The sequence below is a fragment of the Sarcophilus harrisii genome, chromosome 1, assembly GCF_902635505.1.
Source record: "Sarcophilus harrisii chromosome 1, mSarHar1.11, whole genome shotgun sequence".
Lineage (NCBI taxonomy): Eukaryota > Metazoa > Chordata > Mammalia > Dasyuromorphia > Dasyuridae > Sarcophilus > Sarcophilus harrisii.
Genome location: NC_045426.1, coordinates 291,419,659 through 291,563,837, shown reverse-complemented (window position 1 = coordinate 291,563,837; position 144,179 = coordinate 291,419,659). Strand labels below are relative to the sequence as shown.

Below are 144,179 nucleotides of genomic sequence, written 5' to 3'. Positions count from 1 at the left end.
AGTCTTGTTATTTTGAGAAAACTACAAATTTAAGATAATAGGTGATCCAGCCCAAACTAGTTGGAGTCAATGACCTGACTTGTCCAAAACACTATAGCACCTGCTTAATAGGTTAATTGAATATTAAACAACACACTCTTAGGAGGAGTTTTCCACCATTTTTGAACATAGGATGTATGAGGAGGGAGGAAGAACATATTTATACATATTTAGGGACAACATAATGGATGTAGCAGAAAGATTATAACTCAGAAGAAAACAGACCAATCTGTTCTCTAAAGAGAAGAGACTGTGGTAAGCTAACAAGTATAAAGCTTCTGTGCACAATGCTCCCTCTTCCTGAAGACGAGTGGAGCCCTAAGAAGTATTAAGAAGATTCTGGCCAGAAGTTTAAGAAGATTCCTTAAGATTCTTCTTTAATAAATTTTCCATGATATCTGATTTTCAGTGTCAAGAGTGTTTCTAACAACTCTAATAAACCTATGTCTTCAGTATTTCACTAACTTGATTAACATAAGAAATGTAGTTTGGTAATGTTTTGTAAAAAATAAAAATACAATGTAATACAAATATTAAGTTGTGGTTTTCCAGGTCAGTATGTTGCCTATTTCTATTTGAGTTTGAAACCACTAACCTAGACTACTACAATAATCTTCTAGTAATATGAAATGTATGCCCAGCACATTTAATTAACTTCATCAAATGATCAATTCAGCTAAACATATGGTTAACTTTTTTTTAATCAACTAGATTCATTATTTGACTGAATTGACTGATTATTTGTCTTTTAAGTGTGAGATTATGGTTTGAGCCAAAATAATAGATAATTTTAGTTATTAATTCTGAGATCCTTGATCTCAAGCAAACTCTCCAAGTTGGAATTAGAAAATTCCTTATGGCTCTTCCTTGCCCTCAGACTTCTTTCATGAAACGGCCTTGGAATTAGTGCTTGACTGAAAAAACCCCACGAATATTGGGAGTACAACACATTACCAACAGAAAATATCTTTGAAATTCGCCAGAAAAAGTCTATTTTTGCTTGTGGGCAGGGACCAGGTGCAGATCACAGGTAAGCAGTGAGAGCATGGAAGATAGCTAACTGGGAACAGACTGGAGGGAGACAGGGTGTTGTCTCAACTGGTGGAAAATTTTCTGGGAGAACTTTGCCACAGTGTGAGCTACTTTGCCCTAGCAGCAAGGCAATAGATCAGCAGAGAAGCTATAAACACGGAGGGTAAAGACTATAACGCCAAAACTCTGGAGTCTCTCGGGACCTGGCCACACCCACCCAGCACCCAGAGTGCAACCGCTGTGCAGACACAGTGCAGCCATTGCTGTGCCATTGCTGCTTCACTATTACTTCCTGTTGTCTGTAAGAGGAAGCTTGATAATACCACACTGCCCTAAAAGCAGACCACAGTTGTTCTTTTTGTTTTCTTTGTTTCTTTTTTGTCGAAATGAGTAAAAAGTTAAAGCAAGCTCTAACTATAGATAGCTTCTATACTGATAGAGATTAAAAACAGATTGTTTCTAGATGAAACCCCAAAGGGGGATATGATCTGGTTCCCACCACATAAGGCTCTCATAGAAGAAATTAAAAAGGCTCTTACAAGAGAGTTAAAAGAAAAATGGGGAAAGGAAAGGAAAGCTTGGCAAGAGGGTCTGGATAAGTCATCCTACTCATTAAAAAATAGAGTGGATAAAGAAATCAACTCCCTGAAAACAGAATTAGTGAATTGAAAAAGGTAAACAATTCCAAGGAAAATAGAATTAGTGAACTGAAAAAAGAAAATAGCTCTCTAAAAAATAAAATTGGCAAAATGGAAAAAAATTCCATAGAACAAAGCAAGTCACTTAAAAACTCAATTAGACAATTACAAAAAGAAATTAAAAAGTAAATGAAGAAAATAATTCATTAAAAATCAGACTTGAACAAATGGAAATGAATGACTTGAGGAGACACCAAGAATCAGTCAAGTAAAACCAAAAAAAAAAAAAATGAAACAATGGAAAAAATTGTTAAATTCCTCCTTGGGAAAACAACAGATCTGGAAAATAGATCTAGGTGAGATAATCTGAAGATTATTGGACTTCCTGAAAATCATGATGAAAAAAAGAAACTAGACACTATTTTTCAGGAAATCATCAAAGAGAACTGCCCAAATGTTATAGAAATAGAGAGTAAAATAGACATTGAAAGAATTCATTGATCACCTACTGAAAGAGACCCCAAAATCAAAACTCCAAGAAATATTGTGACTAAATTCCAGAATTATCAGACCAAGGAAAAAATACTACAAGCAGCTAGAAAAATAATTTCAAATATAGAGGAGCCACAATAAGGTTACTCAGAATCTAGCACCATCCACATTAAAGGATCAAAGGGCCTGTGATCTGATATTTCAAAAGGCTAGGGAACTTGGTATGCAGCCAAGAATAACTTACCCAGCCAAAAGGGGCATTTTTTTTTCAGGGAAGAAGATGGATGATCATTCAATGAAATAGGTGAATTCCATCTATTTCTGATGAAAAAACTGTAACTAAACAAAAAATTTGATCTCCAAATATAGGACTCAAGAGAAACATAAAAAGGTAAAAAAAAATCTTGGGAACTATATTTCTGTTATGAGTATACATAAAGAATACATGTATAATTTGGGTTTATTGTTACAATACAAAAAAGCTAGAGTTGGAAAAGAAAGTGTACCAGAAAAAGGGTAAAGTGGGGGTACTACATCTCAGTAAGAGGCAAAGGAAACCTATTATATCTGATGGAAAGAAGGGAGGGGGATGAACATAGTGTGTATCTTACTGTCATCAGAACTGGCTTGAAGAGAAAAATATTAGACATACTCGATTTACAGAGAAACTTCTCCCAACTCATTGAAAAGTGGGAAGGGAAAAGTGAAAAGAGAAGAAGTAAACTAAGTAGAAAGCAATACAGTAATTGTGAGTAAAGGGGGTAAGAAAAGGGGAGGAATTCTAAGGTGGAGGGAGGGACTTAAAGAGCTCCCTCCCTCCCGCTGTGTGAGGCAAGTGGTGCTCACAAGTTTAATACTGGAGAGGGAGTAAGGGGTAAGGAAAGGAGAAAAGCATAAGCTGGGATTAACAAGGTGGCAGGAAATACAGATTTAATAATTTTAACTATAAATGTGAATGGGGGAAAGTCCCCATAAAGCAGAAGTGGATAGCAGACTGGATTAAAAACCAGAATCCTACAATATGTTGTTAACAGGAAACACACTTGAAGCAGGGCAATACATATAGAGTAAAGGTAAAAGGCTGGAGCAGAATCTACTATGCTTCAGGTGAAATCAAATCTCAGACAAGCAAAAGCAAAAATTGATTTAATTAAAAGAGATAAGGAAAGAAACTATATCTTGCTAAAGGGTAAGATAGATAATGAAGCAATATCAATATTAAACATATATGCATCAAGTAGTGTAGTATCTAAATTCTTAAAGAAGTTAAGAGAGCTGCAAGAAGAAATAGACAGCAAAACTATAATAGTGGGAGATCTCAACCTTGCACTCTCAGAACTAGAAAAATCAAACCACAAAATAAATAAGAAAGAAGTCAAAGACATAAATAGAATACTAGAAAAGTTAGGTATGATAGATCTTTGGAGAAAACTAAATGGAGGCAGAAAGGAGTATACTTTCTTTTCAGCAGTTCATGAAAGCTATACAAAAATTGACTATATATTAGGACATAAAAACCTCAAATTCAAATGCAGAAAGGCAGAAATAGTAAATGTTTTCAAATCACAGTGCAATAAAAACTACATTCAAAAAAAAGTTAAGGGTAAATAGACTAAAAAGTAATTGGAAACTAAATAATCTCATCTTAAAGAATGATTGGCTGTCTTATTATAGACACAATTAATAATTTCACCCAAGATAATGACAATGATGAGACATCATACCAAAATTTGTGGGATGCAGCCAAAGCAGTAATAAGGGTAAATTTTATATCGTTAGAGGCTTACTTGAATAAAATAGAGAAAGAGAAGATGCAACTTAAAAAGCTAGAAAAAGACCAAATTAAACCCCCCAATTAAATACTAAACTTGAAATTCTAAAATTAAAAAGAGAAATTAAAAATATTGAAAGTAAAAAAAAACTATTGAATTAATAAATAAAACTAAGAATTGGTTTTATGAAAAAACCAATAAAATAGATAAACCTTTGGTAAATCTGATTAGAAAAAAGAAAGAAGAAAATCAAATTGTTAATTTTAAAAATGAAAAGGGAGAACTTTACACCTATGAAAAGGAAATTAGAGTAATAATGAGTTATTTTGCCCAACTTTATGCCAATAAATTTGATAACCTAAGTGAAATGGAAGACTACCACCAAAAATATAGGCTTCCCAGATTAACAGAGGAGGAAGTAAATTCATTGAACAGTCCCATTTTAGAAAAAGAAATAGAACAACCATTCTCCAATTGATGGGCATCCATTCAATTTCCAGTTTCTAGCCACTACAAAAAGGACTGCCACAAAAATTTTGGCAAAATACATAGAGAATTGACTCTAATTTATAAGAGATCAAGCTATTCTCCAATTGATAAATGGTCAAAGGATATGAACAGACAGTTTTCAGATGATGAAATTGAAACTATTTCTATTCATATGAAAAGGTGTTCCAAATCATTGTTCATCAGGGAAATGCAAATTAAGACAAGTCTGAGAGACCACTACACACCACTCAGATTGGCTAAGATGACAGGAAAAGATAATGACAAATGTTGGAGAGGATACAGGAAAACTGGGACACTGATGCATTGCTAGTGGAGTAGTGAAAGGATGCAGCTATTCTGGAGAGCAGTTTGGAATTATGCTCAAAAGGTCATCAAACTGTGCATACCCTTTGATCCAGCAGTGTTCCTACTGGATCTCAAAGAGATATTAAATAAGGGAAAGGGATATGTATTGCCCAAATTTTTGTGGTAGTCCTTTTTGTAGTGGCTAGAAACTGGAAATTGAATGGATACCCATCAATTGGAGAATGGTTGGATAAACTGTGGTATATGAATGCTATGGAATATTACAGAACAATAGTTGTGTAAGAAATGACCAGCAGAATGAATACAGAGAGGCTTGGAGAGACTTACATGAACTGATGCTAAGTGAAATGAGCAGGACCAGGATATAATTATACATTTCAACAACAATACTATATGAGGATATATTCTGATGGAAGTGAATATCTTTGACATTGAGAAGATCCAATTCAATTCCAATTGATCAATGATGGGCAGAACCAGCTACATCCAGAGAAAGAACATTAGGAAATGAATGTAGACTACTTACATTTTGTTTTTCTTCCTAGATTATTTTTACCTTTCTGAATCCAATTTTTCTTGTGCAACAATAGAACTGTACTGATGTGTACACATATATTGTATTTTAGATATACTTTAACATGTTTAACATATGAGACTGACTTCCATCTAGGGGAGGGGGTGGAGGAAGGGAAGGGCAAAGATGGAAGAGAAGTGATTGCAAGGGACAATGTTGCATATATTCTGTCAATAAAAAGCTATAATAAAAAAAAGAAAATTCCTTATGGCTCATATTAAAGCATTGATTGAAATGAGTTTCTCTTACCTACCCATTTCAGATTCTACAGGCATCCTAAACTTTTTTCATTCAACCTGGCCACATGAGTTCCTGGAACATATATTTTCATGTAAGTTTCTTGTCCCATATGTTTTCTTCCCTTCCTTTGATTGTTTTGTAAATTATGAAAAAGCATGCTCCATATATACTTGAGAAGATATTTTCTTTTTGCTTTATTTGTTATGCTGTTTGATGAAATATTTGAATTAAATCATCCTATAACTAGTGAAAGTTAGCACATTGGTGGGAGCTTGTGTTTTCAATGATTGTTGACCTGGAACAAATTTTTAGGAAAGGTTGAGACAGAGTGGGTTGTGAGGCATATATAACAAAGAGATAAACAAAATGCCTATCCAATTCAATCACAAAGTTTTGAACATATACATAAACAGTCCTAGAAAAATGAACAAATGTTGAATAGATACAAAAAAAGATACAGGAAGTTAGTGCCTCACTATAATAAATCTTGTAAAATATATCATAATACAATATTTTAGAGTGCTTCCTTGAAACTTTGTTTTTGGCTGTGAATATCAAAGGAAATGCCTCTGGTTATCCTAAAGTAATAGGACTTCATTACTAAATTTAAATTTTCTTTGATGGTGATGGTGATGGCTGTTTGTTTGTTGTCATTGTTTTTGGGGGAAGAAGAGAAGAATCAAACATATTATTGGGCCTTGTTTCTTCCCATTCACTCATTTCTCACAGGGGTCTTTATTATGCATACCCAAATGGTGAGGCAAGCTAAAGAAACATTCATCCTCAAGTCCAGGAGAAATGATCTCATTCTAGCTCATTTCTTCCTGGCACCAGTTAGAAAGAAAGTGCTTAAGAAGAAAATGAATTTAATTGTATATACTGTATTTGGCTGGCAGGGCTTTGGGAAGAGTGAAAAAGACTTTGGTTTGGGGTCACTCTCTGCTTTTATAGAACATTCATCATATCTCTTACTGCAGTTTCAGACTTTGCACGCTCTATAATTAGTCTCACTGTTTTCTGTTTTCACCTATAAAGATAATTGCTTTTAAAGGGACATTGAAATATGATTTGTTTGTTTTTCAATGGATAGAGGATTCCATTGGTCAGTCTACAAGTATTTTATAAGTGTCTTCTATTTGCAAACACCAAGTGCTAAGTGCTGGGGACACAAAGAAGGTCAAAAACAGTTGCTGCTTTAAGTAAGTTCCCATTCTAATGGGAGAGACAACAATGAAAAATTAAGCACCAACAAGATATATACAGCAAAGAAAAAGGAACAAGTATTTATTAAGCAGTTATTATTTGTCAGGTCCTCTGAAGATTATTATAGATATCATCTTATTTGAACTTCATAATATCCTGGCTATCAGAATTCTCATTTTAAAGATCAGGATGAAGCAGACAGAGATTAAATTACTTGATTAAGATCACAGTAAGTATCTGAGGTTGGATTTGAATTCAGGTTTTCCTGACTCCAAACCCAACATTCTATCTACTGTACCACTTGGACAGGAATTTTTAGATTAATTGGAAGCAAGGAGCTCAGGAACAAGAAAACAGAAGGAAATACAAATATGGGGAACATCTTTTAAAATAACATGGTGAATTTATCACATACTCAAAAAAGAATAGTACAAAATAGACTTGTAGCTTCATGCACAATCCTCCTTTTCTGTTTTATGTATATGAAATGTTTGTTTTATTTTTGTGTTTGTTAAGCTCAGAATTAAAAGAACCTCACACATACAACTGATTACTTTTTAGCATAGTTGTATTCTTTACTGATGAAGATTTCTAAGCCTCGACTAGGAAAACATCCTATATAACTTTCCCCTCTCATTTCCCTCCTTTCCCCTGCTGGTCCCATCTCTTACTTGAAACAGTGAATTTCATGAAAATGTCAAAATCAAATGGGTTTTTAACTCCCACCCCCCCTTTTTTTGTCATGAGAACTCCTTGAGGATTGAAAGAAGCCTTCTTTTTATTCAAATACTGGCCACTAGGGGATGCACTGGTTATATATTTGCTCTGTAAATTCTATTTGAAAACATTTTTATCAGAAAGAAATAGAATTAAAATGAAAAACAACCCAGGATAGTCTCCAATTTCTTGAGAACCTACATATAGAACTAGAATGTAATTAAAAGATCATCTTCATTTTACTGGTGAGAAAAATGAAGTCTAGGAAGATTTTAAGAGGCTTGCTCAGGATCCCTCAGGTAGGAGTATCAGGTAGGATAGGAACCCTGGTCCTTTGATTTCAAAGGCAGATGTCTATCTATTGGACCATCCTTGCTTAATTTATTTCAGAATGACAAAAGTGTACTTTTTTTTTTTTAATCCAACAGGCTTTCCTTTGGGTTTTTTGTACCAAGTGTAGAAAACCATAAGAGCTGTGATTCCAATGAAATCTCACTTGATAGTGTGTGTGTGTGTGTGTGTGTGTGTGTGTACATATACATATACATTGGTATGAAAATAACATCAAATAGCCTTCATTCACCCTTGACTTGGAAGCTTCCTTGGAGCACTCCAAGCAAAATGGGAGGATTGGACTAGAACATCTCCAGTCTCTTCCAGGTCTACCATTCTATGATCCTATATGTAACATACTTAGGGAAGGAAAAAAAAGGGGGGGGGCAGTATATGTTCCTTTAGATGTACGATTGATCACAGGATGTCAAAGAATCTAACTTATTGCTTTGAACTCTTTTTCTTAATGAAAAAACAGCTCCTTTATTCTCTTAGATGTTCCTGTCATGAATATGAAGTTTGAAGGAATTACTTGCGAGATAATATCTTCTGTTTCAGAGCAACATTGGGCTAAACAGCTATTATGAAATTTTATCAGATGTGAAACAGATTATAAAGTCACCTGGACTGTTATTATTGTTCTATATACAATCTCTGAATTGAACTTCACAGGCTCAGTTCAATCACACCTATTCATGCATGAGAATCTTTTTTTGACAAAAGGTCTTCCAGCTTCTGCCCAAACACTTCCTCACTGCCTTCTAGAGGCAGCTATTGGGCCAGAGGATAGAGAAATGAGCCTAGAGTCAGGAAAACTTGAGTTCAAATTAAGCCTCATCTACTTATAGCCGTGTGAAGGGGCAAGATAACTTTCAACTGTGAAGGAGAAAGGAATTTGTGACCAAAAAATCATTACTGATCACAAAATAGAAAATTTTGATTATATCAAGTTAAAAAGATTTTATACAAACAAAACTAAAGCAGACAGGATTAGAAGGGAAGCAATAAACTGAGAAACATTTTTACATTAAAGGTTCTGATAAAGGCCTCATTTCCAAAATATATAGAAAATTGACTTTAATTTATTAAGAAATCAAGCTATTCTCCAATTGATAAATGGTCAAAGCATATGAAGAGACAACTTTCAGATGAAGAAATGAAAACTAATTCTAGCCATATGAAAAGATGTTCCAAATCATTAGTGATCAGAGAAATGCAAATTAAAACAACTCTGAGATACCACTACACACCTGTCAGATTTGCTAGGATGACAAGAAAAGATAATGATGAATGTTGGCGGGAATGTGGGAAAACTGGGACACTGATACATTGTTAATGGAATTGTGAATGCATCCAACCATTCTGGAGAGCAATTTGGAACTATGCTCAAAAAGTTATCAAACTGTGTATACTTTGATCCAGCAGTGTTACTACTGGGCTTGTGTCCCAAAGAAATATTAAAGAAGGGGAAGGGACCCATATGTGCAAAAATGTTTGTGGCAGCCCTTTTTGTAGTGGTTAGAAACTGGAAATTGAATGGATGCCCATCAATTGCAGAATGGCTGAATAAATTGTGGTATATGAATGTTATGGAATATTATCTTTCTGTAAGAAAAGACCAGCAGGATTATTTCAGAAAGGCCTGGAGAGACCTACATGAATTGATGCTGAGTGAAATGAGCAGAACCAGGAGGTCATTATACACTTCAACAACAATACTATATGATGATCATTTCTGATGGACGTGGCTCTCTTCAACAATGAGATGAACCAAATCAGTTCCAATTGTTCAGTAATGAAGAGAACCAGTTACACCCAGTGAATGAACTATGGGAAATGAGTGTGGACCACAACATAGCATTTCTACTCCTGTTTTTGTTCACTTGCATTTTTGTTTTTCCTTCTCAGGTTATTTTTATCTTATTTCTAAATCTGATTTTTCTTGTGCAGCAAGATAATTGTATAAATATGTATACATATATTGCATTTAATATATACTTTAACATATTTAACATGTATTGGTCTATGTGCCATCTAGGGGAGGGGCTGGGGGTAAGGAGGAGAAAAGTTGGAACAGAAGGTTTTGCAAAGGTCAATGCTGAAAAATTACCCATGCACATGTCTTATAAATAAAAAGCTATAATAAAAAAAAATTCTGTTCCACCCTTCAGGAAGGATAGGGCCTTCATCTCTACCAATAAGAATAAAATCTCATATCAGTAGCCTCTGAGACCAAAGTTACATCACTTCCCTGAGCTAAAGCTCTTCGTATATAATGCTGAAAAAACTGAGGCAAAATAGAAATTAGAAAGTTTTTAATATTTTATTTGAGAGGAAGAGATTGTGCTGGGGGCAAAACAGGATTTATGTTGCTCCCAAGGCTGACTAAGTCTCAAAGTATCCAGCAGTGAATGTGAGTTTCCCATGAAATGTATATGGCTCTATGCTAAGGTAGATAGACAAAGGCAGGGGCAGAGACAGAACACTGAGAGCGGAAATTTCCAGGCAGGGCCCATCAGTCTGGTTCTGACAGGTTGGGAGGTTCGACCATAAATTCTGATAAACTTGGAGTAAAGGAGGTGTCCAACTAGAACCAGGAAGTCTGGAGAGATAGAAGTAGAGGTATCTGAGATAGGGCATCTGGAATTTTATGACTCTTTTGGAATGTCAGAGTGGCCAGGCTGTGGCTGGCCTAATTATCTCAGTCCTAATAATCAGGAAGGGGGTTTCCAACCAAGGGGAATTGAGGCAGAACAAACTGAAACAGTACAATTCAGGGAAACTGAGGCAAAACAATTCAGAGAAACTGAGGCAAAACAATTCAGGGAAACTGAGGCAGAACAATTTAGGTAAACTGAGGCAGGACAATTAAAGAAATGTGGTACAACATTCCACACTTTTCTGAATATTCAAATCATTGAATTACCTTCCTCTAGATACCTGGAAGGTCTTAGCACTATGATTGACCAACCCTATGTGAATCAAATAAAACTAGAAAACTGCAAGGACTTATATGGCAAGGATAAGTATCTCCCTGACAACATGTCAGATCCTCTGCAGTTCTGGAGCACCATCTCAGCCAGAGAATCCAGTTTGAGATGGACAGTTCACTGTGAGTTAGATGGTCAGCAGTCATTTGTGTACTTAACTCGACGTCTACTTATAGGAGGAGTAGCAGGGCTCAAGACAGTCATGCTATCCATACTAAGAGGGGCACCCCAAGGCTGTCAGATGCTCCAAGAGGGAAGGGTGAGACCTGGAGTAGCTCCACTTGTCTCCACTCCGAAGAAACAGGAGCTGCTACTAGGATACAGAAAGGATCTGCATTTCTGAGCAGAGTTATCAGAGTATGCATAGTAAGACTATCAAGGCAGACAAACCCAAAACTTTTAGATGCCTGATACAAAACTGCAACATCCTTTGAGAATGGTGAAATACTAATTAAGGAACTGGGGTTACAGAACTGGAGAAATGGATCAGAGAGACTGCCAGTCCCAAGATGCCTCCCCAGATTTCTGATTGTTCCTAAAAAACAGACAATCAGAAAATAGTCTCAAAACTGGGTCTGCCAGGGCAATTCCAACAGAATAAGGGGTTTCAAAGCTAAAGCATAACCAGCAATCACAGTCCAATAGGTTTAAATAATTTAACCAAGCAGAGAATAAAAACAAAAAAGGACTGCTTAAAGGACTTCCACTTCAATCTGAACTGGTGGGTGAACTGGGGGTGGGGCAAAAGTGCCTAAGGTAAAGTAAACAGAAAACTAGGGATTCCCATTCTTTTAGGTATTCTGTGAAAAATTCACCAGTTTTCCTAATTCCCCATCTCTTTCTTCCTTTATTTTTTAGGCAAAAGGTATCATCCAAAGAAAAGTAAATAAATTATCAAATAACCATCCCATATATAAATCACAAGAGTGAATTAAAATTGCTATACACAACAGACTAGTACAGTAGGGTTTCCTAAAAAATCCCTCAAACTATTACATTTTCTGAAGGGGACAGACATAGGGTCCTAATATATCTCTCCATTTAATAAACTATTAAATTGGTCTTTAATCTCTAATCTCTGTCTTGCTCAGTTTCTCCAGCATTACAAGTGCTGGTCACATAAGGCCTGTTCCACTCAGGAGTTGGGGCCGTGACCTCTAATGTTAATAGTAATTATCTCATATTCTGTTACTCTTGACCCAATTTCTGGAATATAAAATTAAAATCATAACCGTCTGAAGATGTCAAAAATTTGTGATCTACTGAATTCAAAAAATCATTTCTCTGTTGTTTATTAAGAAGAAAGATAGCTTTTAGCTTATACTTATCAGCTTAGGTCTTTCCCACCAAATTCTAGTTACACAAAAAACCCACCACACATAGTAAATAGTAGGAGGCAAAATGGCAGAGGGAAGCCAGAAAGTTTATCTGGAATAATAAAAGGTCAAGAATTTCAAGGGAATTAATAAAAAAAATGCAAATGAAGGTGGCCTAGCTTCATCAGACCTAAAAGTATATTATAAAGTAGCAGTCATCAAAACCATTTGGTACTGGCTAAGAAATAAAGTAGTAGATCAGTGGAATAGGTTAGGTTCACAAAACGCAACAGTCAATGACTTTAGTAATCTAGTGTTTGATAATCCCAAAAACTCCAGCTTCTGGGATAAGAATAGCTATTTGACAAAAATTGCTGGGGAAATTAGAAAATAGTGTGGCAGAAATTAGGCACTGACCAACATTTAACCAAAATAAGGTTGAAATCAGTTCGTGATTTAGACATTAAAAGGTCTGTCTTTCAGATCTGTAGAGGGAAAGAATTTATGGCCAATGAAGAACTAGAAAACATTAAGAAATGCAAAATTGATAATTTTGATTATAATAAATTAAAAAGTTTTTGTACAAACACAATCAATACAGACAAGATTAGAAAGGAAGCAATAAACTGGAGGGAAAAATTATATCCAGGGTTCTGATAGGGTTCTGATAAAGGCCTCATTTCTAAAGTACATAGAGAATTGACTGAAATTTATAAGAATACAAGCCATTCTCCAAATGATAAATTATTAAGAGATATGAACAGACAATTTTTAGACAAAGAAATTAAAACCATTTCTAGTCATATGAAAAAATGCTCTAAATCACTAATGATTAGAAAAATACAAATTAAGACAGTTCTGAGGTACCACTACACATTTCTCAGATTGGCGAAAATGACAGGAAAAGATGAGAAATGTTCAAGGAAATGTGGGAAAACTGGGACACTGATACATTGCTGATGAAATTATGAACTGATCCAACCATTATGGAGAGCAATTTGGAACTATGCCCAAAGGGCTGTTAAACTGTGCATACTCTTTGATCCAGCAGTGTTTCTACTGGATCTGTATCCCAAAAAGAGCATTAAAAAAGGGAAAAGGACCCACATGTGCAAAAGTAGCAGCCCTTTTTGTAGTGACAAAAGTTGGAGAATAGCTGAATAAGCTATAGTTTATGAATGTTATGAATTATTATTATTCTATAAGAAACAATCAGCCGAATGATTTCAGAAAGGCCTGGATAGGGTTAAATGAACTGATGCTAAATGAAGTGAGTAGAAACAAGATAACATTCTAAACAGCAAAAACAAATTATGTGATGATCAGCTTTGATGAACTTTAAAAAGAACAATGAGGTGATTTAGGCCAATTCCAATAGATTTGTTATGGAGAAAGCCATCTGCACCCAGAAAAAGAATTGTGGAGACTGAATGTGGATCACAACATAGTATTTTCAACTTTTTTGTTGTTTGTTTGCTTTTTTCCCATTCTCATTTTTTTCCCTTTTTGATCTGATCTTTCTTGTGCAGTATAATAAATATAGAAATACATATAGAAGAACTGTACATGTTTAACATATATTGGATTGCTTGCTGTCTCAAGGAGAGGAAAAAGGGAGGGAGAAAAATTTGGAACATATGTTTTTTTTACAAGGATAAATGTCGAAAACTATCTTTGCATGTAGTTTGAAAATAAAAAGCCATTATTTAAAAAAGCTAACAATTTATTTTATGAAAAAAAACAATAAAATAGTCAAATCTTTGGTTTATTTGATTTGAAGAAGAAAAGAATTATCTGTATCAAAAGGAAAATGGGTGAATTTACCACCAATGAAGAGGAAATTAAAGCAAAAATTAGGAGCTATTTTGCACAATTGTATGTCAATAAATCTAATAATCTAATTGAAATAGATGAGTATTTACAAAAATGTAAATTGTCCAGATTTAGAAGAACAGAAGAAGAAATCAGAAGAAATTAGAAGAACAGAAGAGGAAATCAAATACTTAAATAACCCCATGTTAGAAAAAGAAATTGAACAAACCATCAATAGACTCCCTAAAAAGAATCTACAGTCAGATGGATTTAGAAGTAAATTCTACCAAACATTTAAAGAATAATTAATTACAATGCTATATAAAATATTTGGAAAAATAAGAGAAGGAATTGTACCAAATTTCTTTTATGACATAATACCTAAACTATAAAGAGCCAAAACAGAAATTATATGTATGAGTGTGTCTTTTCTTTACTTTCTTGCAAATTGTTCTTTTGCTCTCTGCTATACACTTTATTTACTTTATTCTTTCCCTCCTCCTTTCATTCTTACTCCCACACCCAAGCAGGCTATTATAGGGTTTTTGGGGCTTCTTTTTTTTTTTTTTTTTTTTAGTTCCAGTTGCTTTATTGTTTAATTTTCACAGTTTCATTCTCTATTTTTTTTTAATTTTTAAAATTATTTTTATTAAAGTTTTTTATTTTCAAAACATATGCAAGGATAATTTTCAATATTTACCCTTGCAAAACCTTGTGTTTCAAGTTTTTTTCCCTCCCTTCCCCCAACCCCCACCTAGATTTCAAGTAATCCAGTGTTAAACATGTGCAATTCTTCTATACATATTTCCATAGTAATTGTGGCTGCACAAGAAAAATCAAATCAAAAAGGAAAAAATGAGAAAGAAAACAAAATACAAGCAAACAACAAAAAGAGTGAAGATACTATGTTGTGATCCATACTCAGTTTCCACAGTCCTCTCTCTGGGTACAATTAGCTATCTTCATCACAAGACCATTGGAACTGGTCCAAGCAAACTATAGTTAAGAAAGGATATAGTGAAATATACATATACCTATGTAAACACACACTTAGCTCCCTTTCATCTCCCCCTCCCCATCATTATCAATCAGGATACAGTTAAGAAAGGATATTTTTATGTATAGATAGTAGATATGAACATATATGTGTGTGTACATACATGTACACACAAAGACACATCTTCCTTTCATCACTTGCATGTAAGCAAGTTACAGTGAAGAAAAGATATATTTATATATACATATGTAGATGTAGATGTATATATGTAGATATACACATACATACACACGTCTTTCCTATCCCTGCTGACTCTTTCATTAAATTCTGCTCCATAACTTGGCTTACTATTTCTTAAGCTCCTCCCCTACCCAGAAATCCCTCCCTTGTCTTCTTTCCCCTCACCCTTTGCTTCCTCATCCACCTATTCCTCCTCCCTTATTTCTTTATAGATTTTGAAGGGTGCTATACTCTTCATAGTTTCCAGAATTAGCCCTTCTTCCCTCTCTAATAACTGTGTCTATTCTTTCTCTGCATCTCATTTGTATAACATAATTACTATTTTTACCTTACCTCTGCTCCAATCTTTCTTTTGAGCCAACCCATTGTTGATGTTAATCTTAAACATATAGTACACATTTCCTACGTAAAAAAAAATTGTCCATGTTGAGTTCCTTGAAATTTATCTTTGATATTGGCTCTTATATGTTAAATTTTCTATTATATTCGGGTTTGGTTGATAGGAAGTCCTGAAAATCTGCAAGTACATTAAATGTCCATTTTTTCTCATTCAATATTATATATAATTTTGTGGGATATGATGTGTTTGGACTTAGACCTAGTTCTTTTGAGTTTAGATTCTAGGATCTGTGGTCTTTTATTATAGCTACTGATAAATCTTGTACAATTCTAATTGTAGCTCCAACATATTTGAATTGTGTTTTCTTGTTTCTTGTAAAATTTTCTCTTTGATCTCAGGGTTTCAAAATTTGGCAATAATATTCCTGTGCATCTTCCACACAGGATCTCTTTGAGGTAGTGATTAGTGGATTTTTTCTATTTCTACTTTCCCCTCATGTACTATCACTCCAGGACAATTTTCTAGGATTATTTCTTGCATTATTGTGTCAAGGTTCTCTTTTTGGTCACAACGTTTTGGCAGTCCAATTATTCTTATATTTTCTCTTCTTGATCTGTTTTCTGTAACTGTTGTTTTTCTTATGAGATGTTTCAAGTTCTATTCTGTTTTCTCATTCTTTATAATCTTTTTTGTTATTTCTTGGTTTCTCATAGTTTCACTGACTTCCTCTTGCCTGATTTTAATTTTCAAAGAGTTGTTTTCATCTTTGAGACTCAGGATCTCCTTTTCTAATTGGTTAATTTTTTTTTCATAATCTTGTTTTTCCTGGATGGTTTTAATTTTTTTCTTTAATTTTTCCTCCGTGTCTTTCATTTGATTTTTAATTTTTTTTGAGTTCTTCTATAAATTCTCTCTGGGCAGGGAGCCATTCATGTTCCTCTTTAGGGTAGAAGCTTTTTTTCACTAAAGTGTCCTCCTCTGAAGATGAATCCTGGTCTTCCCTATTCCCGTAACATGTTCCAATGGTGGGGTTCTTTCTTCTTTGTGGGTTCATTTTCTTTCTTTTTTTTTAATAAAAGGTTTTAGTGTAAGCACCTCTTATGGTACCTCATGCTTTCCTTCAGCTCTCCACTTTGACCAAGGACCCTAAAGCAACAGCTCCATCCTCCTACAAATGCCCACAACCAGCAGTACTCCTATTCTGCTGCTTCTGCACTCACTAATTCTTCTCACCCAAGGCCACATCTCAGCTTCACATCTGGACTGATGGGCCCATCAGGCTTCGCTTAGTCTTTTTGGATTCAAACTCCCACACCACAGTCAGGAAGGTGAAAGTCTCTGTAGTTCCTGCTGAGGATCTAACTACCCCACAACCAGACAGCCAGAAGGATCCTCAATAGGTGTTTCTGCAGAGCTAGCCCGGAGGTGTTTGCACTTCAGAGAGGTTAATTCCCATTTAGGGTCTTTCTTCAGATCTTGTAAATTTGTGTCAGGAGGACTCCTGTTCTGCCGAAGTGTTGGTTTTTCACCACTCTATGTTGACCCTGAAGCACAAATTTGTGCCATCTAGTTGACCCTCAAATCTAATTTCATATGGGCTTATACCCCAAAGAGATACTAAAGAAGGGAAAGGGACCTATATGTGCCAAAATGTTTGTGGCAGCCCTGTTTGTGGTGGCTTGAAACTGGAAGATGAATGGATGCCCATCAATTGGAGAATGGTTGAGTAAGTTGTGGTATATGAATATTATGGAATATTATTGTTCTATAAGAAATGAGCAGCAGGATGAATCCAGAGAAGATTGGTGAGACTTATATGATCCTAAGTGAAATGAGCAGAACCAGGAGATCATTATATAAACCCTCAACAACGAAGTATCCTGTATGAGGATGTATTCTGATGGAAGTGGATTTCTTCGACAAAGAGAAGGTCTAACTCAGTTTCAATTGATCAAGGATGGACAGAAGCAGCTACACACAAAGAAAGAACACTAGGAATGAATGTAAACTGCTTGCATTTTTGTTTTTCTTCCCAGGTTATTTTTACCTTCTGAATCCAATTCTTCCTGTGCAACAAGAGAACTGTTTGATTCTGCACACATATATTGTATCTAGGATATACTGTAACATATTTAACATATATAGGACTGCTTGCCATCTGGGGGAGGGGATGAAGGAAGGGAGGGGAAAAGTTGGAACAGAAGTGAGTGCAAGGGGATAATGTGAAAAAATTACCCAGGCATGGACTCTGTCAATAAAAAGTTATAATAAAAAAAATAAAAATAAAGAGAAAAAAATCTAATTTCATAATATTTGAATTTTTAATATGGAAAATATCAAAAGACATAACTTATAAAAACAAAAGCTCTTTGGAGAAGTTCTCAACATTTTTGAGCGTAAAGAAGTCCTGAGATCAAAGAGTTTGAGAATGCTAATCTTAATAACTTCAGTTTTAAAAAAGGCAAAGTTGGGTAGTGGTTAGAAAGGTGGCCTTAAAGACAGGAAGACCTGGCATCAGAGCTTGGGCTCATGAGGTAAGCCTTCAGTGTTCTAGGTAACTTTCAAAATTGAAGCAATTTTCAAGGTGTGTGCGTGTGTGTGTGTGTGTGTGTGTGTGTGTTTTAAATAAGCATTTTTGAAATTTTTCTTTCAAATGATCGACTCTGTGAGAAGCAGTAATTTAAGTTTCTTCCAAGTGTGTCTCTTCACAGCTCTAGACCAGAATTAAGCTTAACAGGGTTTTCTTTCCATGTTGTTTTTACCGGGCCCTTTCTGTGACTTTGGTTTCACCAGGTTATAAGAGGGCCAATGGGAATCTCATTCATCCACTCCTATGCATCACCAATTAGAGGATGAGACATTTGGCTACTTTAAGAAAGGCTCAGAGGTCTATTTGCACTGGTAGAGGGGAACTTGCTGCTTAATATCTAACAGTTATATAGTATGTAAAAGTAGCTTGATTTTATGTAACACTTTAAGTTTTGCAAAACACTTTACAAACTTATCTCACTTGATCCTCACAACAACCCTGGGAGGCAGACACTATTATTATCCTCATTTTATAGAGGGGGGAATTGAGGGAAGTGGAATAAGTCTATTTCCTATTCTTATTTCTGTTTAAGAAGATGAAAACAAGGGGAGTAGGTAATGGAAAATGAATAAAAAAATATGACATAAAGTGATGAAATTAACTGTTTCATAAGAAATTGGGAAGACTTTTTTATGTATGGATACAGAGAGAGTAGTGAACAAAATTAAGAGAACATTTTATACTATTACAATAATATTATAAAAAAAACATCTTTGGGAAGATTAAAACACTGCTCAATGTAATGATAAAACAATTCAAAGAACTAAAGATTGAAACATGCTTCTTCTGCCAGAGAGGCAATGATGAACTTAAAAATGCAAACTAAGATTTTTCTTTTTTTAATTGGCCAGTGTGGGGATATATTTTTGTGAGATTATGTACCTTAACAGTTTTATTATTGTTCAATTGGGAAACGAGCAGTGAGAAGGAAAGATAATTGTTGCTGTTCAACTCATGTCTTACTCTTTGTGACAGCTGGATGGCACACTGGACAAAACACTGGGCCTGGAGTCAGAAAGACCAACTTTAAAAAGTGCCCTTGGATACTTATTAGTTTGGTGACCTTGGGCAAGTCATATAAGCCTGTTTGCCTCAGCTGGAGAAAGAAATTGCAGACTACTCCCAGTATCTTTGCCAAGAAAACCTCAAATGGGATTATGAAAAGTTAAACATGACTGAAAAAAATTTTTTTTCTTGTTCTTATTTATTCTGCCTTGTGGCAAAGGGATTATGTAGGTGAGAAAAATGAATATTTGGAAAAATAGTGTGGTAGGACAAAAGAGGAAAGAAAAAGCTTTTATAATGGAGGAGAAGGGGATGATGGTTAAGAATTGAGTGAATTTTACTCTTATCAGAATTGTCTCAAAAAGGAAATGACATGCACTTTCAATATGGGTTTAGAATCTATCTTACCCAGCAGAAAATTAGGAGGGAAGGGGAGGGGAATGGGAGAAAGGGCATATTAGGAGAAGGGGTAGTCAGTAGCAAAACACTTTTGAGGAGGGTCAGGGAAAAAGAGAGAGAATAAAATAAATGAGGTGGGGGGATGCAGTTAATAGTAATTGGGAAAAGAATTTTGAAGGAAGTTTCTTTGGTAAAGGCTTCATTTCTCAAATGTATAGGGAACTGAGTCAAATTTATATAATAAAATAAGAACCATCTCTAGAAGGCTGGAATGATTGTACAGGGCTGGAACTCTGAAAAGGTGTACTTGAATCTAAGACAACAGAGTACTTAAGGCTAAGGACCTACTCAATGTGAGATAATGGTTCTATAACCTATATTTAGATGATATGGTGATGTGATGGCTCTCCTCAAAATTGGTGCCTGCTGAATATCTTGTGTTAAGGTAATTGTAAGGAAGGATTAGAGGGCTGAGGGAGAAAGTCAGAGTCTCTCTGACCCAGCATGCTCAGCAGGGAAGACTTCAGGTTCCAGACTCGAGTTCAGAATCCATCTTCAACGAGCCATGTTGCCTGCCTCCTTCACTTCTCCTCCTAAAGAACAAGGACTTTGACTGATCTTGACTCTGATTGATCCTGAGGTCCTCCAGAAAGTTAACCCGGACATTACAACCATCTCCCAATTGATAAAATGATCAAAAGATATGAATTATTTCCAATGGGGTATAAAATCATATATATCCTATGACCTAACAATACCAGGCATGAATCCCAAAAGAGATTTAAAAAAAAAAAAAAAAAAAGGAAAAGAACCCACATGTAAAAAAAAATATTTATAGCAGTTTTTTCCCTCAGGGCAAAGAATTAGAAATTGAGGTATGGTTGAATAAATTGTAGTATGTGAGTATGATGAAATATTCTATGGGAAATGATGAGAAGGATGCTCTCAAAAAACAAACAAACAAACATAGAAAGGTCTCTATGAACTCAAGCAAAGTGAAAGGTAGAGCATACAAAGAAATAGCAATTTTGTGAGATGACTACCTATAAATGACTGTCATTCTCAGCAAAACAATGATTCACAACTACTCTGAATGACTTCTGATGAAAACTGCTGTCCATCCCCAGAGAAAAAACTGATTGTGTCTGAATACAGATTGATGTATATATTTTTTAAACTTTATTTTTCTTGAGATTTTTGATGGGGAGAAGGGAGATCTATATGTTTTGTTTTGTTTTGTTTCCCCACAACATGATTTCTATGGAAATGTTTTGCAAAACTTCACACATAGGGAGGAAGGGAGAGAATTTGGAATTCAAAGTTTTAAAAACAAAAGTATAACTAAAAATTTTTAATCTGGAAGAGGACATAAAGAGTGATGGAAAATTGTTTGACATATTTAAAGGTCTTTGATTGGGAAAAGGGATTATATTTATTCTGTTTGACCCAAAGGGCAGAATTAAGAACAATGGGTAGAAGATGCAGAGAAACAGATTTTGGCTTAATACAAGGGAAAGCATCCTTTTTTAAGGTTTATCCAAAAGCAGGAGCAAAAATTGAATGTCCACCTCTTGGAGTTGTTATAGATGGGGTTTATTCATGACTGAGTTGAAATAGAATTCTTAACCAGAAGCCCATGAATTTAAAAAAAGTTCTGATTACCATATGGTTGATTTCCTATATATTTTATGCATTTAAAATATCATCTAGGAGTCTATAGGTCTTACCATATTTCCATGGCACAAGAAAGGCTGAATTCCTACACTAAAGATTCTTCAATGTCCATTCCAACTCCAAAATTCTATGCAGTTGAGACTCAGTAGAGTTAAGTGATATTTAAAATTAAAGTTAGTTATTGGAAGATCAGGTACTAGAACTGGTCTTCTGCCTCACTGTACATACTTTTTCCAAAATGCTACTTGTTAGCCTTATTTCTTTCAAATCCTGGATCAGCAGGATTTTCTGTCATACAGCAAGGGGGATTATCCTAAATTTATCTCAGATTATTATCAAAATTATTCTATACAATTTTTTAATTGTCTCAAATATCTCATAGTGGAAAGAGTTCTGAACTAGACCACAGAGAACTTAGTATAAAGAGATTTCAGTAGCTCTGTCACAGTTAAGTGACACAGCTTGATCTTGGACAAATCATTTAACATCCCTCTTATTCTTTTCCTCTTCCTTTTTCTTTTCTTTTCTTCCCTCCTCCCTTTTCTTCTTTTTTGTCTTCCCTCCCTCCCTCCTTCCTTCCTTTCTCTCTCTCCTTTCCTCCCTTCCCTCCCCCCTAACCCATTTTCTCAGCTTTAAAATAGTCTGTACTCTATTACTTATAAGATTCCCTCCAAATATAGATGTATTCTGAACAAACTAGGTTTTTTTTTAATATAACTTATTTGGATAGAAAAATGTGAGAAATTTATATTTGAATTTTTTCCCCTTAGTTTTTGTATTCTTTCATTGGCATGTCAGGAAATACTTCTAACTTCTTTCTGAAAGTTCCACATAGGCAGAAGCTTACACTACAGTAGAGGAATTTTTACTATGGGGTCCACAGATCTCCAAGGAGTGCTTCAATAGATTTCAAGAGGTTCTATGAACTTGGACAGGAAACAATTTACTTCTCAATTTTCACTATACTCTAAGTGAAATTAAGTATTTCTTACAATTATGAAAGTAAGTGTACACACTGTTCTGTAAGGAGGTCCACAGATTTCATCAGTTTGGCAAAGAGGTCTTATGATCCAAAAAAGTAAGAATTCCTGTATCATGTGACAAAATAATGTAGAGGGCTGAAACTCCAAAAAACATATACTTGAATCAGACAACCGAGCACTTAAGGCTAATTACCTATTTGAGGTGAGATAATGACTCAATTAGCATATATTTGGATAATGGCTTTTCTCACCATTGGTGCTTGCTGAATGTTTGGTATTAAGATAATCATAGACAAAGATTGGAGGGCAGAGGGAGAGAGGCCAGAGTCATTTGGTGGCAGGACGAGGAGGAAAGAGATTGCTGACTCCAGACTCCAGAATCGAGGATTCTGCTTGCCAGCCTCCTTCACTTCTCCCCCTAAAGACCAAGGACTTTAATTCATCCTGACTCTGGCTGACCCCAAGGCCTCCAGAGAGCTAGCCCATATTTTAGATAGTAAACTTTTTTTTTTCAGGTTCCTCATTTTTTTTTATTATAGCTTTTTATTTACAAGACATATGCATGGGGAAATTTTCAGCATTGACTCTTCCAAAACCTTCTGTTCCATCTTTTCTCCTCCTTCCCCCCACCCCCTCCCCTAGATGGCACATAGACCAATACATGTAAAATATGTTAAATTATATATTAAATGCAATATATGTATACATATTTATACAGTTATCTTAATGCACAAGAAAAATCAGATTTAGAAATAAGTTAAAAATAACCTGAGAATGAAAGTAAAAATACAAGCAGACAAAAACAGAAGGAATAGAAATGCTATGTTGTGGTCCACACTAATTTCCCATAGTTCTTTCGCTGGATATACCTGGTTCTCTTCATTATTGAACAAATGGAACTGATTTGGTTCATCTCACTGTTGCAGAGAGCCACGTCCATCAGAAATGATATTATATTGTTGTTGAAGTGTATAATGGCCTCCTGGTTCTGCTCATTTCACTAAGCATCAATTCATGTAGGTCTCTCCAAGCCTTTCTGAAATAATCCTGCTGGTCATTTCTTACAGAAAAATAATATTCCATAACATCCACATATCACAATTTATTCAGCCATTCTGCAATTGATGGGCATCCATTCTATTTCCAGTTTCTAGCCATTACAAAAAGGGCTGCCACAAACTGCCACAAACATTTTTGTACATATGAGTCCCTTTTCCTTCTTTAATATCTCTTTGGGATACAAGCCCAGTAGTAACACTGCTGGATCAAAGGGCATGCACAGTTTGATGACTTTTTGAGCATAGTTCCAAATTGCTCTCCAGAATGGCTGGATGTATTCACAATTCCACCAACAATTCCACAATAATTATTTCCCCACATTCCCTCCAACATTCTGCATTATCTTTCCCGTCATTCTATCCAATCTGACAGGTGTGTAGTGGCATCTCAGAGTTGTCTTAATTTGCATTTCTCTGATTAATAATGACTTGGAGAATCTTTTGATATGGCTAGAAATAGTTTGAATTTCTTCAGCTGAGAATTGTCTGGTTCATATCCTTTGACCATTTATCAATTGGAGAATGGCTTGATTTCTTATAAATTAGAATCAATTCTCTATATATTTTGGAAATCAGGCCTTTATCAGAACCTTTGACTGTAAAAATGTTTTCCCAATTTAGTGCTTCCCTTCTAATCTTGTCTGCATTAGTTTTGTTTATACAAAAACTTTTTAATTTGATATAATCAAAATTTTCTATTTTGTGATCAGTAATGATCTCTAGTTCTTCTTTTGTCATAAATTCCTTCCTTTTCTACAGGTCTGAGAGGTAGACTATCCTATGTTCCTCTAATTTATTTATAATCTCATTCTTTATGCCTAGGTTATGAACCGTTTCATTTTTAAGACTAACAATTCATATTCCTCTTTCCTTTTTCTAAACAAATTTACCAAAGGTTTATCTATTTTTTTTCCTAAAACCAACTTTTAGTTTTATTTATTAATTCAATAGTTTTTTACTTTCCATTTTATTAATTTTTCCTTTTAATTTTAGAAATTCAAGTTTAGTATTTGCTTGGGAGTTTTTAATTTGCTTTTTTTTCTAGCTTTTTTTCCCCCCTGGCTTTTTAAGTAGCAAGCCTAATTCATTAATCTTCTCTTTCTCTATTTTATTCAAATAAATCTCTAGAGATATAAAATTTCCCCTTATTACCATAAAGTAACCTTTTAAAGTGAAAAATCATATGATTATGGGTTCATGGATCTAAGACTGGAAAGAATCTTAGGGGTCTTCTAGTTCCAACTTCTTCATTTTACAGATGAGGAATTTAAGCTCAGAGAAATTAAGTCACATCAGTACTGACAAAGCTAGGAATTTTAATTCAAGTTTTTGGATTTTCATGATACAGAACAGATGATGAGATAGGCCACCACGTTCTAAAAGCATATTTATTGTGTTCTGCTCTCTTTCTCTAGTGAAAACAGTATTCCAAGATGTGCTCTCTCCCCCCTACAAAAATCAACTCAAATCATAATTAAGTTAGACAGAAGACCGTTTTTATTTTTGTTTTGGCAACACATATACACTCACACAAGAGAAATAAGCAAATATTGAGTTCCATTTTCCCACTGAATACATATACTTAAGAGTAGTGATCAAGAGATAGGCAACATTTTAAAGCAGTTTTCCTTAAAAAGCATTTTCTGACAGAATATACAAATCCAATTCTTCCAGCAGAAAAGGGAAGGCAGACACTCTCACTAACTAAGGTGTCAAGAAACACCTTGGGAGTTCATGGGCATAGAAGGAATGGGGGAAATAGTCTTAAAATACATAATTTCTTTTCATCATTGGTGCTAAAGATCAATTTTTGTACTTTAGGAAAGTAGATTAAGCACTTTCATCTTCATGGCTTCTTGTCTACAGATATAAAGGGAAGAATTGGGTTGGGAGCGGGGGAAGAGAATGAATGGGTAGAAGAGGAATGAGATTATACATGAAAACTCTTTATCATAATTAATGTTGAGGTTTGAAAAATTTACTTATGTTTTTATATGCTTTTCTTTTATAAAGACATCAAATTCAGGGATTAAGTTATTTAAATTCACCATAGTCTGAAATCACATTTGAATTAGATTGTAGAGTTTTTTTAATCTGCTCTTTGAATAAGACACCAATTATATACCAGGTAACTCTGCTGAGCTTAAAAATAATGTGAAGTCACTGGCCTTGGAACATTCTGTAGTTACTAAAGAAATGGACAGGGTGACATGATGGAAGTTACACCTTCCTTTGAAATCAAAGGTCTTAGATTTGAGGCTTGCTTCTGCTTTACATTGGGCAAATCACGCAAGTGACTCATTTTCCTCATTTGTGAAAAGAAGGTTGGATGTCATTGCCTTGAAAGGTCTTTTCTAATTCTAACTCTGCGATTCTATGATCTTTATAAGTAAAAATAGCCTCAGTCTTGAAAAATTCCATAGTCTGGGCAATTATCATTGGCTTTAAAACTGTGCCCTCATGAAAGACTTCCTGTTGGGATGCAACTGACAGAGACAGCACAACATACAATGAATATAATGTGCCATTATGCCTTTTGGGATAAAAATCATGGAGAGAACTCTTAGAGGAAAAGGAACAGGAAAAACCAGGAGAAAGTGAACATTCAAAACCCTCTGTGAGACCACATACTCCTAAATGTGTTCTTTTCCCCATAACCTCTGAAGACACTTATCAATGTTGGCTGATTGGTGTTAAAAAAAAAAAAAACACTGAGGATTATGAAGTAATTTTTCTTTATTACCACTATTTGTTCTAATTGTGGAATTATATTAGAAAGATATTCAAAAGAATGGCTTAAAAAGGGTTCTTTTTTTTTCTGAGGAGAATCTACTCTTCAGTGTATTCCTGTATTCTCTGTTCTAAAATCTGTCACATTTAAACATAAAGAAAGGGCTGAAGACCAAGTATAAGAAAATCATAAAACAATTAAATAACTCGTATCATTTTTTCAACAGCCTACCTGTTTCTCTGCTCAGTTTACCTATGAGCTATTTTTAAAAATCTATTCTCTTTCTAATTAGTCTTCCATAAATCATATTCTTTTTAACTTTAAAAGTTCTTTTTTAAAAAAAATCTGTTCTTTTTCATGGAAACTGTGTCTTTTAACCTTTTTCTTTTTCTTCACCAAAGCTATAATAAACAAAATACAAGCAATGAAGGTGAACCCTGAAACTGTCCTTCCTGATTTTGGGGGGGAAGCCATGGGGGTAAACTCTGAGAAACTCTCCTCTGGGAAAGGACCACCTCAGGGAATCAAGATAAGTTATCTTGGTGATGACTAGCTGCACCCTCTAATGAGTTGAAAATTAGTCCAGGACCACTCCCTATTTATCTGGTCTTGGTGGTCTCATTCAACTGGAAATCTAGGCCCGGGGGCAATGACAACATTTAAGGAATCTCATTCAATTGAAACCCCAGTCTCAGATATTTTATAAAAAGACAATTTTAAACTCATATCCTTGCAGAAGTTGAAGTAGGAATTATGCTTTGCCAAGGGACCTCTCCTCTTGGCACAGCTGCCTACCAGGACTCCTGCCAATGTGAAGAGAGCTTCTTCTCAGTGATAACCTCTTGTTATTTCTCTGCCAGGACTTATGACTAAGAAGTCTGCCTTCCTAGCAAAGCTGGCTTCTCAGTGAATAGAAGGAAATAAACTTTCCTTTTGCTATTAAACTTTTTGGGTTTGTGAATTCTTTTCACATTGGACCTATGTTGACCAGAAGGGATTCCCCCAACTCTCTGCACTGCCACTAATGGCATCACAAGCAATTCTTGGATAAATTATCCTGACAGGTTTTCTATTTTATGCATCAATTCACAACTCTTATCTGCTTTCAATTCAATTTAAAGAGTAAATGTTTTTAGCTATACTTTTAAAAAACAAATCTTCTGCTCTCCTGAATTTAATCTTAGATTTGGGAGGCAAAGGATAAGGTAGAAAGGGATGTATGAAGGCAATCAGATTTAGAATTACAGAGCTGATGGGGGACTTACTCGTCATCTAGTCTCTTCATTTTATAAATGAGCAAACAGGCTTCTTAATGTGATGTGATTTGTTTCAGGCTATCTTGCCAATGAGGAGCAGAGCCAGTGTTAGAAATGTAGTATCTTGTAGAGAATACATAATGGAGAAAAAGCCACTGGTTCTGTAATTAGAAGACCTAGTTCAAATGCTGCTTTGGACATTTATTAACCATGTGACTGACTATAAGCAAGTCACTTAAGCTTTATAGAACCCTCTAGGGTATTTCCTTAAAAATGAGAAGGTAGTACCAGATGGCTTCCAAGGCTCTTCCATCTCTAGATTTGAACTCTTGACCCCCTGGCCAGGATTCTTTCTTTTATTATTCTGGATGATGAAAGAAGCCTTGACTTCTGCTTTAATATTCTGGTCACAACAGCATTTTTTGTGAGGCTTGAGCAACATCATTCCAGAAAAATGTATATCTGATTAAAAAGGGCTAAGTACACTCCAGTAATATGTTGGTATAATTTGGGTAATTTGAGTTGTTGGGGCATTAGGGTGACAATTTTCAAAAAGACTTGCTTAAAATCACTGTCATAATTCTTACTGCTTTTGTAAGAGCAGAAAACATTCAACATAAAGTGATACCTCGATTGCCTCAGTGTGCTGTCATCTCACGATTCATGAAATCTTTTATTATTATTATACAAAGGAAAATAATATATTTAAATGTAGAACTACACTTGTCACATAAGCAGATGCAATGTACAATAACCCTTTTCTTGGAGAAATAAAATACAAAGAATAACAAGGACTGCAGGGAGCTCAAAGGATATTAATATTTCAAGCAGAACCTCAGAGCTCATCTTGTCCAATCCTCTCATCTTACAAGTGAAGAAACTAAGGCTCAGAGAAAGAGGTATGACTTGCCCAGAGCCACACATAATAAATGGCAAAGATGAGATTCAAGATCAGGTCTCCTGATTCCCAATTCAGTATTTCTTCCACAAAACTATGCTGATCTTAGCATACTATCTGGGCAAAGTCTTTCCCCTCCCCCCCCCTTTTTTTTTTGCTACTTTGCCATTTTGATTCCATGATAATTCTAAATATCAATGAAAACCAATGATCAACATTTAAGTTCCATTTACAATTCAGATACAGAAGAAAGGGAGGTAAAGGAGAACCAGGAGACTAGGAGTATGATTCTAGTGCTGCTTGGAATCTCCTATTAGCAATCATTTGCCTACTTAATCTCCCTAACTTTATCAATAATATGTGAACTAGAGTCAAAAACACCTCTTGGTAGTAAGTACAAAACTCCACCTGGTTTCTTTGAAATTTTAGAAAAGCAAAGACTTATTTATTGTGCTATACAATATCTCCAAATGCTTACTGGTGACCCAAAAGGTTTTATATTTAAGGCGGGATGAACAATAATTCTAGGAAGATCTCTTGGAAAAATATGGTCTACTTATATAAGATAGAAGTCTGAAACCAGACAAAATATAATGGCTAGGTAGAATAAGATGACTTTATTTTAATGAATTTTCCAAAATAGGAGACATTTTATTGAAGAGTTATATATATGCATATAAAGTTTTTCAATATTAGGGATGTAAAACAAAAGAAAATTAGAGTAAGTGCCCCAATTACTTACTTGGAATACTGAGGAAATTTTGGTTTCTTTCTGATTATTGTGGTTTCCAGGGCCAAAATGCATATGCATGAAAAAAAGCTGTAACACTTATAAAGCAACGAGTTATAGTCCTAACAATAATGCTCAAAGATTTATTATGGGGGTAAAAATTGTTTCTAATTCCAGGATATGGCAAAGAGAGAAATACTAATAAGTTTAAATTGCTTTTAAAGGTTTTGTATCCTTCTAAACATGAAACATTACTTAACCACCAATCAACAAACATTTATTAGGTATTGTACATCTATTCAGCACTATTAAGCACTGAGGTTACAAATAAAAGCAAAAACAGCAAAAAATGAACAACAAACCTGTTCCTGACCCCAATATCAAATCCAATTACGATGAATTTTAAGATAGTATCCAAGTTATTTAATTATATTTAATTTCTACTGAATTGAAAATTTCTTAGAATAAATGGGAGTATTTTTAGCAAATAAAGAATTATCTACTTTTATGCGAGAGTCTTTTAAAATAATATCCATTAAAAAAACACTTAAGATGTAGTTTTAAAATGCCAGCTATTGCTTGGTATTGGCTTTTGAAATTTATCAATTGTGACTGATAGTGTAGGTAGAACTTGTCTTTAATTAATGAAACTTTTCCACTTTAAAATTCTGATCAATAAGTTTTTCTATTATTTGTAAGAGATGAGATAGATTTGATGATACCTAATGTCTTCTCTGTTTTTGCAAATTCTAATCTGTAGTTCTATGATTCTACTTCATGCAATCTGCTTCCATTTTCTTTTCAACAATATAATTTTGAGCAATAACAACACTGCACAGTTATAATTTAAGATGTGTATAAGGTACTCAAAAATATTCCTATATATGCCATGTAAGTACATCGATAATAATCCTAAGAGACCTTTAAAAAACCATTTTCCAGCTTTTAATGCACATTAACAAGCACAAAACTATCTGAACATAACATTTAGCATTTTGTTTTATCCAAAACAAAGCCAAAGAACAATAGCAAACTATCTATGAAGTACAAATTTCAGTGACTACAAATTTCTAAGTACGCAAACTTGCTCTGAAATCACATTCTAAAATTCTGCAAGGTCTCTCTTAAAATTTGTATGCTTGACATGTAATTTCACAATTTTCACAATGAATAACTTTAAGTGATCTTCAACATTTCATTTCACGCTTTTTTTTTTAAAGACTTCTTTCTTCATTAAGATTTCCCTATTAGGCAATTTTCAACTTTGTGATTGAAATTTTTCACATGTGTGCTCGATTCATTTTTATAAGAAAGAAAAGCATCTCTCTCTATCTTTTTTAAAACTATTTCCATGGAATCAATCTAATGTTTCAAATGAATAAAGTAAAATTTATCTTTGAATATGGCCAAAAAAACTCAACATCTCAAAGAGTAAAATTTTCATATATAATGAAAGCCATTCAACCCAGAAATGATCCCTGGTTTGTTTCTAGTCATTTCTCAAGTGGATGCTCTAATTAGACACAGAAACTTAGTAGTCATTCCCAACAAGAAGGTATTATATTTTAACCAACTCTTTCCAACTCCACCTGGGCTCAGAGAGATGAACAATCATCAGTTATCCCAGGAGAATGTCTTCAGAAACCTAGTGGTCTTACACCGAGCTTGAAAAAGGAACAACTTGCTTGCCACCCACATACACTTCGTCAATATTTCGATCATCTCCTAAAACAAGAATTAAATAATTAATGCCTACTGTGTACCTGGCACTGAGCTAAATGCTAAGAAAAATATGAAGATGCAGCTAATATGGCCTTTTGTGTTACATGACCAGCATTTAAAGTTAACTACTCTTCTCTTGGGATTAAAACCAGAATTAAGTTCATCTGGTATAATTCATATAGGCAGTGCTGGGTTGGAGTTAATCACAGTTTTCAGCATCATTTAGGGCTCTGAAATAGCAAAAGCCATAATTGTGGATTAACAGACAATTGTGGCTCTCTCAATATTAATGTGAAGTGGAATAGCTACTGCATTCATTTAAGCTTCAACCATGCTGTTTCACTTGTAAATTAGAGAAACCAAGGTATACCAATTTTTAATCCACCATATGGCTCTCTTGTAGAAATTCAACTAGCTTGATATTCCCTTCAGTTTTTCCCCAAAGTCCTATAACTATATAGAGAATCCAAAGAAATTTCCAATCAACTATACATAATATGAATTGTGCTTTCTTCTGATCCCAAGTCCTGTAACACCCCAGGTAAAATAGACTATTAGGTATGGTAAGAATTTAGAAAAGGGAGATCAAGGTGGGATGAAGTAATGGAAGCGTTAAGACTTGAATTAGATCTTTAAAAAGAGATAGGCAAAGAAAGTTTTTTTAAAAAGGGAAAAAGGAACTATTTGGATTTTTTTTCCAATTACATGTAAAGATAGTTTTCAAGATTCACTTTTATAAGATTTTGAATTCTAAATATTTTTTCTCCCTCCTTTTTTTTCTCTCCCTCCTCCCCAAGACAGACACATTGTTTACAATAAGTTATACATGTACAATCATTTTAAACATATTTTCATAATAGTCATATTATGAAGGATATAGTAAAACATAACCTTTATGTTAAAAGCCATAAGAAAGAAAAAACAAAGAGGTAAAAACAGTATGCTCTGATCCACATTCAGTCTCCATAATTCTTTCTCTGGATATAGATGGCATTTTTCATCGCATGTCTATTGCAAGTGTCTTGGATCACTGTATTGCTGAAAAGAGCTAAGTCTATCATAGTTGATCATCACACAATCTTGACATTACTGTATACAATGTTCTCCTGGCTCTGCTTTCTTCACTCAGCATCAGTTCATGTAAGTTTTACCAGACTTTTCTGAAATCAGCCTGCTCATCATTTCTTATAGAATGTATTATATTACATGCAAATTATGCAATTTTTTCAACCATTCCCTAGTTGATGGGCATTCACTTAATTTCCAGTTTCTTGCCAACATAGAAAGAGATGCTACAAACATTTTATCACATATGAAACCTTTTATCTCTTTTATGATCTCTTTGGAATACAGAGCCAGAAGTGATACTGCTGGATCAAAAGTTATGCACAATTTTAGAGCTCTTTGGGCATAGTTCCAAATTCTTTTCCAGAATGGCTAGATCAGCTCCATAAGCAATACATTAGTTTTTCCGCATCTCATCCCAACATTTATCATTACCTTTTCCTGTCATCTTAGTCATTTTGACAAGTGTGAAGATAACACCTCAAAATTGTTTTAATTTGCATTTCGTTAATAAATAGTGATTTAGAGTATTTTTTCACATGACTATAATTGGTTTTAATTCCTTCATCTAAAAATTGTCTGTACATATCCTTTTACCATTTATCAACTGGGGAAAGGTTTGGATTCTTATAAATTGACTTAGTTCTCTATATATTTTACAATGAGGCCTTTATTGAAACACTGATTGTAAAAATTGTTTCTTAGTTTTCTGCTTCCTTTATGTCTAAATCATCAACCTATTGTGATTTTATCTTGGTATAGGATGCAAGATGTTTTTGCAGTACTAATTTTCCAGTTTTTCCAGTGTTTTTTGTCAAATGGTAAGCTCTTATCCCAGAAGCTGAAGTCTATCATCATTGATTACTGTGTCTTGTGTATATAACCCATTCCATTGATCCACTAATCTATTTCTCAGCCAGTATCAAATGGTTTTGATGACTACAATTTTATAATGCAGTTTTATAGTCTAGCATGACTAGGCCATCATCCTTTGTCTTATATCATTAATTCATCCTGTGCAATTTCATTAGTTGCTTTGATATTTTTGATCTTTTGTTCTTCCAGATAAATTTTATTATTTTTTCTCTGTACATAATATAATTTTTGGCAGTCTAATTAAAATGACACTGAATAGGTTAATTTAGGTAGAATCATCATTTTTATTATCTTTTTTATTTATTATTATTAGCCTACCCATGATCTGTTGATATTTTTCCAGTTATTTAGATCTGACTTCATTTGTATGAAAAGTGTTTTGTAATTATGTTCATATAGTTCCTGGATTTGTATTGGCAGGATAGATTCTCAAATATTTTATATTGTTTATAGTTATTTTAAATGGGATTTCTCTTTCTATCTTTTGCTGTTGGGCCTTATTGGTAAAATATACAAAAGCTCATGATTTATGTGGGTTTATTTTCTATCCTGCAACTTAACTAAAATTAATTGTTTCAAGTACTTTTTAATTGATTCTTTAGGATTCTCTAAGTATAACATATCATCTGCAAAGAGTGACTGATAGTTTTGTTTCCTCATTGCCCATTTTAATTCCTTTAATTTCTCTTTCTTTTCTTATTGCTAAAGCCAACATTTCTAGTACAATACTGAATAATAGTGGTGATAATGGGCATCTTTGCTTCAACCTGATCTTATTGGGAATGCTTCCAGTTTATTCTCATAACATAAATCATATTCTAAGCCTTTAGTCCTTTAATGTAGAAGCTGCTAAATCTTGTTTTATCTTGGCTCTGGCTCCACTATACTTGATATGTTTCTTTCTGGATGCTTGAAATACTTTCTTCACCTGCGAATTCAGGAATTTAGTTATAGTTTCCCATAACATATAATGTTTGCTAATGGTTTTAGATAGATACTACCTGTCATTTTAAGGAAAGATGTTTATTCCTATAATCTTTACTTTTTTAAAAAACAGGAATGAGTACTATATTTATCAAAAGATTTTCCTGCAATCTATTGAGATAATCATGACTTTTGTTAGTTTTGTTATTGATACTGTCAACTATGCTGATAGTTTTCTTGATATTGAATCAGCTCTGAATTCATAATATAAATCCCACTTGGTCATAATGTATTATCTTGGTGGCAAACTGCTGTAATCTCTTAGCCAATATTTAAAAATTTTGCACCAATATTCATTAGAAAACTGGCCTATAATTTTCTTTCTGTTTTGACTCTTCTTGATTTAGGGATCAATACCATGTTTGTGTCATAAATGAAATTTGGTGGGACTTCTGCTATTTTTCCAAATTGCTTAGAATTAATAGTTTTGTAAATGTTTGGTAGAATTCACTTGTAAATCCATCTGGCCCTACAGATTTTTCCTTAGGGGTTCATTGATAACTTGTTAATTTTTTTTTTCTAACAAGGGTTTAAATACTTGATTTCCTCCTTTGTTAATCTAAGCAATTTATAGTTTTAGAAATATTGAGACATTTCAGTTAGATTGTAAAATTTATTGGCATACAATTAGGCAAAATAAATTGCTTTAATTTCCTCTTCATTGGTAGTAAGTTCCTCCTTTTCATTTTTGATACTGGTAATGTGGTCTTTTTGCTAATCAAATTAACAAAAGGTTTACTATTTTACTGGTTTTTTCATAAAATCAACTCTTACCTTTGTTTATTAGTTTAATAGTTTTCTTACTTTCAATTTGATTAATGTCTTCTTTCATTTTCAAAATTTCTAATTTGGTATTTAATTGGGAACTTTTATTTTTTGTTCTAGCTTTTTTAGTTGAATGACCAGTTCACTGATCTGTTTCTATATTTTATTCATGTAACCATTATAAAATTTCCCCCAAGAACTGCTTTGACTGCATTCCATAAATTTTGGTATGTTGTCTCATTATTGTTATTGTCTTTGATAAAATTACTGATTATTTCTATGATTTGTTATTTAACCCACTCATTCCTTAGGATTAGATTTAATTAATTAATTAATTTAAGAATAGTTTTAAATCTATCTTTCCATAGCCTTTTTTATTACATGTAGTTTTTGTTGCATGATCTGAAAAGAATACATTTAATATTATTGCCTTTCTGCATTTGATTGTGAGGTTGTGTAGGTGCCCTGTAGGGTAAGAAAAAGTTATATTCTTTTCCATCTCCATTCAGCTTTGTCCAGAGGTCTATTCACCTCAACATCTTTCTCGTTTATTTTTGCTTGGTTTTATCTAATTCTGAGACGGGAAAGTTGAGGCCTCCTACTTATATAGTTCTGCTGTCTACTTCTTCCTATAACTCATCTAACTTATCTTCTACGAATGTGGATGCTGTATCACTTGGTACATATATATTTAGTACCGATATTACTTCATTGTCTATAGAACCCTTTGGCAAGATATCATTTTCACCTTTTTCTATTTTAATTAGTTTTATTTTTGCTTTTGCATTGTCTGAGAGCAAGATCACTACCCCTACTTTTTTTTTTCTTCAGATGAAGCATAAATGTGTGCTCCAACCTTTTACCTTTACTTTCTGTATATTTCTCTGCTTCAAATGTGTTTCTTGTTAAAAACAACAACGACAACATATTTTTGGATTCTGGCTTTTAATCCACTTTGCTATCAGCTTCCATTTTATGGGCAAGTCATCCCATTTGCATTCACAGACATGATTACTAGTTGTGTATTTCCCTCTATCCTATTTTTCAATGTTTATACCTTTTCTCCTTTCATTTTTTCCCTCCTCACCAGTGATTTGTTTCTAACCCCCACTTCCCTCAATCTGCCTTCTCTTATATCAGCACTCCCACTCTTTTCTTTCTCCTTTCCCTTCCTACTTTCTCATAGAGTAAGACTAAATGTGTATGTTATTCTCTGTAAAGTCAAATCTAATGAGATTAAGATTCAAATAATGCTAATAATCCTTCCTTTCCTTTTACTGTAATAGGTCTTTTGTGCCTCTTCATCTAATGTAATTTACCTCATTTTACCCTCTCCTTTCCTCTTCTCCCAGTACAATAATTTTTCTGGCTCTTAATTTTTTCTATCATCACATCAAATTCATCTTATATTCACACCCTCTGTCCATGTATATTCCTTCTAACTGCCCTAAGATATAGTTCTTAAGAGTAACATCCTACCATGTAGTAAACAGTTTAAACTTTAAGTAATATTTTTTCTTTCCTGTTTTTATGTTTCTCTTGAGCATTATATTTGAAAAGCGAATTTTCAGTTTAGTTCTGGTCTTTTCATCAGAAATAATTATAAGTCCCCTATTTTATTGAATGTCTGTTCTCCTGAAAGATTATGTTCAATTTTGCTAAATAGTTGATTCTTGGTTGTAGTCCAAGTGCTCTGGCCTTATGGAATATCATATTCTAGGTACTCAGATTTTTTAATGTGAAAACTACTAAGTCTTGAGTAATCCTGATTAATTATTAATTACCAATATTGAGGACAATATTTGAATAGTTTCTTTCTGGCTGATTACAGTATTTTCTCCTTGACCTGATAGTCTTGGAATTTAGCTACAATATTCTTTGGAGTTTTCATTTTGGAGTCTCTTTCAGAAGGTGATAGGTAGATTCTTTTAATGATTTCTTGAAAGATGTTATCTAATCCCTTTTTTTGATCACAGCTTTCAGGTAATCCAATATTTCTTAAATCATCTCTCCTAGATCTATTTTCTAAGTCTGTTGTTTTTCCACTGCAGCATTTTATATTTTCTTCTATTTTTTTTTATTTTTAAAATTTTGTTTGACTGATTTTTGGTGTCTCATTAAGTCAATAGCTTCTATTTGTCCAATTCAAATGTTTAATAAATTATTTTCTTCAGTTAACTTTTTTATCTCCTTTTCCATTTTTAATTTTCCAATTAAACTTTTAAAGAAATTGTTTTCTTAATGGATGTTTTTTCCCATTTCACCAAATCTATTTTTTCAGGAGTTGTTTCCTTCAGTCAGTTTTTGTGCTTCTTTTTCTAAACTGTTGCATAGCTCTCATTTCTTTTGCCAATTTTTCTTCTACTTCTCTTACTTGATTTTTAAAGTTCTTTTTGAATCCTTAAAGAGAACTTTTTGAATTTGAGATCAATTTATGTTCCCCTTAGAGGCTTCACTTTTTGTCATTGCTGTCCTTTTCTGAGTTCTGTGATTCTCCCTAATGCTAAGGTCAGGGCTATTTTTGTTTTTTTTGCTTTTTTTTTTTTTTTTTTTTTTAAGTTTCGCTTTTAGCACATAAGAGAGACTGTTCCAAGCTTCTTTTGCAGGGGATCTGAGGTCTCTCACAGGTTTTCTGTGTTGGATATGAGGTGCTACCACTTTTCCCACTGTGCTGTGTTAATCTGGCATAGTCCTTGAAAACTTACATTGTGCCAGAAATCAGGGGCTTACAATTTGCTTCTGTGCTAGGCCTGGAGATCTCAGCTGAGCCACTGGCCCCTAGCTTCCTGCTAGACTTCCTACACTGCACCCAAGCTGGGCTGCACTTCCCTTTTACTCAAATGAGACAAATCTTTTCTGAAATCCTTCTAAGATAACTTAAGCTGGAAAATTGTTTCACTCTATTTTTTTTTAGGTTCTGTCACTCCAGAATCCGTTTAAAGTCTTGATTTCACATTGTTTCTGAGGGAAACTGGGGAGAATTCAGGTAAGTTCCTGGCTTTTCTCCACTATCTTGTTTACACAAATATTTATAGTAATTCTTTCTGTAGTAACTAAGAATGGAAACTGAGGAGATGCCTATTAATTGGGGAGTGGCTAAACAAGTTATGGTATGTGATTGTAATGAAATATTATTGTGCTGTAAGAAATGAACAAGATGATTTCAGAAAAAACCTCAGAAGACTTATATGTACTGATGCAAAAAGAAGTGAGCAGAACCAGAAGAACATTGCACACAACAATGGTAATATTGTGTGATGAAGCACTGTGAATGACTTGGCTTTTCTCAGCAATGCAAAAATCCAAGATAATCCCATAGGATTCACAATGAAAAAATAAAAATACTATCCTTCTCCAGAGACAGAACTGATATTGTCTGAATATACATTAAAGTATAATCTCTCTCTCTTTCTCTCCTTCTCCCTCCCTCATCTCGTTTTCTCCTTTATTTGGTTGAGTCTTCTTACACAAAATGACTAATATGTAAATGTTTTATATGATTACATACATATAGTCTATATCAAGTTATTATATCAGAGAGGAGAAAGGGGAGCAAGGGATAGAAATGTTTTTTACATGTAATTGGGGGAAAATAAAATATTATTTTAAAAAAGAAATGAATAGATTTACAGACAGAGGGAGAACATTCTAATAGAAACAGCATGAGTAGAGGCATTGAAGCCATTCTGAGGCTGATGGAAACAAAGAACAAAGAGTTAGGAAAAACTGGGGAGCTGCAGGAAATAAAGCACAAAAGTATCAAAAGGCAGAGAAGTCTGAACTGGATATATTTGATAACAGGAAGTCACTGAAGGATATAAAGCAGAGTCATGCTAAAATGAAAGTCTAAAAAGAATTGGAAAGGGTGAATCTAGGGACTGAGAAACTAAGAAACTGTCATGGTAGTACAGGCCAAAGCTAGGGTGGGAAATCCATTTGATGATTGTGAGCCCTGAATCTTTTTTGGAAAACAATTAAAAACCTGGCAACAGTCTCCATGATGAGACTAAAATGAACTAAGATTAAAATAAAATTTATGCAAGCCTCTTGTGTATCATAAATACCAAGGATGAAAGAAATCCAAGGACCCACCTAGATAGAAGAATTTCTGGATGACAGTCTAAAAAAAAAAACAATGAAAGACAACAATTAGAAAGCAGAGTTTTGATATTTCCTCTAGAAAAGTACATTTATAGAAAGTCACAAAATTTAGCATTGAAAAGGATCTTGGAAGCCATCTAATTTAACCTCCTCACTTTAAAGATGAAGAAATTGACACCCTAAGATGTTGTGATTTGTCCAATATCACACTATTAGAATACAGCAGCTAAGCTGTACAGGGATAAAACCCTGGGCCTGGAATCAGGAAGAATTAAATTCAAATCTAATCTCAGAATCTGCTGTGTGGGCAAGTCATTTTACTGCCTGGTTCAGTTTCCTCAACTATAATTACAGTATCTACTGCCTGTGGTTGTTAGAAATATCAATTGAAATACTATCTATAAAGTGCTTAGAACAGAGCTTGATACACATAGTAGGCACTACATTGTTTTTTCCTTCATTTCCTTCCTCCAAACTTGGATATAAACTCTAAAATTAGTTTCAAATTTAGTGCCTTCCACTTCACTAATACATAGACCATTAGCAATCACCATGGCCAAGACACATGAGTTTGTTTTTTGGCAATGAATTTTCATTCTAGTGTTTGCTTTTTTTTTTTTAACAGGGATTTCTACTAGAAAAGTATTTAAAGTGTTTGACAGTTTTTATAGTTGTTCAGAGAAAAGATGCTCTTAAAGTTTAAAAAAATAAGTATGATAAAATAACCTATTTCAGAAGTTGCATAATATAACACCATGATTGGCTGAATAGATTTGGCATTAGGAAGCACATTCCATTGTGAAACTAAACAGTTAACAAAATAATGAATTATATCAATATCAACTTATATAGTTGTTTTCTTTAAGGAGCTCAAAATATCTTATACTTACTTATTCTAATCAATTCAACTTACCATGCCTATGAAATGGGTCAATTCATAAGTGATATTTCATAAGTGTCATATCTTTTACCAAATTATTGATAAAAAATAGCCAAAAATATACAGAAATTTTATCAAACTAAAAGGCACTAAAGTATATATCTATATCTATACATATGTACATGTGAGGATGAATGTAAATATATATTTATATATGTGAGATTGCATGTCAGAGTGGACATAGTACCAATTTTGGAGTCAGCCAAATTTGGGTTCAAATCTTACCTCTCATGCTAGATGATCCCAGATAAGCCACTAACGTTCCCTGTGCTACAAACAGGTAACTAAAAACCAGATGTTACAAATGAATTAAAAAATATATGCATTGGTGGAAGGAGTTTTAAACATTGGGAGCTTCCTACTCCAATGAAATTAGAGATCAAACTCCTCCTATGGGCCACTCTCCTTCCAAAAAAATTAGTTTTCCATATGGAAAGAACATATTAAATAAGAAATGTGACTGTAAAGGAGACTGTTTTTTTATGGCTCTCTCTCTTTATTTGCTAATAATGATGGGCAAAATTAGTTTTTATGCCTAATTTCTGCCTTATGAATGTTGTTCATTCATTCACTCAAAAATTTACTATATGGAGTGGGAAGTGGTTAGTCTCAGAGATTAAAAATAAAGATAAAATTCTTCCTCATCCTTGATCCTGATTTTAAAGACTTTATTATTGTTATCTTATACTTATGATTAATGTATACTAATCCAGCATAATCCCTCAAAATCCTTCCTAATGAAAAGATTTTATCATGCAACTTATGTTTTTTTTTTAATTATTCAAAACATGATTGGAAGGTTTTAATAGCAAATGTATGGGGTCCTACTTAAACCCTCCAAAGACTTTCTCTTGGCTTACCTCTGAAAGCTCACCAGTCAGATCACCACAGAAGAGATCAATTGGAGAGTCTGAAGCCTTAGGGTTGATCAGGAGGGCATCAAATTCTTTGCCAACTTCAAAGTTTCCAATCACATGATCTAATCCCAAGGCTGTAATGCAAAGCAAAGCAGTAAGTTTATGGCACTTTTGAATCCTCAAAATGCTCAAGTGTCCTAAAACTAATATTAAATTTATGAAGTTTGCTTGTGTTCTGGTTCTTGGTTCTATATAAATAGAGAGGGAGAAAGCAACTAAGTGTTTCAAGTCAAGCATAAAAGAAATTAAACTTTTGTGCACTCATTTCAGTTAATTATAGGGATAAGTAGGTAACTTAAGCACATTGAAAGTGAAGTCTAAGAATGAAATGTCTATGTTCTTTTTTTCACTCAAAATGCAGTAACTGGCTGTGATCTTGGGCAGGGCATTTAACATCTCTCAACCTCGATTTTCCCCAATGTAAAATAAAGTTGGATTTGATGGCCTCTAAGATCCCTTTTACATCTAAAAGATGATTTTACATTTAAAAATTTTTCTCTTTTGAGTTGAGCCAATGAATTCTGAAGACCTCCTGCTAAACATAACCCTCTCACACATATTCACATACTCTACTACCCCAAGAAACACCCACTTATATACCACCATTACCTAAAACCTACTAGCTAACTGCATCCTCTTTGCTATTGAATCTTCCAACTTTTATTTTTTCTTCCATTCTGTCACATACTTATTCTTTTGATACCAAGATCCATTTTCATGGAAGTGACATTATTTCAAGATGCTGTGTGATACAGCAAAAAGAATGCTGAATCCAGAGTCAGAATAGTATCTTATTTTGGATATTAGTTATGAGGCCACTGATGCCACTCTCCCTTAGTGTCAATATCCTCATCTATCAAATTAAGAAAAAGCCAATAGTAATAACTTCACGGGGTGGTTGTGAGAATTTCTCTCCCTCTCCCTTCCCCTCCCTCTCTTCCTCTTTCCTTCCCTCTCCCTCTCTCCTTCCTTCTTCCTCTCATCCTCCCTCTCCGTCTACTTCTCCCTCTCCTCCCTGCTTTCCCTTCCCCTCTTCCTTCCCCTTTCCCTTACTCTCTCCCTTCCCCCCCATACACACACAGTGCTTTGCAACACTATATAAGTGTTATTTATTACTATTACCTTTAAAAAATCAAGTATACCATTGTTTATATATGTTATTGGTGCAAATCCTCTGAAAAGAAACACGCTTCATTTAAAAAGAGAGAGAGCAAATTATTTAATGACTTGGGTATCTCAATGGGATGCTTTTTACAGTAACTCAGAAACCCTGATCACCAGGGCAAACCTAAAGTTTAAGGAAATGTGGATTCAGTCTGCAATGCCTCCTTTTTATTTTTTCTTTTTTAAAGAGGAAGATTTTTATTGCAGAAAGCAAAAAAGACATTGTAATAAAGATTCATTTTCTGCAGAAAAAGTTTTTGTGTTTCCTTTGTCCAGGGAGAAGCTGATTAACTGGATGAGACGTTCAAGACAGACACTCCCTCATAGTGAGAGAGCTAAAGAGGCTGCAGAGAACAAAGCCTCCTAGGGAGGGTGTTGGCTGGGGGTACCAAATATAACATATGCAGTATTCCTCATTTGTAATCTTCATCCTCTGCAAAGAAGATTAGGGAGCTGCATTTTCTTCCTTTCTTCAGGAACAAGCTTTATCATTGTCATTAAGGAGTACATAATTGATCCTTTCTACTGTCATTCTTTCCCTGCAGTAGTAGTCATTGTATTGTTATGTTTGAAAATTAAGGTAAACTGGGAGACAACAGTCTGAACACGATTAATTTATTAATTAGGCTATCAGTAACCAAAAAAGTGGGTCAATGGTTTCTCTCTAAGAGAATTTGCAATGCCGTTTAATGATGGGTAATTAACTTCATGTTCAAACATTCTTTACTACTAAAGTTTATCTAGTAAATAAACTGGAATCCTCAAAATGTAGCTTTTCTAAAATGTAGTTTTTCTGTCCAGTGAAAGTACTAGGTTCAAACTTAGAGCTAAACAAAACTTCAGAGATGCTGTTTAGTCCAACCCCTTATTTCACTTTAGGAATCTAAAAGAACTAAAGAGGAATTGACCTGCCCTGGTTGAGTCAGGATTTGAACTCCACAATCTGGTATCTGTGCAATGCCACCAAGAGGCACTCTGTAAAACCAACCTACAGATTGGTAGAGATGTACACACCAAGACTACCAGAGAAGTTTGGATAAAAAGAAAAGCAAACTTGTTTATTTCATTTGTAAAAGTGATTTCAGGAAACCAACACCCTTCCAGCATTGAACAACTGTAAAGAGACAATCTCTGAAATAACAAATTTCTGAAATAAACAAACAAATAACAAAGAGGTGACTTTTGATCTTCAAACATCCACTATGTCTGAGAAGGATTTTGGCAAAATTACTGGGAACTGAATTTCACTTTTCTTTTTTCTTTTAAAAAAATATTTATAGAAAGGTAACTTTTTCCCTTCTCAGGGAAAAAAGTCTGTAAGCCAAAGAATATCACAAGAAAAAAAGGGTACCAAGGTCATTAAAAATGGCCAGAGATAGTCTTCAAATTAGGTTTTTTCTTTGTATTTTTGTTGGAGAAGAATTGAAAGTAAGAACACTTGGATAACTGGAAATTCTTCTTCTATTGATGTATGAGACATCTGCCTTTGGATTCTAGAAGTATTTGTCTAGTACACATAAAACTAATACTGGAAATCAAGTCAATCTGAAAGATTGTAGACTCTTATTAAGTCTACAATTTAGGCTTATTACCAGCAACCAAGGGTAAGGATGTTTCTGGTTATCTGATTTGGATATTTCATTAACATTTGCATAATCTGTCCATCCCTAGTAGACACTATCAAAGAATCCAGATAATTTTTATTTTAAAATGACTTGATTAATTTCACTGAATTTATAAATAGACTCAAATCCAGATAAATCAAAAGGCATTGATTAAGTGCCTAGTAGAGGGTTAGTGCTAAAAAAATCTGCAAAGATATACAAAGGCTGGTAAATAACTCTAATGCATTTATCGAAATTATGTTTTATTGAAAACTATTACCCTCTGAAGAAATATTTCAATTCTTTGAGTATAGGAATAAATGATATAACCAAATCTACCAGAAATTTTAAGCATTGGGATGCAAATAAAACAAAAAGGATTCATTAAGTGTCTACTAAAGGCCAGTCACTATTAGGTCTGCCGCGGCATACCAAAGTTGGTAAACAGTTCAAATCCATTTATAGAAGACTAGTTTTACTGAAAACCACAGCCCTCTGGAGGAAAATCTGGTCTTCTAAATCAAGAAATATTTGTTAATCAAGGACTATATCCAGAGAGCTGTGCTAGATGCCAAGGAAAATATAAAGTTTAAACAAAGTTATATGCCTGCCCTCAAGGACCTTTTGGATATAAAGAGATATAAAATATGACAGATATGAAATGTTAATTACCTTGGCTTCCTCCAAGAGTTGCTAGTCTGAACACTTCTTTAAGAGTGAGGCTTTTGTCATTTACTTTTGTCATGTAAAGGGTGTTGGCTACCACCATTGTTTTTCTGATAGCATCAAGCATGGAAGAGGAATAACCACCAGCAACATCTACAATAGATTAAAAAAATATATTAAGAATAAACTCATGCAGATAAATAAGTAATTAAGTACATAAGCAAAGAAGAGTCATGTAAATAGTGCACTGAACTTGGAATCAGAAAGTCTGGTTTTGAATTCTGCCTCTGAAAGGTGTGTAGCTGCAGGTTCTCTCTGGCTCTCTGGCTCTCTAAACACCATCATAGTTGGCTTATCTTTATTTGTTCAGCTTCCTGGACTTCCAGGACTACAGTTGGATTGCATTTCAGACACTCCCTTTAGTCATTTAAGCTTCAGAGCAGTTGCCCTACCTAGACACCATTATTACCTCCCCACCCCTTTCCCAATACACATTGCTACATGATGTCCTGACATTATTCCACCTCCAGACTGAATATCTATCTTAACTCATTCTTTAATGATTAATATACTTTCACCACCTCATTCTATTGCCATCCCTATGATTTTGAGCCCTTGGCTGCCATTTTTCAAACTCTGTTCTTGTCCTCCATTGATACCTCTTTTCTGATTTTTTGGTGGCTAAATTCCTTAAGAAGGCTGACTATAAATGCTTTCTTCCTTTCTTCTCCCTTTAAAGTTCTCCACAGAGTGGTTTCTAGTCTCATTCAACTTAAACTGTTCTCTCCAAAATTACTATGATTTCTTAATTGCCAAATCTTTAAAAGGCCAGAGCCTCTGCTCCATCTTCATTCTTCTTAACCTTTTTCTAGATACACTCTGACATGGTTAATAGCCTTCTCCTTGACATTCTCTTGACTCCAGGTTTTCATGACCCTGTTTTCTCCGGCTTTCTGTCTACCTTGAACACTCCTCAGGATCCTTTATTGGATAATAATCTAGGTCATGCTCATTAAATATGGGCAATTTCACCATAAGTCTATGTCTTAGGTCCTCTTCTCTCTCTCTCTCTCTCTCCTCTTATATATATATATATATAATTTCACTTGATGATTTAATCAGATTCAATTATCAACTCTATACAGATGATTATATTAACCACTCTCCTAACATCTAGTCTTATATTTCCAACTTACTATTAGACAAATCCACCTAGATTTACTCCAGACATTTTAAATTCAACAGGTCAAAATGAACACAACAGCATTCTAAAAATCCTCCATGCTTTTTTCCTTCCTTATTATTTTTGAGTCACTTTCAATTGTATAATTTTCATTCTAAAGCCATATAGAATAAGACAAAGAGGTGCCAGTGCACATTCTGCTCAGACATCTGGACATGATGCATGCTTTCTTAAGTGAACAGCTCAACACACATCTAAAAACATCTACAATGTACTGTTTAAATCAGGAGGCATCAGTTGATCCATCAGCCACCTAGAAGGCCTGGTCAACATCCACACCGGTAGGGGAAATACAGAGAGGAATCTCATTTTGTTGAATCTGTCAGATGTCTGAATTGCTGGGGTGTTCTTCATTGTTTATTCATTTCAATAACATCATATAAAACAACTTAGATTTTTCAAGAGTTAGCATTTGTATTTAGACAACTATTGAGAACATAAAAAAATGTTCAAACTTAGAAGGACAAGAGAAAATGCAAGCAAAAGAAAAGAATAATTCCAGGATGTTTTAAATTTGTTTAAACACTAAAGGAATAAGAGAAGGCCATTCAGCAGATCTAATACCAGTTCTGATGGACATGGAAGCTTTGACCTGTATCAGGTCAATCCTATCCTAAGAGGCTCACTATATTGGTGCCAGACTAAAGGTGGACATCTGATTACTTTTACTGCTGCTCAGAAATTCTGAGCTCCATTAATCCACCAGCCTCAGACTGTGCAGGATGGGTTTTAGGAATGTGATATTATGGTCAGCTGAATAATAGTCTTTGAGGTCATCCCCTTTCAAGTAGCCCTTTAAGTAGACATTTAAGAGCATTGGTGCATAACAGACAGAAACACTGGACTTCAGTCCAGAAAGGCCCAAGTTTAATCTTTCCTCTTTCACAGATAAACTATAAGATGATAGGCAAATCCTTTAACATCTCTGAGCCTCACTTGGGGAAAATAATATCTCTAAGTTATTGTAAGTCACAGACAAAGTGGTACATGTAAAATGTTTGGCAAAATAGGACTAGGGACTTACTAACCTGTGCCCAGTCCAAGCTTCACATTATGTTTCAGGACATTCAGCACATTTAGTAATCCACTGGAGATCCTAGAGGCAGGAGAGAAAGAAAATCCAAAAGAAGAGTACAGAGCCTGCTCCTTCCCACTTTTTCTTCCTTTTTCTTTTTATTCTTTTATCCTTCCTTTCTTCTTTTTTCTCTCCCTCTTCTCTCTCCTCTTTCTTTCTCTCTCCATCTCCCCTCATCTCTCCCACTCAGTGTCTCTCTCTCCTTCTTTCCTTCTCTATCCCTTCCTTTTGCTTCTCTCCCACTCTTTTCTTCTCTTTTCCTCTCTCCCACTCTCTCTTTATGTCTGTCTATCTTCCTGTTCCCAACATTATACCAAAAAAAGCTATTGCTTAAATATTTAGATGGTAAGAAGGATCCAGGAAAAAGGAGGATAACAAATCACAAAAGCCTCACTCTTTTGCTAGGTCATTTTGCCAGTTACCCTTCAGGAAGGAAATGAAATAGCATCATCATAAGAGGAAAATGGAAGGGGAATAGGTGGAGAGGAGAAAAAAGTTGCCTAAATGGAAAAGTAGTACATAAGTTTTGAAATGAAACCCCAAAGCTAACCATACTATACTGATTTGTTTATTTGGGTCAGACCATTTGGCCTAATATACAAATGGAGGAATAAAAACCTAATTTCGTCTTTTTTTGGCCTTGGACCCTGAGGGTCTTATTAGATCACACATGGTTGATGATTTAAGATGAATATATCCTCTTTAGTTGTAGAGATGTGAATGGGGTTGGGCTAAATAAACTAAGGCCTACTTCTGAGCAACTCTTATATAAGTTAGTATCAACAAAGGAGGGGTAGTCTTTTTGGATTTGCTTGACTGTGGAGAGGAATAATTGTTATCATATTTGCAAACACATGTGTGATAAAAAGGGTGGCACAATAAATAGTGTTAGACTTGCAGTCATGATGACCTGAATTTGAATTCTTCCTTAGTTATTCACTAACTGTGTGACTTTGGGCAATTTTTTATTAAGAATTATATCTTCATAAAGAAGGAATCTGACCTGAGAAAAATTTAGATCAAAGATTACTTTTCTAGTATAAAGAACTTAAAAATTAAAATTGTGAGGACCCTACACATCTCTCAGATTGACTAAGATGACAGGAAAAGATAATGATAAATGTTGGAAAGCATGTGGGAAAATTGGGACACTAATACACTTAACTTTAGCTTCATCTGTAACCTGAGAATAACAGCATGATCCTCATATGGTTGTTGTGAAGATCAGTTAAGTTACTCTAAGTGTTGGTTATATACATGCTATCATTATGAATTCCTTATATTTATATTAATGAGATATTTCTTAAAAGTAATTTTTTGATCTTGTCTCTCAATAACTGCAAATTCAAGTCATTGACTTAGGTACACTCCAATGAATGAGAAGCTATATATCCTTGTGAAATGTTTATTTACTAAGAGGATTTAAGAACTTTTCTTTTCCTTATTCATTCATTTGGAGCTAATCTGTACCTGGCCCAAGACAATATATAATAAAGTATTGCTCACCCTAAATGAAATGTTATTTTCCATGTAAGGACAAATAGGGAGCCTGTGCATCTGAGTAGCAGAATAGTAATGAGACAGACACTGAGAATTCTAATTTTTCCTATGAGAAAAATCTATAATGCAGGTTACAAAAGTATAGGACCAGATAAAACAGGTGGATTCTGAGACTTGTTAAACCCCAATTTAAGTGGGATTATTTATAGTTTCTAAGAGGACAAAGTAAGAAATAATCATTGTGATCTTTCATAGATCACCTAGCATAGGATAGAGAGAAAACTTGATTAACTTCCAGATGCATGGGGATTTCAAGGTTTTGAAAGACACTGAGATGACTTAGATATATTGACTAGATTCTAAAGTCTTCACATCAGTCCAACAGCATCACATACAATGTCACTCACACTTTTCCCCACAGAAACATTTTCTTTCTATATAACCTTATATTGAATTAAGGAACATGTATCAAAACTGTTACTACCATTTCTTTGCTTAAACACTATTTTAATTCCCCACTATTACATGTAAAAACAACTCTTTGCTACAACTCATCTGAAGTTCTATCTCTTTTCTATTAGATGATAGGGTTTATTAGCGCAGGAAATGTCTCATTTTAAAAATTTGTATCTCTAGTACCTAACAATGGGCATCACACATATAGTCAATGCCCTTTACTTTCATTCATTAATATATTCATTCATTGGTAAGCACCTCCCCCTGAACTTAGAATTCCTCAAAAATATATTCTCATCTACTTACGACAAGTTTGAATTGGGACAGTGGGAGACTGAAGCTCCACGCTCGTGAAATACTTTGAGCTCTTCATCAGAGAGATAGCAGCCATGAGCCATCACTGTCTATACAAGAAAAAAAATCACATAAGTTTAATGCTTAGTTGCTGTTATTTTAATATCTGCCAATTTGGTCTAGAGACATGGTCTGAGTTCCTATTTTTATTGTTATATTGATAAGAACATGTGTAAATTACTTGCACATATTAATAAGTAATTTTTTTGGCTATGTTTTGCCTCAAACTCTGCAAATTATTTTTTCTGTAAGATGATGAGGCAGGACTAGAGAATCTCTTAGCCCCCTTTCAGCTCTGAAGTCTATCATCCATTTATCTCCATTGCTACATAGTCAGACTTAATTATTAACTCCAAATCACAATGAATTCCTACAAATACTGAGGGTTTCTTATCTTAAATAAAATTTCTTTAAAAGAAAAAGGTCTCTATTCAACAGAACCATCTTTTAGGATGTTGTGGAATCATAATTTGCTATCATTTCTTCATTTTGCTTAAGTTAGGTTCCAAAGGCCTTGTGACATGATGCTATTTCATCCTTTTAGATGAAAAAATTACATTTCTTTGAAGGAAAAGAGCAGCATGGGATGGAATCTCTGATAATAGACATCCCTTTGTTTTTAATTGAAAAGAAACCTTGCTCTCAATAAAGCAGGCCTTGCCTAGCATTTGAAACCACTGCTTATCTCTCCATATTTTGGCAAAATTTGTAAGGTTTTACAGAACAGGACGTTTCTCTTCAACAACTTTTATAGTAAGAACAAAAATTGTATCAAAATAATTTTCTATTTTGAACTGCCAAAGAATAATGACCACAAAATACTGCTGCAATAAATTTTCTACAATTTACATATAAAGAAACTACATATGCAAATTTGAAGTTTAATTTATAAGTCACATGAAAATAAATGTAAGAATGTAAGCAGGGTTAATGTCCATTTACAACCTTTATGTTATGCAAAAATTAGTCTTTTCTTATTTCAATGTTCATGTTCCCATAAATCTGAAGATGCCATTGAATTTTTGTTTCCATTGACTGAGAAAGTAAAAATTTGCTTCATGAATTAAACTACCTTTACCCTTTTTTCTTGAGATTCAAAACACATTTAAGCTGATTCTCCAAATAGGTCTAATGCAGGGAGGCAAAAAACACAGGAATGGTACTCAGAAAGTTTATTTCATTCCATTAATCAATAAACATATAGTTAGTCCCTACTACATGTTAAGTACTATGCTAATAAACACTGGAAATAAAAGTAATAAAAAAGTGGTTAAAAAAAAAAAGTAAAACACAATCCCTACTCTCAAAAGGCTTACAATCCAATGGGAGAGACAACATGCAAATAAATATATATAATCATATACAGGCTATATATAATCCTACACAAACTGGAATAATTAACAAGAGGGAAGCCATTAGAATTATCAAAGATTGAGGAAGACTTCCTTTAGTAGGTCATCCCTTCCTGTAGAAGGGACTTAAAGGAAACCAAGGAAGCTAGTAGTTGGAGCAAAAGAGTTTACTTTTCAATAATTTCCAATAGCTCCAGGATCAAATATAAAATCCTCTATTTGGCTTTTGAAACCCTTTCTACCTTTTCAGTCTTCTTACGATCTAGTGACCCTGGCCTCTATCCAGTAATTTAATATAATATGCAAATTAATTTAAATCCATTAGAATATATCAATAGTTAGTAAAGTACAATTCAGAAGTTTACATACTAGAAGTTAACATTTGCAGATAATCCTCATTGGGATTTCTGAGAATTGACTATATACTTATGTCACTCAATAATAGATATTTAATTTCAGAACAGAGAAAACATATCCTTATTTTTAATAAAACCATCAATCTACAAATGGCCTCACAGTCTCACATTTATGTAGGGTGTTAGGGTCTAAAATAAGTTTCACTCATAGCAAGTCTGCAAGATAGAAAGTTATATTATTATCTCTATCTTACAGATGGAAAAATTTAGTGTCTATGAATTTAAATAATTTTTTCTTTGATCAGGAAGCTAAGGAAGTATTAGGTCTTCTAAATTCAATGCTCTTCCATGCACAATTTTTTTTATTAAGAATTATATCTTCATAAAGAAGGAATCTGACCTGAGAAAAATTTAGATCAAAGATTACTTTTCTAGTATAAAGAACTTAAAAATTAAAATTGTGAGGACACTACATACCTCTCAGATTGACTAAGATGACAGGAAAAGATAATGATAAATGTTGGAAAGCATGTGGGAAAATTGGGACACTAATATATTGTTGATGGAATTGTAAACTGAACCATTCTGGAGTGCAATTTGGCACTATGGCTAAAGGGCCATCAAACTGTGCATATCCTTTGATCCAGCAGTGTCTCTACTGGGCCTGTAATCCAAAGAGATTAAAAAAAAGAGAAAAAAGAAAAAAAACTCACATGTGCAAAAATGTTTGTATCAGCCCTTTTTGTTGTGGCAGGGAACTGGAAACTGAGTGGATGCCCATTAATTGGGGAATGGCTGAATAAGTTGTTGAATATGTATGGTATGAAATATTATTGTTTCAGAAGAAACTATCAATTTTGATGATTTCAAAAAGGTGTGAAAAAGACTTAAACAAATTGATAATGAAGTGAGTAGAACCAAGAAAACATTGTACACAGTAACAACAAGATTATGTAATGATTCCAATAGACTTGTGATGGAGAGAGTCATCTACACTCAGAGAGAGGACTATGGGGACTGAATGTGGATCACAACATAATATTTTCACCTTTTTTGTTTGTTTGATTGATTTTTATTTCTCATTATTTTGATCTGACTTTTCTTGTACAGCATGATAAATGTGGAAATATGTATAGAAGAATTGCACATATTTTAACATATATTGGATGATTTGCTAAGAGAGGTGGGTGGCAAGAAGGGAAGGAGAAAAAATTGGAATAAAAGGGTGAGTGTTGAAAACTATCTCTGCATATATTTTGAAAATAAAGAATTATAGTCAAAAATGAAAAATTAAGGTAAAAAATAAAATTATGAGAACCAAAATGAATATAATTTTCAACATATTTAGTCAAAAAAACCTGATTAATAAATGTTATAAAAGCCTGTCTTTTACATTACCTTGTCTGTCAGGAGATTGTTTTTGTCATATACATCTGTGTAATTCTTATAATTAGGAAATAACTTTTTCACAGCTTCAACTTCATCAGGAGTCTCACTTATGTGGCTCTACAAGAAGTAAGATAATATTTTCAAGATTTTTTTTTACAACATAGTTTTACAAAATTAAACTTTCTATACAAGAATTTTTGGGATAGTTTGGCTTGAATATATAAAAGGGTTTTCTGGAAGTCAGATGATGGAAATTATGATCTTTCACAGTCAATAATGAGTTAATGAGAACACATTAAATCTGTTCAAAGTTAAATTCTAGTCAAAAATTTTGAAATTCAGAAACTTAACAGAATAAGTAAAAAGTTTTCTGTGAAGACAAAGAAACCACCTTTTTCTGGTAAATTACCTTGTCAAAGGTAAAGAAATCTATGTTACTAAAAAGTTTAGCAGATATCAAAGAATATAGGTGACATTGTTTAGTGGAACCATGCATTGAACTAGGAGTCTAGAAACCTAGATTCTAGTCCTATCCCTTCTCTGAAGGTGTTGTGTGACTTTAGGTTAAGTGCCTTTATCTTTCTAGTTCTTACTTTCCTTATCTGTGAAATAATGACATTCAAGGTCCTTTCCGATTCTAACATGCTATGGTTCTATGGCCCTGTTTTTCTATGGTCTTTAATTTAGTTTTTTTCTGGGGAAAGAGGATATGCTTACTTGTGATAAGTTTCCTGCCTTCAATCTACACAACTCTCTCTGTCTGCTTTCCTGTAGGCCAACAAGACAATGTAAACCACCCCTTGCACATTTCTTACAAGATTGCTGTGCAATCTCGAGGCTAAAATAAAAGTAATCTCAAGGCAATTGGTGGTGGTGTGTGTATAGGCTAATAATCCAGTAAGCAACTTAATTTCAAGAATGGCATTGTAGCATTCCCCTTATCATCAGTATTTAGTTTGTACAGTTATAGCAATGAAATAACAAGTGAGTGAATGAATCAATTAATTGCATTTTCATCAATGTAAGTATTAAATTATAAATATAGATTCCAAAGAGAAAGAAAATCAAAACTATTTATTTGTCTTTTGACAGATTGGTACTTGTCACTCTTTTATAACTATTTTGGTGATTAGCATTCTTTCTCTAGGCATATATGTAGTAAAGATTTGATCTTTGAAATTCATCAGCTGGACAGAATTGCATAGAATGTTGGAGACAATTTACGTAATTTAGCTCATAAAAATTATAGTGTTCAATGCACAAATATACATATATATATATATATGTAAAGTAGGATATAAATGATAGTCAAAGTTAATGAGTCTCAGGAAAGGCAGACTTGATTTTTAAAAATTACTATAAAAGTAGTCAAGAATTTTTGTACTACCTCTGTTCTATCTGTCCTTTCTTATAGTACCATTGAATTACTCTTAAATAGAGAAATTTTAGTACAGTGTATAATTAAGACTTGATATTTTACCACAGCTGTAGGCTTTTTCAAAATTTCTCAAAATTGCAGCAACTTAATGATAAAGTGAGATGTAGGGTGGTTTGCTTTTTGTTTTTGGTTACTGCTTTTAAATTGAGACACTTGTAACAAAAGGATTTTTAAATGCATTTTTGTAAGGTGAAAAATAGCTCCTTTTAGCTTTTCAAATGACAGTGAGTTTTTCCCTTGAAGAAGTCTGAGTGTTCTGGAAAAGTGTCATATAAAATACATTAAGAAAGAAATAAAGTAACAATCTAAATCTTCAAAGAGAATAGCTAAATAACCTCTCCTCTGATCTGCCACATTAATGGATTATGAAAACGTCTTTTTCTATAAGAGCATTATGGGTCTATGTTTTAGGCTAATAATTCACCCAGTAGATCAACAAATCCAAGAAAAGACTAGTGGAAAGTGTGATAATAACAGGAATGAACATTTATGCAGTATTTTAAGGTTCATGAAAGGAGTAATGTCTAGTTAATACTTCAGTTTCCTCATATGTGAGATGAGGGAGTTAAATAAGATAATCCCTGATTTTCTAACTGTAAACTACTAAGATTCTATGAGACCCTGAAAAAATTAAGGACTAATCCAAGGATGTGCAGTCCAGAGACAGCAGGCAACTATTATTAGATGTGAGAACACAAATACCCACCTGAACATGTAGCTTGTGGTCCTTCGCTATCTCACCAAGTTTATGCATCAGAGTCTCAGAGCAGGAAAGGGAAAAACGTGGTGTCACTATAGGCTTTACCCTAGTATACTGGAAAACAGCCAAAAGATATTTAATATAAAAACATCAGGACTTGGCCCAAGAAAACAAACCCAAGTTTATTACTTCAAAATGAAAAGGGGCTGACTTTACAGTCATATGGTTTCTTGTTTTGTTTTGGAGTTGGAGTGTTTTTTTTTTAAATTACAAACCTTGATTTCAAAATATATTTATAAGACAGGGCTAGGTATAGACATTACTGAATTAATTATAAGGTACTAAGACACCTGAACTTAGTGACCCTCCTCCCAAATTCAGGCTGATAAATATATTCTGGAGAGAAACCACTGATCTAACCAATTGTTATTTTTTTTCCAACTAAATATAATTCATTAAGAATAAGCTATACCCAAATAATCTACTAATGAAGATCAAAACCAGGGCAATGCTGCATAATCTAAGAAAACTCAATTTAAAGAAATGTTCTTAGTTTTATTATCAGAGACATAATTATTAGTTTGCTATTTTATGCCATTACTTACTTCCTTTTTTAGCATTTCATCAACAAACCTATGAAAATAACAAACAGCAAATTAGGAAAAGCAAAAATTTACAAGTAAGCCTTCTTTTAAAATGGTAATGGGTCCACATGACAATTTTTATGCAAAAACCACCCTTTGACCTCACATCATTTTATCACTGATAATTAAAGAAATAGAAGTGGTAATTACTATGCTTTTTCATTTTGAATCAAAAGCATGCTGAGTAAAATCAAGTGAAAACATAATTATATATTCTAACATCCATAGAAAAACTCTTCCTCCTTTGGGCTGTTCATGAGTGTTTCCAGGACTAAATCCATTCTAGTATTTCAAGCTCTATTTCTGGAATATTGCAAAACGTTATGTTCCACATATAATATGGTAGTAAAGATTTAATCATGTGTTGAGACATGGAAGTCAGGGGGCTATTTTCAATTCATAGCAAGTAGACAGCTACTAGTCAACTTCTAATGGATTTCTTCACAGAGACAAGTTGGAGCAGGCAGTTGGAGAAGAGAAAATTGGTGAAGGGAGGAAAAAGAAACTGGTACAGTGGAGTTAAGAAATCACATGTTGGTAAAGGGATTGGTAACAAGTTTATTGTAAGTTCATAGAGGAAGTAACTGAAGATGTTGTCATCTTTAGATGTATGTAAATTGAAGCCACTATATGTAGCTGTTACTTTCATATCTATTTCCAAAGGGCCACTAGCTGGCACAGTGGATATAATGCCAGTCCTGGGGTTAGGAAAACTCATGTTCTTGAATTCAAATCTGGCCTGAGACACTTACTAGTTTTGTGACCCTGAGCAAATCACTTAATTTTACCTGCCTAAATTTTATTATCTGTAAAGTGAACTGGAGAAGAAAATGGCAAAACTACAGTATCTTTGCCCAAAAAGTCCCAAATAACTGAAAACACTATTGAAAACAATGGAATCAATTTTATATCCTTACAAGCACAACATTTAATTAATTTCAATTCCATTAAGTGTCTTAATACATACAAAGCACAGAGTTGGGGTACTTAGGATAAAAAAGATAAAACTTTCTGATTTCAAGAGCTTAAATGGTGGTGGATGGAAGGGCAAGAAACAACACATAAGCAAAACTTACTCAATTCAAGAATAATATAAGTATTGCAAGCATGGAATATGTATTCCATGTCAATGTATTAAACAATAGTAGGCCCTTGGGTCACAACCTACATGCTATTCACATGCATAATAGCTGAAAAAGTTCTACACTTATGCCAAATCATAGTATAGTGATTAACAGTTTGCAAGTATTAATTCAAGAGCACAAACTCTGGAAAGTCCTTGCAAACAAGATAGGTTTTGCTCACAAACCAAGAAATAAACCGAATCTTTGTCATCCCATGATTAATTCTAAATGCAGAAAAGTTCATCAGAAGATAATGAAACTTTTTTGATTATAGCAACTAAAGAAGGGAGTTGAAAGTGCCAGACCTGGAATCAGAAAGACCAAATGGGACCCCAGACACTCACTTACTCTATGACCCTGGGCAAATAATAGTACTTGCTTCCTAGGATTGTTGGAAAGGTTAAATGAGTTAATATTTGTAAAGCATTTAAAGTGCTCTATAAATGCTATTTATTATAACAATAATAATCATAATTATTGTAATAAAAATAACTTCTACAATGTTTCCCTTTTCTAGGAACATTTAGAAGCCATCCATCCTTAGCTTTACTTGCTATAATTGAAAAAAGAATTATTTTTAGATAAGGATTGAAAATTTTTGACTCATGTAGCACAAATGAATTCTTCATATGGGTTATTCCTTATATGCATTTTGAGACATAAATATTTGAATACTTTTGTCAAATCATCAATGTATTGTGGTGACAGTCCTTTTGGGAGGCAGCCCAACCCCACATACCCACCCATCCACAAAACACAAATCAGGTTCAAGATCTGCCTCTGACTTATATTGGCAATGTAACTTTGGACAAGTCACTCATTTCTCATTGTCCTAGGCAATCATCAAAAAGTACAAATTGTAGAAACAGCCATTGCTGCAAAGGGTATTTCTTCACCCAAGAGATTCCTACATTAAAGAAATTATGATGTACTATTACTTTCTCTACTTTGAGCACTGAAATTAAGGAAATGTTGAAGGAATTGTTATGTAATCCATGGGGCACACTAATATCATTAGAAATCAAAAAATTCTGCAATCTGTCATAAAGTGTGGCAATATTATTCAGTTGCAATTATTTGGGGTTTCTTAATTACATTTGTGTAATACAAAGATCTCCCTACTTTGTGTAATACAAAGATCCCTCCCCAACTCCTCTTTAGAAACAGCCCTGTATCAAGGCAGACTGACGAGCTTTTTTATATAAGTGAGCTGAAGGACAGAGCTTCAGCACCTTGTATTCTTCAGTGCCTTATTCTGGCTTCTTATCACTACTAAAAGATTTAGCTGCTAAAAGTGGAGGATTCTGACCTGACAGGCAGATTTCTTTGATTTACTGATACCAAGTATATTCAGAAAATAACTCCCTTCTCTTTCTCTTGCAGTTAAGAATATACATTTTTCTCTAACAAGTATATGATTCTTTTTATATAGCCATGTGTTTTATGAATAACTATTTTACTTTTTCTTTGTTTCACACATTTTTACTTTGAATAATGTTGCCTTAAAAATGTGCATATCAGAAATCTCTTATGTAAGGTTCAAGGTAATTGCCAACCATCTTGCAATCTGCCATCTCCTTTCTCCTCCAGCTGAAATAAATACCTGGTCATTTACTAATTATCTTAATATTCAATTAACACTGACTTCAAGAACCCAGATTGGTGAGTGTCAACCCTTTTAGATTCATAAAAAAATTCAATTACAATACATATTGTGGTTGATATTGTCTGATATTTTTGTGATTCCAAGGACCTTACTGTCTTAAGGGATTTTTCTTGGCAAAGATACTGCAATGCTTTGTCATTTTCTTCTCCAAAGGATTAAAGTAAATTTAAGAGACTTGCCCAGAGTTACATAGCTAGTTAAGTATCTAAGCTGTAAAAAATTTAATAACTATTTATAAACCAAGACCAAGATTTTCACCTTTTCTCCTTCCTTATCCAAAATCAATTAGTGTGGAAAATCAAAAAAGTCTTAAAGATTTACCCAGGCCAACATCTTAACACACAGAAAAAGAAATTCTAAGTTTGGGTGGAAAGGTGCTCTTTTGTTTGCTCAGATAGATAGGAAGTGCTGATTCTCTCTTGTTTTAACAAATTATGTAGAAATTGATGTTTCTATTGACCAAGATTTGGGGGACACAGGTCACATACTCCAAGACTCTAATTTTAATTATTCCATTCCATTATAATATTCCATTCCATTATAATATTCATTCTCTTGTTGACCTATCAGAGTTGATTTTCACTTTCAAGTGAATTCCTTTTTCCAAGAGGTTTGGTTTCTTTGGTTACCCAGGGGATAATAAGCTTCTTTTGGCTGACTTTTTCAGATATTGTCAATAAAATTGATCTTACTTTACCTAGAAACTTGGTCTAATGGGAACTTTTTAATTGTCATAAAATCAAATTTGAACTTCGGTGTTCTTGGACTTTAGGCCCAATGCTCTATCTACTGAACTGCCTCATAATACTTCTATTTTTTTATACATACACATAAGTATGTATACTTTATATGAATATATACATACAAACATATATATACACAAAGATATATATGTGTGTGTATTTGTACTCAAGACTACATGTGTATATAAGCATAAACACATATGCATATTGGATGGATAGTTAAGATAGAAATTGAAAAGCTCTCCTTCTCAAAATATACCAGCATTTTACCTTTCTGTCTCTTTAACTGATTCCTCCATGGTTTCCTTGTATTCTGGAACAGTGTCATTCATATCCATGCAAACTTTGCCCACAAATGCTCGCTGCCCAAATTTATCTGCAAAATGTGAACAAAATAAAAAGCCAATTCAGATTTTTTGTTTATAGAAAATTATTTAGCCCAAATCTCAACTAATTTAGTTTGGAGATTTGGAGGTTAGAAGACATGACTTAAAATTTACCACTTATTGTTCTAATGAACTCAGGAAAGTTATTTACCCCCTTGGGCTTTAGTTTCCTCATCTGTAAAACGAAGGTGATACCTGAACCACATATCTCATAGGGTGACTGTAAGGCACAAATGAGATAATTCATTTAAAAGTGTTATATGAATTATGAAGTATTAAACAAATTAAGTTATTTTAATGTACCAAATAACCTATCCAAAGGTAATAAGCAAATTATGACCCTGAAGAGCATCTAAGAGGAATGTTACTCATACTCTGTCATTTCCCAGTATGGTACATTATCGCTCTTTTTTCCCTTCTCAATTTACTATTGCATCTATTCCTTCACTTTTTTTTCCACTCTTCTTTTAAGAAAAGGAAGTCAATTAGTCAAATAGCAATAGCAAATTCAGTTCCAAAAAAAGGAAGCGTGTTAAATAATTCAGTCTATATTCATGATTTTGATGGAATTTTAATTTCAGTTAGAAAGCTAAACAGACACAGAGAGGTATATGTTATGGACCAGAACTCTGAACTTGAAACAAAGGATTCTTTACAAGATACTAAGTCAGTGGAATTGACAGAGACAATAGTTATCTAATTTAGCAGGGTTCAGTAGAATTAATTTAATCCTACAAGGAGATGTTATGAGCCAGAACTTGAAACAAAGTACTAAGTGGAATTGAGGAGACAAGACAATGGTTAAATCTAGTTTAGCACTGATTTAATCCTACAACAAATAATGGTTTCCTAGTGATATAATGATTGGTGTATATTCAGTGTGGGGCATATGAGGAGAAGCTCTCAGAGCCTCAGCCAGGATTTAGTCGGGAAGATTCAGAAGCCAGAGAAGGTAGGCAGGAGCTCAAGCTCTCGGAACCAAAACCAGACTGAAAGGCTCTCCAGAAAGCTGCCCAGCCCCAGGAAGGAGATAATAAATAATCTGTACTATAAGAAAGCTAACCCGGCCGCAGGAAAGGAGACAAGACTTGGAAAGAGACAATAAAGGATTTGGACTTTAACATCTGGCTGCATTTGGGGTGATTATTGAACTAAAACAAAGGCTACCTCCAGAGATCCCAAGAAAACTCCAACAAGAGAACAATACATTTTAGAGAGAATATTACAAGTATATATATATATATATATATATATATATATATATATAATATATATATATATATATATATATATATATATATATATTAAAGTAACCCTCTGTTATTTGTAAAAGTCTTCCTACTTTTATGAGATGTGAGAAAATCAGTTTGTAAATATTCAGTTGCTCTATAAAAATAAGTATATTAGAGTCAGCACAATTTCAAGAATCAACAAATGCTTATTATGCACAAGGCATGACATTAGCTGTTGTGGATACAAAAATAAAACTGAAATAATCCCTGCCCTCAATAACCTTATGTTCTACTTAGGGTGAGCAGGAGAGATACATCAGGGGTATATGACTACATTTTTGTAAAACTATTTTTTAAATACAAGATTCTATATCCTGGGGAAAAAATTACCCACCCAAGAGGGAAAGTGCTAATATTTAGGGGAAGAGGGAAAGAGACAAAAAAGAAAATCAAGAAAATATTCCTAAAAGAAGTGATCCACAAGGAACACTTTTTATAAGAATACTCTAATGAAACTGCTTTGCAGAAAGCTAGAGATTCTACAAAGTGTAGAGGGATATATTTCAGACATGCATGGAGGACCACTTTAAGCAAAAGTACAGGAGTGGGATATGGACTACCCTGTATAAAGGAACAGTTAGTAGACCAATTTGAAAGAAAAGTTAATGCTGGAAGGGAAATAATGTTAAAGAAAACAATGAAAGTACATGGAGGTCAGACTGTAAGGGCCTATAATGCCAATTTGAGGACTTCATATTTTATACTAGAGGCAATAGGAAGTCATTTATCTCTCTCTATCTTAAGTCTCTCACATATTTTACAAGCTGCTGCTGGATTGTAATTCTTAAAATATTGATTGTTCCTCTGCTCAAAACCATTCCCTGGCTCCCCAGTAAATGATGAATAAAGGCCAATGTTTCATAGCCTGACATTCTATGCTTTCTAAAATATGTCCCCAACCTACTAATATTCTCTCTCTCACTTTTCTCTTAATGATACTCCTGTTCTTAACTCTGTTCAAAGTGGCTTCTTATACATACCATTCACCTTTACCCACAACATTACTCCTATCTATAATGCAACCCTATGGTTGCATGGTGGTAATGGAACACCCTATGGTGTTCCAAAAGTCTTAAAGAAGTTTTAAATTTTAATAACCTGAAGACTTATCAATAACCTTAAGACTTATGGAATAGTCTATATCTTTATTATTCCAAATAAGGAAACTAGGGATTGGAGTGCTTAAGTGACTGACTCAGGGTCATATAGCTATTAAACAACTCATAACTAGCTACATCAAAGTGAATTTGTTGGAAACTCTGAAAAGAACTCCGAAGCCCAAGAGATGTACTTTGACCACATGTATTTCCTCTATTTGTGTTTCAGCACAAGTATGTGTCTAGTCTCACTAGGCACTGATTGTGCATTTGGGGGGGTGCTTTTTGGAAGAGGGTAAGGTTTTATATTTTGATTTTTGCTATCTCTTCTCAGCAAATGTACTTTTGTAAAAACTAACTGATACTGTTAATTGATATTGAGAAGATGTTAACCTGTTGTAAGATTTTCAGAAAGCACACTAATGGGGACTCATGAAAGAGTAGTTGCTCCAAAAGCTACTTGCTAAGTACCTGGACCTATTAATTCTGTTTTTTATTATTTAATTTTAATACATATTGCTTTATGAATCATATTAGGAGAGAAAAATCAGAACAAAAGGAAAAAACCTAGGAGAGGAAAAAAAAATAGAAAAAAAGAAGTGAACATAGCATGTGTTGATTTACATTCAATCTCCATAATTTTTTCTCTGGATACAGATGGCATTTTCTACCCAAAGTCTATTGGAATGTCTTGGAATAACCAAGTCTTTCATAGTTGATCATCATATATTCTTGCTGTTATTGAATACAATGTATTCCTGGTTCTGCTTGTTTTGCTCAGCATCAGTTCATGTAGATCTTTCCAGACCTTTCTAAAATTAGCTTGCTCATCATATTCCATTACCTTCATATACCACAGCTTATTCAGCTATTTCCCAATTGATAGGCATCTACTCATTTTCCAATTCTTTGTTAGCATAAAAAGAGCTGCTACAAAACATTTTTGCATGTGAGGGTCCTTTTCCCTCCTTTAAGATTTCCTTGGGATACAGACCTAGTAATGGCACTGTTGGGTTAAAGGGTATGTTTTATAGCCCTTAAGCATGGTCTGAAATTCTACTACTACTAATTCTAGTGCCATTTAGAAGAACGAACTCAAAACCTGTGCCACATTATCTTTCTTGGCTTTTTACATATTAATTTTTAAAATATTTTTACATATTAATCCCCCACATTAATCACATTCTTTGGTCTAACTACACCAGCCTGCTCGAAAACTTCATACATAATGCTCTGTTTCCCCTCTTTATGGTTTGGCTCTGTGGTACAGTAGAAGAGATGATGAGTTGGAATCAAAAGGTTCAAAAGTTCAAATCCTGACTGTCACTTTGATCCTGTGTAATCACCTGACTTCTCAGGATCTATTTCCTTGTCTATAAAATGAAGAGGTTGTATAAGATGGTTTCTAAGGTCTCCTCCCCACTTTAAACCTATGATTTTTTTGGTCTTTTGCACTGACTGCCCCCTATGCCTGAAATATATTCACTTTTCATTTCTGCCTTTTAGAATATTTCCTTGGTAACCTCCTTTAAGACAGCTCAAAACTCACCATCTGCAGGAGGCCTATCTGGTTTTCTCAGCAGTTAGTGCCTTCCTTTAAGCTTATATTCCAACTGATTCCATATCTCATTTATAACTTTTTCTGAACATATTGCCTCCTCATTGGAATGAGAACCTCTAAATTAAAGCCATTTCGAATCAAATTAAAAATTATCTAAATCACTAATGATTAAAGAAATACAAATTAAAACAACTCTGAGGTACCTCTCAGATTAGCTAAGACGACAGGAAAGATAATAATCAATGTTGGAGGGGATGTGGAAAAACTAGAACATAATACATTGTTGATGGAGTTGTAAAATAATCCAACCATTCTGGAGAGCAATTTGGAACAGTGCCCAAAGGGCTATAAAATTGTGCATACCTTTTGATACATTTAGTCTCACTCCTGAGTCTGTATTCCAAAGAATTCATTAAAAGGAAAAAGGACCCATATGTGCAAAAATGTTTGTAGCAGCTTTTGTAGTGGCAAGGAATTGGAAATTGAGTGGATGTACATCAGATGGAGAATGGCTGAATAAGTTATGGTATGGAAGGTAATGCAATATTATTGTTCTGTAAGAAATGAGGAGCAGGCTAATTTCAGAAAAGCCTGGAAAGACTTACACGAACTGATGCTGAGTGAAGTGAGTTGAACCAGGAGAATATTATACACAATAATAAGACTACATGATGATCAATTATGATAGACTTGGCTCTTCTCAACAATGCAGTAAGGCAATTCCAAATGACTTAGGATGGAAAATGTCAATCACATCCAGAGAGAGAAGTATAGACACTGACTGTGGATTGAAGCATAGTATGTTGACTCTTTTGTTGGTTTGCTTTTCTTTTGATCTGATTTTTCTTGTACAACATGACAAATATGGAAATGTGTTTAAAAGGATAGCAAAAATTGAAGTGAGTAGAACCAAAATAACATTGTATACAGCAATAATAATATTATGAGATGATCAGTTCTGATGGACATGGTTCTTTTCAGCAGTTAGGTGATTCAGGCCAGTTCCAATGGATTTGTGATAGAAAGCGCTATCTGCATCTAGAGAGAGGACTGTGGGAATTGAGTGTGGATCACAACACAGTTATTTTCACTCTTTTTGATGTTATTTGCTTGCATATTGTTTTCTTTCTCATTTTTTTTTCTTTCTGATTTTTCTTGTGCAGCATGACAAATGTGGAAATATGTATAGAAGAATTGCATATACTTAATTTATACTGGATTTCTTGCTGCCTAAGGGAAGGGATAGGGGAAAGAGTGAGGAAAAAATTTGGAACACAAGGTATTGCAAGGGTGAATAAAAAGCTTAAAAAACATAAAGGAAATATGCTAAAATAAAAGGATAGCACACATTTAACTATATCAGAGTGCTTGCCGTCTCGATGGAGAGGAGGTAACGAAGAGAGGGAAAAAATTTAGAACACGAAATTATACAAAAATGAATCTTAAACTATATATGTATTTGGAAAATTAAATACTACTGAGGGGAAAAATAGAGGAAAAAAAGAATGAGAAATTCTTTTAGACAAAGACTATTTTTTTGCTTTTTTCTTTGTATTCCCAATGCTTAGCAAAGTGTTTGGGATATGGTAAGCTCTTAAGATTTGTTGATTGACTGATTGCTTGGAGGAGGAAATACTAATCCAGAGTGTGAAAGACATGGAATGTATTAAAAGATTTAAATATATAGAAGATCTGAGTTTGAATCCTGTCTCTAGCATTTACTATCTAGATGATCCTAGGCAAATCACTCAACTTCTCCCTTCTCCATTTTCTTGGGGAAAGTATCTACCATACAGGATTGTTGTGAGGATCAAATAAGATAATATATGAAAACCTTGGCAAATTTAAAAGTCTTAAGTAACCAAGAGAGATGATTATTACCCAGCATAATATTTTCTATCCATCAGAAGCTTAGTAAATGTTAGTCAAATTGACTTGAATGTATTTAGCATTCAGTATGTTACTACTTTGTACTGTTACTTACCTTTTTTCTGAAATGTCCTTTCAGTCCTCCCAATCAGCAGGAGGAAGGATGTCTTAGGGGAAGGATATTTCAACCCCAAAAAGTCTTTTTGCAGATAATCAATAAATGTTTATTGATGAAGGTGTGGCTGCTAATAGGCAATTAAAAATGCTTCTAAAAATTCTCAACTGAGAAAATTTGAATTCAGTGATGTATATAACCCTTAGGCTCAAAAGCCACAAACATAAAATCAAGTTTAAAAAAAAATCAAAAGGAGTGCACACGCTTAACCAATATCAGACTACTTATTATCTCAGAGAGAGGAGAGAGGAGGGAAGGAAATAGATATTTGGAACTCAAAATATTTTTAAATAAATGTTTAAAATTGTTTTTACATATATAATTAGGAAAACTATTATTTAAAAAAACAACAACAAAAAAAACCCCATGGGCCTTCAATTTAATGAACTACATCTAGGACTCTTCATGTACAAATCCCAGCATGGGTGAAGACATCAAAAACTGGTCTGAACTGGCAGCTTCTATATGACACACCTTCTCATACTCTGAACTACTCACCTGTAATATCAGCAAGGCGGAGGGATGAGTCAGTGTGGATTGTTCCAAAGTAACATGCTGTGGTTGTACCATTCTTCAGAGTTCTCCTCTAAAAATATATCATAAAAACCAAGGTTCACTTTTGCCCTCAAAAGCCACATGAGAGAAAGGTCTAAAAGCTTAACTCTAATCTTTTCATTTTCAATCATTTTTATTTGGAGTTGATTTCTTAGAAGGTATAATTTAACCAGGGTGATTAACAGAAACAAGAATATATTCTGCAAATTTCAAATGTAGAGAAATTATGTACTAATTCCTTTTTTTATTTATTTCCTTCACCTATACAGCTCAACAGTTTTGATTTTATAAGATGTCTGTCTAATGAATCTCAAATTGAGGACTGGGTAATAATTTCCAAACTATACTGAATTTAAGGATGAGAAATCGGAATTATAACATTTCTATGGAACACACAAAATGTATCCAGGGAGCAAATTATTTACCTGAGGGAATATTATCTTTTTTCATAACTGATCAGTTGACCTGAAAAGGATTCTGTTGTTCCCTTTTATTGCCCTGCCTCAGTTTCCCTAATAGTCCTGCCTCAGTTTCCCTAATTGGTCCTGCCTCTGTTTCCTTAATTGTTTTGCCTCAACCTCTTTAATTGCAACCCCACCTCCGGTTCATTAAGACTGATATAACTCAAGGCTACTTACTCTAAGTTTATAAATTGTCAGTATGTAAACTCAAGATAAGGGGGAGTCCAGACTTCCTGGCTCTAACCTAGATACCTCCTTAACTCCCAGTTTGTTAGAATTAATGGTCCTACCCCCCATCCTGTCACAGTTCTTCTTGATCCCAACTTATAAGAATATCCAGTGCCTCTCTCCCGCCCCCTGTCAGAACTGGATTGATAGTCTATCCTGATTTCAGTGCTATAACTTCACCCCTGCCTTGGTGTATCCCTGTAGCTGAGCCATGTATGTATACATACTTCATGGGAAGCACACATTAGTTGCTGGATGCTGGGACATCAGCCCTAGGGGCAACATGCCCCTAGGACAATCTCTCCCTTTCAAATAAAATATTAAAAACTTTCATCTCTATCTTGCCTCAGTTTCTCCAGCATTACAGTTCTAATTTTGCCATTAACTTACTATATGGTCTAGGACAAAGGAGAGGTTAACTATGGATGAGTGGGAAGGCTGTGAATTCTAATGGATCTGGCTTTAAATCCCCAAATTTGTGGGATTTGGGCAAGCTGCTCAACTTCTCTGGGCCTTAGTTTCCTTCTTGGATGAAATCTGCTCATCAATTGGAAATTGGATAAAACCTCAGGATCCATACTGGATGAAATCGGGCACTTAATCTTTTGTGTGTCGTGAACTCTTTCAGCAGCCTGATGGACCCTAATGGGTAATGTTTTTAAATCATTGAAGGAAATGTTAAGAGCTCAGTGAAAATAATGATTATTATTTCCCTCATTAAAGTTCATGTATCTCCTGAAATCTGTCCAACAAACTGTTGGTCCTACGTTAAGCATCTTTAGCCTAGGGGTCATCTGTGTTCTCTTTCTGCTCTAAATCTATGTCATTTAACCACTATGGGCCTCAGTTTCCTCACCTATAAATTGAAGGAATGAGACCAGATGATCATTGAGGATTTTCCAATCATTTAAAGCTATAACAGTTTTTAATTAGTCCTATTTGCCTTATGGAAATGAGCTGCTAACAGATCCAGATCCACTGACAGCTCTCCAGCTTCATAAACAAGCCAGGGAAGAAATTCAGAAGCCAATCATAAAACAAACAAGAAACAGAAATGATGATCTTAGCCAATGGGCCATTTCAGATGGCTTAAAGAGGGTTCTTAAATAACTTGTCTAGGATACAAAAGCTTCTACAGAGTAATTTAATTAAAAATATGGATGGCTGTCATACTTTCCTTTTAACAAGGACACAAGCACCCCTAATGCATGGTTTTATTCCTCCTCAGTCTTGTTTCTCTGGTGTCTCAACAACATGTCAAATATAACTAAATAACACATGTCTTAAGTGAAAACCCAATATATAATTAAGATGTGCATGTATTACTACATCAAAAATTAGAACTTGCATTCACTCCTTTTCAAAGCTTTAATTATACAAGACAGCAGAAAGTCTCCACAGTATTTAAAATTTCTCGGTGTAATGGATGACCTTAGAATAAATCTTTTTCTTTTACTGCTGCAGAATCACTGTCATATCAATCTCCCTTAGAGAAAAGTTTTCTAATATCCTTCTTCTCTTCACCCATCTCTAATCTTAAAACAATGCAGACAAGTGGTATAGTAAAATGGGTTTGGAATTAGAAGAATCATCTTGATGAATTCAAATCTGGCCAGATACTTACTAGCTGTGTGATCCAAGGCAAGCCTTACTTAACTTTTTTCCCCTTAATTTCCTCAACTATAAAATGAAATGGAAAAGGAAATGGAAAACCATGCCAACCAAATGGGCCATTGAGAGTTTGACATGACTGATAGTGACTAGACAATAACAATGACAAAATCTTAACAATGAGAGATCTGTACCCATCACTGTTCAAAAAAGCTGAAAAGATTCACACCTATGGAATAAAGCAAACTCCTTGGCTTGGCACTTAAGTCTCTCCACAATCTGACTCTACCCTTCTTCATATTATTCCCCTTTCTATGTTCCTACATTCCAGGAAAAATATCCAACTAATCTATTCCCAAACATTGTCCTGTCCTTGTTCTTCAGCTTTTTTTTTTTTCATTGAACATTCAGAACAATACTATGAAGAAAATCCAGAGGAGAAATTCAAAGGAGTGTACATGAAAGGTGAGCTCCTAGGGTGTAATAGAAAGAAAATCAGGCTAGGAGTCAAGCAAACCCAGACTCTTGGCCCTGCTCTTCCACCTCGCACCTGAATCAACATAGAAAGTTTCTCTGGGCCTCAGTTCCCTCAAATGTAGCTGAATGATTGCTAAGATCCTTTTCAGGCCCCAATGTTTATTCTTTTTGACTGAATATCATAGACTAGGGCATGCATATATGATACTCACAACCACTCGGGTATAGACTTCTTCAGCAAAATCTTTATTGCTAAATTTGTTTTCTGTTGGAAATGTATATTTGGTTAACCACTCCAAGAGAGGGAGATCCACATTACTTCCAGCAAACACATATTGTGGTGCGTGGATATGTGTATCGACCAGGCCAGGAATGAAGAACTCACTAGAAATTAAGATAAGAGAAAAACAGGTTAGCTGCATATGAAGTTGTTTTCCATATCCTTCCAGATTCTCCCTCAACAATATCCTAATAGCTGTTAATGGCACTGATTGATGACCCAGATAATCAGTGAGATATGAAATCCTCTGCATCAATTTGGCTTCTATTGTTAGAAGAGCTGAGCTTAAAGTGATCCTATGTACAAACAATGTAAGGAGAGCCAAAAAGATATCCAAGAAAAGCAGTATTAAGAAAAGTTGAGGAGAAGCAGATCACTTTCTTTTGGAAGTGAAGCTGGAGAAGAATCAAGGAACACTTCATGGAAGAGCTGGCATTTCACTTCAAAAGCTGTATTTCAACAGGTAGAGATGTGACGCAAATTATCTGGGTATAAGGTGTTGCGGGAGCAACCTGCTACTGGCTTCTGGGTGTTACAGGAGCCACCTTCTAGTGGCTGCTGGGGATCTAATTCTGACCAGCAGAACAGATCCCTTTATGTGAGAGGATGATAACAATACAAGGGACTGAGAGGCAGTTGGTTCTCTGATCTCTCTCCTCTTCCCTCTTGTTTCTAATTTATTTCATTCCTAATTCACAAGCAACATCTGAATCAGCAAAGGCTAATTTTCAATTCCTTCAAGTGGGCTATGATTCACAGCTGTGGGGGCTTTGGGATAATCTACCTGCCCCTTCACATTTAGGTATGGTCCTTAACAATACCCTGTTTTTTTGTTTTATGAGAACATGATTATTTTCCCCCCAACAGCATGTCAGTAAGTTTGTCCAATATTGTGAAGCAGCTGTTATCTGAGTTTGCATAATGAGGAATACAAACAGCACTATCAAAGTCTTTTCATCCTATTCCTCTGGATAGTTGCAGATTGAGACACTATAACAAGTGTTGAATCTTGTGAGATGTCATGGAGGCAAACTTTCTGACAAATGGAGAAGAGGACTGTAGTCAAAAACAGTCATTTTTCATAAATCTCTTATCAGTCTCCTGGCTTGGCCCTTTGATGTGTTGGCCCATTTAATTATCCCAACTGAAAAAGTCTTCCTGGGTCTCTTCTCCCTTTCCTATCCCAAGGGTTACTGAAGGAACTCTCCTGAAAGGATCCTACTCACAAACAGGTCTCGAACACTGCTGCTTCTTTGCTTCATGTATTTCTTGTGTCACTGTTCAGGTGCCATTTGTTATGGAAGCAACCTGCTAGTAGCTGCTGGGGATCTAATTCTGATCAGCAGAACAGATCCTTTCATATAAGAAGATGATCACAATACAAGGAGACTGAGAGGCAGTTGCATTCTCTCTTCCTTCTTGCCTCCAATTTATTTCATTCCCAATCCACAAGCAACATATGCTTCAGTAAAGGCTGATTTGCAGTTCCTTCAAGTGTGTGATTCACAGCTATAGGGGCTCTTGGAGTGCCCCTTCACACTTAGGCATGATCCTTAACAATAAAGGATGCCTCCTGCAAATGAATGGAGGTGTAGGAGTGACAGGTTGTAATTGATAATAGGAAAAGAGGTAACAGCATACAATTTTATGTAGCATTTAAAAGTTTACTAAATGGTTTATGTACCTTATAGCCTGTGATTTTCATTATAATCTTATGAGGAAGATGTAGAGGGCTGGAACTCTGGAGAAGTATACTGGAAACAAGGTGTAACTCAGTGGAATTGATGAGATGATGATTCTCTAGTTCACATATATACTTAGTATGGTGATGTAATGGTTCTCTAGTTCACATATATTCAGTATACTGTAATGATGTAATTATAATAGGGTATTTAAACTGGGGACAAAGTCAGACTCAGAAGGGAGACTGGTTGAGACCTTTGAAATGAAGAAGACCCAAGAAACATCAGATGGTTCCATCTCTGACTACAAGCACCACTGAAAAAAGCATGGCTGTTAACCCTATGAATATGGCAACATAAACATCAAAAAACTGTTGATGAGACTACTACAGGACTTCAAAATCTACAGGAATCATTGGATTCCTTAAGACATGATGAGACTATTGCAGGACTTCAAAACTTGCAGGAATCACTGGATTCCCTGACACATGAAGCAATGGACAATAGATTGGTTTTGGACTATCTCTTGGCTGATGAAGGAGATGTATGTGTGATTGTTATTTATATATCCTCCTCCTAGGACTTATGGACTTGCATAATTCCTCATGTTGATTCATATTGTTTGTTACATCACTACTAGCCTGTGTTATATTACTATGTGCTTGTGGATCCATAAATCCATGCTGATGGATTTATGTATACCTGTTTCAAGTAAGACTCTTCAAGGGTCTTGAGGAAATCTGCTAATAATATCTAGTTTGGTGTTCTCATCTTCCTGAAAAGTCAAGGAGGGTGTGATCACCTCCTTTTTTTGATGTTTTCACCTCTCTTCCTGAGAAGTCAGGGAGGATGTGACCACTTATGTTCTAAAACAAAAGAAAGAGGAGATGTAGAGGACTGGAACTCTGGATAACTATACTTGAAACAAGGTGTTAACTCAGTGGGAGTGATGAGATGATGATTCTCTAGTTCACATATATACTTAGTATTTAGTATGATGATGTAATTGTTCTCTAGTTCACACAAATTCAGTATACTGTAATGATTTAATTATAATAGGGTATTTAAATGGGGGACAAAGTCAGACTTAGAAGGGACACTGGTTGAGACTGCCAGACTCCCAGACTGCCAGACTGCTGAAGGAGACTGGGTCAGACTGAGACTGGGTCAGACTATGACAGACACAGACTGTATAAAAGACAATAAAGACTTTCGGCTCTATTCTTGTCGTGGTGTCTATCCTGCTGAGATCAAAGCTCTTCCAGTGGACCTCCAGAAAGCTAGCCCGAACATTATAGAAAGGTAGAGGAAACATTACTGCATTCATTTTATAAACAAAAAATGCTGAAGGTTAAGCAACTTAAATTGTAAATGATAGAATATGGTTTCACACTTTGAGCTTCTGACTCCAAATACTTCTGTTTACTTCCCTACTGCAACAAACCACAGTTAACAGCCTAGTATAGTCACAATGTAGTATGTGTCTAAGAAAAGTATGAAATCAAGTTTGAAAAGTAGCTTAGAGCCAGATTGTACAGGGCTTTCAATGTCATAATTGTTGTTCAGTTGTGCTTGACTCTTCATGGTCCCATCTTTTTTTTTTTATTTTATTTTATTTTATTTTTTATTTAATAGCCTTTTATTTACAGGATATATACATGGGTAACTTTACAGCATTAACAATTGCCAAACCTCTTGTTCCAATTTTTCACCTCTTACCCCCCCACCCCCTCCCCTAAATGGCAGGATGACCAGTAGATGTTAAATATATTAAAATATAACTTAGATACACAATAAGTATACATGACCAAAACATTATTTTGCTGTACAAAAAGAATCAGAATCTGAATTATTGTACAATTAGCTTGTGAAGGAAATCAAAAATGCAGGTGTGCATAAATATAGGGATTGGGAATTCAATGTAATGGTTTTTAGTCATCTCCCAGAGTTCTTTTTCTGGGTATAGCTAGTTCAGTTCATTACTGCTCCATTAGAAATGATTTGGTTGATCTCGTTGCTGAGGATGGCCTGATATCAGAACTGGTCATCATCTAGTATTGTTGTTGAAGTATATAATGATCTCCTGGTCCTGCTCATTTCACTCCGCATCAGTTCGTGTAAGTCTCTCCAGGCCTTTCTGAAATCATCCTGTTGGTCATTTCTTACAGAACAGTAATATTCCATAATTTTCATATACCACAATTTATTCAGCCATTCTCCAACTGATGGACATCCATTCAGTTTCCAGTTTCTAGCCACTACAAAAAGGGCTGCCACAAACATTCGTGCACATACAGGTCCCTTTCCCTTCTTTATAATCTCTTTGGGATATAATCCCAGTAGTAACACTGCTGGATCAAAGGGTATGCACAGTTGGATAACTTTTTGAGCATAGTTCATGGTCCCATCTTAACAGAGACACTTAAGTACATTGCCATTTGCTTTTCCAGTTTATTTTAGAGATGAGGAAACTGAGGCAAATAGGGTTAAGTGACTATCCCAGAATCACACAGCTGTTAAGTATCTGGGGTTGGATTTGAACTTAGGTCTTCCTGACTCCAGGCCTAGTGTTCCATTTACTGTGCCTCTTAGCTGCCTGAAAGGTCATGACTAGAAGTTTATATTTTATCCTGTTGGCAAAAAGGAGCCACTGTTTAGATGTTTTTAAGGGTGAAATGTGAAAGGGTCAAGACCTCTCTGTTCATATCAATCCTGACCAAAATTGTGTAGTAACTTTCCTTTACCAGGAAGACAAAATAAAAAGTTTTCAATTTTAATATTTTAAGGCCCTGAAAAATTTTGCTTCATTTTTATTTCATAAATCTAGAGCTGGAAAAGACCTCTGAAATCATCTAGTCCAAATTCTTCATTTTACAAATGATGAAACTAAAGGCTAAATAAAATAAGATCACACTAGTATTAAGTATTAGAAGCAGGTTTGAACCCATAGCTTTTAATCTCAGGATTAGTGCTCCTTCTACTGTACCAAATTGCCTCTCTACTATACCATGGGCTGTTCACTCTTCCTTATTCTTGTTCTGCCCTTTCCTGGCCTTTTTGAGGTTACCTCTCATGCACAAACCTTTTTTCTTCCCTTCTCTCCCTGTCCACTTTTTGATGGTCTTCCCTTCTTTACAGACCCAAATATGGTGCCATTTCTTTCTTGAAACTTTCCCGATTTCCCTAACTAAAGCAATTCCTTCTTGGACCATTCAAAGATCTACTCTGATGCCATCAATCATTTTCCAACTTTTATGATACTTATTAGACTGCAAGGTATGTAGGGATTGGTCCAGTGTAATTTTTCATGTTTGTCTTCCTAATACAGCTACTTAATAAATACATGTTAAGAGGCAGAGCCAAGATGGCAGAGTAAAAATAGGGACTTTCCCAAGCTCTCCTTCAAGCCTTTTTAAGGTTTCTTTGCTAGCACTGAAGCAGGACTCTGTTGCTTTGCCTATTCTGAGAGGTCCCTAGAAGGATCTCTGAAAACAACTATACAAAATCCATGAAGTTCAGGACACTGTAACCCCCACCCTGGAAACAGAGCCCTATTTTAACAAAGAGTTAAAATCCAAGTAATAGACAAACAATAGAAAAATATTTTTACCAAAGAAAGTTACTGTGGTGACAAGGAAGATCAGAACACACATTCAGAAGATCACAGAGTCAAAGCTCCCACACTCAAAACCTCCAAGAAAAATAAGAATTGTTCTCAGGCCATGGGAGAACTCAAAGGGGATTTTTAAAATCTGGGAAGAGAAATAAAAGTGATGCAAAAGGAAAAATTTTTAGAAACCTAATGAGGAGAAAGCCTTAAAAAGCAAAATTGGCCAAATGAGAAAGGAGATACAAAAGCTCCTTGAGGAAAATAATTCTTAAAAATATATGTTAAGCAATGAGATAATTCAGACCAATTCCAATAGTCTTGTGACTGAAAGAACCATCTACATCCAGAGAGGATTATGGGGACTGAATGCAGATTAAATACTTGTAGGACAAAATACTCTCCTCCAATAAAAGAATAAGAAATCAAGCTATTCTCCAATTGATAAATGGTCAAAGGATATAAACAGACAATTTTGTTGTTTCTTAAAGAGTTCTATATACATATTCAAGTTCAACTACTGTTTTCTATGTTAGCATTGTTTACTGTGAGTTCTACTTCTCCAGACAGCACATCAGGTGATCATGACAGGGTCCAAATGTGTTATGGTAGCTCCAATGTCATTGAAGAATAAAAGGCTTTGTTATATAAATAGTGACAGATCTTTTCAATTTTATGGCCTCCTCAGAGTTTCATTCTTAAATGCTCTCTCAAGAAGATCTGTTTTTATGGATCTTTTATCAAGTTTTCTGCAAACTCATTTTCCCCTTTATTGTTTCTTGCTGTTTTGCGTGCGACTTTCATGATTTTTCACCATCTCTGTAAAATTTTACAAATAAATTTAGATTATAAATTATATTACATTTGGCTGCAATATCTATCTTTTTGGCAATGAGATGAAGTGTTTGTTGGCTGAGATAATGTCTAGGTTTTTTTTTTTTATATTTTTGTTGTAATCACTGCCCTTACTTGTTAAATTTCTGTAGAAAATGGTAATAGTCCACATGTATGTCTGTTCTTTTAGCCATTTTCCATTTTTTCAACAACAGCTTGCTTAAATAGGCCAGGGTTGAACTCTTTTGATTGTATATCACATCTCATGTTTATTCTTTTTTTAAAATTTGCTGCTCTTGATTTTGATCTCAACTCTAATATATTTACGATATGAGTTAGAGATATTTCAAATAAATTATTTTTGACCAGTTATTTCCTGTCCATTACGACTTGGTTAGTTTCATTTTGGTAAACTTATATGGCTGCTCCACAGTCCTGCCTTTCTTTTCAAGAAAATATTCATTATATATGTTTGTGGCTTCTTTGGAGTCTACAAGTCTTTGGCCTCATATTTTTTATTTTTTTAAAAATGTATTCCATTAAAATTTTTTATTATATCTTTTTATATACAAAACATATGCATGGGTAATTTTTCAACATTGACCCTTGCAAAAACTTCTGTTTCAAATTTTCCCCTCCTTCTCTCCACCCTCTCCCCTAGGTCGCAGGTAGTCCCATACAGGTTAAATATGTTAAATACAATATATGTATACATATTTATACAGGTATCTTGTTGCACAAGAAAGATCAGATTTAGAAAGAAGGTAAAAATAAGCTGAGAAGAAAAAGCCAAAATGCAAGCAAATAATAACAGAAAGAGTGGAAATGTTATGTTGTGGTCCATACTCATTTCTCATTCATTGTTTTTTCTCTAGGTGTATCTGGTTCTGTTCATTATAGCTCAATTGGAACTGATTTGGATCCTCTCATTGTTGAAGAGAGCCACATCTATCAGAATTGATCATCATGTAGTATTGTTGCTGAAGTGTATAATGATTTCTGGTTTTGCTCACTTAGCATCAGTTCATGTATATCTCTCCAAACCTCTTTGTATTCATCCTGCTGGTCATTTCTTATAGAAAAATAATATGCCAAAACATTCATATACCACAATTTATTCAGCCATTCTGCAATTGGTGGGCATCCCTTCAATTTCCAGTTTCTATCCATTATTAAACGGGATGCCACAAACATTTTGGCACATACAAGTCCCTTTTCCTTCTTTAATATCTCTTTGGGATATAAGCCCAGTAGTAACACTGCTGGATCAAAGGGTATGCACAGTTTGATAACTTTTTGAATATAGTTCCAAATTGCTCTCCAGAATGGCTGGATCCTTTAACAACTCCACCAACAATGCATCAGTGTCCCAGTTTTCCCACATCCCCTTTAACATTCGTCATTAATTTTTCCTGTCATCTTAGACAATCTGGCAGGTGTGTAATAGTATCTCAGAGTTGTCTTCATTTGCATTTCTCTGATCAACAATGATTTGGAATACCTTTTCATATGAATAGAAATAGTTTTAATTTCATCATCTGAAAACTGTCTGTTCATATCCTTTGACCATTTATCAATTGGAGAATGGCTTGATCTCTTATAAATTAGAGTCAATTCTCTATGTATTTTGGAGATGAGGCCTTTATCAGAAGCTTTAACTGTAAAAACGGTTTCCCAGTTTATTGCTCCCCTTCCAATCTTGTTTGCATTAGTTTTATTTGTACAAAAGCTTTTTCATTTAATATAATTTAAATTTTCTATTTTGTGATCAATAATGACTTCTAGTTTTTCTTTGGTCACAAATTCCTTCCTCCTCCACAGGCCTGAGAGGTAAATGATCCCATGTTCTTCTAATGTATTTATATTCTCATTCTCTATGCCTAGATCATGAACACATTTTGTTCTTATCTTGGGGTACAATGTTAAATGGGTGGTCCATACCTAGTTTCTGCATACTAATTTCCAATTTTCCCAGCAGTTTTTGTCAAATAGTGATTTCTTATCCCAAAAGTTGGGGTCTTTGGGTTTGTCAAACACTAGATTGCTATAATCATTGACTACTTTGTTCTGTGAACCTAACCTATTCCACTGATCAACTAGTCTATTTCTTAGCCAACACCAAATGGTTTTGGTGGCCACTGCTTTATATATAAATGTGTTTTCTGTAAACAACATATTGTAGGATTCTGGCTTTTAATCCAGTCTGCTATCAGCCTCCACTTTATGGGGGAATTTACCCCATTCACATTTACAGTTAAAACTACTTATTCTGTATTGCCTGTCATTTCATTATCCCCAAATTATGCTTTTCTCTTTCCTTTTCCCCTTAGCCCCTTCCCCAGTATTAGACTTATGAGCATCACTTGCCTCATGCCTCCCTGTTTAGAATCCCTCCCTCCCCTTTGAAGTACCTCCCTTTTCTTAAAACTTTTCCTTTCTATTTCTGTATTCCCTTCTATTTACCCTAAACCTTCCCTTTTCAGAGATTCAGAGGGAAGAGAAGACAGGCAGGGGCTCAAGCTCTCAGAACCAAGAAGAGAGAAGGCTTCTAAGAAAGCTAACTGGGCCCCAGGAAAGACAAGACTTTGAAATAAATAATAAAGGATTTGGACTTTAATCCCTGGCTACTCGTGTGGTGATTACTGAACTGAAAGGAAGGCTGCTCCAGAGACCCCAAGAAAACCGAACCAGAGAACATTACATTTCCCCTTCCACTTTTCAATGAAGTGGGAGAAGTTTCTATTTAAACCAAATATGTCTAATATTTTCTCTTTGAGCCAACTCTAATGAGAGTAAGATTCACATTATGTTCATCCCTCTCCCTTCATTACCTCAGATATAATAGGTTTCCTTTGCCTCTTAGTGAAATGTAGTTTCCCTCTTTTTACCTCCACTTTTCTCTTTTTCTGGTACAATTTCCTTTCCACCTCTAGTTCCTTTTTTATGTTGTAACAGTAAAACCAAATTATACATGTACTCTTTATGTATACCCATAACCGAAATACAGTACTCAAGAGTCCTTCTTACCTTTTTATGCTTCTCTTGAGCCCTATATCTGGAGGTAAAACTTTTTGTTTAGCTCTGGGTTTTTTTGTCAGAAATAAATGGAATCCACCTATTTCATTGAATGTCCATCTTCTTCCCTGGAAGAAAATGCTCAGTTTGGCTGGGTAAGTTATTCTTGGCTGCTTACCAAGTTATTTTGCCTTTTGGAATATCAGATTTCAGGCCCTTCGATCCTTTAATGTGGATGCTGCTGGATCCTGAGTGATCCTTATTGTTTTTTTTCTGACTGCTTGTAATATTTTTTTCCTTGCTCTGATAGTTCTGGAATTTAGCCACAATATTTCTTGGAGTTTTAATTTTGGGATCTCTTTCAGTAGCTGATCAATGAATTCTTTCAATGTCTATTTTGCCTTCTGTTTCTATAATATCTAAGCAGTTCTCTTTGGTGACTTCCTGAAAAATAATGTCTAGGCTCTTTTTTCAATCATAATTTTCAGTGAGTCCTTAGATTATCCTTAGATTATTATTATAATCCTTAGATTATCTATTTTCCAGGTTTGTTGTTTTCCCAAGTAGATATTTAACATTTTTCTTCTATTTTTTCATTTTTTGGTTTTGCTTGACTAATTCTTGGGTCTCCTTGTGTCATTCATATCCATTTGTTCACGTCTGATTTTTAATGAATTATTTTCTTCATTTACTTTTTAAATTTCTTTTTGTATTTGTTCAGTTGAGTTTTTAAATGAGTTGTTTTGTTGTATGGAATTTTTTTCCATTTCGCCATTTTTTTTTAAGAATTATTTTCTTTTTCCAATTCACAGATTCTGTTTTCCTTGGAATTGTTTACCTTTTCCAATTCACAAATTCTGTTTTTCAGGGAGTTTCTTTCTTTATCCACTCTGTCTTTTAATGAGTAACATGACTTATCCTGATCCTCTTGCAAAGCTTTCCTTTTCTTTCCCCATTTTTCTTCTAGCTCTCTTTTAAGATCCTTTTTAATTTCTTCTATGAGAGCCTTATGTGATGGGGACAAGATCATATCCACTTTGGGATGTAAAGACAAACTATTTTTAGTCTCCTCAAGGTTTGAAGTCTGCTTTTCATATAGAAGCTATTAATAGAGCCTGTTTTGCTTTTTTGCTCTTTTTGAAAAAACAAAAACAAAACCTATAGTCTGCTTATTAGAGGCAGTGGGTTATTTCCAAGCCGCCTCTACAGAAGTGGCAGTAAAGGAGTAGAGGGACAGCACCCACTGGCTGCATGGGGATTAGCAGTTGTGCTGAAATCAGCAGCAGTGGAAAGGCAGCTATTAGGGCTGCACCAGGACCAATTACTGGGGCTGTGCTTGGATCATGCTGAGTCACTCTGGGTGTTGGGTGGGTGTGGCCAAGTCCCAAGAGAGTCTAACGTTTGAGGGTTATAGTCTTTACCCCCTGTGTTTATAGCTTCTCTGCTGATCTACTGGCTTGCTGCCAGGGCAAAGTAGTCACTGTGATAAAGTTTTCCCTGCAGATTTTCCACCAGCAGAGACCACACCCTGACCTGCTCAGGTGTCCTCAGCGTGAGCTGTTTCCCATGTTCTCACTGCCAACTTGCCTGATGCTGCACCTGGCCTAGCTGTACCCAGCCATAACAAAAACAGACCTTTTTCTAGAGAATTTCAAAATTATCTTCAGTTGGTAATATATTGTACTCCCAATATTTGTGGGTTCTGACAGTCAAGCTCTAATTCTGAGGCTGAATTTTGTTAAAATTTACAATGAGGGAAAAGAAGAATTTAGGAAGATGTGTATGTCCTCTCCGCCATATTGGCTCCACCCCCACATTTTTTAGTTTTTAATCATATTTTTTCAATATCTCTTATCTATCTATGATATCTATGATATCTTATTTATCTATGATCACATTTGAATTGAGGTAACCCATTATCAAAATATATGCTGACTTAATTTGGAAGGTCTAAGTCCTTTTATATTTTTTCTACTTCTTCCTTTTCTATAACTGATTACATAATTACTTAAGCTATATTTAGAAGATTACATAAGTTGTAACTGTCTTCATATTGATCTTTTTGTTTATTTCCATAAACACATGCAAGATGACTAAATATTCTATGAAATGGTGTTCCTTTTTGCTTTTGGAAATACAAAAAAAACTACTTTTAATAATTCATTATTTACTTCTTTAACGAAAAACCTGTGACTCATCCTTCCATTTAATATTAACCACTCTATGTCTTTTGGTGCCTGATAGGAGGTCAGACTCTCTGAAGCTATTAATTTCAGAGAAAGTGTTAACTTGCATTAGTATAAGAAATTTCTTCATCCAGATTAGGAAAGATTGTTTAGGATGAATTAGAGAGAGTAGATTCTGAAAGCTGGAAGATCCTTGGAAAGCAGTTATATAATAATATCAACGAAATCACTGGTCCAATTGCTGTCCCTGTCATTCTTTAGTGAGAATGTCAATACTGTTATGATTTACTCTTCCACACATATTCAATGTCAGTGGGAAGATACACTTCCCTACATTCTAAGTGATACACACTTAAAGTACTCTAGTAGGAAGGTGTGCACATAAAAAAAAAAAAAACCCACTCATACCTAAAGGCATTCTGAGACCTCAACATCCTTTCCTTTATTGTGATCATGCTCAGCTGGGCTCTTTGTCCCTGTTTCTCTCCAGAGTTCAACTCCTGATGACCAGGGATGGCTTTCTTCTCAACTCACAAAACCACTCCTCAGAGCTCTTTTCTCCACTGACAAGCCCTACAGAGTGTTATCTTGCTTTTAAAGATCTAACAGGAGCAGGGCTACCAGGACCCATGGTTAGCTTCCCTCTAGTGCTATGGCTTGAGTGAAGAACTTTTTCACATCTCATCAAAGGGCAATAGAGACTCTTCTTTGCTCTCATTTTTAAGACTTCAGCACTTATTTCACTTTATTACCTGCCCCTTAACTTCTATAATTTCATCAACCTAGCTAGGAAATAAACTGGTTAAAGAACAGTGGATATAGCATGCAGGCCTTAGAGTCAGGAAGACATAAATTCAAATTAAACCTCAGTTGTTTATTACTTAATGTGACCTTTGGTAAATCACTTAATTTCTCTGTGCCTTAGTTTTCTCATTTGTAAAATGAGTATAAAATAGTCCCTACCTCAGAAAATTATTGTGAGAATCAAATGAGATCATTATTTTATACATACATATACATATGTATATATACATGTATGCTTATACATATGTATGTATATATATTGCTTTCCAAACTAGATTTTCAAACTTTCCAAACTCTCTGGCCCCCTGGTACAAAAGAAAAAAAATTAATTACCTTAAGCCCACTGCTAATTTTTTTTCAAGTCCTAGCTTAGTTGTACTAAGAGAATTTTATGTGGATTATCTTTTTTCCCCCAGACTTTGGCAAGTCATGGCCTTAGTAATTATCATACTCATTCCACATAGCTATTAATTCTTTTAAAAGAATTCCTGGAAGGAAAATGATGGGCATAATTCACACTGCCTTCAAAAACATACTTCTTTAGGTATAAGATAAAATAGGTATTTTTTTCCTTCTATTTACCTAAAAATAGATCAGTTTGTTCATTCAAGGAGATTGTGGGCAACCATAAAAACTACTTCTGAAAACAACAAAACAAAATCACAACCTCTATTAAAACCTTCTGATCAATTAAAAAAATGTTCAAGATTATTCATGAAAAGGCCTCAATATTTCATGCTGTAAACCACTAATTGTCAAATATGCTTATCATTCAATTCCCTTCTACCCTCTTTTCTCATAAGGGCCCTGTGTTCCAAGGGAGAATTTACTATAATCAAACTCCAATTAATGGCATCAAATAAAAAAATGGTTTATAATCCATTCTTTATGCTGATTTTAAACTAAAGAGATTTTTGCAGTCTTTAAGCTTCCTCTGGGTATGTGGGCATCTCTGAAAGGAAAGCACTCTCTTTTAAAGTCACTGGAATATTCTGGGAGGAAACAGAACATATCTCAAAAGTCTTGGTGCACTTTATTAAAAATGTACCAAGCCTTTTGAGATGTCCCGTATACAACAAATCACCAAAAATCTAAATTATCCACATCCAAAAGCTCTCTTGTGCCTCTGTTTCTGACAATTCAGAAAAGGGTCTGAAGGAAAAGGACACAAATCCAGAAAAACACCATTCCTCTCAAAGTCTCTCAGCAACTTTTCCATTCCTTATAGTTTCTTAGATGAAAGAATCTCATTTCCTTCCATCTCACCATTGGACTATATTCTTCTTTCCAATCTTCCCAAATTCCTGGTAGAGTATGAGAAGTGGGGCCAGAGAATCTAGACCCCAGGAGCTCTGGAATAAGTAAATAGTAGCCAATAAGGCCAAGGGGAGGAAAAGAGGAGGGAAAGAGGAAATTGGAACCTACAGAAAGTACAAATAAACCCAATACCTGAAAATTTGTGTTCATCAGGTTTAATTGTTTTCTACTTACTGGATACTGAGTTCTCTCACTTCGATTGGTGTGAAGCCCCATTCTGTGGCCAATTTTTCTTGCTGGGAAGCAGGTTCCAAAAACACTATCTTTAAGGAAAGAAAAAAGAGTCACAAAGTTAATGAAATATCTCTCTTACATACATACATACATACATACATACACACACACACACACACATACACACACTCTCACACAGATACATACACATGTATATAAAGTTTAATGTATGTCTTTTAAAATGTGAATTTAGTACAGTGGAACTAAATGACTAATAATTCAATTGCCTAGGTAGATTTTTTAAAAAAAATTAATAAAAAGGTATTTCTGTCTGCCAACAAGTTTATATTAAGCATTGTGTGCAAAGCACTATACTAAGTTCTAGGAATACAAATACAAGTACAAAGAAAAATAGTACTTGTCCTATAATAGTTTACATTCTAGAAGGAAAGATAACATAAAAGGAAGATGAAAAGTGTCAGGGGTAAAGTATAGGCAGAGCCAGAGGTATCCCAACCTGGCATAGGAAAGGAGATCCTACAAGGAATCCCAATACAGCCAACAACCAGGAGAAAAATGACACACAGCTGGCCTGTATGCCTGCCTTAAATGGAAATTCTAGAAGGAGTCGATAAATTGGTAAGTATTTATTCAGAGGCTTTTGTATGCCAGGCACTGTGTGAGTAACTAGGGATTCAAAAAATAAACAAAAAAATGAAATAATCTCTATTCACAATGTATTTTCTTTCTGTTGAAGACATTAAGTATAAATATGCAGCATAAATATAAAGTTAATAGATACATATATATGTAGATGATACAGTGGATAGAATCCCAGAGCAAAAGTCATGAAAATTCAACTTCCTAAGTTCAAATCTGACCTCAGACAAGTGACTCTGGATAAGATTATTTCAATTTCCTCATCTGTAAAATGAGTTGGAGAAGGAAATGGCAAACCACTACAGTATCTTTGCCAAATGGGATTACAGAGTTGGACACAACTAAACAAGATGAGGGCCTGCACTAAGGTGATAACTATTAATAGTTGTTTCTGTAATTTTTATCTCTGTTTTCCTACCAGGATTGTTAGCTACTAAAAACACTTGAAAATCATAGTTCAAGTATTCGTTAGGAAAAACCAATTAAACATTTAACAAATATTTATTAAAGTTTCCAATAAGATCACGGATGAAACAACATTGCCCACTATCACCATTATTATTCAATAGAAATGTTAGCTTTCACAGTAAAAGAAAAAGAAATTGAAGAAATTAGAGTAGGCAATGAGAAAACAAAATTATCACTTTTTGCAGATGACATGATGGTACACTTAGAGAGCCCTAGAGAAATCATCAGCATTTTTATATATCACCAACAAAGTCCAGCAACAAGAGATACAAAGAGAAATTTCATTTAAAATAACTGTAGATAATATAAAATATTTGGGAATCTACCTGCCAAGGCAAAGTCAGGAATATATGAACACAATTACAAAACACTTTACACACAAATAAAGTCAGATCTAATCAACTGGAAAAATATTAAGTGCTCATGGGAAGGCAAGCTAATATAATAAAAAATGAGAATACTATCTATATTAATCTACTTATTCAGTGCCATATCAAACTCCCAAGTTATTTTACAGATCTAGAAAAAATAATAACAAAGTTCATCTGGAAGAACAAAAAGTCAAGAATTTCAAGGGAATTAATGAAAAAAATGCAAATGAAGGTGGCCTAGTTGTACCAGACCTAAAACTATATTATAAAGCAGTGGTCATCAAAACCATTTGGTTCTGGCTAAGAAATAGAGTAGTTGATCAGTGGAATAGATTAGGTTCACAAGACAAAATAGTCAATGACTATAATAATTTAGTATTTGGCAAACTCAAAGACTCAGCTTTTGGGATGAGAACTCACTATTTGACAAAAACTGCTGGTAAAATTAGAAATTAGCATGGTAGAAACTAGATAGTGAGCCACACCTAACACCGTATATAACATAAGGTTGAAATGGGTTCATGATTTAGACATAAAGAGTGATATTGTAAGCAAATTAGAAGAACAAAGGATAGTTTACCTCTCAGATCTGGGAATAAGGAAGGAATTTGTGACCAAAGAAGAACTGGGGTACATTATTGAAAACAAAATAGATAATTCTGGTATTAAGTTAGAAGTTTTTGTATAAACAAAACCAATGCATACAAGATTAGAAGGGAAGCAGTTAACTGGGAAAAAACTTTTACATTCAAAGGTTCTGATAAAGACCTCATTTCAAGAACTAACTCAAATTTATAAGAATTCAAGCCATTCTCCAATTGATAAATGGTCAAAGGATATGAACAATTTTCAGATGAAGAAATTGAAACCATTTCTAATCATATGAAAAGGTGCTCTAAATCACTACTGATCAGAGAAATGTAAATTAAGACAACTCTGAAGTATCACTATGACTCCCCTCAGATTGGCTAAGATGACAGGAAAAGATAATGACAAATGTTGGAGAGGATATGGGAAAACCGGGACACTAATACATTGCTGTGAACTGATCCAACCATTCTGGAGAGCAATTTGGAACTATGCCCAAAAGGCTATCAATGATCCAGCAATGTGGCAGCCCTTGTTTGTAGTGGCAAGAAACTGGAAAGTGAGTGGATGCCCATCAGTTGGAGAATGGTTGAATAAGCTTTGGAATATGAATGTTATGGAATATTATTGTTATATAAGAAACGATCAGAAATAGGATTTCAGAGAGGGCTGGAGAGACTTACATTAACTGATTCTAAATGAAATGAGCACAACCAGGAGATCATTGTATACAGTAACAAGAAGATTATATGAAGACCAATTCTGATGGACATGGCCCTTTTGAACAATGAGATGATTCAGGCCAGTTCCTGTTAAGATTCTTATAAGGTACTAAGACAGTGGAATTGATTCCACTAAGACAGTGGAATAATTATCTAATTTAGCATGGTTCAGTATGATTGATTTGATCCTACAAGGAGATGTTATGGGCCAGAACTTGAAAAAAGGTACTAAGTGGAATTGACGAGACAATGTTTAAATCTAGTTTAGAATTGATTTAATACTACAACAAATAATGGTTTCCCAGTGATATAATGATTGGTGTGTACTCAGTGTACAGCATATAAGCAAAAAGCTCTCAGGGCCAGACATACAAGCCTACTCTTGGAGGAGGAGATAGATTCATTACATTTTCCACCTTTGTGCTGGCTGGAGGCTGAAGCCGGCAGGGGCAAAGGATTAGCGGCAGGAGCTCCTTCAACCAAGGAGAGAGATAGGCCTCTAAGAAAGCTAACTGGGCCCAAGAAAGGACAAGACCTGAATGGAGACAATAAAGGATCTGGACTTTAACTTCTGGCTGAATTTGAGGTGATTATTACTCTGAACTGAAACTAAGACTACCTCCAGAAGCCCTCTGAGAAACCTGCTCCCACATAACTTTATATTTTAGAGAAGAGAAGATTACAAGTTCCAATGATCTTGTGATGAAGAGAGCCATCTACACCAAGAGGGAGGATGACAGTGGGAATTGAGTGTGGCTCACAACATAGCATTTTCATTCTTTTTTGTTGTTATTTGCTTGCATTTTGTTTTTTTTCTCATTTTTTTCCTTTTTGATCTGATATTTCTCATGCACCACAATAATTGTATGAATATGTACACAATACATTGGATTTAACCTATATTTTAATATATTTAACATATATTGGATTATTTGTCATCTAAGAGAGGGAAAGGGTGTGGGAGGCCAGCACTGAGCTAGGGGCAAAGGCCACATTCTCACCTGGGGCAAACCAGCCTTTTATTTAGGCGCCACATAAACTATATCCTGGAGCAATTTACATCACAAAGACATTCTACAACTAAACGGCTTCTTTCTACTCTTCTCCATATGTACCTGCACATATCTCCCACTTCCTTACAACCTAATATAAATACTTGTACTTTTACCCATAATAAATGAGACTTGATCAGAAAGCCTGTCTTGTCTCCATTCTTCACGTCTCCTGTCCCCTGCTCCCTTTTCTTTTCTTTCAGGGTCTGCGTTCTTGTCCCACGGGTTGGGACAAAAGGGCGAAAATTTGGAAGACAAGGTTTTGGAAAGATCAATGTTGAAAATTTATCCATGCATATATTTTAAAAATAAAAAGCTTTAATAAAAAATAAAAATTAAAAAATATATATTGAAGCAACATTGTGGAGTGGAAGGAAGCCTGAGTTAGAAGCCAAAGATCCTGGGTCCAAACCCAAATCTAATTGATACTACCTCTGTGATCTTGGATAAATCATATATTCTCACTGGGCCTCAGTAACCTCCGAGATCTATCCCAGTTCTAAATTTATTATATAAGACCTTGTGTTAGCTTTATAATTCAAAGAATACAAACTATAAGATAGGGTCGTCACCTAAAGGAATTTAGAATGTTGTTGGGGAAGTAACACATACACACATATTAGTGAACAATAAAATAAGCACCACTCAACAATTAAGTACTTAATAGAGTTCAGAATAGAGATATTGTAGGTTAAAGTAGTCAGGGAAAGCTTTCTGTAAAAGACACCTTTTATGGGATGACTGGCATTTGAATTTGTAGAAAGATGGGGAGAAGAAACTGATGAATTCTGTATGATTTGAGTGAATTCTAAAATTATGTAAAATCACAGAAACCATGTTCCCTTTGATCTATAGCTCCAAATGGTTTCATATCCTCTCAGTGTGCGATAAGCTGTGCTATTCAAGAGCAAATCAAACTCCTATTGATCTTGTCATGAGTCACAATCCCAGGAAAGATTTCACATTCAATTGACAATTATCAAACTTGCGGTCTTCTAAAAAATGATTCTTTGCAGATCCTTCTCCATTAAGAAAGATATGCCCGCTAAGAGAATGTCTCCTGGTGTTTTTTAAACAACAAAGCCTCCTCTTTTGCCATAGCCTCTGGGGGTTAGTGAATTCTTTTGTTTCCAAACTTGTCTCCAAGCAGAAGGTACCTCATTCATTACCACACCTCATCATCTAGTGGCCCGTTTACAGGATTCTCTGACTGAGGTAAGCCCCCTTCCTCTGACTATTTCTATAGTGAGGGAAGCTCACTCTCCTGGGACATTGTTGAGCTGTCTGGGGCTCTATGCCCAAGCAGAAGTTTTTGTCCCAAGACACTCGGCCAGAAAACTCCTGTGACCGGACAAGAAAAAAACCCTTACTTGGGGAGAGTTTTTTCATATCTTTCTCTCTCTAGGGACACCTACAGAGAATGGAGAGCTACAAAACTGGGAAAGCTTGGGGCTTGTGGCAAAATGGGACAGCTCCGTCCTCTATTGCTAAGGATTTTCCCTTAGACTGACTCTTAAAAAATACAGACAAATTCAGCTTGAAAGACCTCAAAACAAAAAAACTCATTGATGGGCATCCACTCAGTTTCCAGTTTCTAGCCACTACAAAGAGGGCTGCCACAAACATTTGTGCACATACAGAGGACTCTACTCCTAATGCTCTCTCTCCAGCTTTTCTGGTCTTACTCTGTGCGCCCTCACCAAGGGGGTGATAATTTCCTGGTCAGACTAGAGAATTCTGTGGGGAAAGGGAGTGTCCAGGAAAGGTTGGGTGTGCCTTCACCACCCCCAGGGTGGCCCACAGATGTGACCTAATGCATTCTTTACAAAGGTCCCATTCTCACATGTCACCATCTCCTCCCTGGACACCGCCTCTTTTGTATTAGCCAACCCCCAGGGGAAATACTCTGTCCCCTACTTTCTAGCTGGGACAGATTTCATATTTACATATCACCACACTACAGAGACAGTAGTTGTCACCATCTCCCAAAATGGCCAGGTTGTATCTTTGATGTTGGGACATTGACCTATACCACCAAAAACTATGGGTGCAAGTGAGTGTGATCTCTCTCAAGCCTGCTGCAATTTCACCTGGACAACTTGCACTAGCTGCACAGGTGGGTCACAGGCCAGGCACACTTATGATTATGCACTTCCCCAAAGAGTAACCGTAGGAAACCCATTCTGGGATTATCCTGGTAAATTCACAATGCTTCTACAGCACCTCCTTTGAAGATTCTCCATAACATCCTGAAAACTAAAATTCCAACTGATAGAATGCCATGTGACTACAATCATCCATGGGGGCAAGCAACCAAGAGACTGCTACAAAGTCTGACCCCAGGTATACATCTGGGCACCTAAGGGATATGCTTTTCTCTGTAAAGTAAATTCTCCATTCCACTTCAATGTTTGTTAAGGGACCTGTTAAGAGAAATGCCTCTGATTGGGACCTTACTCCACCTGTAATTCTTTCCATCTAGTGCCTGACCCCTTTCAAGCATTATGGTCCTGTACCCTAGGCTACTTAATTACCCCTTTCTCTGTATACAATGCCAGTCCCTCAAACACAGCCCTCACACCTTCAAGGAGACAAAAGCGGGGATTTGGGGAAAATGTTCGGTGGTACTTAAAGAAAGGCACTGAAATGCTAATTCCCTGGGTTGGATATCTGGAACATGAAAGCTTCTCGACAGCCAAGAAAACTGCACATTCTCTTAGGGAAATACAAGAGTCCCTAGATTCTCTTGCTAACATAGTCTTACATAACCAAAAGGCCTTAGATTACCTCCTTGCCTCTAGTGGAGGTGTTTGCACTCTGGTCAATACCTTTTGCTGCATGACATTAACAATTCAAAGGAAGTTGAGCTGCACACTGAAAGAATCTTACAGAAGGCTGGCTGGATGCAAGACATTCATAAGCAACTTCTTATGTCTCCTCAGTCCTGCTCTGGCTATGGTCTCTCCTAACCCCTATACTAACTCCACTTCTAATTATTATATTTTTGCTCATATTCAGCCCCTGTATTTTCAGATTACTCGTGAGATTTGTTTCTTCTAGGCTTCAAGCTGCAAGTTTTCAACTTCTGAGAACTGGGGATCATAGAACAACTGATGGGCAAGCTCAACATCCACTGGATGCTGCAGCTGCTATCTTCAGATATTGTATCTCACCTTCAAGCACGATCCTCCATTAACATAGGGACAGCTCTATAATCCCTCTCAGTGTGAAGAAACTTCAGAAGAATGGAGACCTCCATCCCTTTTCCAAAAGAATTTGGGGTTAATTGCTTGAGGGGGAAGATGATGTGGGTGAACCAGAGTTCACCCTGAGTGAACTCTAAAATTATATAAAACCACAGAAACCATGTCCCCTTTGATCTATAGCTCCAAATGGTCTCACATCCTCTCAGAATGTGATAAGCTGTGCCATTCAAGAGCAAATCAAATCCTACTTATCTTATTGGGAAGTCACAATCCCAGGAAAGATTTCACATTCAATTGAGAATTATCAAACTTCCCCTAGACTTACACATAAAATAGGTCTTTTGGAAAATTATTCTTTGCAGATCTTTCTTCATTGAGAAAGATATGCCCACTAAGAGAATGTCTCCTGGTGTTTTTTAAACAATAAAGCCTCCTCTTTTGCCATAGCCTCTGGGGTTAGCAAATTCTTTCCCTTCCAAACTCGCATCTCCAAGCAGAAGGTATCTCATTCACTCATCACCACACCTCATCAAAACTATATAAGCAGTGTTAACAGAGGCAGCAACATGTCTGTGGTGAGGCAGAAAGATTTCTTATGCCATTTGCTCCTCAGAAGAACCCTTTGAAATAAGAACTATTTATAGCCATTCATTCTGCTACTATGTACACAAGGCAGAATTTGTCAAGTTCACCTGTTGGTAAGATTATATACATTACTCCTCCCACATTCTGATTTAGCTGGTCTGGCTTTCTCATCGTTTCTTATGCAGACAATATGCAGCTTCTTTCATACTTTTGCTCTGGCTATCTCCCACGCCTAGAATACACAACTTCCTTAACTCTCCCTGACATTCTTGTTTTAATTTGAGAAACCATCCTCTACCCAAAGCCTTTTCTATTCCCCTTCCCACAACTCCCATCCCCTATTTCTTTGTATTTATTCTATATATTTGTATTTATTAACTATATATATATATATATATATAAATATATACATATGTTATATATCTGGTTGTCTTCTCTATTAGGATGTAGGTTCAGGGGCAATTAGATTGCATGGTGGATAGAGCATGGCCCTTGAGTCAGGAGGACCTGAGTTCAAATTCAGCCTCAGACACTTAAAGGCTACTAGCTAGCTATGTGATCCTGGGCAAGTCATTTAACCCCAATTACCCAGCAAAGAAGAAAAAAAATACAATGCAGGTTCACTGCAAGTAAGGGTTATTTCATTCTTTGTTTTCATATTCCCAAATATAAAACTGAGAAACATAAAGTTATGAGACAAACCAATAGTCTCTAAGAGGGGAGCTCTTGAAACCAGTTGAAACTAAATAAAAATAGTCAGAACTAGCTGTGTGGTTAAAACAAAAACAAAATTGAAAGTAGGACAAAGAGCATGCTTACTTGCTTCATAAATATTAACTTCTTCCCAGAAGGAGCTAAGGCTCATCTTAATGGTCATGTAATAGATAGTGGGAGGGGAGACATATTAAGAGGTATATATTTCTGGAAGATAGGGAAAAAATGTTAACTTCATCACCCCAGTCACTGGGGAGATAAATGGAGGAGGGCCTTTGTAGTCTAGAGAAGGGATAAAAGGCTATGCTCTTGTGGCTGTAAAATATGTTCATTCTGAGTTTTCATACCCACTCCTGGAGGAATATATTTAAAGTTTAAACTGCTTCATTTATCCTGAGTTTGTTCATTTATTTGGGGTTCAGAATTTTATTTTTAATGAGACTGGGCATATAGTAGGTGACTAATAAATACCTATTTGATGGGAATAAAGAAGGGAACTCTCAAAAAGAGGAAACTTACTCTACCAATGCTCTTCAGTATCTTCTCTTTAACTTCTTGTCTCAGGGAATTGTCTAGATTACTGAGGAGCTAAATGAATTGTCAGGGATATGTCATAAACAGGACTTGAGCCCAGATCTTCCTGGTTTAGCAGCCAGATTTTTATTTATAACTCCATGTTACTTCTCTTTGTATTACTATTATTTGTTTCCCAAATGTAATATTTTCCTGATGACAAAAAACTCATGAAGAAAGGAGCCATTTGCCTTTATAGCAAGCTAACCAAACAACAGCCCAACCCCTTAAAGATGTAGTTCCTTCTTTGTAAGAAAGGCATAAAAATATCTGTAAACAGCTGAGTTTTTCCTTTAGTCAAATATATCCATGCTCTAAAACCTGAAATTAAGGATACTTGGGATGAGCAATGATGAAAATGTTAGAGATCCTAACGCAAAAAATGAATGAGTAATGACTGTTGGCTGATGAACAGGATCTTTGAAAGATACAACACCAGATTGTGCTGTTCTCTTCTTTTCTAAAATATGATCGTTCTCTGGGAGCAGATTTCTTGCCGGGCTTCTGGAAGCAGCCTTAGTTTCAGTTTAGATCAATAATCACCTCAAATGCAGTCAGCTGTTAAAAGTTCAAATCCTTTATTGTCTCTTCCAAAATAGCCTGGTTAGTTTTCTTTTAGGCCTATCTCCCTCCTTGGTTCCAAGAGCTCTTGCAGTGTCTCTTCTAGCTTCAGTTTCAGCCTCCAGCTCCCTCTGAATCTCCAATTCTGAATCTCCTGACTGAATTCTGGCTCTGTCAATCTCAGGAACTGACTCCTTACTGACTCCTAACTGAGGCTCTAAGAGCTTCTTATATATGATCTCTTAAAGATGTGAACCCAAAGGTTGACTCCTCCTCTGAGAGAGTGGGATTGTGGGATGTGTAACTTTGTGAATCTCCCAGACTTGTGAACTCTAATGTGTGAGCTAATGTGTGACTCTTAAAGGTGTAAACTTAAGCACTGTTTCTATCAATTCCAGTTAGTTAACACTTTATAAGGATTCTAACACCAGATGGAGGATTTGGGCAACCAGCTTGTTGCTATGGAACAGCATACAGCCATTCTCAAACCACACTATCAAATCCATCCAAACACAGCTGTGAAAAGAGTCTAAGAAGGTAAGACCAGAAGCATTAGTGAGCACTATGCAAGAATGAGAATTGCCACAGCATACCAATTCACATCAAATGATTTAAGACAAAAGTGATCAAATGTGGAGCTCAAAGGGACCTTAAAAATCATCACTCTAGTCCAGCCACAGATTTAGAGTAATTCAATTCAGTAATTTAACAAGGATAAGTGTATACGAAGGATAAGCATCAAGCACTGCATTGTGCCAGATGCTGAGAATACAAGGACAAAAATGATTATTTCTGCCCTCAAGAAGCTTATGTTCAACTAGAATGGGATAACTGATAGATAAGTAAGTACAAATATATATGTGGAGAAATTTGTATTTTATCCTAGAAATAATAGGGAATCTCAGAAGTTTCTTGGGCGGGGGAGGGGGTGTGTGTGTGACATGATCACAACTATGTTTGGGACTTTGTGATAAATTCTATGTGGGAAATGGAGTGGAGAAGACAGACAATAGAGCCTATTTCAATAGTCTGGGAAAGAGGTATTAAGGACCTGATTGTTGTAGGGTGGAAAGGAGATGATATTAGAGTGATGGAAGAAAATTGATAAATTTTGGCTAATTGGATATAGAGGATACAGAAGAGTAAGGAGTCAAAGCTGAAGAAGTCAAAGTTATTGAAAGAATAGTGGTACCCTAACAAAAACAGAAAAAAATAGGAGGCCTCATAAATTTCAGGAGTTAAGTGGAAGATACTGAGTTCTGGTTTTAGGAAGTTGAAATTAAGATGTCTATGGAACAATTGGAACAATCAGATGGAGATGCTGAGAAGAAGGCTGATTATATGGGCACAGAGAAAAATCACGATTATTATAAAGCTATAATACTAAAAATGAGGGAGAGAAACAATATACAACCAAAGTAATTCCAAAAGGACCTATTGCTATTAATGCTAAAAATGAGAAGTTGATGGAGAAAAAGACATTGATACATATTATGAATTTTCCATATAAAATATTATGAATATAAATCAACTGTCATTGCAAGGAAACTTAAAATTTCTAAAAAGTCACTTTTGCAAAATGCAAATAAAAGGAAACAAAACAAGAGATTATATACAATTGATTATATCTGAAAACTTTTAATTATTTTCTGATAAGCTAACTCCTGAACGAAAGCTGACTTATTCCCTTAGAACTAAATCTTCCTTCTTGATTCTGTGACTTCTTCAGAATCTGGGGGAATTAAGATGTTTTCTATCTTTAAGTACATAGTTAAATGTAAACTTTATTTTGTGCCTTTGAATTTCTATTACTCAATTACTTGGCACCTAGCTTGTTTTGAGTGTGGTGCTATTATTGGTAAGGCTGCTCAAAATATTTTTGCATAAATAGGCCTTCTTTATCCTATCTCATTTTCTTCTCCCAAGCTCAGTTTATATTTTTAGGTTTAATCATTTTAAACAAAAATTCTTCCGCTACACATTTTGCTTTTCTGAAAGGTTGAATTAATTCACAACCCCACAATCAGTGTAGTTTCATAGCTGTTTTACCACAAAAGTATCAGAACTGAAATTAATCATCTTTCATTATTTCTGAAGAGGCAATAGGACACAGTGAATGGAAAAACCAGTCTCTAAGTAAGGAAGACATGGTTCCACGTTCCACAGATAACAGAGACTTACTTTACCCTCTAAGCTTAACTTCTCTATACCCAAGGCAACTAGATTAGCACAGATGTATCTGTACTGGTAGAGGGAGTTCCCTATATCAGTGAAATCATAGATAAATTGCCTAGTCCTAATTCTTTCATTATCTTTGCCAATTGGATTGAAGTGAGAGTCATAATTAGAGACAGCTTAAGTGATACAGTATATAGTCTAAAGCCTCAAGTCAGGAAGACTCATCTTACTGACTTCAAATGCAGCCTCAGACACTTACCAATTATATGACCCTAAACAAGTCACTTAACCCTGATTGCTTCAGTTTCCTCAACTATAAAATGAACTGGAGAAGAAAATGGCAAATCACGTCAGTAACTTTGCCAAGAAAATCCCAAATGAAGTCATGAAGAGTTGGACATTGCTGAACAATGAACAAAAACAAATATAATAGGGCTGCTAAGTGGTATGGTGGTTAGGAGTTAGAGTCAGGAAAATCTGAGTTCAAATCCATTTACTAATTGCGTGATCCTGGGCAAGTCATTTAGTCCCATTTGCCTCATCTGTAACGTAATGTAATGAAAACACACTGGAGAGAGAAATAGCAAACTACTCTGCCCAAAAAAAAAAAAAAAAAAAAAAAAAAATCCCATGGATTCTGTCCATGGTGTTGCAGATGTGACTGAACAACAATAAAAGGGTCTTAATTGTTTTTATTTTTAATTTTCCAATTAATTTAGAGATGCTGAACAATACATTCATGTGGCTGTTGAATATTTATCTCTATTCTTTTAAAAACTACTTATTCATATCTTTAGACTGCACAAACCTATAAGAGCTAATTTCTACTCATAAATTTGCATCAACTCCTTATAGATTCTGGATGCCAAGCTTTTGTCAGAGATATTTTATTAATAATTTATCCCAGACTTTTTGTTTCCCTCTTATGATAGGTGCAATTTTTTCTGTTGTGAAAAATATTACATTTTTAAGTAATCAAATTCTTATTTTAAAAAAATTCATTTAAGTCACAGCTGCTTCAGAATTCATACTTTGCCCATAGTTTGAAAAAGTCCATTATCTTCTGATTTTTAAATATATTTAAAATTTTAAAATATTTGGATTATACAGAATATTATTGTTCTGTAAGAAATGACCAGCAGGATGATTTCAGAGAGGCCTGGAGAGACTTAAATGAACTGATGCTAAGTGAAACGAGCAAAACCAGGAGATCATTATACACTTCAACAACAATAATGTATGATGATCAATTCTGATGGACGTAATTCTCTTCAACAATGAGATGATCCAAATCAGTTCCAATTGTTCAATAATGAAGAGAATGAGCTACACCCAGAGAGAGAACTATGGGAAATGAGTGTGGACCACAACATAATGTTGTGCCACAGTTCTCTTTAATTATCCTGACTCAGTTTCTCTAATTGGTTCTGTTTCAGTTTCCCTAAATTGTTCTCCTCAATTTCCTTAACTGTTCTGCCTCAATCCCCTTAGTTGCAACTCCCCACCCCCACCCCCGGTTCATTAAGAATGAGGGCCACTTGCTCAAAGGTTATTAATTGTTAATGTAAGATTCAAGGTAAGATCAGACTTCCTGGCTCCTAACTCCTTCTGTCCTGAAGAATTTATGGCACTACCCCCCCCCCTCTAAATATTCCAAAAGATAAGATTATCTGAAATATCTCATTGACATCTTTATTGCTGTTTATTTAGACATCCTGACTCTGGCTTCCTAGTTTTCCCCCTTGTCAGAACCAGATTGATAGTCCATTCCCACTCTCAATGTTCTAACTCTGCCCCTGCCTTGGTCTACCCCTGTAGCTGAGTCATGTGCATATATATGTCATTGATAACTCACATTCAACACTGGATACTTTGAGACGAGAGTCCTGTCCAGTCAATTATACTCTCCAATTAATAAAATATTAAAAACTCTCTAATCTCTATCTTGCCTCAGTTTCTCCGGCATTACTATAACATTTCCACTCTTTCTGTTATTGTCTGCTTGCATTTTTGTTTTCTTTCTCAGGTTATTTTCACCTTCTTTCAAAATCTGATTTTTCTTGTGCAGCAAGATAACTGTATAAATATGTATACATATATTGTATTTAACATACATTTTAACACTTTAACATGTAATGGACTACCTGCCATCTAGGGGAGGGAGTGGGAAGGAGGGGGAAAGTTGGAACAGTAGGTTTTGCAATGGTCAATGTTGAAAAATTACCCATGCATATGTTGCATGTATTTTGTAAATAAAAAGCTACAATAAAAAAAAGATACTATTCCTTCATATTCAACTCAAAAAAAATTTGAATTACCAATTCATGTGTAATTTATTGGGTGGAATTAATAGAGCAAGATGCTTATCATTTGCTCCAAATATCTGACAAATTGTTGTGACATTTTCCAAATAGACTTTATTGAATGATTACGTTGCCTCCCCTCCCCCATTTTTTGTGTGATCTCATGTGAGTTTAGAGCTAGATTTGCATTATCTGAAGGTAATCCATTCCAAACTATTTGTCTTACACATGAAGAAACTGAAGAGCATAGTGACAGAAACAAGATTTGAATGCATATTCTCTTACTCCAAAGTCTTATTATATACTACATTCACCTATGTATCTGGATACAAGTTAAAATCTATTTCACTCTTTTTTTTCTAAACTAACTTCAGATAACTTTGACAATTACAGCTTCATAGTAGAAGATTACAATTCCCCTTCTACCTCCTTCCTCCATCCCCTCAGAATAAGCTTGATTGACATTGGTTTCTAAAGTACACATTTTATAATTTTTATTTTTTATTTTATTTTATTTTTATCTATGACTATCTATATTTATGAAATATGTTACTGGTGTTTTAATTAGCATAGCATTAAATACATAAATTAATTCAACCCATCAAAAACTGAATCTCCAAATACTAATAGTGAGAATTTGATTTTAATGTTTTTTTTGTGTGTGCATTGCTTTACATATAAGATTACTATTATTATTATATAACATTTCTGGATCTAGCTCATTTTTTTTACTTTACGTTAATTTTTTTAAATTTTTGTTTATTGCTTTTACACTGCCATCATTTCCCTTTAACACACTTCACCCCATACTGAACTTTCCTGTGTAACAAAGGAAATTAGTTCCATATAATCAGCTCATCCAGAGACTTGATCTTACAAAGTAGGATTTGACATTCAACATTTGTCATCTATGACATTTCACATCTTTGTAGTCTTCTACCCCTCTACTTAGAGAAGTGTAGTAGTTTACTTATTTGTTTGTTTTAAATCAGTTTTCCAAAACCAAAATGGGTCATCATAATTGATCCGAGTTTAGTCAACTTTGCAATATTGTTTTTATTTTCAGTACTGTAATCATTGTATGTGTTGTTTTCCTGGTTTTACTTACATCCCTCTCTTCCCATGTTTCTTCAGATTCATTTTATTTATATTATCTTATGAAATATTATTCAAATACAGTCACATACCATTTTTTATTCAGCAATTCTACTTATCAATTTGACTTTGTTTCAAATTCTTCATTAATACCATAGTATTTACTACAAATATTTGATTATATGTGAAACTTTATTGTTACTATCATTATTACTGTCATTGTTATTAATTATAATTCACATTTAAATAGTGTTTTATTATTTGCAAAGTACTTTACATATATTATCTCATTTTCTCCTCTCAACTGTTGAAGGCAGGGGCTTTTATTATAATCCTCATTTTACAGATGAGATAACTGAAGCATACTAAGATTAAATGACTGTTTCAGGGATACACAGTTAGTAAGGACCTCATGCAGGATTTGAAGTTTCTTGACTCTAGATCCAGAACTCCATGCCAGATGCCACACACCTCAACTCTCCTTTTGTTATCCTTTTGTTTCTTCCTTTGAGTTCTTTCAAGTTTTTTTTTCTTTCTTCTCAGTTCCAGTCTCTTCACCCCAATTATTGGTTGTATTCATTTTCAATTCTCCAGAAATCTGTTTTTTAACTTTTCTAATAACTCTGATAGAGTATTTGCATTTAAAGTATGGACCTTTGTTTCCAAGAGAAACTGGGAATCATTTAGGAAGCTTCACAATTTTGGAAAGGCAATCCAGCCCATTCTCTTCCTTCTAATTAATTCTAGGTGCAATTCATTGTTCATTGGTACCATGATATATTATACACAAATGAATGATTTTAAACATGGCTCTTTTGATTATTCACAGTCACTATAAGGAATCTACCATTTCAAAATTATATAGAGCTATTTTATTTTGTTGGTTAGAAGAAAGGTCTTTTTTGTTTCAGAGCCAGAGAATTCCATCGTCTCCCTCCCCCCCAATTTTTTTGTATCTTTTATGTTGAAATTGAGGACATCATCATTTCAATTTCTTTCCGTCACATTAATTACAAAGTCATTCCCAGTTTCCCTCTAGAAACCAAATGTTTGGCAGAATCTAATTCAAGGGTGTGCTCAAAGTTCCTATTTTGGGTCTTTCTTGACTGTATTCAATAAGTTATATGAGACAATAAAGGCAGACTTTCAATCCCAAGTCTGTGCATTTGTCAAACAAAACCACGGCCTTCTTTAGTTTGGAAGAGCTTCATTAATAAACAAAAATGTGGTAATAATTCCAAGGTTGAATTTATGAAATCTGCCCCTAACAGACCATTTATTCACTCAACAAGTATTTTCACACAACCCCTATGTAATGTATTTGTTCATATATGTGTTTGTGCATCCTTGCAAGTCAGAACATTGGAGTATAATTGTTTATTTGTAAATTTTATACCATAATAAGTTCCAAATAGTTCTGTGATGTAAATATTTTAAAATCATATGTATGTGTACAAGTATGTATTCCCATGGAGGCAGTGTAACACTGTGGGAAAAAAATGGCTGCAAAAAAACTAAGCCCTATCTCCAATGTGAACTAGCAATGTGATGAACTAGCAATGTGACCCTTGGCAAATCACCCAAACTCTTAGTGTTATAAGTAATTTCTAATACTATAAGTTTCATGGAAGATGCTAATCTACATTAGTAGAGAAAGTTTTCTTATTTGAAAGATCATTATTCCAATGAAATCACTGGTTCAGCCATCATTATCTCTATTATGTATGTGCTCTTTCTTTCTCTCTCTCTCTCTCTCTCTCTCTCTCTCTCTCTCTCTCTCTCTCTCTCTCTGTCTCTGTGTGTGTGTCTTTCTGTGTCTTTCTCTCTGTGTGCAAAAGGAGTGAAGTGACTTACACAGAGTCATCCAGCTAGTGTCTTGAGACCAGATATGAACTCAGAAAGATGAGCCTTCCTAACTCTAGGGCCACCAGAGTGATTATTGTTACTATTCAACAGCTCCTTCCATCTCTAAAATATCTCATGATATAGCAAGTAAATTGTCCCTAGTTCTGGAAGATTGTCTAAACCTAAGTTTTTCCTATTTTGTTTTGAATACTTTGATGGATCTATGGTATCATGTAAATGGGGGTAAACTCCAGTGCAGAACACAATCCCTAGATGTCTTGTCATCTTAAGTGATTCTTGATCATTTTACTGGAAATAAATCTAACATTTCACTATAGGCATTTTCTCTTTTTTACCACTTAATTGTCAGTATCTAGAAAAAACTACTCAACAAAAGTCTATTCATATGAAAATTGTGGCAAGCTTAGCTTCTTGTCAACTAGAATAAATCTGTACAGACAGATTATTCACCAAAGCAAGGTGAGTTTTTAGAAGTCTTAGGTAGAGCAATGGAAAGTCCAAGTATGCATTCTTTATATAATCTCACATTGTCAATGCACCTCCAATCTATCTTTGTTCTTGGCTGCCTGACTACAAAGACACTTATTTCATTGCTTAATTGTCTATGGTACCATGAAATCAAATGGATTTTCTAAGATTTTTAAAGAAAACTTCTCCAATGTAAATCAGAAGCTCATTTTTAACATATAATCTCTACAAAGTTGCCTGAAGGTAATGAAAGGCTGACTTATTTGTCTATCACACTACAGTTAGGTTGTGTTAAGTGTCTTGAACTCAGGCTCTATCTACTTCACCACCCCACCCCACTCCCATTAAAATAATTTTAAATTCTGCCTTGGGATTTATCTCATATACTAAAATACAATGAGCTATACTGTCATAGTGGAAGTCTTAGAGTCAGAAGATCTGTGTTCTAGTTCTGACTCAAAGCAAGTCAGCTAATCTCTCTGTACTTTGGTTGTCTATATGCCAGAATTATTATGGAGAAATTACTTTGTAAAGCAGGATAGAAATGACAACAAAAAATGTTGCCAGCTTATTCAATGAAATCAAAGAAGTCTGGAGAAGTTCTGGACCCATCTGTACTGCGAATGAAAACATCAGGAATATGAAATATGAATGTGGGATAAGCAAAATACATTAAGTTTAAGTACTTCTAAGTAGTCGCCAATGTAAAGATTGTTAAGGGTAAAGGTTTTGCAAAGGTGAATGTTGAAAACTATCTTTACATGTATTTGGAAAAATAAAATACTATGAAAAATAAACTTTATTTTTTTTCAAACAAAAGATTCCGAATTTCTAAGAGATTTTCAGCACATTCACTGAAAAGCAGTCAATTACTTTAGTTGCATGAGCTTCAGCATTCATATGTATTTATATAAAGCTCTTAAAAATAATAAAAGTTTAGAAAAATGGCCTGTAGTTTAAGTGGATACCCCTATATTGGAGCAGGCTGCCTTTATTTTTCTTAATTGTTTGTTTCCTTCCCCTTTGTCACCTGTCTCAGTCACTTCTCTCTGTGCTTATAACAGTTAAGCACTGAATTTAGCTACAGCAAAAAGGGATATATAAACCTAGTTAAAGCTTCCTGTCTCAAAGTAGGAATTTGTTTATTAAAGGAGAGAAATTACTGCATCTTCTCATAACAAAACATAGGCTGTATCTAATAACTCAGAATAACTCAGAAAACAACAATAAAATTTTTTAATTCAAACAACTGATCACTTTGAAAAAATATTCTTAAGGAACTAAACTGAGTTTGGCTGGAAATTATTTGTAAATTTTTAGAAATTATTATTTTGTGTAGAAAATGTCATAAACCCAATTTACAGCTAACATGGAGAGGGAGAAAGGTAAGAATTGGCCTCATAAAAAGTTAAAACAAGAACACACAAAAAAGTTGAATCCCATCTAATTAACCCTAATTCTGTTGTAAGAGATTCCAAAGTTTAACATTTTTATGTTGCTTCCTTTCTCTGGGATTCAGTTTCTTCCTCTGTGAAATGAGATTGTGCTATATGACCTCTAAGATGCCTTAACTTTAAAACTTAGTAACTTGATAACCCAGATCTGCTTTCATTAAAGGATCTGATTGTTACATAGAAATTCTTCCAACTATCACAGCACCTACATACTTTATGTTTTGAATACTGTATTTACCTAATGAACTAGGTTAGAGGAGCAGAAAGAAGGTAACTTACTTGGTGGGGGGGGGGTAGTTTGGAATTCTGTTTTAGCGAGGAGTTCTCAAGTAGGAAAACCTCCATCAATGTGGTCAAAACATGAATGGCTATGATCAAGAATAAATGATCTCAGAACTGTATCTGGATAACCAACTGAAGACCAAGTATCTTGAACCATGAGAATGATTTATAATAATCTCAATAAAGCTTCTACTTTAAATTATACCATAAACTTTAAGCTGTAAATAGTTTTTTTTCCCTGACAGTCATAAAAATACATGGAGGCCAGGCAATTCAAGATTTTGAGTGACAGAGAAAAGAATTTGGACTTTATTTTTCTGAAGTCTAAGAATTACACATATCAGACAACCTTACTCTTTTTCTGACAAAGAACTACTTGTAATTTCCTGGAAGCTTTATTAACTTAAGAACATGGGGAAGATATTGCCAGGAATATCTCTAAATAAAAGAAGGCACTACAAAAATGCCTCACTCTTCTCTCCTGGCAAACTCTAAAGATGGGGCAATAGTCTTGACAACCAGCTTGGGTACTAGTAAAGGCTTCAAAAACTACAGATAAATCTCAATTTACTGGCTATGGACTCCTACACAAGGCATACCAAAAGTCTTAAGAAAGTTCTAAGTACCTCTATTAAAGCTTAAAACGGATCTAAGACTTTTGGAACACCCTGTATTCTAGGTTTTCAGTAAGGAGACAGTCTCTCAGGGTCTTCTACCTGCCCTAACCTAAGTTAATCCTATTGAATACTGTCATACTCTGCCTTAAGTCTGATCCAGGTATGATCATCATAGATGGACTATTTTGTTTTTAGTTCTGAATGCAATAATTTGGAAAAAAATATCACAGGATCTGAAAGCTGGAAGAGATATAAGTAGTTATTTAATTCAAACCCCAAATGAATTTTCACTGTAACATACCTGTCAAATACACATCCAGCTTTTACTTTGCAAAGAAGGAAAACTCACTATCTTTTAAAGTGGCCCATCACACTGACAAAGCTCTAATCATTAGAAAGTTTTGTTTTTTTTTCCCTTGACATCAAGATTAAATTAGCTCTTTGGTTCTGCCATCTTGGACCAAAGAGAAGTCTAATCATCTTCCATATGAGAGCTCTGGAGAGCTAATCAAGATTATCTCTAGAGAGCTAATCAAGGTACTGAATGGGCCTCGAAATCATACCACATAAAGATTGGTTGAAAAACTAAGTATGGAAAGAAAAAATGTTTTAAGGGAGCTCTCTTCAAGTAAATGGTAGACCCCTTTTCTCATGAAAGGGGCAATGACTTATTCTGTATGGTCAGAAGGTCAGTGGATGAAAAACTAATTAGAGCTGTCCAAAAGTAGGATAGTCTGTTCCAAAAGTGAGTTTTTTCTCAATGAAGGTCTTCAAGAAAAGACTAGATGATCATTTGGTACAATGTAGAGATGACTCGTACGCAAGTGTCAGTTGTAATAAAATGATCTCTAACTCTCCAACTTGGAAATTCTGGTAAGTCCTGAGATTATCTCCAATTTAACCTATATTTATCTTGTTTGTACATAGCTGACTTGCACCTTCTCTCTCTTGCCTCCCATTTAGATTTTTTTAGTTCCTTGAGGCAGGAACTGTTTCTACCTTTCTTTGTTTCACCAATACTTAACCCAGTACTTAGCACATAGCAGATGTTTAATAATTTCTAATTGTTTACTTGAAATTCTGATATTCTATAATTTTTTTATTCCATCAAGATGGCAATGAAGCTAAAGTTAAAACAGTACTCTAGGAAATATGAAGAGCACCAATCATTAATGATTGATCATTAGGTTGCCTTCACATACATATATAATCATATGCTTTTTTCATTTTCCAGATTAATCAAATTCAGTTTTACCCTTGCACTTTGTAAAAGGTGGCTATAAAAGACTTAAAATTTTGAAGCACAGCTTTAAAAAATTAGCCTGTATTTGGGCTGAAGTAAATATTTTTTGTAGGTATGGGTGCTCTCTCTATGGAAGGATATTATGATGCTGTGATTAAAAACATTTCATTACCTCGCTAAATTTCTGAAACAAGCTAAACTAGTTCAGATTAGTTATGTAGTTTGTTATGATGCCCAAGCTTGGGGTGTTCCCATACTGTCAGAATCTGGAAAACATTCTGTTCCATCAATTTAACTTTTAGAACTCAGGGTCATTTCCCTATCACTATGAAGTAACAAAGAAGAACTACAGTATATAGGTATTTCCAAAAAATGTTTTTTTTCTGAATTTGAAAGATAATCATTTACAAAATTTAATATTCAGCATGTACAGAATTTTTTGTAGCTTTTTACTTTCAAAATAAATGCAAAGATAGTTTTCAGCATTCACCCTTGAAAAACCTTGTATTCTAAGATTTTCTCCCTCCCTTCCCCTTTCCCCTACCTCTAGACAGCAAATAATCCAATATAGGTAAAACATGTGCAATTCTTCTATACATATTTCCACAATTATCATGCTGCACAAGAAAAACCAGATCAAAAAGGGAAAAAAATGAGAAAGAAAACAAAAAGCAAGCAAACAACAACAAAAGGTGAAAATACTATGTTGTAATCTATATTCAGTCCCCACAGTTCTCTTTCTGGATGCAGGTAGCTCTCTCCATCACAAGTCTATTGAAGTTGTCCTGAATCACCTCATTCTTGAAAAGAATCACGTCCATCAGAGTTGATCATCACATAATCTTGCTGTTGCTGTGTACAATGTTCTTTTGGTACTACTCACTTCCTTTAGCAAACAGTTCACGTAAGTATCTCCAGGCTTTTCTGAAATCATCCTGCTGATCATTTTTTATAGAACAATAATACTCCATAACATTCATATATCATAACTTATTCAGCCATTCCCCAACTGCTGGGCACTCAGTTTCTAGTTCTTTGCCATTACAAAAAGGACTCCTACAAACATTTTGCATATGTGGGTCTTTTTACCTTTTTTATTATTTTTGGGGGGATATAAGCCCAGTAGAGACACTGCTGGATCAAAGGGTATGCAAAGTTTGATAGCTCTTGGGGCACAGTTCCAAATTGTTCTCTAAAATGGTTGGATCAGGTCACAATTCCACCAACAATGCATTAGTGTCCCAATTTTCCCATTTCCCATCCAACATTTATTTTTATTTTTTCCTGTAATCTTAGCCAATCTGAGAGGTATGTATGATATCTCAAAATTGTCTTAATTTGCATTTCTCTAATCAATAGTGATTTAAAGCATTTTTTTTCATATGACTAGAAACGGTTTTAATTTCTTCATTTGAAAATTGTCTGTTCATATTCTTTGACCACATATCAATTGGAGAATAGCTTATATTCTTATAAATTTGAGTCAATTCTCTATATATTAGAAATGAAGCCTTTATCAGAACCCTTGGATGTAAAGATTTTCCCCCAGTTTTCTGGTTCCTTTCTAATCTTGTCTGCAATGGTTCTGTTTGTACAAACCCTTTTTAATTTAATATAATCAAAATTATCCATTTTGCATTTCATAATGTATTCTAGTTCTTCTTTGGCTACAAATTCCTTCTTTCTCCACAGATCTGAGGTAGACTATCCTTTGTTCTTCTAATTTGCTTATAGCATTACTCTTAATGTTTAAATCATGAACCCATTTCAACCCTATCTTGGTATATAGGTGTAGGTCAATGCCTAATTTCTGCCATACCATTTCCCCAGCAATGTTTGTCAAATAATGAGTTCTTTATCTCAGAAGCTGGGATCTTGGGGTTTATCAAACACTAGGTTACTACAGTCATAGACTATTGATGCACAGAATTTTTAATAGAAGAATGAAGCTGTTTTAACTCAATGAAACTCAAGTGGAGGGGAAAAAATCATCACCAAGAACTCTCACCAAAGCAAAGCTGTCCATTCTCTAACCTCATTATTTCCCAACCAAAATGCCTTTCTCTGTCCATAACTCCTCTATGTGCACAGTCTTTACTATTCAAATGTAAGCTTCCTGAAGGCAGACTGTCTCAATATTTTTTTTACAATAGTATATAGAACATATTAAGTGCTTAATAAAGACCTTTTCACTGTATTGAAGTATTTTCACTATTTCACTGTATTCAAGTATGCTTTCAGTATCTACACTATGTCAGGTACTGTGCTAGACTCTGAAAAAGATGACAAAACAGCCCTGTCCTCAAAGAGCTTCTCCTTCCCTCCCTCCTGTGAAGTGTAGTAGGGAAAAATTTATTGGGAAATGGGATTACCAGCACTCAGGAGACAACTACATAACTCAGTGAAAAGAATACCAGATCTAGAATCAGGAAAACCTGAATTTAAATCCAGCTTCTGACATTTACTAGCTATGTGATCCTTGGCAAGTCACTTAACCTGTTTACCTTAATCCACCAGAGTAGGAAATAGAAAACCACTCCCATTATCTTTTGCCAAGAAAACTCTGTGGACAGTATTGGTATATTACGGCCCATAAACAAATGAACAACAACAGCACTGATAGTTCATGAAACATCAACCTCCCATAAGCAAGAAACACAACATTTACAACAATTTACCTTCTACTCAAATTTTGTGTAAGTAGCTCTGGGAAGCAGAAAAGATTTCAAGTTGATATAGTTAAGTCTTCAATGGTGCCTCCTAAATAATGTTAGAATTCCTTTGATGTGAGACTCTACAAGTTGGTACTACACCACCTTGTCTTCCTAGTCTTATCTCATATTATTCTGTCTACAAACTCTACACTATAGACAAACAGGACATTTGGTGTCCTCTGAGTATATCTTGAATTTCCCTACTACTATACCTTTTATCTTGCTGTTTCCTATGCTTACCAGCCTCTCTTTCTTTGTTTATTGACCCATTCTTTAAAGTCCAATTCAAATGCTGTGGGCTGGTGCCAATTGCCTTAACTTTTAAAAGTCTTGCTACTGTGCTCGAATGACTCAGGAAGAAAAAGTGAGGCTGAGAACTTTTAAGCAGCTCTGTCTCACTTAAATCCAATTCATGCCCAAGTCAAAAAATCACCCTTTTCAAATTACTGGTCCTCTTTGAAAATAAAGAAATCTGAACATTTGGGGGAACAATTTGAAACTATGCCTAAAGAGCTATCAAACTGTGCATACCCTTTGATTCATCAGTGTTTCTACTAGGCTTTTTATCCCAAAGAGATCATAAAAAGGGAAAAGGGACCCACATGTGCAAAAATGTTTGTAGCAGGCTTTTTGAAGTATCCAGGAACTGGAGGCTGAGTGGCTGCCCATCAGCTGGAGAATGACTGAATAAATTATGATATATAAATATAATGGAATGTGATTTGTTCTATAAAAAAAAATAATGAGCAGACTCATTTCAGAAAAGCCTGGAAAGACTTACATGAACTTGATACTGAATGAAATGAACTGAACTAGGAGAGCACTGTACACAATAACAGCAAGATTATATGATGATCAACTGTGATGAACTTGGTTCTTCTCAATAATGAGGTGATTCAAGTGCCATCTGCACCCAGAGAGAACTGTGAGACTAAATGTAGATCAAAGTATAGTATTTTCATTCATTCATTTCATTTTGTTTTTGTTTGTTTGCTTTTTTTGTTTCTTGAGGTTTTTTCCTTTTGATTTGATTTTTCTTGTGCAACATGACAAATATGGAAATATGTTTAGAAGAACTGCACATATTTAACCTATGATCAGACTGCTTGCAGTTTTGGGAAGAGTGGAAGAGGGGAAGGAAGGAGAAAAAATTGAAAAAAAAAGATTTTGCAAAGATGAATGTTTAAAACTATCTTTGCATGTATTTGGAAAAATAAAATATTATTGAAATGTCAAAGAAAAACTTCCTGCTGCTCTTGAAAAAAAAAAGGAATGAAGGAGGAACAATTCAAAGCCACATTTTTTCATGCCTTCCTCTCTATCCCCATTATCAGTCAGGATTTATTTTCCTTAAAACTTATTACTTCATTTTATTCTTCTCTAATATAGTTTACCATATATTATTATATTATTAATATGTATCACAGTTAGCTTTCTTCACCTTCTTCACTTCTTCTGAGCTCCTTGGGGGCAAGCTCTTACCCAAACTTTGTGACATTTCCAATGTCTGGCACAGAAATCCAAACCAAATGTTGGATTCAATGTGGGTCATTATGTTTACAGATTTCTTTCCCTCTAATGGCACTGTAGAAGTAGTATAGTTCAGTGAATAGAGTTGTTCTTTTCCTCTGGAGAAGGGAGTTCTTCCTTTCTCAGCATATTTCCCCTCTATCCCCTCTCCCTCAAGCTACTATTACACACTCAGTAGTGGTGGTATGACACTGGGTAATCTCAGTGCTCTAAGCAATTCTTAAAGACTTTAATTTTCACAAAAGGTGAAAATTAACTAATGGAGAAAATACCCTCTCACTAGTATATCCAGACCAATAAAATCACAAGTCCAATCTCTGTTTCTTCCTTGCCCCCCTCCCTTCATCAGATTTACTGTCTTATATTTTTCATGTCAATAGTCTGAGGTTGCAAGATGTAAGAGTGAATTCATGCAAAAAGAGACAAAACCATGTCAAAAAATACAAGTGTGCCTTGCTCAATCATGAAAATGTCAAATCATGAGCCTACTTTTAACTTTATTTCAAAGAACATTCTGTAATTAACTATATAAATGAGGAAAAATAGATGACTAAATTTAGCAGTTCTGTGAAACTCATCTAGTATCTCTAAATTCCCAAAAGGGGGTGGCAAATACCTTAAGTGAATAAAAATACATGCAATTTACAGCCAATCAGTATTTATTGTAAGACAAAATTTAGTCACAAAACCTCAATAATAAAGGCCTCAGAGTGACCCTCTTGAAGACCCCCATGATAAAGAACTCCTTGTCTCCCAAAAAAGCCGATTCCAATTTTTGATACCTTTTCCTTATATGAAACCAATATTCTCCCTTCTGCTTCCAAACACTACTCCTAATTTTGTATCCAGACATCTTGTGAATTATAGCTCTGCAAGAACTGTTATGAATCTCAAAAGTCTTTTATTCAATAAGAGAAAACAAAAGGTTTGCTATATAGCACTGAATGTCTACTTAAGTTTAAATACCATAAATGTCTAGGTAAGCCAATGTATCTCACCTCATCCTTTTTTTTTTTTTTTAAAACATGTTTAGATACATCTAAATTCTTTTTGAAAAGAGCTTAAATCATGTACTGGTTGCTTATTTTTCTATAAAAACAGAAATTATGGAATATTAAGGTAGGCATTATTAGGTTTGTGTACAGATTTAACATAAAAATCCAGAAGCATTTAAAAAATATCACATTAAACAAAGTTAACAAGGATTGTGATTTGGAGTCATGATTATGTATGTTTAAAATCTTAACATTGTAATCACTTATCTCCTGTACCCATCTTGTCTGTCAGGACTGTTTAAAATAGCTCCCTGATATTGGATCTCCATTTCAGAATCATGCAATAACACTGTTATCTTAGGGAGCAAAGGTATAATTGTTCATAGAAGCTTTGCTAATGGATTTTAAAAGACTAGAAAATATATGTTAGGAGTAGATTCTATTAAACATAATTAGGGGAATTTTTCTTTATAAAATGCCTATAGTGACTGATGAAAAATGGTTTAGCCTGAGATTCCCCTTTCAGCCTTTTGCTAAAATGATACTGTTTTTTTACTTCCCTGCTCTCCCCTCATTTAGCAAAATAACCTTAGCATTTAAAAATGTACAATTATTCATAGTGTCTATGATTTAACGAGTTGTCAAACAAGAACTCTTAAAGTCTTGGTTACAGAAGAAAAAATTTAGGGAGGGACGGTCCAGAGCATGTGATGGGATTAGAGGACAGAGAAAATTATAGATTGTGGAGAGGTAGATTAAGTTGGACAAGGATAAATACAAAATAGGGAAAGAAATAATACAGGAAAATTATTTTTACTCAGCAGATGTAGACTCTGAATCACAGAGTCAGAGGTGCAGGACTAGGGAGTTGGTCTGCCATATACTGCAAATGAGAAGAATTTGTTTATTAGTTTCTCCACCCTCAAGGATCTTATAATGAACTTATGATCTTATAAGAACTGTGACAGTGAAAGCAGGGGTCTCATTTTCACGGTTTCCAAAAAACAGAGGCAGGGTTTAAGGTGATGGGAAATTGTGTCTATGCAACTGGGTGGGTAAATAACTAGTGTTCCAATCTTTGGGGTACAAAGGCAATAGAAGAAATATTTGCATATGGAGCAAGAATTTGTCAGTCTCTCAGATCTTGGAAATCCAGGCCCTCTAATTCTCTTGGCACATAAGGCTTAATCTATCTGGCTACTCAAGCATTACCCTGTTCAGGAATATATAATTTTTGCATTATACTTATCTAAGTACATATTGTAGACACATGTATCTCCTTACCCCTAACCCCTATTTATTACTATCTACAGGAAGCAAGTTCCTTGGAGCTAGGAGCAATGTGACTTTTCATCTTTTTATGTCCAGGTTTTAGCACAACACATAGTACAAAGTAAGTGGTTAAAATAAACATTTATTGAATTTCTGTCTTCTTGCAAATCACTATTTAAACTATTGAAGACTGAAAAAATGACAGATCATTGGTGTACCACTAGGCTTATAAAAATCCATTCATGACTATCTAGTCTATCCCTTTGAAATCATTCTTTAGGGAATCAAGTCTTGAGGAGATGGTACCCAGTAACTATTTCTGCAGATGCTATAGCCCATTGCCATTACAACTACTGAATATCTGTTAGTCAATAAACATTTATTAAGAGTCTACTGTGTGTCAGATACAGTGTTAAGCATAGGGGATACAAAGAAAGACAGAAAACAATCCCTACCCTCAAGAAATTCACAATCTAAAAGAACAATTATTGGAAGTTAGGTTTAGAAAAGAAAGTTCTTACCACTGCAGATTTTAACAACATCAAATGTTTCAACATCAGAAAGGGATATGATTTTATTAGTGTAAATAACATTATAGAAATTGCATTACCATCTGTTTTGCCTCTGTATCTTGCTGACCAGGAAGTCTTTCTATATTACTTATAGCTGAAATTTACTATAACTGTTTTTTTTTCTTAAAAGCAGGCAGTGTCTTGTTTTTCTTTTAGTAACCCCATTATGATTCTTCCAACATGATAAATCTTTAATACTTTTTCATCAATTCATTCATCCTTCCATTTATTTGATCCAATCATTCAAAATTATAAATCCACTTAAATCTACTAATATCAAATTTACATCTTTTTGTTTTGCCCATAATTTTTGCCTTGATTTATCAGTCTAGGAAGCCCATTTAAAAAAAGGAAATGCAATTATTTTGGTATAGTATAGTTTTATGGCTGCATCATCTTGGGGAGAGGGAGAGAAAAACGGAAAGGAAAAGGAAAAAAGGAAGAACAAAAGAAAGATTGTTGAAAATTGAAGATTTGTCAGGGGAAGGAAGGAACACAAGAGGGAGGGAGAAAAAGAGAAAGGGAGTAAGAAAGAAAGAAAGGAGGAAGAAAGAATGGATTTCTATCCTCAAAGGGCTTATATTAATGTGACGTGGGGAAAATCCTTTCCCTCAACCTCAGTTTCCTCATCATAAAAAAATAAAGGCATTTGATTTGGCATTCTGAGGTTCCTTGTAACTCTAACATGCTATGATTCTAGAAGTGAATATTGAATTGATAGGCCCATCTCAAAGCTGGTGAGCCTTGAATTATTTTGTGAAAACAAGGTCAATTCAGCAGATAGCCATGAGTTTCCCAGAAGAAATAAAACTCATTGAACATAAGTGGCACCTAGCAAGTCATCTCATCAGTCACCTCTACCGTAATATGGATACAATGTTTCAAAGGATTAATTGAGAAGTTCTTTTCATCTGAGGGAATGAATGCCTTTTCTTTCCATTTCTCTTATGGACAATTATAAGTCTTTGGAAAAAGCAATCTGAAAGAGTAATCTGACCTGACTAGGAAAGACATTTCAGAAAAACTACTTTCAGCATTTAGATATGAAGGCAAGAACATCTTAGCCAGCTAATAACAAACTCAATTTCAGAGGTAAGAAAAGGCTACTCAACTCAATTCTACTCTTCAGGCTGAAAAATTCATTATATTGACACTTTTTAAAATTAGAGGAGAGATCAATCTTGATACCCTATATTTCTCAATTGGGTTCCCTTTTCCCTCCCAGATACCCCTAGAGCTCTTTGGGTTCTTTTTCCTCTTCATTCCAACTGCTACATTTGTTCCATTTTGTAACTGCTTCTAGGTGTTTTAAGCTAAGGGTACAATTTTACATTTATTTCTATTCAAGTTTGTATTATACTTATCTATTTATAACTATAGGTCATATATGTGTGTGGGTATATATACATGCACATGGATATATAATAACTACCTGTCATATATGTGTATACAAATCTATCACATATAAAATATATACAATATATTATATATGTGTACATATAATATATATCTACATATACCACTATATATATATATATATATATATATATATATATATATATATAAAACCCTACCCATTGTAGGGCAGAGGACAGAGATTATTAGGTATTAGTCTCTGATATCCTTAGTTCCACGTGCATACAGTAGTCATTTTAAAAATGTTTATTGAAGTGCCCATCCCAGGCAGGATTGCAGAATGGAAGAAAAGTAAATGATGGCAGTCAGCGACTCAGATGAATAATTCACAGTAGAGAAAAAAGGAAACATTAAGTATAACTGTCCTCCCCTTTATTGAGGAAGCATGGTGTGCACAAAATCATACAATGTTTTGTTGTTCAGTCATTCAGTTATAGTTCACATGAAACCATGGGCCATAGCTAGATGGGACTTTTTCTAGTTTAACTCCCTGATACATGAATGCCTTTTACAACATTTCAGAGAAGTGGACCTCTAATCTCCACTCAGATACCACAGGTACACTGACAGGAAATTCATTGTGCCACAAAACAATCTATTTCAATTATAAAAAGGCAAAAGAGGCAACTAAAGGTTGTGCTCCAAAAGTAAGAGAGGTACTAGAGAAAGAGCTAGCCTGAAAGTCAGAGAGATTTTTATTCAATCCTGCTTTTTAAACATACTATCTTTGGTTTTGTTTTTTAATTTTATTTTAAAAAATATTTTAATTTTATCTTTGTTGATGGGCAATACCTCAGTGCTTCAGGCTGGATGTGTTACACATGAGAAGGGTATATGTGGCCTGTAACAATCCCAAGTATGGTCTGAACCAGATTAAAATGTAATTGAGAAATAGCTGACAAAATAAACAATAGATGATCTTGATATGTAATTTCCTAAATCAATATGTGGCTCACAAGGATTCTTTCTTTATCTTCAGTGACCTCCATTTCTATGTGAGTTTGAAATCATTGCTTAAACTATCCTCAAATATTATAAATTACAAAGTGCTGACCTTGATGGAAGTGGTTTCCTTACTTGGGAATTTCCTCTGTCCCTAGACTAGACTCTCTATTCTCAATCTATCTAAAAGCAAAAATTCTTACTTAAATTGGGTTGCCTGCCTATAAATTCTACCCATTGAATCTTGCTAGCTCTGTTCTCTGAAGTCACAAAGAATCAGGCTAATCCTTTCCCCATATAGTCCTTCAAATACTTAAGGACTCCTTTATATGACTCACAAGTTTTCTCTTCTATTAATGAAGCTTCTTCCATAGGCCCTTCAACCAATCCTCAAATGACATGGTTTCAATTATTGTACCATCCTGGTCATCTTCCTATGGAAACTCTCCAGTGTCCAGGCCCTTCTTAAAATGTGATAGCCACAACACAGTAATCCAAGTATTACCTAGCCAAGGCAAAGTAAAACGGTGCTATCACTAGTCTTGTTTTGAATATTATCTTTCTATGAAACTATCCTGTGCTTATGTTAGCTATGTTAGCTTTTTTAGCTATTGTATCCTAATTCTTAAAGACTCATTCTGAACTTGCAGTTACCTAAAACCCCTTGAATTGCTATATTTCCTCTTTCTTGTAACTGTCTGCTTGTTGGTGTTGAAGCGAAGGACACAACTTTACATTTATCCCAAATAAATTTGGTCCCCACATAATGGGAACTTTTTAGATTCTGATTCTATTATTTGGGTTACTGGCTATTTATCTCAGATATGCAAAATCCACAAATTACATCATGTACAGGTAGCACACCATCTATGATTTCAGTGATAAAAAAAAAATACTAAACACTGCTGGGCTGAGGATCTGGTCTGGGAGCACATTAGAGACTTCCCTTTCTTCCCTTATTTTTTGATTCATTAATCAACTCTTTTTTGGCTATAGTCAATCAATGAATATTATGTGCCTACTATATATGAAACACAGTGCTAGGTGCGTGAGATACAACTAGAAAGAAATAATCTTTACCCTTAAATACTGTTTAATCCATTTCTGAATTCATTGTATTTACCCTTGTATTTCTGCACCTTTTCTGAAAGGATATCAAAACAGCCTTTATTAGGTCCCTTGCTGAAATGCAAACATATTTCCATATTGAGATTCTCTCAATCTACTAGTGTTTTAAAAAAATGATCTTTTTTTCCTCCATTGAACCCATGCCAATTCCAAGTGTTCATCATTTCTCTTTCAAAGTACTCACAAATTTAATAACCAATTACAGAATTTTGTTGGGAAATGATAGCCATTTTCCTAGTCTATAAAATGCAGAATCAACTATTTCCTTCAACTTGCTACATCTATGCTTTCAACATTTTTGCCCCAAATATTTCCTTTATTGTGGCTTCTTGCTATATTTTTTAACCAAAGAAAATGAAGTTGTGCAATGATATTTCAAGACTCTTTCAACAAGATAAGGGGGATAAAAGGGAGTCTCTTCCCCCTCTCTTATTTCCCTCAATTCTTTATGAATATAATCAAAGAGATCTATGGCATCTTTCTGAACTCTAAAACACAACTGGAACTAGCACTGGATGACCAGAACTTGGCCTCAAGTGACAATCATTCAGAGAATACATGTTTTCCTCCATCCTCCTACAAAACACCATCTATATGAAAGGTCTTGCTTTGGACTGACCCAGCCCAATGACCTAACCCAATTGTGAAACTCCCAGGTTCCCATAGCTGTCATGCCCCTTTCCCAGGGCTGCCTTTCTATCTAACTGGATTTCTCTCAAATAATTCAGATACTAGGTTAAGTACAGGATCACTATCAAAGGAGGCCTGTGCCAAGTACTATTCTTTTAATGGGAAAAACTAGCCTAGCCTATGTGAAGTTGAAATTGCTCTTACCACTCACCATTTCTTCCATAGTAAGCTCACTTTTCCATTGATATTTTATACAAATCCCTATACAAAGTAAGGTCTGGAAAAAATTGTCAGTGTCTATAATAAACTGACATGTTTCCTACCAATAGAAATAATTTGCTTTTACTCCCAACCCCTCATTATAATCACTGTTAGCATTCATTCACCATCAGCTGCTGTTTCATATGGGCTCCAGGGACATCATGAATCTTGGAGGAAGAACCCTTCACTTGAAATCCCATCATCTTGGAGAGTGACATAGCTTTGATAACTCAACACACTGTTTCTATTCCTTTTGGATTGGAGGTCTGGAAGGCAGAGCAATAAACTGTTCCTAAAGCCTTTCTTTATAGAAGGCTAAATTCACTTACATTCACTTGCTCTATTTGGTTTCAAATTCACAAACATGTTCCCATAGACTGGATACCCTCTGGTAGAATCCTCCATTCATTTGCCTCCACATCTTTCCAGTTTCTTTTTGTGTACTATCTTTACTTATTAGATTATAAGCATCTAAGGACAAAGATATTTAGCACATAGCAGACATTTAATACATGTTTACTAATTGTGTGAGGACTCCTCTTCAGAGACAAGATCTGCAGAAGTATAAGCATACCACTCCAGAGGACTTTGTTTTTGTTGTTGTTTGTTTTGATTTGGGGTACTTAAGACCTTAGACTTGATTTAGCTTTTCTGTATTTGATACTTGGGCACCTAGGTAGAACTTCAAGACCTATGGGCAGAAAGAATCATCTTCCTGAGTTCAAATCTGGTCTCTGACATTTACCAGCTGTGTGACCCTGGATAAGTCCTTTTTGTTTCAGTTTCCTCATCTGTAAAATGAGCTGGAGAAGGAAATGGCAATCCACTTCAGTATCTTTGCCAAACAAATCCCAAATGGAGTCAAGAAAAGTTGTATATGAAAAAACTGAAATGTCTGAACAACAGTAACTTGATACTCCTCACAAAAGTTAGGAAATTCTTGTCCCCTGATTTAGAGTCTCCCTTTTGCCTTGGTGAAAATCCCTTTCCCTTGCTACCTCTCTCTTTACTCTCACCCTTATACAATTCAATCTTAGTTTTCCCTCTGCTCTATCATCCTAGCTCTTCCCTTTTCACTATGCCCTTTGGAATCTATTAATAAAATCAAATGCCATCTTGAATATTACTTTATGGATATTGACTTCTGTTCACTTCTGTGACTCAGCTTTGCTATCTGTAAAATGAAGCAGTTACAGTAGATAGCATCAGGGTCTTATGATAATCTTACTCAAATTTAGCTTTCTGCTGAAAGATCCAAGTCACCCAATCACAACCAAGCATCTCCCCCAAAGCTCCCTGTTATTTTGTTCTTTCTGGATTCCTCCCAACATGGCTAGGAGGAGGTGATATACCCTCCTTGTTGCCACTCCATAATGGCTTTCTAATGCCACTTTTAGATTCTTAATCTGCCACCATCACTCATTTTATATACGAAGAAAACTTTGGTCCAGGCCAATTAGATGTCCTGCTCAATTTTATTTAGGTGGTAATCAATACTGAGGAATCATCATAAGCATGATGACTGCTGACTAATTTTAAAATTTTAGTTTTTATTTTCTCTTCCTTCTACCTTCCCCCAATCTGAGGGAGAGGAACAAAGAAAAACAAAATCCCCAATAAAATATATATATATACACACACACATATTTAAGCATATATATGTATATATACACATATATAATAGTCACACAAAGCAAATTCTCATATTGTCCATCTTGAGTCTTTTGTCTGTCAGGAAGAGAGCATGTGTTTCCTGGTTCCCTTCCAAGTCTCTTGAAACATGTCCAAGTCTAGGTCCTCGTTCTTATTAAATCATCAGGAGGTCCTACTATGACTTCAAATTCTCTCTCTTCTTTCTCAGCAAAACTCCTAGGAAAAGCTGTCTACATCTGTTGCCTTCACTATTTGAATCTATAACACCTCTTTCATCCAACCTCTTCTCTCCATCTACATCCCTTTTTATCAGAATTACTGCAACTTTCTACTAATTGGTCTCCCTGTTTTAAATCTCTCCCTACTCCAGACTATCTTCCATATTGTTGCCAAGATTATTTTCTTAAAGTGCAAAATTGACTATCTTACTCACCTACTCAATAAATGCCAAAGGCTTTCCATCGCCTCTTAGATAAAAACAAACTACTTTGATAAGCTTTTTTAAGATCTCCACAGTCTGGCCCCAATTTATCTTTATCTTTCCAGTCTCAATGTACATTGCTCTACTTCCCATACTCCAGATCTAACCAAATTGGTCTTCTTTTTGTTCCTTATGCACAACACTCCATCTCCCATTTCTATATTTAATACTGGTATGAATTCTTGCCTCAACTGTGCCTCACACACCCTTCTCTTTTGTCAAGAGGGCTCAAACACCATTTTCTGATTTCCCTTACTCTTCTTTCCCAAACCACCCTCTACATAATTCCTTTGCATTTATTTGTATTCTCCTTATATTTACTCTGTATATGCTTTTATATATATGCATATACATATATGTATACATGTACATACTTAATGTTTCCCTCACCTAGGCACCTAGGTGGCTCACTGCCTAAAGCACTGGCCTTGTAGTCAGGATCTGAAGTTAAATCTGGCCTAAGATGCTTCCTAGCTGTGAAACCCTTGGCAAGTCACTTAACCTCTGTCTACCAGAGTATCATCATTTGTAAAATGTAGGTAATGGCGATTACCTCCCAGGGTTGTTGTGAGGATCAAATGAGATAGCATTCTAAAAGTGCCTGGTGCATAGTAGGTTCTTAATAAATGTCAGTTTTCTTTCCTCCTAATTAGAACATAAGCTTTTTGAGAACAGGGCTTGTTTCATTCTTTGTATTTTATCTTCAAGACATAACACAGTGTTTGGCATAAGCAGATGTTTAATAGATGATTGTTGATTGTTGAGTGACTAAAATGAAGATGTGAGCTCAGATTTTCTGAGTGAAGTCAGTCATGTTGGTACTAGTAGGTCACTCTGGATTCCAAATTACTCTCCAATACAATCTTTGCTCCTTCTAAAAATTTTGGCCGCCCAATTCTTCTTCACGCTCTTTAATATGCTCAGTTCCTATAGTATCTGTCTCCATTCTGTTTTAACCATAAACAGGAGTGCCAATACCACCTTAACCATTCAAATTACTTTGCTCCAACCTCATTGGATCTGGAATCAAAGGGCCTTGGTTCCGATTCCACCTCTGTGATCTTGAATCAATCCCTTACTTCCTTAGGTCTCTATTTCTTCCTAAATTAAATGTAGGGAGAAATCAGTCTCTGAGGCCTTAATCAACTTTAAATCCATGAATCTGTAACTTATTAAGCAATTTTTTTATTCGTCATTTTTTAAAAGTTATTTCCAACTCTACATGATCCCATTTAGGGTTTTCTCAGCAAAGATACTGGAGTTGTTTGCCATTTCCTTCTCAGCTCATTTTACAGTTGAAGAAACTGAGGCAAATAGGATTAAGGACTTGTTCAAAATTACTCAACTAGGAAGTATCTGAAGCCAGATTTGAAGTGAAAAAGATGGTTTTTCCTGACTCTAGGCCCAGCACTCTATCTACTTTGCCATCTAGCTGCCCTACTATTTAAACATATTTAAACATTTATTATGAACAAGATACTATGCTGATGCCTCCAGTACAACACACACACACACACACACATACACATACACACACACACACACACACACAAACTGGAAGCTACAAAAATCTATTTCTGGCTTAGTCAAATATATAGGATATAGGTATGAAATGTAAAATTTTCAAAATTGGTTTATACTGTTTTGCTTTAGTTTTCTGCTGAATTCATTGTGACTGACTTTTAATTACTATGGTGAGTCATTCTTTGGGCCTGAAATTCTCCATGCACTCACAGATACTGTTGCTTTGGCTTTTTCTGTGACTGGGGAAGAAGGTGAGGTCATACTGCTCTTTCTTTCTACTCTAAAAGTAGTAGAATACCCAGCCTAAGATTGAAGAGAAGAGCGGAGTCACATGGGAATGGGAGTGAGCAAAGGATAGTTTTTTGCTTCAGGTATCCATCAACCTTTTTGGTTTAAAGAGAACTGAGCTCACAATCAACACACAAACCTATCACTGTTTAGTGATACTTAACACACTTCTTAGGGGCTCATTAAAGATTAGTAGATGATATGATCCAGAATATTCTTGCGTTCAGATGGGAAGATATTTTCTAGGCCCCAGAACTTTGTTTATTTTAAAAAAATTAATAAATGATTCATCACAGCAATGCTAGAGAACCAAAGGCACCCAGCAATTTACAACTGAGGAAAAATACTAAAGATATATAATGAACAAACATTGTACAGGAATTCCTTAGGGCTACAATTAAAAGCTATGCCTTACAACTAACAAAAGCTCACTAAATATTATTCACTGATCAACTATTTTCATGTGCCAGACAACTTGACCAACTTATCTTTATATTCATTCAAGTCTTACTTAATTTGATATAATATTGTAAGTTATCAAGTACTACCTAAATATTGCTTTGAATTTTAACTGGTAAGCTACTTGCAACAATTAATCAAGCCCTATCTTCAGATTCTTCTGTAGAACCTAAAAAAGGTGACTTCCCCCTCCCCCATATAGGTGACTAAATAGCTTTATTATTTTTCTTAGTCATCACTTATCCCCTGAGCCTGCCCTATATTTAACCAAATTCTGAAAAAAAAAAACTAGAGAGTTAACATAAGAACCAAGCAGCTGATTGTCATGTAATATAGAAACCTCAACTCTAGAATAGAAGAGGCCTTAAAAACCTCAGCTCTAGAAATGAAGAGGCTTTCAAAGTTTTTCACTAAACTAGTCCAACTCTTCCTTTTACAAAGACACTAAGGTCCAAAGTAAAGTTAGCTTTGAAACCAGCTCCATCCAACATTTTTCTCTTCTGGCCCAGTAACTTAACAGCTTTCAAGGCAACTTCTCACATCTATCTAGAACTTAAAGTTTTATAAAGTCTTCCCATACAGCAACCTAGTGAGGTAGGTAGGATAAATATTATTTTACAGATAAGAGAATTAAGGCTCAGAGGTATTGAGTGACTTGCTTAAGGTCATACAAGCTACCATATATCAAAGAAGGCACTTAAACCTAAATCTTGCTCATATTTTTAGTGAAATTCTTAGCCCTTTTAAACTGGGTTAGTGGCACTAACCCTGACAACTTCAGGCCAAAGTCCAGTGTAATTAGCTACAGTATAATGTCAGTGTTAATTTAACTCAATCTTTAATTCAATAATAAATGAGGGCACGCTGTATTAGGATATAAAAAAATGGCTTTTTCTATATCAGTTTTGATGATTCTGGGGTCAAACATCGTGGGTTCATCCATATGATAAACCTGTTACCTTCAGCTTCCTAAAATAACAAATCAATACCGGAAGAGTGCATTTTATTTTCAAGTGTCTGAAAGCTGTGTTCCATCACCTAGGTAACACAATAGCAAATCTCTCAGAAATCCGCAGTTAGGATTTTTTTTTAAATCATGTTTAAAATACCTTAAGAGAGGAATATGTTGGCCATTCATTAGAGTTCAGAGTCAAGAATCAAAACTGAAAATACCCTTGTTAGCATTTTTTGATTATAGATAATTTCTTAGGTTTTACAGGTCATCAAGATGTAGCTCTATTTTTACTTGCAACACTGTTGATCAGGAATGAGTTCAGGGTATTCCCAGGCTCATTCCTATTCTCTAAAGCAATAAGGAAGTCTTCACTTGTGAACTTGGTGTAAGGCAATATTTTATATCCCTACTAATTCTATATTGCATTGTAGTGAATGAGTTGGTATTTTAAAGGGTAACATCACAACACACGACATTTTGAGACTTAAAATGTAGTAGTGATGAAAACAATTATAGTTATAAAATAATTTCTATCCTGGAATCCCCATTTCTCCCCCCTTTTTAAAATATTGCAAGAGGTTCAATGTTCACAGGAAGCATCAGCTCACTTAGATGCAACCAGAGCTGGTAACACAAGTAATCTCTACTAAGACGGCTCAACACCCTCTCTTCAGCTCAATTTTCTTCAGGTTTATACATTTCTTCTTAAGCAATGATTAAGTCCCAGGTTTTCTTTGAGCTCCCACCACTGATACGGGTCTTCCCGCTAGGATAAAAAAGAGCCTAAGAAAAGTGACAGGTCGAAAAACAAACGTGAGGGAACCCTTCTGGAAACTAACAAAAGTCGGGTCTAAACCTGATACCTAGACAATCGGGTGCATTTTAGCCCCTGGGCTAAGACAGGTTCGACCAAGTTTAACTCCTGTGCAGCTCTCACCACTCTCCTCCATCTGGCTCCAGACTCTTGCACACCACGGGCGAAGTCCTAGTCCCAGTCACCCGCACCCGCCTCCCTTCCTGAGGATTTGCCGGTCCCAGCCAACCTTCTCCCGGGCAGTCAGCCCAGACGCTTACTTTGCCAACTTCGCTTACACCGAGGATATGGTCGTGCAGCACTTCCATGGGAGAGGTCATGGTGGAATGGACGAAAGTCCCTTTGAAGATGTGTGCCAGAGGCGTCATGTGGGCAGCACACATGCCAGAGGCGCTAGCTGGGCAGGCGACTGAAGGAATCGGGGACCCGGGGCAGTCAATACTCGCGGAGTGAGCTATGCAGGAGCCTGGGGACAGTAGACGCAGCAGAAACAACGCGGCTTTTTTTCTTGCACCCGGCAGCAAGTATCTGGAATAGCCTACCCCCTGAAGGCCTCGCCCAGCGATCCTCGATTCCAATAGGCTTTCTTCCAGCGCAATGGGTTCCTCCACCCCACCCCACCCCACCCCTATTTCCCCTTTGGGGAGTGGCCAACGAGGTTGCAAAATTCTTTTCTCCGCCCTTCTTTTTTCTTCGCTATTTAACCCTCTTCCCCCCCTCACCAAAAATAAAACTGCTTAAATTTTGAAGTTAAAGTTTTGTGATGGAAGATTCTGAATCACTGTCTTAGGTTAAGATGTGAGTGAATGAAAGGAGTGGAAAACGAGATTCCTGCCTTGGTCTTGAGAACAAAACAAGCTTTAAAGAGTTCTCTTGCTTCTCTCTTTTAAAAAGATCATGCATGGAGAGATAAAAAAAAAATTTGAATTTGGAATCCAAGGTGTAGGATTTGATTTTCAGTTAGGATATTGGCCTTAGGTTACTGTCTCAATTCTTGCTAGTTCTAAATCTATGATCAACAAAATGAAAGGCTGGACGAAATTATTTCTAAGGACTCCTCCAGCTCCAGGCTCTATGGCAACCGTCCAACCCCACAAATTTAATGGTTACTGTTAGTTCCTCCTGTTTGTTAGTTTCTTTATAGCTCCTAGAAGACATAGTTCTGAACTTTTGCCAAAAGTTGATTAACTTAGGGCCCCAGTAATTTACTTTCACTGTAATTTAGCTTTGAGGGTTGTTTTTAAATTTTGTGAAACTTCTAGTCGAAATCATCATTTTCTGTCCCAGAATATCAGAATATGTCCCAGGATATCAGAAAAAGCCAAAATGATTCATGTTTCCTTTGTTACTTTGGTCCATGGTTCCTTGGCTACTTTGGTTTGTTACTTGGCTTCTGTTTTCGCTTTTTATAGCAAATGTCCATCCCAGTCACTCTGACATCTTTATGGGGTTGTCAAAACTTGAACATCAGTTATCCAGTATTCTTGCTCTTCCCTTTCACAACTCACACCCCTTGGGCCAGATTATACTTCATACTTCTACTTGCCTACTTTGAGAGGAGGCTAAACCAGTGTCAGGCTAAGTTGGTGTGCATTGGTTTTTCAGTTCCTATTTAAAAGTTATTTTCAAAACTGAGTATGCAAAGTCATTCTCTGTATTTTCAAAAGCACAAAATGGAGAACTCAATGAATACTATTTGACTAGCCAAAGTCCTAGACTTGGGGATTTGACAAAGAATATTCCTTTTGCAAAACCTCCTTAAAAGACACACTTCCTGATTAAAAGTAGTGATACTCTTTGATCTCTGTGAGAGAGAAGGAAAGAAAGGGGAAAGAAGGGAAAGGAGAGAAAAGGAAAGGAAGAGTAAAGGAAGAGAAGGAAAAAGAGGAGGAGGGAAGGGAAAGGAAAAGAAAGGAAAAGAAAAAAGAAGGAAGGAAAGAGGAAGGGAAGGAGGGAGAGAAAGAGGGAGGAAGGAAGAAAGGAGGGAGGGAAGCATGGAAAGGAGGGAGGAAGGCATGGAAAGGAGGGAGGAAGGCAGGGAGGCAGAGAAGGAAGGAAGGAAGGAAGGAAGGAAAATAAAGTAGGTGCCCATTAACTGAAGACAAACTTAAACAAGTTGTGATCCATGAAGGTAATGTAATATGGAGTTATAAGAAATAATGGGTATAAAAAGACAGAGCAACATAGGAAGATTTATATGACTAGATGGAGAGGCAGGATAGAAAACCAGGAAAACAATATGCATAATGATTGTAGCAATGTAAAGAACAACAATAACAACAAAAATTGAAACTGATTGTTGTTAAATTGTAATGACCTAGTTTGCTCCATAGTAAGAGTATGAGGATACACTTCCCTCCTTTCTTTGCATAGGCAAGAGGTTATAGGTTTGGAACACTACATTTAATGCCTAACTTGTTTGATATATTGACTAATTTTTTTAGTTTTTGTTTCCATGTCTTTCTTTCTTATCCTTTGTTTTAAGGTATGGTTCCTTGGATGGGGAAAAAGAGAGAGAGAAATATAGGAAATGATGATGTTTATATATACATATATATGTATATATAGTAATACATAACAATTTCAAGAATAGAAAATATATACTTATATATGTTTATTTAGATACATGTAAACATATGTGTGTACACATATATTCCTGAAATTGTGGCTATCTTAAGAAAAAAAGCATATGAACCATACAGAACCCATAACAAAAATGACCATCTTTGCCTCATCAAAAGTGGGAAATTTTGTTGTTCCTTAGGACTAAGATTTAGGAAGGGACCTCAGGGATCATGTGGATCAATTGGCTTATTATACAGATAAGAAAATTGAGGCTCAGAAAGATGAAATAACACTTGTCCTCACTCTGTTCTGATTTTCTGACTTCACTACTTTCTCTATCTCTTCTACCCAGGCAAAACTCTGCCTCCCAGCAGGCACAAAGATCATAAAAGAAATGTAGAAATGTATTCTTTCTATCTATGTATTTCAGAATAGAAGATGATCTGCCATTCCTGCAAGATTTCTTGTCACACTGAGAAAAAATATTAAAAACAAAAACAGTCTCTCAGAGTGTATGTGTGTGAGGGAAAGGAGGAGCTGCAGACTCTGCTCTTCATAGCCTCCCAGACTACATGTCATTGCTATTTGTGGGATCTCCCCATATGTACATTTCCTTCTCAAACAGCTCACCCCTTAGAAAGGACCATAGTCCTGTTTCTATTCCAAATCAGGCTATTGCAAAGTCAAAAGTGTCCAAGAATCATATCCCTTAGTGCTTTTTTACTTCCTAGCCCAGATCCCACACCACTGATTGTGAGCTTCAATAATTTGGTTGCTGTTGGAATCCTTACAAAATGTTAACTCATTAGAGTTGATAGAGACAATAATTATCTAATTTAGCATGGTTCAGTATGAATCATCTGATCTTACAAGGAGATGTTTTGGACCAGAACCTCAAACAAGGTACTAAGTAGAACTAATAGAAACAATGCTTGTGTTCACACCTTTAGAGAGCTCATATAAACAAGAAGTATTTAAGTACTCATTGGAGTTCACAAGTATGGGAGATTCACAAAAGTTAACTTTGTAACTTTGTGAATTCACACCTCCCTTGAAACTCTTAGGGCCAGAGAGCACTCTGGGGGGAAACCCATAATCACACTCTTGTATGCCACAATCCCACTCTCAGAGAAGGAGCATAAATAGAGCTTCAGGGAGCCATTCAAGTTAGTTACTTCGGAACATTTCCAGGGGTCGGAGAGGAGCACTCTGAGAGGAAGCCCACAAGCCCTCTCTTGGTGGCAGGAGAGATTCATTCCATCTTCCACCTTTGTGCTGGCTGGAGGCTGAAGAAAGCAGAAGCAAAGGACAACTGCAAGAGCTCTTGGAACCAAGCAGAAAGATAGGCTTCTAAGAAAAACGGGAACAGGGCTATTTTGGAGGAAGCAATAAAAGATTTAAACTTTTATCATCTGGCTGTGTTTGGGGTAATTATTACTTTTAACTGAAACTAAGGCTGCCTCCAGAAAACCTCCCCAAGAAACCTGCTCCCAGAGAAAACCATTATATTAAAGAAGAAAAATACCACAGTTTGCTTCCTTCTGCTTGCTTTCTGTACAATCCTCAGATTGTGTATCTCCTTTAGATTGCAAAATTTCAGCAAGGCCTCAGCAAGGTATTCTTTTCCAGGCATTCTCTCTTACCCTTAATGGCTAGTAAGATTCTCAGGTAATAATAATACTTGCCATTTACATAACACTTTACATTTTCCCAGTGCCCTTGTTACACATTACTGATCCTTGAAAATTGTAAAACAAGTACTACAAGTGTTATTATTTCCATTTTACAAAAGAAATTGAGGCTAGAAGAGATTAAGTGATTTATCCCCAATCACACAATCAGTCAAAGGTGAAATTCAAATCTAGCTCATCTGGTTCCCAGTCTATCACCTTATCCATTATGCTGTACTTAAAAAGAAAAAAAAAAGTCTGGAAAAAAAAATTTTTTTAAAGTATGTTATTAAGCACATAAAGGTACCCTGGTCCAATAGAGTTCAAGGCTCGGTATCAGGAAGATCTGTATTTGACTCCTAATCTGATAAAAAAAAATAGTTTCTACCTTCACAACATCTCTTGTATAGGATTCCTTCTTTCTACTCACACATTTATCAGCCTGGTTCAGGCCGAGTACATGAACTACTTCAATACTTACTTCCTGCTCCCTGTCTCTCCCTACTAGTCTATCCTCCACACTGCAATCAAAATGATCCTCCTGAAATACAGGTCATTCTCCTGCTCAATAATTTCTACTTGAGGATCAAATAAATATAAATCCTCTGTTTGCTTTTAAGGCCTTTTATAACCTGGCCCTTACTTTTCTTGTCATCTTACTTTTTATGATTTAGTGATAATTGCCTTTCTTTTTTTTACAAGAAACTCAGATTTTCTAAATCTATGGCGTTTTACAGGCTGTGTCTCAGGTCTAGAATGCTTCCTTCCCCCCCCCCCCACTCCCCAATCTCTGCCTCCCAATTTCTTAATTCCTTCAAAACTTTGCTCATATCCCAGGATGCCTTTTGCAAGATGCCTTTCTGTCTCTCTCCCCAAAACCTTTCCACTTCTTCATTCTAAGGTCTTCATTCCAAGATTACCTCTCATTTACCCTATCTACATCATATATATGATGTGATGTATGTGCAATTCCTAGTTCCAAATGATGTATTTGGGGTTCAGAACCAAATATTGAGATTGATATAAGCACCAAATGCTGGGGTCCAGTCATGTGAAGAATTGTTAATGGCTATTTTCTTTATTTTTTTAATCAATTGATTAATTAATTTTTATTATAGTTTTCATTTACAAGACATATGCATGGATAATTTTTCAGCATTTGACACTTGAAAAATCTTCTGTTCCCACTTTTCCCCTTCTTCCCCCCATCCCCTCCCCTAGATGGCACGTAGATCAATACATGTTAAATATGTTAAAGTATATGTTAAATACAATATATATATATATATATATATATATATATATATATATACACACACACTTATTTATACACTTACCTTGTTGCACATGAAAGATCAGATTTAGAAAGATGGTAAAAATAACCGAGAAGAAAAAAACAAAAATGCAAAGCAAACATTACCAGAAAGAGTAGAAATGTTATGTTGTGGCCTATACTCATTTCCCATAGATGTTTCCCTGGGTGTAGCTGGTTCTTGTAATTATTGAACAATTGGAACTGATTTGGTTCATCTCATTGTTGAAGAAACCATATCCAGCAGAATTGATCATCATATAATATTGTAATTGAAGTATATAATGATTTCCTGGTTCTGCTCATTTCATTCAGCATCAGTTCATGCAACATCAGCATCAGTCTCTCCAGGCCTCTTTGTATTCATCCTTCTGGTCATTTCTTACAGAACAACAATATTCCATAACATTCATATACCACAACTTATTCAGCCATTCTCCAATTGATGGGCATCCATTCAATTTCCAGTTTCTAGCCACTACAAAAAGGGCTGCCACAAACATTTTTGTACATATGAGTCCCTTTTCCTTCTTTAATATCTCTTTGGGATACAAGCCCAATAGTAACACTATTGGATCAAAGGGTATGCACAATTAGATAACTTTTTGAACATAGTTCCAAATTGCTCTCCAGAATGGTTGGATGCATTCACAGTTCCACCAACAATGTATTAGTATCCCAGTTTTCCCATATTCCCTCCAACATTCATCATTATCTTTTCCTGTCATCCTAGCCAATCTAAGAGGTGTGTAGTGGTATCTCACAGTTGTCTTAATTTGCATTTCTCTGAGCAATAATGATTTGGAGCACCTTTACATATGGCTAGAAATAGTTTTTTATCCAAAAATTGTCTTTTCATATCCTTTGACCATTGGAGAATGACTCCAATTGGAGAATGACTGATTTCTTATAAATTAGAGTCAATTCTCTATATATTTTGGAGATGAGGCCTTTATCAGAACCTTTACCTGTAATAATGTTTTCCCAGTTTATTGCTTCCCTTCTAATCCTATCCGCATTAGTTTTATTTGTACAAAAGCTTTTTAACTTTATATAATTGAAATTTTCTGTTTTGTGATCAATAATTACCTTTAGTTCTTCTTTGGTCACAAATTCCTTCCTCTTCCACAGGTCTGAGAGGTAAACTATCCTATGTTCTTCTAATTTATTTATAATCTCATTCTTTATAACTAGATCAAGAACCCATTTTGATCTTATCTTGGTGTATGATGTTAAGTATGGGTCAATGCCTAATTTCTGCTATACTAATTTCCAATTTTCCCAGCAATTGTTATCAGTGAATTCTTATTCCAAAAGCTGGGGTCTTTGGGTTTGTCCAACACTAGGTTGCTATAGTTATTGACTATTTTGTCCTGTGAACCTAACCTATTCCACTGATCAACTAGTTTATTTCTTAGACAATGGCAAATGGTTTTGGTGACCGCTGCTTTATAATATAGTTTTAGATCAGGTACAGCTAGGCCACCTGCATTTGATTTTTTTTTTATTAGTTCCCTTGAAATTCTTGACCTTTTATTCTTCCATATGAATTTTGTTGTTATTTTTTTCTAGGTCAGTAATATAGTTTCCTGGGAGTCTAAATAAATAGATTGGTTTAGGTAGTATTATCATCTTTATTATATTTGCTCAATCTATCCAGGAGCACTTAATATTTTTCCAATTGCTTAGATCTGACATTATCTGTTTGGGAAGTGTTTTGTAGTTTTGATCATATAGTTCCTGAATGTCCCTTGGCAGATAGATTCCAAAATATTTTATACTATCAACAGTTATTTTAAATGGAATTCCTCTTTGTATCTCTTGCTGTTGGATTTTGTTAGTGATGTATAAAAATGCTGAGCATTTATGTGGATTTATTTTATATCCTGCAACTTTGCTAAAGTTGTGGATTATTTCTAATAGCTTTTTAGTAAAATCTCTGGGGTTCTTTAAGTATATCATCATATCATCTGCAAAGAGTGATAAGTTGGTTTCCTCATTATCTATTCTAATTCCTTTAATTTCTTTTTCATCTCTTATTGCTGAAGCTAGCATTTCTAATACAATATTGAATAGTAATGGTGAAAGTGGGCAACATTATCTCACTCTTGATTTTATTGAGAATGGTTCCAGTTTATCACCATTATATCTGCTGCCTACTGATGGTTTTAAATAGATGCTATTGACTATTTTAAGAAAAGTCTATTTATTTCTATACTCTCAAGTGTTTTTAATAGGAATGGATGTTGGATTTTATCAAATGCCTTTTCTGCATCTATTGAGATGATCATATGGTTTTTGTTAATTTGGTTATTGATATAGCCAATAATGTTAATTTTTTTCCCTAACATTGAACCTGTCCTGCATTCCTGGTATAAATCCTATTTGGTCATGGTGTATTATCCTGGTCTTTTGTAACCTTTCCCCTAATATTTTATTTAAGATTTTTGCATCAATATTCATTAGGGATATTGGTCTATAATTTTCTTTCTCTGTTTTCATTCTATCTGCTTTAGGTATCAGTATCAGTATGTGTCATAAAAGGTATTTGGTAGGACTCCTTCAATCCCAATTTTTCAAATAGTTTATATGGCATTGGAGTTCATTGTTCTTTAAATGTTTGGTAGAATTCACATGTAAATCCATCTTGTCCTGAGAATTTTTTCTTAGGAAGTTGATTAATAGCTTGTTCTATTTCTTTTTTTTCTAAAATGGGACTATTTAACCATTTTTCTTCCTCCTCTGTTAATCTGGGAAGCCTATATTTTTGAAGGTAGCCATACTTTTCACTTAGGTTATCAAATCTGTTGGCATAAAGTTGGGCAAAGTAATTCCTAATTGTTGCTCTAATTTTCTCTTCTTTAATGGAGAATTCTCCCTTTTCATTCTTAAGACTAACAATTTGATTTTCCTCTTTCCTTTTTCTAATCAAATTTACCAAGGGTTTATCTATTTTGTTGGTTTTTTTTTCATAAAACCAACTCTTAGTTTTATTTATTAATTCAATAGTTTTTTTACTTTCAATTTTATTAATTTCTCCTTTTAATTTTAGAATTTCAAGTTTAATACTTGATTGGTGGTTTTTAATTTGCTCTTTTTCTAGCTTTTAAAGTTGCAAGCCCAATTCATTGATCTTCTCTTTCTCCATTTTATTCAATTAAGCCTCTAGAAATATAAAATTTCCCCTTATTACTGCTTTGGCTATATCCCACACATTTTGTTATGACAGCTTATTGTTGTCATTCTCTTGAGTGAAATTATTAATTGTGTCTATGATTTGCTGTTTCACCCATTCATTCTTAGGATAAGATTATTTAGTTTCCAATTACTTTTTGTTCTATTTTCCTCTGGCTTTTTATTGAATATAGTTTTCATTGCATTGTGATCTGAAAAGAATGCATTTATTATTTCTGCCTTTCTGCATTTAATTTTGAGGTCTTTATGTCCTAATATATGATTAATTTTTGTATAGGTTCCATGAACTGCCAAAAAGAAAATGTACTCCTTTCTGTCTCCATTCAATTTTCTTCAAAGGTCTATCATTCCTAACTTTTCTAATATTCTATTTACCTCTTTAACTTCTTTCTTATTTGTTTTGTGGTTTGATTTATCTAATTCTGAGAGTGCAAGGTTGAGATCTCCCACTATTATAGTTTTGCTGATTGTTCTTGCAGCTCTCTTAACTTCTCCTTTAGGAATTTAGATGTATACCACTTGATGCATACATGTTTAGTATTGATATTGCTTCATTATCTATGCAAAGCATTATCAAGATATAGTTTCCTTCCTTATCTCTTTTAATTACATCAATTTTTGCTTTTGCTTCATCTGAAATAAGGATGTCTACCCCTGCTTTTTTTTCTTCACCTGAAGCCTTTTACCTTTACTCTGTATGTATTGCCCTGCTTCAAATGTGTTTCCTGTAAACAACATATTATAGGATTCTGGCTTTTGATCCAGTCTGCTATCTGTCTCTGCTTTATGGGAGAGTTCATCCCATTCACATTTATAGTTAAAATTACTGATTCTTTATTTCCTGCCATCTTATTATCCTCAGATTATACTTTGCTTTTTTTCCCCCCTGAACCTCCTCCCTAGTATTAAACTTATGGGCACCACTCGCCTTACACAGCTCTCCCTCTTTAGAATCCCTCCCACCCCCTTTGAGTCTCTTCCCCTTTCTTATACCTTCCCCTAATTATTTCCATATTCCCTTCTATTAGCCTACTCTTTTCCTTTTCCCTTTTCTTTTCCCACTTTTTAATGAGGTGAGAGAAGTTTTTCTGTATACCAAATATGTCTAATATTTTCTCTTTGAGCCAAATCTGATGAGAGTAAGAGTCACATTATGTTCATTCCCCTCCCTTCATTCCCTCAGATATGATAGGTTTCCTTTGCCTCTTTGTGAGATGTAATTTCCTTCTTTTTACCTCTACTTTCCCCTTTTTCTGGTACAATCCTCTTTCCACTTCTAATTCCTTTTTTTATATTATAACAGTAAAATGAAATTATACATGCACTCTTTATGTGTACCCATAACAGAAATACAGTTCTCAAGAGTTCTTTTTATCTTTTTATGCTTCTCTTGAGTCCTATATTTGGAGACCAAATTTTTTGTTTAGCTCGGTTTTTTTATTAGGAATAAATGGAATTCACCTGTTTCATTGAATGTCCATCTTCTTCCCCAGAAGAAATGCTCGGCTTAGCTGGGTAATTTATTCTTGGCTGTATTCCAAGTTCTTTTGCTTTTTGGAATATCAGATTCCAGGCCCTTCGATCCTTTAATGTTGAAGCTGCTAGATCCTGAGTGATCCTGATTGTGGCTCCTCAGTATTTGAATTGTTTTTTTTTTCTGGTTGCTTGTAATATTTTTTACTTAGTCTGATAGTTCTGAAATTTAGCCACAATATTCTTTGGAGTTTTTATTTGGGACTCTGTTTTAGAAGGTATACAATGAATTCTTTCAATGCCTATTTTATCTTCTGATTCTATTACATCTGGGCAGTTCCCTTGGATGATTCCCTATAAAATAGTATCTAGGCTCTTTTTTTCATCATAATTTTCAGGAAGTCCAATAATCCTTAGATTATCTCTCCTAAATCTATTTTCCAGGTCTGTTGTTTTTCCAAATAGATATTTAACATTTTTCTCCATTGTTTCATTTTTTTGGTTTTGCTTGACTGATTCTTGATGTCTCAATGAATCATTTGTTTCCATTTGTTCAGTTTGATTTTTAATGAGTTATTTTCTTCATTTAATTTTTTCACTTCTTTTTGCATATGTCCAATTGAGTTTTTAAATGAGTTGTTTTTGCTCTATGGAATTTTTTTCCATTTCACAAGACTTTTTTTTTTTTAATGAGTTATTTTTTTTCCAGTTCACACTACTTTCCTGCGAGTTCTTTATCTTTTCCAATTCACAAATTCTGTTTCCTTGGGAGTTCTTTACCTTTTCCAATTCACATTTCAGGAAGTTGTTTTCTTTTTCAAATCTTTCTTTTAATGAGTTATATGCCTTTTCCATAGTTTCTTGTAGAGTTTCTCTTTTCCTTTTCCCATTTTTCTTCTAGCTTTCTTTCAAGATCTTTTAAAATTTCTTCTAGGAGAGCCTTGTGTGGTTGGGACTAGGTTATATCTCCCCCCTTTGGTGTTTTGTCTGGACACTGTCTGTTATTCATCTCCTCAGGGTTGGAAATCTGTTCTCTTTCAGTATAGAAGCTATCTATAGTTAGAATTCACTTTGCTTTTTTACTCATTGTTTAAAAAAAAACCCTTGGGGTCTGACTTTAGGGCAAGGAGTTTCCCAGCTTCTTCTACAGAACAGGGACACACTACCTAGGACAGTGGCTGTCCTGCAAACAGGCTGCAAAGAACGGCAGGGCTGCAGAGGTGCCTCTGCCCTGAGAAGAGTGGCTGCGCTGTGATCGTGCTGAGTCATTCCCAGTGCTGGGTGGGTGTGGCCAGGTTTTGTTATTGTGCAACTCTGGCATTTTGGGGGTACACTCTACTTTTTGTGTTTGTGTAACTTCTCTGCTGATCTACTGTTCTGCAACCAAAGCAGAACAGCCAACCTGTGGTAGAATCCTCCCTACAAATGGTGATTGCACCTTGCCCCCAGTCTGTTCAGCATACACTGGCCTCTGAGTTCTGCCACACTGCCTGTGCTGGCCTCCTCCCGCCTGATCCAGACAGACCTTTTCTGGTGATCTTTCAGATTATCTTCTTCTGGTAATTTGTTGTACTCCAAATATTCATGGATTCTTCCAAGCAAGCACTATTTCAGAGGTTGAATTTTGTAATCAGTAGTAAGAGTAGAAGGGAGCTCAGAATGAAGTGTGTGTCCTCTCTGCCATCTTGGCTCTACCTGGCCATTCTCTTTAGCAAAAGGTAGGTTTATTTAGGAGAAGAGATTATGAATGAAAAGATGAAAACAGACACCAGGAATAGTAAATATGAAATAAAGTTGGGAGATCATATAGTTAGCAAGGATGGGGGTTTTAATAATTAATGATAGAAAAGACAAGTTTCCTAGTGGAACTCACAATTAACTAGGAGAAAGGGAACATCCCATCAGGTTGGATTATGCCCTTAGAAAGATACTATGAGATACCTAAACCAGGTACTATAGACCAATTTCCCTAATGAATATTGATGCAAAGATATTAAATAAAATATTAGAAAAGAGATTACAGTAACATATCACCAGGATAATATACTATGACCAAGAAGAATTTATACCAGGAATATGGGGCTGGTTCAATATTAGGAAAACGATTAGCATCATTGACTATATCAATAATTAAATGAATAGAATAGCATGTGATTATATCAATAGATGTAGAAAAAGCATTTGACAAAATACAACACCCCTTCCTATTAAAAACACCAGAGAGTGGGGCAGCTAGGTGGTGCAGTGGATAGAGCACCAGCCCTGAAGTCAAGAAGACCTGAGTTCAACTCTGGTCTCAGACACCTGACACTTCCTAGCTGTGTGTCCCTGGGCAAGTCACTTAACCCCAATTGCTTCAGGAAAAAAACACACTACAGAGCATAGGAATAAATCGAGTTTTCCTTAAAAATTATAAGTAACATCCATCTAAAACCATGTAATGAGGATAAACTAGAATGAGGATAAGACCAGGAGTGAAATAAGATTGCCCACTATTACCATTACTATGCAATATTTATTAGAAATGTTAGGTTTCACAGTCCGAGAAGAAAAAGAAATTGAAGAAATTAAACTAGACAATGTAAAAACAAAATTATCACCCTTTGCAGATGATATGATGGTATACTTAGAGATTCCTAGAGAATCAACAACAACAAAAACTATTAGAAATAATTCCCAAATATAGCAAAGTTACAGGACACAAAATAAGTTCATATGAATCATTAGCATTTCTATATGTTACCAACAAAATCCAGTAGCAAGAGATAGAAAGAGAAATTCCATTTAAAATAACTGTAGATAATAAAATATCTGGGGGGGGGGTCTATCTGCTGAGACAAAGCTAACTACTATATGAACATAATTACAAAACACTTTAAACACAAATAAAGTCAGATCTCAACAATGGGAAGAATATCAAGTGCTCATGAGTAGGCCAAACTAATATAATAAAAATGACAATTCTACCCAAATTAATGTACTTATTCAATGCCATACCAATTAAACTACCAAGGAATAATTTTATAGACTTAGGGAAAAAAATAACAAAATTCATCTGGAAAAACAACAAGATCAAGAATTTCAAAGTAATTAATGAAAAAAAAATTGCAAAGGAAGGTGGCCTACTTGTACCAGACTTAAAATTATATTATTCATCAACAATCATTAAAGTCATTTGCTACTGACTAAGAAATGGAATAAATGATCAGTGGAATAGATTAGGTTTGCAAGATATAATAGTCAATGACTAGAATAATCTAGTGTTTGATAAACCCAAAGATTCCAGCTTTTGGGATAAGAACTTCCTATTTGACAAATATTGCTGGGAAAATTGGAAATTAGTATGGCAGAAACTAGGCATTAATCAGCACCTAATACCCTATACCAAGATAAGGTTGAAATAGATTCATGATTTAGACATAAAGGGTGATAGTATAAGCAAATTGAGAACAAAGGATAATTTACCTCTCAAATTTGTGGAGAAGGAAGGAATATATGGTCAAAGAAGAACTAGAGAACACTATAAAATACAAAATGAATAATTTTGATTATATTAAATTAAAAAGGGTTTGTACAAACAAAAGCCAAGATTAGAAGGGAAGCAGAAAACGGAAAATTTACATCCAAGTGTTCTGATAATAAAGGCCTCGTTTCTAAAATATATAAATAATTAACTCAAATTTATAAGAATATAAGCCATTTTCTAATTGATAAATGATCAAAGGATATGAACTGACAACTTTCAAATAAGAAATTAAAGCCATCTCTAGTCATATGAAAAAATGCTCTAAATCTTTATTGATTAGAGAAATGCAAATTAAGAAAGGTATCACTATATACTTTTCAGATTGGCCAAGATGACAGGAAAAGATAACAATAAATGTTGGAAAGGATGTGGAAAAACTGGGACATTAATACATTGTTGGTGGAGTTGTGAATTGATCCAACCATACTGGAGACTATGCCCAAAGGGCTTTAGGATGCTTTAAACTGTTCATATCTTTTGATCCAGCAGTATCTCTACTGGGTCTGTATCCCAAAGAGATCATAAAAAAGGGAAAAGGAACTACATGTGCAAAAAAATGTTTATAGGAATCCTTTTTGCAGTGGCAGGGAACTGGGATCTGAGGGGATCCGTTGGAAAATGGCTGAATAAGTTATGGTATATGAATATTATGGAATATCATTGTTCCATAAGAAACAATCAGCAGGATGATTTCAGAAAGCCCTGGAAAGACTTACATGAACTGATGCTAAGTGAAGTAAGTAGAACCAAGAGAACATTGTACACAACAACAAGAAGATTATGTGACGATCAATTCTGACGGATATGGCTCTTTTGAACAATGAGGTGATTCAAGCCAATTCCAATAGACTTGTGATAGAGAGCCATTTGCGTCCAGAGAGAAGACTGCAGGAACTTAATGGGGATAACAAGGTAGCATTTTCATCCTTTTTGTTGTTGTTTGCTTGCTTTTTTTCCCTTTCTTATTTTTTCCTTTTTGATCAGATTTTTCTTGTGCAACATGATAATTGTGGAAATATGTATAGAAGAATTGCACATATTTAACCTATATTGGATTACTTGTTGTCTAGGGGAGGTGGGTGAGGGATGGAAGGGAGAAAAACTTACAACACAAAGTTTTACAAGGGTGAATGTTGAAAACTATCTTTGCATGTATTTTGAAAATAAAAAGTTATTATTAATTAAAAAAAAAAAGAAGAGGCCTAGAAGTCACTTAATCTAACCTTCTCATTTCATAAGTGAGGAAAGTGAGTCCCAGAAAGCTGAAGGCGTCTAAGGTCAACCTATCAACTTAAAGTTAAAATGTGAACACAAATCCTCTGGGACTGTTTCCACTTTGCTATATTGGGCTTTTGCCTGATGATTATGTAAAAAAGTAACTTTGTGGGACTGGGGGGAAAAGACACTTGGAAGCATGGTGAGGAGATGAGAGGAGAGACACCAGGTAACATAGGGAGAAGGGGAAAGGCACCATGAGGCAGAGTAGTGGGCTATGACCCCAAAAGGATTCAGCAAAGATGGTGTGGACCATAGACCGATTTACAGGAAAAATTTAACCTCAGGGGTTTGACATAACTCAGATTTTTTACAGGCCAGAGCAAGGTAGGGCTACCCATGACCTCCACAGAGGATGGAACTATGAGATTAAACTGATTCCTCATCAGTGCCCTTTCCTGCTTGCTTCAGGGAATCATTTTATCAATTAGCTCTCTCTGCTAACAACACCTAGTAACCTAGGACCTCAATCATATGGATGTAGTTCAATTTAATTCAATGATATTTATCAAATGCCAGGAATTGTGGCAAGTGCTAAGGATACAAAAAGAGGCAAAAAGTCTTTCCCTCAAGGAGCTTATATCTAATGGGGAAGAGGGCTTATAATATTGTATTGTCTTCTTTGATAGAACATGAGCGGCTTGAGGGCAGAAGCCATCTTTCTTTGTTTTCCCAGACAGTGCCTAGCGCACAGTAAATACAATAAATGCTTGCTGACTAAGTCTCAAAAATCATATAATTTCTCTTTTTTGGTTACACAAACCATTCAACTGTTTATTAGTTTCTGAAGAGAGAAGAGGATAAAGAGCAAAGAAGCCAAGGATCCACTTTTGTCATTCTACTTCACCTAAGCATATATAATATACACAGACCTATTCAGTAAGACAGGGTTTAGTGGGGGGAAGGAGAAGGTAGGATATAGGCAGAGTGTGTTCTTTAGCAAAGACCTGCATCCAGGGATGGTCCAAAACCTGGGTGAGGGCCAATCACTTTGAGAGGTTGTATAACTTGGAGATCAGACTCCAGGAAACTTCAGGTCCATTTTGGGGATCTTTTTAAGGTCTTACTGAGAACTGTCAAAAGAAGAATTTCCTACAGGTAGTTCACAGCACAGCACTCCTGTGTACAATACAGCTGCCTTCTCTTCACGTGTCTATCCTTTGGTCATCTCAGAAGGAAGGTGATTCAGGACTCTGCATAATGTCTTCTTTAGTGAGTGAGCATCATAGAATTTTCCATTGGAAGGAATCTCGACAATTGTTTAGTTGAACCCCTACCTGGAAAAAAAAATAAGACATGACATCCAGAAACAAACATGATGCTCCAAATGTTGTCTGATCAGGGTGAGTACAGTAGGCCTCTGATTCCTGATCCCTCTCAATGCAGCCCAAGATTCTATTAGCTTTTTTGGCAGCCATATTACAGTAGACACATGGAGTTTGCAGTACAACCCATGGATTTTTTTGAGACAAACTGTTATCTAACCAACCACACCTCTTTAAGTGATCAAAAGAAGGAGGAAAGGGAACAGGCATTTATTAAGCACCTGCTGTATGTTAAGCACTTTACAAATATTATTTCATTTAATCAAACAACCTCGTAAGATAGGTGCTATTATTAATCATCATTTTATAATTGAGGAAACTGAGGCAGACAGAGCTAAGTGACTTGCCCAAAGTCCCATAGATCATAAGAAAATGTCTAAGAAAAGATGGACTCTAGGCTTCCTGACTCAAGGACCAGAACATGCAGTGTCCTATCTGTTGCACTACCTTCCTGAGGAAATCACTTATCCTCTATATGTTCCTAAATAATTCTGTAGACCTCATGTACTAAGCATAAATGGGTAGTACATCCCATATCCTAATGAATATACAGAATGTTGTCATGTTGTAAAGTGTAAAATCCCTACATGTACAATGAATGCAAGCTATTAGTCAAGAAGCTAGTCTTGCTCCATTAGTTCCTGAAAGTGAGTGGTTGAATATCACAGAATGCCAGAACACAAATGGAATGAATGGTCATGTCCCACACTGTCATGAACTTACAACTCCTCTGGTACAGCTTTATAAAAAATAAACACTTGCTTATCCCAGGTATGGATGGTTAAGCTAGACTAAATCAGTGAAGCAGTTCATTAATAATCAACTGCTTTATGTGATTTTCCTGCTTATGAGATAATGATGATCATTTAGATAGATGCACCCAAATCATGCTTGGGGCTTCTGAGAAGAAATAAGATTTACACAGTAGATGCTATTGCATGTCCACATCTCAGAAACCAATTAAACTGGAGCTTTTCATTTGATCAGAACTAGAAGGTTTCTGTTTCTCAAGGTCTTAAGCTGAAGTACTTAAGCAAATTATGTTGCTTCATCTTTTAAAATAAGAAAACAAGAAAGAGCACTTACCTTGTCGCATACCTTCTGCTATAAAAAAGTCCTCTTGAGCCAATCTGGCATGGGAAAAAAGATACTAGAAAGAATATGCTACTAACCAGCTATTTTATATTGGACAATCAATGGTAAATCAACAAGAATTTTTAAACTACCAGTCCCTGTTTCCAAGTGGAGAAGTTTCTATTAGGGAGAAAATATATGCAAATATTAGTACATAGAGAATAAATGTAAAACAAATATTGAATAGTAGTAAGGAAAGGAGAGCTCCACAAGTTTGGGGAATCAAAAAAGGCTTTGTGTATAAAGTGGTTCTTGTGCCAAGTTTTAAAGGAATTGAGAAATTCAATAATGTTCATATAGAGTTTTATAGTTTGCAAAACACCTTATTTATTGAAAAATGATTATTTCTCTTTTATATTTAATAACTAAATATGAAATTAAGATCAAAGGTTTTTTACCCTTTTCGACTTCCTTATCCTTACCTGTGTGGAAAATCTCAAGCAAAGACTTGAGGAAGGTAAAAGATCTTAACAAAACAGCAAAGAAACTCTAAGTTTAAGCAAATGTATTTATTCCTGCTCATTTTGTTTACTTAGACAGGTTTGGGAAAAGGTGGATTCTACCTTTTATCAGACAGATGATATGGAGAGTAATATCTCTTTATACTAGAATTTGAGTGCTCAAGGTACTTCAAGACCTTCATTAGAATAAGCCCACCTCATAATATTCATTCTTTCATTGTTAACCAGAGTTGATTGTTACACTTTGGAACACCCACTCTCCCAAGGATGTTGGAATCTTTATAAATTGTTAAATCATTAGAGTTGATAGAGACAATAAGTATCTAATTTAGCATGGATCAGTATGATTAATCTGATCCTACAAGGAGATGTTATAGGCCAGAACTTGAAACAAAGTACTAAGTACAACTGATAGACAATAATGCTTGTGTTCACACCTTTAGAGAGCTCTTATAAGCAAGAAGTATTTAAGTACTCATTGGAGTTCACACGTTGGGAGATTTCAGGGTTTAGTATGAGATATCTGAATTCATATCTCCCTTGAAGCTCTTAGGGCCAGAGAGCATGCTGGGAGATATCCCACAATCCCACTCTCAGAGAAGCAGCATAAATAGAGCTTCAGTGAGCCACTCGAGAGTTTTCACTTGAGAACATTCCCAGGGGTCAGAGAGGAGCGCTTTGGGAGGAAGCCCACAAGCCCTCTCTCTGAGGCAAGAGAGCTTCATTGCATCTTCCACCTTGGTGCTGGCTGGAGTCTGAAGGACAAACCTTTGGATTTGGAGACATTCAGAGAGAACTCGCCCATATTGGGCGCCAAAATGTGGTGTTTTTGTTCTTTAAAATATAATAATATGATGTTCTCTCTGGGAGAAGGTTGGTTTCAAGAGCTCCCTCCAAATGTCTCCAAATCCAAATGTCTCTATCAACTCTAATGACTTAACAGTTTGTAAAGATTCCAACACAAGAGCATAAAAATTGTGAGACTATACCTTTCTCCCCCATGATTTGTCTTTGGAATTTGAGAGTGTCTACATTTTATTGGTAAAAAGCTAGCAATATTAATAAAGTAATTATTCAGAAACTATATTTTTTGAACATTTTAAACATCACAATATGTTATTTCACCCTTTCTTTGAAACAACCCTATATTGTAAGGGTTGTTATTAGCTCCTATGTACAGATGAAGAAATTGAAGCTGAGAGACATTACGTGATTTATTCAAGTCACATCATTAACAAGTGCCAAAGCCAGATTCAAACTCAGATCTAAGCCCGACACTCTATTCACAAAACAAACTAGCAACCAAAGGATTCTTTGAGAAAGAGGTGATCAAAGAGAGCAAAGAGATAAAACAGAAGACGCAATGCCATGTGTGAAGAACATGCAGAAAGTGGGTTTAGCTAGACAACAGAGCATAGGAATGGGAATAATAATTGATGTAGCTAAAAAAGATAGTCTGGAGTCAAGCTGTGAAGGACATTAAATGTCAAACAAAAGAGTTTCTATTTCATCCTACAGGAACCCCACTAAAATTTCTTAAGTAGGACCCAGGATTTGGCCAGACCTGTGTGTAAGAAAAATCACTTTGTAAAAGCAACATTGTAACAATAATCAACCATAAACAAAACTTAGCTACACTGATCTATACAATGATCTGAGACAGTTCCAAAGGATTATAATGAAAAATGCTCTCCACTTCCCAAAACTGACTTAATCAAGTCTGAGTGTACTCTGAAGTATAATTTTTTTCACTTTCTTAATTGTTCTTGCCTTTTTCTCCCCTAACATGACTAATATGGAAATGTGAATGGTTTCATATGTATAATTAATATCACAATATTTGCCTTCTCAATGGGAAAGAAAATGGGAAAAGGAAGGAGAAAAATTCAGAACTAAAAATTTTTTTAGTGTTAAAATAAATAATACTTTCTTTAAAAATCACTTTGACATCTATTTGGGAAATGGATTGGAGTAGGGAAAAAACTTAAGACAAGGATACCAATCAGAGGATTATTGTAAAATTATAACATAGAGGTGATGAGGGTCTAAGCTAGAATGCTGACTGTGAATAGACAAAAGGAAACTTTAGAGAAATGACTGAGATAGAAATGGCAAGATTTAGTTATCATTAGATATGTGTGGTGAGAGTAAGGAAACCTGGGAAACTGGAATAATAGTGGTATTCTGAACATACAGATCTAGGTGATAAGTTTGGCGTAAAAGAGGAATGAATTCATTTTGACCTGTTGAATTTCAGATATCTCTGGAACATCAAGTTTGAAATCTCTAATAGTTGGTGATACATGACTGGAATTTCAGAGACTAAGATTAGATTACATGTAACTGAGAGTCATCTATATACAGATGGCCTTATAAACTCCCACGGGTTTAAATCATCTCTAATGCAGATGTCTTCCCAATATAAATTCCCATGGAAGTTTTTTTTTTTTTGAAAAAAATTTCTTGACAACATTACCCCTTGCACTCACTTCTGTTCCCACTTTTTCCCTCCCTCCCTCCAGGATGGCAAGCAGTCCTATACATTTTAAATAGGTCACAATAGATACAATATATGTGTGCAGAACCAAACAGTTCTCTTGTTGCACAGGAAGAATTGGATTCAGATGGTAAAAATGACCCAAGAAGAAAAACAAAAATGCAAACAGTTTACATTCATTTCCCAGTGTTCTTTCTTTGGGTGTAGCTGCTTCTGTCCATCATTGATCAATTGAAACTGAGTTAGGTCTCTTTGTCAAAGAAATCCACTTCCATCAGATTACATCCTCATACAGTATCATTGTTGAAGTATATAATGATCTCCTGGTTCTGCTCATTTCACTTAGCATCAGTTCATGTAAGTCTCTCCAAGCCTCTCTGTATTCATCCTGCTGGTCATTTCTTACAGCACAATAATATTCCATAGCATTCATATACCACAATTTACCCAAACATTCTCCAATTGATGGGCATCCATTCATTTTCCAGCTTCTAGCCACTTCTAGCCACAAACAGGGCTGCCACAAACATTTTGGCACATACAGGTCCCTTTCCCGTCTTTAGTATCTTCTTGGGGTATAAGCCCAGTAGAAACACTGCTGGGTCAAAGGGTATGCACAGTTCAATAACTTTTTGGGCATAATTCCAGATTGTTCTCCAGAATGGTTGGATTCGTTCACAACTCCACCAACAATGCATCAGTGTCCCAGTTTTCCCGCATCCCCTCCAATATTCATCGTTATTTTTTCCTGTCATCTTAGCCAATCTGAGAGGTGTATAGTGGTATCTCAGAGTTGTCTTAATTTGCATTTCTCTGATCAATAATGATTTGGAGCATCTTTTCATATGACTAGAGATAGTTTAAATTTCATCATTTAAAAATTGTCTGTTCATAGCCTTTGACCATTTATTGATTGGAGAATGGCTTGATTTCTTATAAATTAGAGTCAATTCTCTATATATTTTGGAAATGAGGCCTTTATCAGAACCTTTAACTGTGAAAATGTTTTCCCAGTTTGTTGCTTCCCTTCTAATCTTGTTTGCATTAGTTTTGTTTGTACAAAGGCTTTTTAATTTATATAATCAAAATTTTCTATTTTGTGATCAATAATGATCTTTGGTCACAAATTTCTTTCTCCTCCACAACTCTGAGAGGTAAACTATCCTATGTTCCTCTAATTTATTTATAACCTCGTTCTTTATTCCTAAATCATGGACCCATTTTGGTCTTATCTTGGTATACGGTGTTAAGTGTGGGTCCATGCCTAATTTCTGCCATACTAATTTCCAGTTATCCCAGCAGTTTTTGTCAAGTAATGAATTCTTATCCCAAAAGTTAGGATCTTTGGTTTTATCAAACACTAGATTGCTATAGTTAACTATTTTGTCTTGTGAACCTAACCTATTCCACTGATCAACTAATCTATTTCTTAGCCAATACCAAATAGTTTTGGTGACTGCTGCTTTATAGTATAGTCTTAGATCAGGTACAACTAGGCCACCTTCATTTGATTTTTTTTCCATTAATTCCCTTGAGATTCTTGACCTTTTGTTCTTCCATATGAATTTTGTTGTTATTTTTTCTAGATCATTAAAATATTTTTTGGGGAGTCTGGTATAGCACTAAATAAATAGATTAGTTTAGGGAGTATTGTCATCTATATTATATTCACTCAGCCTATCCAAGAACCCTTAATATTTTTCCAGTTATTTAAATCTGACTTTATTTGTGTGGAAAGTGTTTTGTAATTTTGCTCATATAATTTCCTTTGGTAGATAGATTCCCAAATATTTTATGCTATCGACAGTTATTTTGAATGGAATTTCTCTTTGTATCTCTTGCTGTTGGATTTTGTTGGTGATGTGTAAAAATGCTGAGGATTTATGTGGATTTATTTTGTATTTACACTTGTGTATTTGTGTTTATACACATTGTGTATAATACACAAATATTTGTGTATTATGTGGATTGTATTTTGCTAAAGTTATGAATTATTTCTAATAGCTTTTTAGTAGAATCTCTGGGGTTCTCTAAGTATAACATCATATCATCTGCAAAGAGTGATAATTTGATTTCCTCATTACCTACTCCAATTCCTTTAATCTCTTTCTCAACTCTTATTGCCGAGGCTAGCATTTCTAATACAATATTGAATAATAATGGTGATAGTGGGCAACCTTGTTTCACTCCTGATCTTACTGGGAAAGGTTCCAGTGTTTCCCCATTGCATATGATGCTTACTGATGGTTTTAAATATATCCTCTTGTCTATTTTAAGGAACAGTTCATTTATTCCTATCCTCTCAAGTATTTTTTATTAGGAATGGACGTTGGATTTTATCAAATGTTTTTTCTGCATTTATTGAGATGATCATATGGTTTTTGTTGATTTGGTTATTGATATAGTCAATTATGCTAATAGTTTTCCTAATATTGAACCAGCCCTGCATTCCTGGTATAAATCCTACTTAGTCATAGTGTATTATCCTGGGGATGATTTTCTGAAATCTTTTTGCTAATATTTTATTTAAGATTTTAGCATCAATATTCATTAGGGAGATTGGTCTATAATTTTCTTTCTCTGTTTTCAATCTACCTGGTTTGGTATCAGTAGCATGTCTGTGTCATAAAAGGAATTTGGTAGGACTCATTCAGTCCCTATTTTTTCAAATAGTTTATATAGCATTGGAGTTAATTGTTCTTTAAATGTTTGGTAGAATTCACATGTAAATCCATATGGTACTGGGGATTTTTCTTAGGGAGTTGATTAATAGCTTGTTCTATTTCTTTTTCTAAAATGGGATTATTTAAGCAATTTACTTCTTCCTTTGTTAATCTGGGCAACCTATGTTTTTGAAGGTATTCATCCATTTCATTTAAGTTATCAAATTTATTGGCATAAAGTTGGGCAAAGTAACTCCTAATTATTGCTCTAATTTCTTCTTCATTAGTGGAAAATTTTCCCTTTTCATTCTCAAGACTAACAATTTGATTTTCCTCTTTCCTTTTTCTAATCAGATTTACCAAGGGTTTATCTATTTTGTTGGTTTTTTCATAGAACCAACTCTTAGTTTTATTTATTAATTCAATAGTTTTGTTTTTTACTTTTAATTTTATTAATCTCTCCTTTTATTTTTAGAATTTCAAGTTTAATGTTTGGGAGATTTTAATTTGACCTTTTTCTAGCTTTTTTAGTTGCAACTCTAATTCATTGATTTTCTCTTTCTCTATTTTATACAAGTAAGTCTCTAGAGATATAAAATTTCCTCTTATTATTGCTTTGGTTGCATCCCACACATTTTGGTATGATGTCTCATACATTGTCATTCTCTTGGGTGAAATTATTACATGTGTCAATGATTTGCCATTTCACCCAATCATTCTTTAGGATGAGATTATTTAGTTTCCAATTACTTTTTAGTCTATTTTCCCTTGGAATTTTATTGAATGTAATTTTTATTGCATCATGATCTGGAAAGGCTGCATTTACTATTTCTGCCTTTCTTCATTTGAATTTGAGGTCTTTATGTCCTGATATATGGTCAATTTTTGTATAGGTTTCATGAACTGCCAAAAAAAAAAGTATACTACTTTCTGTCTTCATTTAATTTTCTTCAAAGATCTATCATACCTAACTTTTCTAGTGTTCTATTTACCTCTTTAACTTCTTTCTTACTTATTTTGTGGTTTGATTTATCTGATTCTGAGAGTGCAAGGTTGAGATCTCTCACTATTACAGTTTTGCTGTCTATTTCTTCTTGCAGCTCTCGACATTTT

At 34.9% G+C, this 144,179-nt stretch overlaps 1 protein-coding gene across 1 annotated transcript; it reads right to left on the bottom strand.

Moving 5' to 3' along the window:
- Positions 1-24,734: 24,734 nt before the first annotated feature.
- On the bottom strand, positions 24,735-120,353 carry GDA (guanine deaminase). Its single transcript, XM_031943698.1, has 14 exons — positions 120,231-120,353; positions 81,331-81,419; positions 67,644-67,815; positions 64,598-64,685; positions 57,990-58,095; positions 54,148-54,175; positions 53,549-53,656; positions 51,414-51,521; positions 48,260-48,357; positions 45,951-46,018; positions 43,686-43,832; positions 40,189-40,319; positions 38,380-38,407; positions 24,735-30,600 (listed from the first exon to the last, which is right to left on the bottom strand). Exons 1-14 carry the CDS (start codon positions 120,351-120,353, stop codon positions 30,530-30,532), a joined length of 1,365 nt encoding a protein of 454 aa, XP_031799558.1. The 3' UTR covers positions 24,735-30,529.
- Between the last annotated feature and the right edge of the window lie 23,826 nt (positions 120,354-144,179).

Excerpts from the sequence above, each read along its gene's own strand:
- GDA (XM_031943698.1), bottom strand. The coding sequence starts at position 120,353 with ATGTGTGCTGCCCACATGACGCCTCTGGCACACATCTTCAAAGGGACT. Across the intron at positions 46,019-48,259 it reads TGTCCCAATTCAAACTTGTC|GATCTCCAGTGGATTACTAA; the intron begins GTAAGTAGATGA and ends TCCTGCCTCTAG. Across the intron at positions 43,833-45,950 it reads GAAGCTTGGACTGGGCACAG|ATGTTGCTGGTGGTTATTCC; the intron begins GTTAGTAAGTCC and ends AATCTATTGTAG.